The 144,179-nt window shown below is 39.9% G+C and overlaps 2 protein-coding genes across 3 annotated transcripts; one reads left to right on the top strand and one right to left on the bottom strand.

Annotated features, from left to right (window-relative positions):
- Positions 1-47,379: 47,379 nt before the first annotated feature.
- ALDH1A2 (aldehyde dehydrogenase 1 family member A2) lies at positions 47,380-103,571 on the bottom strand. Of its 2 annotated transcripts, XM_009812423.2 has the most exons (13): positions 103,368-103,571; positions 79,024-79,128; positions 78,686-78,826; positions 76,945-77,074; positions 70,962-71,023; positions 68,096-68,224; positions 67,850-67,963; positions 58,362-58,464; positions 55,273-55,457; positions 54,364-54,528; positions 53,792-53,949; positions 52,929-53,003; positions 47,380-48,248 (listed from the first exon to the last, which is right to left on the bottom strand). In XM_009812423.2, the coding sequence occupies exons 1-13, from the start codon at positions 103,482-103,484 to the stop codon at positions 48,176-48,178; spliced, it is 1,557 nt and encodes a 518-aa protein (XP_009810725.1). In that variant the 5' UTR covers positions 103,485-103,571; the 3' UTR covers positions 47,380-48,175. The 2 variants fall into 2 exon arrangements, with proteins under 2 accessions (XP_009810725.1, XP_009810726.1); XM_009812424.2 differs by lacking the exon at positions 67,850-67,963.
- Positions 103,572-115,948: 12,377 nt separating this feature from the next.
- AQP9 (aquaporin 9) lies at positions 115,949-143,784 on the top strand. The gene is made up of 6 exons (XM_059823984.1): positions 115,949-116,176; positions 128,720-128,846; positions 132,430-132,567; positions 134,958-135,076; positions 136,723-136,940; positions 142,412-143,784. Exons 1-6 carry the CDS (start codon positions 116,075-116,077, stop codon positions 142,572-142,574), a joined length of 867 nt encoding a protein of 288 aa, XP_059679967.1. The 5' UTR covers positions 115,949-116,074; the 3' UTR covers positions 142,575-143,784.
- The last annotated feature ends 395 nt before the right edge of the window (positions 143,785-144,179 follow it).

The raw sequence follows: 144,179 nt of genomic DNA, 5'->3' as shown, positions 1-144,179 counted from the left end.
CATAATGATGAAATGTACCTTAAAGATGAGCAGAAAGAATGTGAAGGAAATTGAATAAAACAAGATTTTTTTTTTTAAGAAAAGACCCTTTTCCATAGTGAGATTCCTGAATCTCAAAGTGGCATTGTCAAGTATGAATGGCTCCCTTCATACAGGTCTTCATTGCTCCCCGTAAAACCCTCTGTTTCCCCAAGCACGTGACATAACATGAAGAAATTTAAAATTTCACTATACCATCTTGTAACAAGCCCAGATGTGCCATTATGTTTCTGTGCTTGTTTATTTACTGAAGGTTTCTAAGTACTTCTAGCTGAGTTCATGACAAATTAAACACATCGTTCTGGCAGTAGCATCAGTGTGTGTACGTGGGGTGTGTATGTGGGGGGTAGTATGCTTTTCTCTTGCTGTGTTGTGCTGTCAACAACATAGTTATGAACAAGCAGGGTGTGGTGTAATTGACACCCTACAAAAAGTGGTTAATCAGCTGTGTGAAGTTGTTAGGTAACAATGCAGTTGCCTCTGGGTCTGATTGGTTGATGTAATGCCTGCAAGTTATTTTTTGTTGGTTGAGGCTATTGTGTAACTTGATATCCTGCAGAGGGTTTGTATGGCTAGAGCCACGGGCTAAGTCAGAATTTATTTCTAACTTGATAATGCTGTTTTATTTTGTTCTTAATTTAAAAGGGAGAAAAACCGTATTTGTTACTTTTCAAGGAAAATAACTAGTGGGGACAGCAAAAAAGGGCTCAAAGCAGTCATCTTCACGGATTTTGTAATCAGCTGGAGGCAGACTGGGGACAGAGAGTTTTCCTCCAGAGCATCTTGTATTCTGGGCTGCTACAGGTTGTGCTGGCCAGGATGATCCCATAAAGGCTCTTGTGCTATATGACCCCTCTCCTTTGCCCCTCCACCAGGCCTATCCTGCACTGCCCAGCAGGTGGTCTTTTGGGCTTTAAAGTTCTACTTCACAGCGTTGACTACACAGTGCAACTTAATCTAGGGTCTCTTAAAACCTCTAGTTATAACCACAGAAACAAATATTTTGGCAGAATGACAGCACTGCCCCTTTCTATATCAGATGCTGTCAACCCTTGACATGTGGATGGATGACATCACTTATGCAGTACTAATGATACAGGATCTTCAGTGCTTGTTGAACTGTTCCACTGAAAAAAATTAAAACTGCTCCCTGAATTCTTCTTCGGCTTTATTTACCTGTTCAGGCTTTGCAGTTTCTTTTTTTCCCACGTTTCTTTAAACAAGAGACTGTGCTTTCTGCAAGTATTCTTCCTTCTCTCTCAACATCTTCACGCTAGTCCAGGTATTCAGATGTTGGTGGCATTGACCAAATATTTCTTGTGGTGAATGCTCTGATTACAAGTCCATCTCTCCTGAGGACTACCAGCTTTGCAGACTTGCACAAGGTTCTTCTCTTAGGGAATTACCAGCTGTTGTCAGTCTCATGCCAGCTCAGTTCTCTCTGGAGAATCTCCATTACAATCCCTCTGGTGTCCTTTGGTACCTATTACAACTTGATCTTCCCTTAGCTTGTTTGTCATATCCACTTCCTTCATTATGTACATTGCATGCACTCATTGTGCTTTTCTGTTGATTCCACAATTTAATTGCTACCCCCAACTCTGTCAGATTAATACAATACTGCCAAGTAACTTCTGCAAATAACTTTTTCATGTGGAGTTATACATGCCATTGTTTCTATGGACAAAGGAAACAATGCTCGGTACTGTCTAGGGAACCATAATGTGAAGATATAATAAAGTCACACATTCTGTTCTGATTGCAGCTTTGCAGGATGAACAGGTTACTGCCTAGGGGCTCTCTTCTGTTTCTTTTCCCACTCCTTAGAGATCTGCCATGATAACTTTGTGTGTAAATGCTCTCTAGACTATCTGAGAGAAAAGTTACGCATATATTTTTAAGGTGTTTAAGCTAACCTAGTCATTTTTATTGAACTAGATTAGGAAGCAAGTAGTGGGGCAGTGATGGTGGATATGCTGGGAAGCAGCTGGGACTAGTAATGTCTTCACTTGAATCAGCTACAGCCAGAGCAAGACTGCTGACTTCTGTATCACTTGGCACCGGAATAATAGCAGTCAGGTTGACTTTTTGCACCCTTGAACTCTCATCCTGTTCATCATGTCTGTGAGATCACATATAAAAAGTCTTTCAAGGCCATTTGAGTAAAGAACTAGCATTCTTAATCCTAAAACTGCATTTCTACAGTTGCATTGCCTCTCTGAAAGCAGCAAGCAATGTTACTGCCTAGAGTTCTGCTTCTTAAAAGGCTCCATGAGTAATGCCGTTCATGCTATGAAGATGCAAAAATAGCCTCTTTAGAACACAGAAGTCACTTAAGATATGTGGAAAAAAATGGAGAAATGAGACAAAGAAGGGTTAATCAAATGGAAAGTGTGCTGAAATACCAGAACTGCAGCACATCTGCCAGATAAGGAGCCTAAATGACACACATTCTCTGCCAAGAAGTGAAAACTTTCTTACTTCAAAGATTTGCCTTAGACACACCTATTTGGTAATACAGCAAATTTCTTGAGTCATCTTTTTTGTAGCTAAAAGGGATGTTTAGTTCCACTGGCACTCCGCTGAAAAATGTCAGTGAGGCAGTCAGATATCACATCAATAGATTGACCTACATGCTTGGAATCTTGTCTGTCCTTCCCAGCTCTATAATTTCATCTGATAAAGGGTATTGCTTCATTCCAGCAGTGCTGCCTTGCTCACCACAGTTAACAGCACCATTACTGCCGCAGCTTGACATATATCTACTTTGACAGGGTTGTAAGATCTTCTCCAGTGCTAGCTGGAGTATTCCAATAGATACTACACGTCAAAAAAAGTACTTTGGGAATAATTTGTGTTAATTCTTGGGCAAACACATCGAGAAATGATGATTGCTTACAAAGCAAAGCATTTATGAGTTATCCTAATTCCCACTGGGCTGCCATTAGGATGATAGAAGGCACCGATACATGCATTGTTACCTTTGGGCTCAAATTTGAAGATGCACGAATGTTATGCTGTTGCTTTTGCAACACCAAGTAAAGAGGTGTTGGACTGAGTAAACATGCTACAGTACTGCATAAAATGATAAAATTTATTAAAGGCTCCACAGAACACTGAATTTATCAGTTGTGTTCTCCATTGTAATAACTTAGCTGCTTTGGTATGTAGATATACCTTTCTCTTTTTGAATAACATTTTGGAAAACACTAATAGGGATGGTGAAATGTTTCACACCACATCCCATTTAAAGGCATAAATTCTATTTTAACGTGGAGTTTCAGATTTAGCATTATGGACAGACACATCAGTTCAATTATTTAGTTGCTCAAATATATTGACAAGTAAACTGACAAGTAAGGAATAAACCCCTTTCTGTTTAACTAAGGGTTGTTAATTACTGCCTGTTTCAGCATATGAAAATGAACTTGGCTTTTTCTTTTGAACTCTGTCTTTAGAAGTTCAGGGTGGGGAAATACAGTGTTTATTCAAGAAGGCTGTGAATCTATGTACCTCAGCTAGATTATCACTTTGTGACATTGACAGGTAGTTAACAAAACAAATGGCTTAGACAGTAATGTGTGAGCTGGGTTCTGCGGTTTAGTCTCAACAACCAGACCTGTCCAATGATAGAATCTGTTAGCATTGTGAAAGAGAAGCCTCTGTCCTTCAGATTTACTTTTTTTTAATATAAAATATGGAGGAAATTAAAATACGTGATACTTGTGGTATCTAGTGTTGAACTGGATTACTTTAATAAAGGATTTGAGATCTTTTATTCACAAGTATTCCCGTTGACAAATGTTGCTCTGGACAGAATCTATTCTGTTTTGTATATATATCTGAGGAAGATTTTGGAAGATTAGGTCCAAATTACTGATGGGAAAAATAAGCTTGCGAAAATTATTTTCTTGTGGCACATGAGAAAATATATTGCAGAGTTGCTCCTAAACAAAAAACATGACAGACAAAGCTGTGGTGCTGGGACAATTGAAATGCTTGAAGACTTATGAGGAGCATTTCTATGAAGGGTTTGTAATATCTAAGTATTACTCAACATATAGTTTCTCTTGGCAATGACATAGCAATGCTCGTGACTGTAAGTTGTATAGATCCAAAATCAGCTTTATTTACTTTCTAATCCTAACAGGAAGTGAGATATCAGTATGAGTTACTTTGGGAATAAAAATTGCTCAAGCATTATTAAAGTGGCATGTGGGTACCATGCGGTTTCATGTTTTGGAAGGTAAATTGCATAAAGTAGCAGAAAGGATTAGTTTGTTCTGAAATATGAAAATGAGTACCTCCTCATATAGACTGAGCAAGTCAAGGCAGCTGGATATGATGCTAGCCAAACTGTAAGCTGTTGCCTTTACAAAGTACCATACCCTAATTGCATTGCTAATGGAATCAAATAAACCCAGGCAGAACTTTGATTTTTACCTAGTTAGGTACAAGGTTATGGTTTAGTCTACAGACAAATAGATAACTTCATCACGTGGGATAATTATCTGCATAGCCAGTGCAAATCTCAAAGGTTTAAGGAAGTACAAGTGTTTTGACTAGAGATTTTCCATCTTCAGACAACTGTACATATGAAGTGTAACTGTTGGGACAGGTGTGTGCATACACGTTTCTTTCTCTCTCTCTTTTTCAGTGAATTGCATGTAGGTATTTTCTCTTCTGTAGAACAATACCAACAGACAAAAGCATTTTCCAGGTTTTGTCCTTCCTGCTTTTCTCTTCCTTTTTTTCAAAAGTGAAAAGAGAAAGGAAAGAGAGAAATAGGAGTATAAAAAACAAATGTCAGGATAATTTTTAATACAAATTTTAAATGAATGAGTAAATGAAAAACAATGTGCTTTGACGTCGAAATAGTTTTGAAAATTTCAGAATCCATTTGAAGTATTTCTTATGTTTTTCAATCCATTCTTAAACTGATCTTTATATATGTCCTTTAAAACCTTTCCAAGCTGCAAGTGCCTAGAACGAGTGTCAAGTTATTCTATGTTCTTTTACCATTTCACATCAGGTAGGATAACTCATCATCAGACCTTCCAGAAATGATTATGGCTTTCTGTGCTTCAGTTCTTGAGTGACTATTTCAAAATATCTTTCAGGGTCCTGACTTTTCAGAAAATGTATAATGCACATTTCCTACGAATCCAGTTTGTTTCAGTGGTCATGGTTGAAAACTTGACCCGAAATTATAAAAAATTTTGATCAGAACATCAACTCCTCCTACTGGAGTAGCTTCACTGATGTTACTTCTCAGTATATTTGAAATGCCTGAAGATAATCCATACATTCCACTTACAAGCCATGTAAATTGCAAAGGAAAACAATAATTTGATTTGCAGGCCTTTTTCCTCTTTTGATATTTTTGATTAAAGGTTATTGTGGTTTAGCAGAACACTGGCAGATCCAAAGGCAACATGCTTTCCACAAGTACTGATGCCTGTAAAACCTGCTTGTAGTACAAAGATCCTGTTACAGCCTCTGATTAATAGCATGAGATATTTTTGTGGACAGATAGATCTGAGTTGGGTCATACAGAGAATTCAAAAGAAAAACAAAAGTTTCATAAAAAGCACTTATATATATGGATAGAATTCATGCAGGTGCAGATATACGAGCAAAATTCAAATACAGGGTAGGTAAACACTGCTGTTTTGCCTGTAGCAGGTTGGATTGCATATGTCAGCTGCAGTTTACATAGGTTTCTTTTTTCTTTAAAAAGTGCAATAGTAATAGATAACTTCTGCTATATCAGGGAGCTAGCAATTTGATGAGCAAATGAGGAAGAATCTGTAGTAGATTACATCTCTACACTCCAAAAAGACTTAATTTTGTATGAATATGACAGAGTAAAGGGAAACAATTGCACGTTAGTATGTTTCAGTGGTTAACTGGGATTAAATGAATATTAGAGTACCAGAAAAAGACCCAGTACATTTGGTTTTAACTTTTCTTAATGTGTGATGTGATGATGTTGGATGACATTTTGTGTGTTTGTTCATATGTTGCTTGACCACATTCTGGACTGTTGGTATGGAGTCAATTTTTTGGAATTTTCATTATGACACCAGATGTAAAAAGCTGAAGAAAAATGTGGGCTAGTTTCCAAAATGGCTATTCCTTTTAAGCAACTATACACAGTAGAACATGTCCTGCTTTGATATGATGCCTCTCAAATTAGTAGTCTCCAATTATTGGGATTCACAGATTTCTGTAAGAGTTTGGGGAATTTTTTTTTAACCTTTGTGAAGGATTATTTATTACCTGAGCTATTAGGACATGGGGGAAAAAAACAGGGAGAGTTAAGCTATTTGTTAATCATCTCAATAGCATGGGAATTTAAACAAATGTTACATATGCTTGCAAGCAAATGGTCAGCTTCTGAACCACGTGTTTAGTTAGTGAACTTCTGGTTCTCTGGTGGTATTCTTTCATGTGCTTGCTGAGGACATGACTATGCCTGCATTTCTTCTAAAGATGTTAACTTAAAAGCAGCATGACACTGAAGAGAAGTTGTCAACCCTGAGATTGCAACTATTCTTCATTATTCCAATGACATTAAAAAAATAACTTCTTTGATGAGAAGAAATGAAAAGTGTTAGACCATATGGATCTGCATCACATACTTCATGGCTTTGTTCCCATGGTACTTGAATTTGACAGAACATGCTGCTCAGCTGCATCCTAGCTTTTAAAGAGAACACTTTGTGCTTCTGGTTTTGCATCCTTTTATGAAACAAACACCAAGCTTTGAATTGAGGGAGGCAATTTGGTTTTGCTTTGTTGCTTTACTTCTTATAATCCAATTAGAATGTGCACTGCCGTATCTCAGTGTGTCAGGGAAGGACTGGAGAGTTGGGTTCTGAAACACACTGCTTCATTACTAACTGTGAGGATTACTCCTGACAGCAGGAGAGCTTTCACAATGTAGTGATCTGCAGCAGCTTCTGTAATTCATTTTCTGGTATGTCCTCCCCTGTCATTGTCCCCAACAAGATACAATCTGTCATAGCCAATAGCATGAACTGAAGCTCCACAAAAGTTTCAGCAAAGCCTGTGTAATGCTCTGGGCCCCCACCTAGCATCAAGATGATGGCCTGTCTTCTCATTGTTTCACTGCTGTTGTGGCAGACTAGTTTGAGAGTTGGCCTTGGCAAGTTACCATGGACTGCAGTCATACGTTGCTGATCCAGGCCAGACACATCACGGTTGGGTCAGTATGGAAAGTGCTCCAGAGTGATCTTAAAATCCAGCAGTGGCTTTATGAATACCTATGTGCTCTTTGACCTCAAACAGTACATGGCCAATAAATGACACTATAAAACCGCTTCAAAGATTCACGTGAGTAGCAGGGTAGAGACTTTTTCCACAGAGAAAAATATTTTTTCAGGTTTTGGGTTAAAAATGCTTTAAAAATGCTGAAAGTATTTGATGCTGAAGAACATGAAAAGCTGTGAGTCCCTATTCATAAGGCTGTTAAGTTGCCTAATCCTTCAAAAACTCTTGGGGAGTGAGTTACAGGAACTGTAACTGTGGTAAAGACTGGAAAGCAGGGCCATGTCTATCACCAAAATGAGAAATTAAACTAGAAATTGTTATTCCTGAATGATATTTTGAATCATTCTGAATCCTGGATTTCCCATTCCTTTCTGAAGAGCTTTTAGAACAGGGTAGGAGTAAAATTTATACATTTCTCTAAAAAGGACTCTTGAAAACCTACACATACTAGAGAATGACAAGTTGAACCTCATTTCTCCTTGTAGGTTTTGTGTGTTTTCTGGTAAGTAGTCTAGGTGGAATATTATTAATATCAACTCTACAGGATAGCTGAAGAACAATGAACGAACAGGATAATATTTCCTACTGTGTTGTATAGAACTTCTCCCATAAGCTGCTTCTTTCTGATGTTTATCCCACTAAAAGTAAATAACATACCTGGAGGACAGTGCTGAGATGATATGTGCTTGGGTTGCTGGCTACACCAAGCACAGCTGTTGGTGTTTGCAGACAACTTGGCCCCACACCTCTATTCAGCATATAGTCTGGAGGTGATGAGAAACTACTGAGATCCCTGCTGAGGAACAGAAGAAAGAAGCATCTTCTCCTTCACAGCTTTTATCTAAAAACAAGTTAATCAATATGCTAAACACTGATAGCAAAATACACTCACTTAGACTGGTGTTCTGAGGAGATCTGGAAGGCACCATTTGTCCACAGCAAAGCTTTGTCAAGGGAAAAATTATCTGTGGAAGGGATGGAAGGAGTAAGAAGCTGAAAATATATTTATATCTTTGCTTTAGGAATAGGAGATAGAAAATAATGATGACTGCAGAAAAGCACATCCCTAGTGACACTTTCAAATGTCTCTACCACAGTTCAGTAAAGCAAACAGTCAAGAATGGCTAGAGAAATTTTCTTCATTTTTGCACTGAAATGGTGATTGAAATTATCCTGTTTTGGAACGCAGTAAAATGAATCTGCTACTCCTACCAAATTATTTTTTTCATAATCACTTCTTGCTCTGAATGGCTTAATAAACCTACACATTTATGCAGTAGCTCTCATTTGGGGTAAAAGTGATACAGAATACTTTGCCAGGACAGTGTTTCCCACAAGTTACAGTGTGGCGCCTAAAAGGACAAGGTGGTAGAACAGGCAAAGGTGTTATTTTGCCAGCATGGATAATTTCCATCATTACAGACCAATTATTTCTTTCTCATAATCTGTTATCTTCATAAGAATAAATTAATGCACATTTCTATCATACTCTGTGTAACTAATTAACAGATAGCTGACCTGTTCTCAACATTGTCCATTTAGGCTCCACATGTAATACTTTCTGAAGTATGAAGATCCTTTTTTTGTTCTGACTTTTGTTCCTGATAACTGTTACTAGTTCATTTTCTTTAATTCTTACTGAGCATTGAGTTGATATGAATAGGTTTTGAAAAACAGTGACTGAGAGATCTCTCTACTGAGAGGTAATAGCTAATATAGATCCTATTGAATAACATGTACAGTTAAGGTTGGTTTTAACTTTTCTGCATTTCCTTGCATTTATCAGCACTGAATTTCTCCTGTTACTTTATTTGCTCAATCATTCAGTGTCATGTCACAAACACCTTCTTCAGCTCTTCATAGTTATTTTTAATTTTGTTTATCCTGAATTCTGTGCCATCAGTAGTCTATGCCTTCTTACCATTCTCTCCATTTTCTGCATAATTCGGAATAGTTTGAATGGTACTGGTCCCAGCTGTTTGGGACCAACTTCTGCTGCAACTTGTGGTGCAAAATGACCATTTAATCTCTACTTTTTGCTTTCTCTCTTTTAAGGGAAAGGATCTTTTTCTCTTTCTACATGACAGCTGAGAGTCCTGAAGAGTCTTTTCTAGTGTCTTGTGAAAAGTTCTTTGTTTGATTTCTATTTACAAGAGTCAGCTTGTTCTTCCTTCTATCATTTTTATCTGTGCATACCTTTCTGTTCTCTCTTACAGTGTCAAATCACGTGCTCAGTATGGAAGAAAGGCTTGCTAATCTATAGCTATTCAGATTTATCCTCTACCTTTTTTAAAAGCCAACCAGCAATACCACTTTAATCCTTGATGAGATGTCTCTCCATTATGTCTCCTGTCCTGAAGAGAATATATGCAAGGGTGACTTTCAAGAGGTAGACAAGGACAGGATGGAGATAGTTAAAAGTGAAGCAGTGTGTCTGATTCTATGGAAAGCTGATCTCTGGGGGTCCCTTGGAGTGTGGGATCCAGTGTGTTCAGTTGAGTTTCATACACTTAAAGCCAACCTAAATGCATTAGTAATGGTAGTACCTCTTGAGGAGACCTAATTAGCCACTATATTCGTTAGTTTGAGACCGCTTATTCATACTTAGAGTTACATCTATACCCATCTGTATTATATATATTTGTATATAACCTGTGCAGCATCTGTATTATATATATTTGTGTTGTCCAATGAGGGTGTCTGAATGGGAGTAATTAGAGAAAGAGAAGTTAAGCGATTGTCAGAAGTTCATACTTCAGGTCCCCTTAAGTGGGGCAAGAAACTGCCATTGCTTTTCACTTCTGCTCCTGAGGCAATCCTTGAGATTAAGAACTGGGTAGAAAATGACTTAATTTGCAGGGCAAAGCTCTCCAACCATCCTTTTTCATGTGCCAGCATTACAGGGCTACTTTTTGCATAGAAACTTAAATTGTGACCTGATGGGGTTTTTTAATGTGGGAAGCTGATTTAAATTATTTGTCTTGCTAGCTCTGCATTTCCCTACCTGCCTCCCCCCACAGCAAGCTGCCTCCTCAGTTAGTCCTGCATGCATTTGTTTTGGGCATGTTAAGCAAAAGCTGAAGTTACTGTCTCATGTGGGTACCCATCATTTACTCATTCTTCCTCAGGAGAAAGAGGTTACTTCTGCAAGTTCCTGAGAGTCATTCCTTAGTAACAAATTCCAGTTTTCTCCACAGCAGAGGCACCGAAGAGATGATATCTGAGAAAAAACACTCTGCATGGACTCCTGTTCTGCAAATCAGTATCAGGCTTAATCCGGAGGTTTTTAGCATAGGCTCAGTGCTGCACTAACAGGGGTTTGGGAAACATGGATATAAACCCTAGAAGTTTCATTTATATAGGAAGTTATTTAAATATCAAAGCCTTCAGTGTGCTGCTGTTTCTGTGCATTCATTTAAGATCCTCTAAGCAATTAAAAATTACAAAATCAAGTCTCTATAAACTTGAAGAATGTTTTAAAAAATCAAACAAAACCAACACTGAAACAAACAGCATCCTTATTAGAAATTTCAGCCATTAGGATATAAAATCGAAGTCAGTGGTTACTAATGCTCCCTCTATCTAAAGATGCATCAATAGTTTTCTGGGTTCATGCTCTACCTGTTGTCTATTGCATTGCCTAAGAAATAACTTGCTTTGCGCTCTTGACTGCAGCAGTCTGACAGCAGACTGTGTTTTCACTTGCATGTTTATGTTTCAAGCAAAGATGGAATATGGAAGCAGTCAGGTTTTGCTGTATGTTTGTATCACAGTGTCAACATAGGAGAGGAATGTCCTTCCAAAAACTGTGCATCTGGCTAGCCTGCTATGTATTTTAAAAACTCTTGAGCTCCTACCTATGGGGTGCATGGCTCACCCTTCCTTCACAGCTCCCTGGAACACCTACTGCGTTAATACATTTTCTTGACCGGGGGCATTCACACACTCTCAGATCTGGACAGGCCCAGATGCTAACTGGGTGAGTCACCACATCAACTGATCCTGCTCTGGCACTAGTAGCTGCTAAGGAGTAAGGGATGGAATAAAAGAATGCACAGCATAAGAGCACGCAATCGCTGACTGTTTCACAGAAAGGGAAGACTTCAACGAGTAGTATCAGGAAAGTATCATGGAGATTTATTAAATGGTTGAGTAGTCTCCCTAGAGAGCTGGTGGAGGATCTATTTGATCTATATCTTATGTGGTTAAAGCTAGATTGCCCAAACAACTAGAACGTTTGCTACTGGAGGCAAATGTACAATGGCAGACAGATAGATGCTGTGACCAAATAGATCTTGTTTCTCTTTGTTCCTTGACCACCAGCTTTTAAAAGGAACAGTGTTTATAAATGTTTGAATAGAAGTTAGGCTTTTCCTCATCATCATAAACCTCCAAGTTTTTGTTTAATACCTCCCTCTATTGAATAATATTCTTGCATGCAGACAACTGAAAAATAGTACAGAACTCACTGAAGACCTTAAAGTATATTATTTGGCTGGACACTTTAAAGTTTTTCTGTGATAAAATTATTATAGAATGCTTATCAGAGAATAGAGGAATGCAGCTGAGGGGGTTTGGTTTGCCCTATTACTATGGATACGCCATCTGTATGACATAGAACCACTTTAGTGGTGAATACTTGCTCTTAGCAAGAAAAGAATACTGAGAAACCCTGATTATAAAACCACCACAATCTAATCTGTCTCCTTTCCCTAAGTTTGTGGTTAAAATCTGTTGGCATATGGCCCACAACATATTGCCTCTCTTACAGCAGAGCAAAAGTATGCAGAAGTATTTCCTCTAACAATCAAAGCTTCAGTGCAAAAGTAGTGACCCAAATTAACTGTTTGGAAGAAAAAGGTTAAAGGTGTTTTAAAAAAGCATTCCTGACCAAACTGAAATAAATCAGCAAACTTCACCCACACATCCTCCAAACCTGCAATCAGCAATAATTTCATAGAAATAAAACAAATGGATTGCCACATTCCTTCATGTCTATTACACTTCTGTCTTCATTGCAGAAATTACTCAGAATGAAAAGTTGGAAGGAAACTTGGCTGTTGGTAGTAGCTTTATCACTTGTGCTACAACAAACGTACTCTCTACAGAAATTTCTAGGATGCACGGTTTCTGGTTCTAATAAGTATTCCCAAACTCTTCATATAAAAGCTCTAATGCTGGTTTTGTACATAATAGTAATGAATTTGGCCTCTGGATAACAAAAGTGTATTAGAACTACGGTTCAGTTATGCCTGACAAATTTTAGCCCCCCTCCAAGAAAGGAGCTTGTTGTTTAATAGAAGGACCTTAGCATGCATGTAAACTGTATTTCGTATACTTAAGGTGCTCTCTGGAACTGGGGCTTACCTTTAAAATCGATTTTTAGGTGCCCTATTTAGATTAAAAGATCGGTAAAATGGATCTTTTATGAAATTCTGTGTTTAGCTACAAAACAAACAAATGGAAAAAAACCACCACTGCTTAGTGTTGTAAGACCTGAGATGGGTGATAAGTGGAAGGTATTTTGAATTGTAGTAGCATTAGAAAGGTATGACAGCCTGCTTTTATTTACTTCAAATTTATAGGAAAGGGATGAAGTCAGCAACTTCTAATTAAAGCTACAAAGAAATCAATACTTTTCCTTCACAGGTATTAGCTAGGAAGGGAAAAGAACGACTTGACACTTGTCCAGAAGTAGGGCTGTGGAATCTAAGTCAGCTTGACTGTGCTAGGTTTTGTGTTTTAACGAAAGATGGATGTGAATGAGAGATTATTTGTGAAGTGATTTGCAAGAGATTTCGTTGTACTTTCACCTTTTTGCTAGGGAGGATATCTTTGGCTCTGAGGAAAGTGGCTTTGAAGATCTCTAGCCTGAAGCAATGGCTTGTCAGTTTTGACAGTGGACAGTAGGAAAGGTAGTTGGTATTGCATGTGGTAAAAAACAAGGAGAAATGAGAAGCTGAGACTGTCTAAGAGGAGAGGTGGCATTTATTAGGAAGAAACCAAGCAGTGTACAATCAGTTCTGTACAGTAAAAGGAGAGTTCCTGAAGAAGGTCTGGTTACAGGAAATATTGGTGTAGGAAAAACTGAGGACGAGAAATAGAAAGAGCTTGGAAGGCATTACTGAAGAGTTTATTGTGCTCTGAGAACTGGAGAGCATAGGACAGAGCCCTCTCCCAAGCAGGTCTCTTCAAGAAATCTCTTACTTTCCTTAACATTGTGTTATAAAATATGAAATGCTTTAGGGTAAACTATTGAATAGAGTACACCAATGTTTTTATTTTCAAAGTAAATTTGGGAGAGAGACAGTGACGAATTCTTCTCACTCTTACAAAATGCACAAACTTCATTTTACTGCTTGAAAAACACTGACAATGGCAATGTAAATACACTAGAAATGCAACATTTCACCTTGACATCTCTCCGACTTCGAGAGCTTTGTGCTCCACGCCAGTGCTACCTTCCTGTAAATAATATCTCTGAGCAGCAGATTATTAGCCTTTTTGGCTATTGTCTTTTGGCTATTAGCCCAGAAATAATGGCTGAAACAGACCAATAGGATAATGTAGTGATTCCTAATAGAAGCAGAACCACAGAAAAATCAGTTACTAGGTGCTGATTCTGTGATACTTGTTTTGTGCCCAGCCAGGTGCCACACTGTGGCTGGCACCCAGATTGCTCCTGCTCAGCAAAGTGAAGCCCCATTGTGTCTCTGCCATCTCTCTGCCCAACCTTTCATAGCTGCCATGCTCTGGCAATGGGAAGACAGTAGAAGTGGGAAGGGGACTCTGTCCTCTTTTCCCGCACTTCTGCTGATAGTGTGCATCCATCTTCCTACCAAAGGCTCAGGGTAGGATAAGGTGCTGCTCACAAGAGGGCAGCTGATGGCAGGAAGGGAGAGTGACAATCTGCTCTTCATGCCCCACAAAAGAGCATGAGGGAAGGGAAGACAGCAAGGCCAACATGTTTGGAGGAACTACGGGGAAAAGGCCCCTGGGGAAGGTCCATTCTTTTGTAAGGCAAGATGGGCTGGGAGGAGAGGCATTTCTGGCAGAATAGAAACCCTGCTCTTTGACACCCACTGACATTTCTCTATACAGTTTAATAGCATTGAGATTCTTAGTAATATCATGATCCTTTCTTTTATGAAAATCATAGGTGCATCAAATGGTACAAGCATCAAATGGCATAACAGGGTCCATACAAAAACATTCACTTCTTCCTTAAATTGAAACCCCATGTATGTTGCAGTAAGGAGAGAATTTGATTATTAATGATTTGACTATTTTAGTATCTGGGTTCTCCTGAGAGAAGCTTAAATCTCAATTCCATTTCAGTTTGATATAAAGTAATTACCTGTGAGAAAAGGTTATTATTTCAAAAGTTGCTCTAAGGAGTCCTCAGAACTGATGCTATTTCACTTTTGACCAAACATACCTGGTGTAAATTGCTTAAATAAAGATATACTGACAAATATTGCCCCGTATGTCAGCCATTCTTATAATATCGAGGAATGTGGTAATGTGGTGTTATTCGATACTGTGACCTTTACTCAGTAATAACTGCATATGACACAATGGGTGTCAGCTCTTACATACCGCGACTAAGACCATTTTAATTGTTTCTCTAGATTCTTCTATGTATAAAAACTAAACAGTAAATTTAGGGTGGTTTCCTGCTCACTCCCTCATCTCTCAGCCACATATAATCCAGAACACAGAGCTTAAAACTCCAACTGTTTATGTTCTGTAAAACGCACATCAGTCAGAAGAGAGCAGGGATTTGGCATTTCCATTTTATTAATGTACATTGTACGGGGAGGAACAGCAGCTGTAACTGCAAAAAGCCCATGTGAAAGATAAATGATGAGAGGGATAGGTGGCAACACTAAAGAGCCAGAGGTGGAACAACTGGAGGAAGCAAATACATCTAAACAGCATCCCTTTAGGTATTCTCCACTTTCACCACAGTCTTTTTCTTAGTGTTTTCCCTACATTTCCCCAAGATTTCATTGGGTATTGTTGACATGGAGCCAACTAAGTGTTAAAAACAATCCCTTACCCCCAAACAATAAAAGCAAAATTCACAACAGGTGCAATGACACAAAGGCATCATCCTCCATAGAAGACAGTACCTGAAGCTTTGGCTATGAAGTATGAACATAACCAAAATCATTCTGGAATACAGATGTGAAATGAGGCAATACTCAAGCTCGTAAAATCCCTGCAAGATTCATATCCTTTAGATAATTTTTATCTATCTGGATAGAAAGAACAGATTCAGTGTGTATGTGCTCTGCTTTTAGTGCTTATTTTAGGCAGGCAGTCAATATGAATGCAGTAACAAGGGTAAGAAATGCTGTAATTTTCTTTTGGCATCAGCACGCAGGTCAAATTGCATTATCATTGTTCTATCATTTTCCCTCATATTGTATATGTTCACATTCACACTGAGCTGAAACTCAGCCTGAAAAAATTAGTGGAATAGGTGAATTTTTCTTACTGCTGAGATCCTATTGAGAGTAGAAAAATAGATCTACACTACTCAGTTGTTGCTTTAGTTTAGAAAAAACAAAGGATTTGGAGGATGCTTGTGATAAAGTTTTTAAATAAGTATCTTGCATTGCAACAGAGGTCATATCAAGCCATGATGGAAACAATAATCCAGTAAATATGCTGTTTCATAGGTTAGAACATGAAAAATAAGTCTGTCTTACTTCACTAATTCTGACTCTGACTCCCAGCATTTTTGAACCAGACTGTCTCATGTTCTGCGCTGTAACAATTTTCCAAGTTAAACCAAACCTGTATTGGAACTCTTTGTATCTTTATGAAGCCACAGACAACTTTTATCCCTAGATTTTCATGTACTTCTGCCTTCTGCGCAAGCCTTATAGGTGAAAATACCGATTTTCACGGTTAGGACCTATGTACTTATGCTACTGGAAACTGATTCGCTGGGCTAGAATTTCAGTGACTTTTCAGGTGTTGTAGTCCGCTCTAGTTAATGGAATCATTTGATATTTGGTTATCCTTTATTTTTATGATGCAGCAGTGGTGCTTGTGTTCTTGCAACTCAGTGCATTGCTGTTGCTGGCTCACTCCTTTCATAAATTTGCATGCTATTACACATGAGTAAACTGAATCTTGAGTATCCATTTTCTTCAGTGGTGTGTGACTTAATCATATCCACACTGTATCAACTATACTACATACAAAGATATATGCAGAAATCTCCTTACCTTCCTCAGGGACTGATTCTTTTGGGAAGGTGAATTTGTTGATGCTTAGAACAGGTGGGAGCCTTTTATCAAACAGTCATTTCCTCTTCTCCCTTCCTTCATAATGCTTATCTCTGCACAGTTCTGCCCATCCACAGATCTCAAAGCAGAGCAATTTTTGCCTTTTCCCAGTTGTTTGTTCCTTCTTGGATTGTCTCACTTTTCTGGGACTCCAAACTGTTTTCTTATCTGTCCTTCCCCTTAACCCAAAAGTATGAAAGACAAGAAACTGCTAAGTCACTATAGCTGTCAGTTTTGCCCTACAGCGGGCTTTAAAAAAAACCCATCAACTGTTCACATCAGCATAGACCTTCCTTTTGTGAGGCTGACTTCTGCTGGTGGTAGGAAAAGTTTGAAACTATAGGAATATTTTACTACCAGTACCTTCAGACTATGATGTTTACTCCTCTCAATATGGTAAGTTGACTTATGGAAATGCATAAGAACTTTGATTCCATGAAATGTGCTTTGTGCTCATGGTAAAGGTGAGTACAGTGGAAAATGTAAAAATGGTGGTCTTTCAAACTTCAAGATATGAAAAGATTTTTTCCACCTGTCCTTTGGATGAGATGTAATGTCAGGATTTTGCTCCCTTTGCAAAAGTACTTTGTCCTTTGCCCAAACTGTTAGGGGAGTTATTTCTATTCAAGTTTATAATCAGCCTAGTTCATGCAACAGGCTATTTCAAATACACGCAGTACTCATCGTTATTTCTTCTGATCTTATTGTGCAATGTTGCTGTGTAGTAGTCAGTGATAACTCTGCTTCTGCCCCCGATGGTTTCCTTCATCTGTGAGCGGGATGAATCTTAATGTATGGCCCAGGTCTGGAAGTTTTAAAGCAGCTAACTTTAGACCAGTAGTTGGTATTCCTGTTAGCTAATTTAGAGCTAACTCAGATATGGCCACAGTGCACTGCAGCCATTATAGGTATCTTGCAGCCATCAAGCTATTAGGTCCTATCAATGTCAAAACAATTATGCAATTGGTGCCTGGAAGAACACTGCTGTCCTGTGATTGTCCCCCAAAGTACTTGTTTGGATCACTTAACGAGATATCGTGTTGTCTCACTGTTAATTTTTTCAGCATAGCATCATAAAGCTTCTCATTCATATAGGGAATTAATATCACAATTTATGTATGTGGTATCTTTTATCTCTTTGATCGTATTATAGCCATAACATTTTCCTTATATAGGAGTATTCTTAGACTATGTACATCTGCTGCTATCAGGATAACCACCTTGTATGGTTAAAGAGAAGATAAAGAATGACTGTTGCTAAATAAAGAAGAAGGGTAGAAGAAATGGAACCAACAATAGAGCTGCTATAGGAATTGTTACCATAGCAATCTCTTCAGATGAGCTAGAGAATGTTTAATTGTCAAGCCCATCAAGGTCTGGTTTATAACTTGATTATTCAACTCACAGAGGGGAAGTAGTCATGGGGCATGCCTCAGAAATCTTATTCTCATCTGGGCTCCAAATGTGAACAGCCAGATTCAGCTTGATATGATTAGGAATAGCAGAGATGTTTTTGTCTAGAATGCAAGCTCTCTGGGATAGGAACCAGGCTCTTCATTGTTTGGCTACAAAGTACCTATTTTGGGTGGTGTCCCTGAGTATCTAGTATAAATAATGACTTGGAGATAATGAAAACTAACCCAACATAAATCTGTGCATTGGTGACCAAACCATTACATTTTATTAGGAGTGTTTTGCAAGCCAAGGTCAGCGTACTGGCATACCATGCTAATTTACTACGTGACGTTTTCTTCCCCCTGTTTCTGACACCCATAGTCTTGCACCATTCAAATCCACTCAGAGTGTGGCTGTGGGGCTCCTTTCTTATCCTCCAGGTAAGTCACAATATCCCTCAAGTGGTTCCTACTTTCTAACTATCTCCCATTTCACTTTCACAGTCTCTTGCAGCCTAGTCTTTCTGCATCCAGAGGACAAATTCTGTGTCTAGTATCTAGACCCCTAATAACATCATCTGTTGAATATACTCTGATGCTGCCTCCTACACTTGGCAGGCACTCCGCAAACATCCACAACACTGTCTCATTCCTTTCCTTCTACACCCTTGCTTCTGTGTCTACAGAAAACATACCAGTGAGTAGCCCATAGGGGTGCTGTCGAGGTGATGATTATATTCTCAGTTTCGAAGTGCATCTTGTCTCTCCATATCCAACTGACTGTCTTTCAGTGTATGCACTTTTGGGGCACAGATTATCCTTGTTTAGACTGGTATAGACCGGTTCTACACCTAGCACAGATAGGGTCTAACTGGTGGATGTATTCTAAGAGTGTGTGCCATATAATGACAGAGAAGTACAAGTAGTGTTCCACCTTTATGTAAAATCTCAGAAATAGTCTGTTCTACATGACAGTAAAGACTTGTTAGATTTATTTAGATGCAGTCTGAAAAGTTAATAGGAATCAGGCTGGTTGGCCCAGCTTGCTGACAAAGTCAAATCAGTCTTCTCTAATCTACCACAATAGAACAGTAAAGAAGAGTGTAATTCTCAAGTGTCAGTTAGGTAATTAATATACAGTTAAAACATGGTAGTGGTGATTATTTATGTGGTGGCATGAGGCAGAAACAATCTCTGCAGCTGATGCACATTACACACATCCCACAAAGTACGAAGTACTACACCCTCCAGGATTTCTGTACCTGAGCATGCTCAGTTGCTCATAGCTTTTCGTCAGTTACCTGGCTTCTTTGCATTTTTGTAGTTTCAGTTTAAAAAAGCCTTGTTTGTTTTGCTTGCTAGGTTTTCTAAAATCCCAACAATCAAGGTATGCCACCAAAATTGAAACAGTTTTTTATATTTTCACATCACTTTTTTACAACACTTTTATATCTTCTGGACTCTTCTTTTGTTACGTCAGTGAGTGCAAAATTCACTGTAGCACTGGGAGCAAGTCCCACCTGTGCTAAGAGCACATCTGCTCCATACCGGTTTACTGCTTTCACCACCTGCATCCACGTTACAGAGGAACATCTGGATACTATTACAATTATAAAAGGTGCAGGTTTTATTCTCAGTGCAAGATTGGACTCTCATTTCACAACCTTCCTCGAAGAGTGAAGCTCAAGTAAATACATCCTGTCCCATTTATAATCAACATATACCTAACATCAATAAAACATAATGGATCTTTATGTTAATTATATCTTCATCATCATCAAGCATAATTGAGGTAGTATTAATAATCACTGTTGCTAAAGAGTAAAGGCTATGAATTCAGCCCTCATCATCTGGGAGAGAATTGTGCTCTTTATGTCCTTTTTTTTTTCAAGTAGCAAATTGGTTGTGGATTTCTTTATCTCACAGAAAAAGGAGAGATGGAAAGCATAAGGCTAACTGGTTCTTGCTGACTTGAGTTCTGTCACACAGAACAGAAGCAGACACTATTTATAATCCTTCAGAATTGTTTATAGAGTGTATTCCTACTCTCCCCACCCAACAAACAGTAGGAAAATGTCCTCTGTCCTTGATTTGCATATGAGACTGAGTATTTGCATGTGCAGCGAGGTACAAATCTGTTCCACAATCACAGCCAGATAAAGGAACAGACCACAAGATGAATATGTGAAAGGGGACATGGAATGGAAAATGAAAAAGGCAAAAGTGATTTAACAAATTCCAACTGGGAAGGAAAATGAAGCTGTACCTGCTGCATGTGCTTCCTGGCTCTTTATGGCAGTATTTTAGAAATTGAGAGACTGTTACTTTGCCAGAATGGACAATGAAGCATAAATGTAACCACAATGTGAAATCCTTCAGGCAGTTTAGCTTGTTTACAAATGTGTTCACACCATTTTATCAGTCAGGCATTGCTAAACAGGTGTGACCATTTCCTCCTGACATGCTTTCCCTGTTTCCTCCTCATATGAGGAACTTTCTACTTCTGGCTACGGGTATTTAAATACATAGAAGAGACACCAGCAGTTTGTGCAATACAACTGTGCGCTTGCTGAGTAATGGATTAGTAAAACCAGCATACTGTATGTAGGCAGAAGCTAGGTTTTATATTACTTCTTGAAACACTGTATTTCCAAAATATTTTATCATAGCACCAGATGATCAAATCAGTAATAACCTATCTGTGAAATTATATCACTGCAGAGAGAGACATTCTTTGGAAACAACATTTTCTGGATCTAAGGATTAAATCCTGAGCTTCCAGAGATGTCTGCACTCAGGCTGGAGAGATACATTATAGTTTGGCACTGATCTTTTTATCCTCCAAAATTTTCAATTAAGGGTTTTATTATATGGAAGATAATGATAGTGCATATATTCTGCTTTCAAATGCATTCACCCTTCTGAACTGTTTCAGCTGTCCTCCTCCTTCCAAGGTTTTATGTTCATCATCCAGACAGTTGTCTTTCCTTCCTCTTCTGTATGTAATGATAAAGGTCTCTGCTAAGATATGTACCTTTATACTGTCTAGGCCTCTGTCTTTTCCACTGTTTTCTGTCTCTCGGACATCTTATCTTTACTCTTATTCCAAAACATGAACTGTGTTGTATTTGTATGGGATGTGAAGAGAAAATTCTCTATTTGAAAGGCTTTATTTTTCAATTCCATCAATGAGGTCTACATCAGTTATATATAATAAAAGATGCTACCCTTGCCTATGAACTGTGCCTATGAACTGATTGTCGTGGCCTTAGTGACATTGTTTTCATCCTAATCAGTTTCAACTGTAAATCTGCTCAGAGCCTTCAATAAATATGTTTTGGCTAATTTCTTCAGCTCAATATCTCTCAAAAGCAGACCAACTTCTTCAACATGACTCCGTATCATCTGCCTCCCTTCTCTACTCAGATGTTCTGATTACTTCCACTACCTGCAGATTTGGCCTTCTGTTTGAACTCTGAATGAATTCCTCCTCTCAGCATCTGTCATACCTCTACCATACCAAACGCGTGCCAGTATTCAGATTTGCTTTAGCCATAATCCTATCTGTGGTTGGTTTTGTCTTCCCAACTTTCCTAATGCAGTTTGTTTCTATGCGGCTTTCCATGCTTCCCCTCTTTCAAATTCTAGCTTGTGTAGAGGAGTGCTGTCTAGCTTCTCTCATATTCAAGACAGCATAACCACATCGCTCACAACTCAAATGGTTCCCCAGTCAACTCACAAGCTGCTTCAAGAAAAGCATTGCTTGATTTTAAAATTGTCTTGAGATCATTCCAGCCTTTTGCATGGACATCTTTTTCTCCCTTCTTTCCTCTGTTACACTAATAGAGGCCTGTTATCTACTCTTACGCTCCTCCATATTTGTCTTTTCCTCATTTCGTTTCTCTGGATCATGGATTTCCACCCATTTTCAAAAGGCCTTTCAGCTCTGATGCAAATAAAGCGATATTAATTTACACCATTTTCTTTCCATCTTTGTCTGAGATTTTCTCTTGTGGTTTTACATTTCTGAAGCCTCAGTATTTTCACAGTAACACCTATTGTTATGAAGCACCATCTGGGATATGACTCTAATGAAAAAGGAGATACAAAATAACTTGGGTTTGGAGATATGCTGGTGAGAAACATTTGCTTAACCATATGGAAATTGCATTTCTCTAGAGTGCAGACCTAAAGCTGAAACAGTAGGGATGTCAAGGCAACTCCCCAGAAAATTCTTAAGAACTCACACAATATCTCTTAAAAAGTCTGTTTCTTTTCCTTTTTTAATGAAGTTCATTAGCAAGTTAATGAGAAATGGCACTTTTAAAGATACTTTGCTGTAGCTTCAGTATGTTCCCATTTAAGTCCTTAGTAAACTATGTAACTTGGAGAAGTGTTATGCCAGTGTTGATGTTTTTGATAAGTCCACTCTAGAAATCCAAGGCAATCATATTCTAAATCATTACTATTCTTTGTAAATCAGATAGAGGATATAAATGGTGTGCATAAATGTTGCTGTTTCAGATCAAGAATTGTGAAATCCTAAGCGGAGAAAGTTTGAATGAATTAAAAAACCCCCTCTTTATTAGGTTAGATGTAAGAACTGAGTCACAGTTTGCTTTGGTAGATTTTTGGAGTAGGAAGGGATGTGGGGTTTGTTTGTAAATAGAATTTAATTTCACCCACTGGAGGTAGAATTATGCAATTAAACTTTTAAAAAAGCTTCTGGCACAAGGATATTGCAGCACTGTAAAAAAGAGAAAGGACATTTCACACCCAGAAGTTATCCATATGGCCACTGACCACATGTTTGGTAGAGATGTGAACAATATGTCATTGGTATTTACAATTCCAGGTAGTTTTCTTGTATGCCATAAAAAGTAAATACTTAAGCAACAGTCTTTACTGTGTAGATCTTTAATGGGTGTGGGAAATGCTCTTTATTTAGCCAGGAATGCCCATCATTTGCTGTCTTGGGAGATGTGTTGGCAACAGATGGGATCTCAAGAGCATTGTTTTGCTGTTATTCTGATTGTTAAAATACAGTTCATTTAATTCTTTTTTTTTTTTTTTTTTGCTTTCCTGCAGGGGTGAGAGGGACTGTGGAAAATAGGGGGAAAAGTAAAGAAAGCTAGAGAGAAAAAGAGAAAAGAAAATGAAATTTGAAAGAAACAATGGGATGAGAATCCCAAGAGAAGTGTTGAAAAACATGGGAGAATTGAGAGCAATAAGTTTGGGTGGAGAATCCTGGCAAATATTCAGCACATTCAGGGTACTGTAATGGCAAAAAGGGAAGAAAAAAGAAAAACATACTGCTCTGAGTTTTGTGGTGGTTTTTCCCCCTTTTTCTTTTCCTTTATCTAATGCACTAGGGATCAGTAGACATGGGCTAGTGGAAAACATACTGTGGGACCATGTTAATGGAACTAAATGCAATACTGCAAGACATAGCACTGCCAGAAAGTGGCAGCTGACTTGGTCTTCCATTCAACTGGGCAGGTATGGCACCATGTGCAGCTTAGCAAAACAAAATTTTGGTTAAAAGCATTTGATTTCATTCTTCTTTGGGAATTTTATTTAAGGATGTCCTGGGAGGATGTTTGGAGGTTCTATTGTTGTTCAGAATATGGCATGCTGCCCACATCTGTGTGAGGTTTTTCAGCAGAACCTTAACACTTCCAAACAGATGTTTCAAAAAAATGACTTTTCTGAAATGCAATATGCACAGGTCTGACTACATTTTTGCTACAAAAGTCAAACAGATTGACATGTTGAACAAGGAAGATAATGTTTTGAACCTAATGTGAGAGGTAATCAAGAACATTAGTTTAAAAATCCTGTCAACCTCTTTTTCTTGTTTTTGCCTGTAAGGCTTGTGGGGAGAGCCCTTTCCCTCTCTTCTCCACAGGAAAAGTCAAGAGTAATTTTGCATCAGACAACATGAAAAGAGATAATACGTGAGCTAACATGAAGGTGGCCTCACTATTTCAAAACAGTGTCAGTTGCACAGAAAATTATGGCTGTGATTTCTCAATATGGGAAGTGATTTGAGGACAACCCCAAATGCAATCTGTCCTTCACTGTTGAATTGTTTGTCTGTTTTTTAGACTCCAGATTACCATTCAAGACATGTCAATAACTTCTCTTTTTTGCTCTTCCAAACCCATTATCTAATTTGAAAATCTGGCAACTGGGGGATTTGAATATGAGCATTACCAAAAGTCTAGTGTTGTTTCCCTGTCCAGAGAAGGGAGTTCTATATAAGACATACCATGTGACTGACCAATTACAATGAAAAATGTGAAAAATCATTATGCTGAACAAGCACCCAGTCTATCTCCTTGCCCAAAGGAGTGATGCAGTCTACCTCAGTCATTCCCAACAGATGTTTGTTTAACTGTTCTGAAAGATGTCCTGTCATGAAGACACCACAGTTCTTCAGATGTCTAGTCCAGTATAATATTTTAACATTAAAAGGATTTTTCCTTATGCCTAATCTGAATTTCCATTGCCACAGTTTAAATTTATGGGGGTCAGACTCTTACAGTCCTTTTTGTACAGCCTTTTACACATTCAGAGGTTGTTACCGTTCCTAACCTTCCCACGCCCATCACTTTCTAGAGTGTTTTCACTGGGCTGTATAATTCTAGTTCATTGAGTCTTTCTGTGATCATGCTTTCAGAATCACTGGTCATCCTCATTATTTTCTCTTCACTGTCTCTAACTTGTAACTGTATTCGGTGAACATGTCTTCTTGCTTGTGCTTCTGTTTCTGCACTCTTGTGTTTACACTTTTTTTGCAAAACATGACATGGCTGACTGATATTCAGTTTGTGATCCACAATAAACCACAGATACTTTTCTGTAAGTTCCCATTTGTCTGATGTGTCCACATCTGCTTTAGCTATGCCATATTTTGAACACCATCCAAAGTAGCAGTTCCATTCTGATATTTTCAGCAGAGCTGGTTCACTTTTTTCCAAAGCCTAGAAAGTAATGATGAAGTATTTTTGTGGTCAGGCATGTTCTGATTCATATCTGACTCCTTTCCTGACTTTCCCTCTCTATTTTTTGTGTCCTGAGGCCACCAGTGCATAATGATTACAAATGAGGTTAAAATATTTGGAACAGAACCTGAGAAGAGGCTTATTAAGTATCTTGAATTTGATCATTCTCCTTAAGGGATTTTATGGTGACGTGCCTGAGGACTACTGAGAATAAAGGACCACCTCTGTTTTCTAAGTGCTTTAAATAGGCCACAATGGTTAACCTACTCTGTCTTGCCCTAATTGTTTTCTCAGCTGATTGCTGTTGGGTATTATTGTTTTTTGATCTTCATAGGTTGGACCCAAGTAGTTTTGAAATAGGTGCTCAGGAATGCATCATTCTGAGAGAGGCACACTCAATGGCAGTACCTCTCCTTGCTTGTTTCTGTCATGGTTTCAGAAAACTCTCCTCATTCCCCATGTTAGGGTTTTGTAACTCCTTGTTTCATTTCCAGTTAGCACTACTTTGGTATATGCTTTGAAGACAGGATTCAACCAATGCTGCAGTAACTGTCAGTCATTGCTAACCAGTTAATAGGCACTGGCAGCTGGTCAGCTCAGGGGTACTTCTCTGTGATCTTGACAAGGAAGAGCCTTTTTAGTAGGGAAAGGTAATCATTACAGACATTCTCTCGTTTACTCTTTTCTATTATTTAGGGGAAAAACGTTTTTTGATAGTAGTGAATTATGCTGAAAGTCTTTTCAATATTTGTCAGTTTAATGGATAGCCATCTCTCAAGCATGGTACCACTGTGTCCTGTTGACCCAGTGTGAACAAACCTTATGGTTAATTACCTTAAGAGCGTCTTGCAATGTTACACAGTGCATCCATCCTAAATCCTTGGGAGTAGCTGCTGTTACTGGACTAGCACTGGGGTGATTCTGCAATTTTTTTAAGGTCTAAATTTCTTGAAGTTCTGAAAAATGTAGATGGTGGTGGTAGGCAGTACTTCTTCCATGAGCCCCATCCTGGTATGGCTGTAGTCTGCAATTAGCAGTTAGGGACATCTCTGCACTATCTTACATTAGCAGGTTGTAACACTTCAGTAAAATGTTTCTGAAAATTTTAAAACACTGGTTTTGAGCATTATGCTGTGCTGCTGCTGTTTAGCACAATGACTGCTGTTGCATTGTGTAGACATGTGGCTTCCCTTTACTAGCTACTAACTTACTTTACTGTTTGAATTTCAGCTGCAGCTGAAATGCAGAGAGTAGCATTTTAGCAAACTGTTTGCAGTAATATTTGGAGAATGTGAAGCTGAAGCAGAGATTACCTCAGAGTCCAAGGAGCTCTTGAGTCCTACCTAGTGATTGAGGTCACCTTTTCTTGTAACAGCATGACAGTTCTGGCAGCTCTTGAGACTGTGAGAACTTAATTAAAGCCAATGCAGAAAGTGAATGGAAGAAGGAAGAGAACTAGACAAGACAAAGATATTCTGTATTAGCTGAACATACCCTGATCCTGTCACCATCTACACATGATCTGTAACGATGGTAACGAATATCATGTATGTTTATCATGACAAGACAGTACGGTGGGCACGTGAAGGACCAACCTAGCAAACAGCAAACGTGAACAAACTTTTATCTGCGTATACAGAGTAGGCTTCCATCACTGTGGATGGAAAAGCTTGTGGAATTCTTACATTTCTAAACAATAAACATAATAGCATACACAATAAACAGCATACACAATATTCCCAGTTTCTTCCTATTCAACTCCTTGCAACTATAAAACATAGGACAGGAGCTCTCTGACTGACCTGCTGCAACCCAGTTTGAGTCATTTCACTTCTCTTTATCTCTGTTTTTCCTCAACGTCTTGCTCATCTTATCCATTAAGCTTTAAGTTTTTAAAACAGGAACTTTCTCTTCCTGTGCATATTTATCTTGTGCCTAACACAACGGCCTCAATCTTGGTTGAGGCCTCTTGGTGACACCAGAATACAAATAACAATAGCAGGAGCAGCAGAAGCAATAACAAAGTAGGTGGTTTAACCTTTGATGGTCTTTTCCTAAGACATCTCTAGATACTGCAATACAGTCACTTACCCATTTATTTATTTTTCTCTCTGTGGTGACTTTGAGTTGGCATATTGACATGCTACAATGACAAGTCACCAGCAGTCCATGCATTGGCTGGCTCTTTCGGTCACTGATCATTTTTTCTTCCATGTAATTGCCTTTCATTTGCAGTTGTTATTTTAAAGGTGACCCCTAACCCTGCTCAGGGAAAGAAATAATGGGTAGATTGAAGTCTGAGGCTTTCTTAGTATTACTACTCAGAGGAAGTGAATATTAGCAAGGGCTGGTACTGCTGCTCATCTGCACCTGCATGGAAGAAAAATTTGAAGGCTAGGGTGTGGTGGTGGTGGGTGTATTTTTTTTCCTGCTCTCCCCCCCACCCTTCTCCAGCTGGTCCCTCATCCTGCTTCTCTCTTGTATTTCAGTTTCTCCTGTACTCATTTCTGTTGTGTGGAATTTGAGGTTTCTCAATACACATTCCCTGCCCCCAGCCCGCACACTCCCCACGGACCCAGCTTCCTCTCACACATTCCACACTGGAGCATACCACTCCGGAGGCAAAGTGGGCTCAGGGAAGAGTCCATCCAAAGCCTCTCTGTTCCAGGCTTGCTCCATCATCGTCCTCACCGGTTGCGAGAGCACTTTCACTAGTGAAAATGCAAAGATAACAGTTCTCATGGCACTGTGAATTAGAAATTCCTGAAATATTTCCAACATCAGCCAGCAGAAAAGCAGGGTGATAGAAAACAAATGGTGACAGGAAGGCAACAGGGAAATAGGGAAGGGAAATTTAGGGTTGTATAGGCTAAGGCAAAAAAAGAGAAAGAGACAATAAAGCCAGGAGACAGGAATAAAAAAAGCAGAAGGAGATGAAAAGCTGAGAAAATGTGAGGGCAAATCAAAGAATGAACAAGTGAACCTTGCAGGCTGTAAAATGAAAGAGAATGAAATTAAGTGCATGGAACAAATATTCAGATAGTGGTCAAGGATAGAGAGCAGATGCTGAATATGAGTGAGAGCCAGGAACACAACAGGGATTAAAAAAATCTGTCAGAAGATTTGGGTAAATTCTCATTCAGTTCATATTTGGTTTGATTTGAGTAACCCATCCCTTATTTTCATTTCAGCTTGTCCACTAGGAATCTGGTGTATCCCACAGCAGATTATTTTATGGAGGACTGTTGCTGGTATTTTGCTTCTTACTGCTTTTTTAATCAGTACTAATTGGGCCTGTCATCCGGGTAGGGCCAGGATATAAGTGTGGTGACCTTTGTGGGAGAGGGTTTCTTCTATCGCTTAATGTGTTTATGTTTGAAATCTATGCTCAAACACACGGTCATCCAAACCTGCCCGCATCTCAGAGTACACCCTGTTTCTGGGAAGTCTCATGTTGCTGAGTATCGTACCATCACTCCCTATACCCACCCTGTGAGGGGGGAAACCCACAGGAAAAAGAATCAGTGTGCTGATGTGTAACTTCTGCATTAGGAAAGATCGTTACATAGCAGTTCAGTGTGGCACAATGAGCAGCAAAAAGAAACAGGCAGAAAGGAACCGAGCCAAATACAAAGGTTTCTTCCTCATGAAGTATTAAAGACAGATACCATATAAAACTTCATTTATGAGCTGCTCCCAGTTACAAACCATCTCTAGATTGGCAGCAGCACCTTTACCATATTGCTTTTAATAGAGGCTGTCTTCCTTTGGTACTGTACTTTTCCATACGAGCTTGAGGGGAAAGTAATTTAGTTTAATAGCAGCCACCCTCATTTTGAAGCAGGCCTTGATTTAAAGCCGGAAGTAATTAAATGTAATGAAGCCCTTAGCTTCTGCACTAGGATCAGAGCCATGTTATTCACAGCCATACTTACACATCCTTGTTGCTAATGTGTCACTAGTCTGTTTTTTCCAGTCACTGTGGCCTATGTTTTTAATTCTTGCTGGCCAGACTGTGGTACAGTATCTGTGAAGGTTAACAGCTTTACAGAGATGGTCTGAAAACAGAGGGAATGCTCATCTCAGGACTGGGGCATTTATTAGATTTCTGCTTATGATCTAATATGCTTTTTGTGCTTTTTTTATTGGTTTATGTAGCAGTGGACTGTCAGTTCCCAACTCTAAACAAAAGTCCTTAAGGCAATAATTCCCAAATTTCCCTTTCAACAGCAAAATTAAAAATAAAGCTTGCCTTTTAAAGGAACTTGCATATTGCTAACTGTTCCTTCTCCTTCCCCCCCTCAATAATTTCATCAGATTTCTCTGGGTGTTCCCTGGATGTTCTCTGAGTGTCCCTTGCTTAGCTTGGTATCTACATTGTTAGCACTTTGGGGCAGGGAGTTCGGAAACTTCCTGAAGTCACTGGGAATTGTGCCATTGACTTGAACAGGGACAGGCTTTTTAACCTTGTGTTAACTCACTGGTAACAGTAACCAAACAAACCTCTCAGTGTCCCTTTCAACTTACCAAGATCTGAATATCAGATGTAATGTGTGACAGAATCCCAAAAAGAGGGTCATCAAAACAATCGAATCATACAGGAATGCTGTGGGATCCACCCGCCAGTGTAAATAACTCTGTGACCTTGGTTTCATTATTCTTCCTTTCTGATGTCAATAACTTCCCACCATAAAAGTGTACCATGAAATGGAAGACATTTGAGAAGTCTGCCAACCACCATGGGTCTCATATTCAGAGGTTAAGTAAAAATGTATCTTTCAGTAATACGCATGTATACATATGTGTGCATTTACATGCAGTGAGGCTGCATACTTTTATAAACTGTTATTTTTAATTTTTTAGAATGTTCTATTAAAAGCAGGATCATACAAAAGGCTTTTACTGTAGAGACTCAGGAGAGCAACCTCAGCTACCTTCCCCTTCCTTCACCCAATGGATCTTGACTAGTCAGTCCTAGAAAGGGATTTTTTTCCATATTGTAATCATTAATAAGGCAGAAATAGAACAGTGCCACAAACTCCAATCTCATTGCTCCTCTAAATTGACTGTGTTGATTAGTTTCCCCTTACCAGGCTATCCTCTAAACAACACTAAGGGTTTCTTCATGCAATTACTAGAAAAGTATGGTCCTGATATTTCTAACGAGTAACTTTACCAGAATTATTCTGTTAGGTTGAGGAACTAGCTTAACAACATGTTATACTGCTGGGGTCAGCAACATTTTATGAGTGACCAGTACCCTATTTTGGTGTCCAGTGCCAACCTGGGTACTTCCTTCTAAAGTTAGAGGTGAAGTATGCAAATAGATCAGAGGTAATCGCAACACCTTTCTTCTGGCAAGGCAGCACTTCCAGCTCCTGTTGATTTCCAGACAGGCCAGCTGATGGGTGGTATGGTGACTCCACGCAGAGCTGAACTGAGTGGAAGCTAGAAGCTGCTACTTACCATGGATAACTTTCTTCAGCTTTTGATCCATGTGGTGACTTTTTTTGGCCATGAGTGCCATGGGTTACTGATCCCTGTTTCTCTTCAAGAAATTATTTTTGCATGCTAATGGGTGGGACAGTGTGCATATTCTAGTGTCCTGTTTGAAAACAGTGAATTTTCGGAGCAGTGTTGGTGTGGGTTGACATTCATGTAGAATGCCTGTTATGCTGCAGGTTATTTTAGCAGTCTCCTTCCTAACATCCTGCATTCCTCTACCTTATTCCTTTACCAAAACAGGCCGATCTCTTTACTTGCCATTCTAGAGCAAAGCTGATCAAACGATACTTATTTGTTTAGATGCTGATGGATAGCCAAGATCATGCCCTTTGCAGTAGCATGGTCACTTTCAGGCTGAAAAAACTGTAATTGTTGTACTGTGGGCCACATTTAAATGAGCTTGTCCATTTACTTAGTGCCTAATTGAGATTACAGTGTTCATAATGTAGAACTGAAAAGATGGCATAACTCTGCAAGGCATACATGTAGTTCCTAGATGCATATTCTATAGTATTGGTCATATTTGATTTTTTGACTTTTTTTAACGCACAGGCCATACACTTTAAATAGACTGTAAACTTGCTTTAGAAAATACATGAAAATGTATAGAGTTAATAAGGCATCCATGAAGCAAGAGCATTCTTCCTTTCTAGGTTTGGAATGATCCTTGCAAAACCTTGTTTATTTCCCAGCAAACTTGTATATCTTTTGCATACATGCAGAACAATTACATTTCAAGGAAAGCGCTCTATTATGGCCTTGTTACTTGACACATCTTCTTATTGTTTCTTCCACCATACGTAGAGATGCCTTTCCAATTCAGTAGATCTTGAAAGATCATTCGGAGGAATAACATCAAAGCATACCTTGCATAGCAGTGGAGACCCTTGTCTTTGAGACATACTTTGCATCTCTTAAGAAGTGACAGCTATGCTTTCCATGAGAATACATGTAATTGCTTATCTGACCTCCTGTAAACAACATGTCCCCCCTCAAAGGGCTCACTTTTCTGTCCTCACCAAATATAGGAAGGCCCTGCCTGCCAGGCCACGGTGATGCCCCCTGGGCAGCACCTGACTGCCAGAGCCCCATTCCCAACAAGGCACAGCAGACACCTACGCGTTCACTACACACATGGCAGTGTACGTAGCCTGGAAGCACCCTCCATCTTTCTGATTTCACGGTAGACCCGTGCCGTGACTTTGTGCACGGTGTGAATGGGAATTATACAGCAACAGATAACATACTCCTTCAGTCCTCTTAGCCCTCTGCACAAAGAGAGCTGGATGCGTCTCGGGTATTGTGGAGGCACTGTGCTGCATGTGCCACCCTGCAACCTCCTCTGCCCTCTGCAACACAGCAGAGGCTACTGGAAGCTGCAGGGTCTAGGAACCTCTCCGAGCTATCAGGGAAAACTCTCGTCTCTGGCACAACGTGGCAGCCCTCAGACGGGCAGCAGCCCAGCCCAAACCTGAAGTGAAGACTGCAGAGCCAGAGGCGTATGCATTCACAGTTTTGTGGGTGGTGTTGAGCTTTCACCATAGCATGCAAACTTTCAGTGGTTTTATTAATTACTTGTTCTCAAGTCTGCACATTTTATTATATTAAAATTTCTGTAAGAAGAAAGTATGTTTTTTAAACCCCTGTGGATTACACGCAATGTAATGATACAGCATTTATCAAGGTATAGTTCCTGTAACGTATTCCTAAAATCTGTCATGAAATCCATACGTTTTCATGAAGTGTACATATAAAATGGGTAAACACATATGGGAACATAACAGCATATCCAGTCATACCTTGTCTCACCTGAATAATTTTAAGTGAAAAATGGTGTTTATTCAAAAGCCATGCAAATTTTCATGAAACTGCTTTATGCCTTTCGTGAAATTTGTAAGTTGCAATATGAACTAAATTTCACAGGCGTATTTGTGATATTATATACTATTTGTTATGGTCATGACATTATTAGCTACAATCTATTAAACGAAGTGTGACAAATTGCAATCACAAGTTAAATTTAATCTGATAAAATTAAGTTTACCCTGTATAAAAACAGTTCTTAAAAACGAATGTATTGTCGTATTTCACAGTTACCATGAACATCTATCTTTACTCCTCCAAACTGGAAAGCAGAAATGCAATCCAAACCAAGTAAGGGAAAATAAAACCCAACCACCTCCTGTTCTCAAAGTAGCAACGCAAAGCGCCTAAAAATACTCCTCCATATGAGCATATTTCCTCAGTTTGGGAAAAAATCTTCTCCCTCTCTCCTCATAGCACATGTAGAGGTCTCCACACTTCTTGCTTACTGCACAGCTTTCCACCGGCTGCTGTAAGCTTAGGGAGGTGGTTTTTGCTGCTTTATCACAAGAAAGGCCAGTGTAAGTCTTTCCCGCCCGGGCACCGTTCAGCTGCTTGGGCGAGAGCTGCTGCGCAGCAGGGGCCTCGGGCCAGGCCACCGGGAGCAGCGACACGAGGAGGGCAGGGCTACGCCAGGGATTTCCCCGCCGTGGCGGGGTGCAAGGATCGGTAACGGTTCTCGGTGCGGCTGACGGTGAGCTCGCAGTGCCGGACCACGGCCGCGGTGGCCCCGGCAGCGAGGGGCGGCGCCCCGCAGCGCCCCGGCCCGGGCGGCCCCGAAGGTTCCAGAAGGTTTCCACCCCCCCGCAGTGAGGCACCGCGGGGGCCCGGCCGCGCCGCGAGGCCGGGGCAGCCCCGCTCCCCTCTCCTCCGCAGGCTGCTCCCTGTGCGCTGTGGCTGCGGGGACAGGGTCGGGTGGGCTCTGGAGAGCGCTGTGGCAGCGAGGGCTGTGCCGGCCAGCCCGCGGGCAGCGCTGCCCCGCCTCGCCGGCGTCGTGGCTGGGGACAGCTCCCGACAGCGCTCCTCTTCATCTGCATCCAGAACCGGCCCAGCTAAACCTGCCTTTCACCCGGCCTGCATCCTTCCTGTGCTGGAGGCGTCATCCCCACCCGAGGCCATTGCCTTGGTGCATGGGGCTCACACTTGGGGTTTAATGCGGTGCTCTGGAAGCAGGAGGTGTGGGTGGGTGAGGAACATGACAAGGGTTAAGCCCATCCTTTGCCATCTGGCCCAGCTAAAACACCACTTTGCCGCTCTCCGGAGGTCCGTTAGTGGGCCTGGAGTACATGTGGCCTCGAGGGGGTGGCTCTGCTGTGGTGGAGGAGGGCTAGGCACAGGTGATTGAGCTTCGCCCTTGACTCGCTTCCAGCACATGGGCATGGGCCCCCGAAACCTGGGAGGGGTGCATGGGTTGGGCATGGGAGTGGTTACAGAGCAGGAGCTTAAACTGGAAAATGCCTTCAGATCCCTTTGTCTTCTTCCAAAATAAGTGTGTTGGCTACAACCAGGGTAGCTTTATAGCGGGGGAGAACAGTACGTGTTTGATACCACATCAGCATTGGTAATAGAATGTACCAATGTACTAGAATGTACCAAGGTACTAGAAAACGGGTAGGTATATAGAGTAACTGGAAAACAGGGGACAGGAGGGTTGTGTTTTCTTCGACTAGGGAACTCTTTTTTTTTTTTTTTTTTTTTTAAAGTGCAAACGCTGAAGAAGCTTTCTGCGATAGGCCCCCAGGGGGGGCTCCTCACGGCAGTTCCTGGAACAGTGTACCAGGGTGCAGGGGGGCTCGGAGTCAGCAAGGCAGGCAGGCTGAGCAGGTGCTTGACTCCCGATCAGTCACAGGCGCTGTATGAGGCAGACGGTGACAGAACTGGTGATCCATTCCAGCATCTTTAAAAAAACCCTACAGGTCATCTATTCTCTGACTGCGTACATTTTCTGAAAGCGAGATAAATGAACTTATACCTGGGTCTGCTTTAGCTTTTTAAAAGAATATACTGAGTGGTTAAATGTCTTAATAGCAACTACACACAACCCAACAACTGGTATTTTCATGATGATACAAGGCTGTCAGACCTGTTAAAAAAAAGCGATAATCTAATCCCCTTAATAAGTTACATTAAAATCATGTAAGTACATGATGCAAACATTGTAGTTGTTTTCCCTGTTTATAGCAATCTTACAGCTGTTGCTTTGCTGGGATTAATTTGTCTCCAAGGGGTTTCAACACTATCCTCCCCAGTGCATTATGAGAGCTTGTAATGTCATGTAATCGGGGCCATATTATTTTTGTCGAAATCTCTGGGAGTGATGTAAGAGGAAAAAGGAAACTAGCTAGCTCCCAACCATTTGACCAAAGGTTAAATTAGTCTTGGCCTTCTCCCAGCTGGACCTGAAGCTTTTCAGTCAAACATTTGTTCTGCCCTGCTCAAAAAAATTTGATGTCTTTTCTTGTCTTTTCTCCCTCCCATGTTTTTTTTTGTTGTTGTTTCTTTTTCTTTACCAATGTCACACGTTTTCTTTAGTGTTATGCCATTATTTGTTGTGGAACACATCACTGGGGCAACAGATGTCACCTACTGGAAGGTCTGATCTTCGGCTCATAATTTCTATAGATGCTATGGAATTCTATGGGCAATAAGACTAAATTTAAAGTAGGTCATATTACAGTGTGCAAGAAAGGTTGTTATTTTTATTGTGTATAGTAGCTGCACAATTTCAGTCCAATCCAGTTCAAGTTGCCCCAAGCACGGCCCCTTATAACACTGCAGAAGCTTGAAAGATGCTAGAAAATCTTGCAGCACCGATGTTTTGTAGGTGGCATAAAAGTCTCCCTGCAGACTATTCCAGACTATGTACAGTCTGAGAAATTCCACTAGCACAGAATAACTAGCATCTGTTGTGTGTGTACTCTCATGTCTGTTTCTATGTGCAGCGATGTATTCTGGTTTGGAAATTTTTTTTTTTACATTTGTGTGTACACATTTAAGACAAAAGTTGATAAGGTTTTTGAGGTTCTTTAAGCTGTTAGGTAGGAGTCTTGATTTAATTGCAAAAGGCTGGTGTTAAAGTGTTTTGTTCTATGTTATGAGCAAGTAATGTCTGAAGAGATCAGAAAGAACATTGATCTGGCCTTTAAGAAGTCTGGTTGCTTATCACCATTCTTTGGTGTGGAGAATGGGTTGGGTTACCACAGGAAGAGATTTCTAACCAGAGTCAGCTGGACTGAGATAGTCATGACAAGAAAAAATTATCTGGTGCACTGAACTGTGAAACAGATTCAGAATGGAATGAAGCAGGGGAATGAACAGGAAAAGAGGTGTACTTGGGTATTAAGCCTTGATGAGAGTTCAAAGATATTCAACATTTTGCAAAAGTTGAAACTATTTCTTAATGCATCTGACTGGTATGCCTTCTTTTAAATGCTTTTCTGCTTGTGTCTAGTAATATATTTGAAATACGGATTGTCTTTTATTTGTGTAATGTATTACTAAAATTCTCACTATTTTCAAAAATTGCTAAAAGTCCAAATCCCATTAGGGGCCAACTCAGAGATATGTATTTTGGCTGCTTAAAGAAGAGAATCCTAATAAAAAAATGCCATTTATATACATCAGAATAACAAATGTAGATATTAGGTGGTCAAACAATGATGGTCATATAAAGAAATCTGATTAATAACTAAAGAATTGTTATAGTACTAATCCTGTCAAATCCTTTGTTACACTAATTAATATATTGTAGTGCTCTCTATTTCCACAATGCTTTAAAAAGCAAAAAGTATGGAAGTTATAATCTATTTAGATGGTGGCATTTTTTCTTCTAGTTAAACTAATTTCTGAATGATAGATTTGGATGGGAATCACCAGCAACTCTTACAGAAACATTAAGAAAATAATTGAGGCTTGTGCATTTGGAAACTCTACACGACTTATACATTGATATGCTACCATCTAATTTAGGGTTCCAAATAAAGTCACAAGAATTCAGTACTAGTCATGTAACTTTCAGATTATTTAGGAGAATCTTTCAATCCTTGCAAGTGAAGCTGCAATTAATTAGTGTTATGTATTACTGTTTGCTAGTTCATGTACTCTGTATATGAGCAAAGATAGTTCAGAGATTGATTTTCTTTTCCCTTAGCTCTGCTGGGTGGACTGTGGCCACCCCATGGGAAGTAAGGGTTCAAAAGTGACCTTGCAAGTTGTTCTTCTTGGGAAGAAAAAAATTGAGAGTCTGGCTGGGGGATGCTCTCCACCCTTGGGAAGAACACAGCTTGCATTACATCACTTGTTTGCACTGGCTCGAGCATATTATTGTAGTTGAGAAGGCAGCTGAATTGTCTGTAGTACCTGGTGCCTTCCAGGAGGGTATTGCACTGTAAAAAGAAAATACCAGGAGCTAAGAGCATACAGCTAGTGTGACTATATGCAGTTTGTTCAGTATTAGACAGCAGAAAAGAGTACTAGTAATAAAAGAGCAGAGAAAAATAACATACAGGCTGGCATAAATCACACTATATAAGTGCTTAGGTGAATAAGAAACCAAAAGAATAAGTGGCAAGAGTTTGGGAAAAAATGTATCATCATTAATTACCTGATTAGTTTATAAAATCATTGGCATTCAGGATGGTGATTATCAAGAACTCGAACTTCTACTGTTTCTGCTTAAGTGTTTTCTTTATATATGTTTTTCTAAAATTATAGCTTTCTTTTACTTAAAAGCATGCTTTTTTCTTTTTTTTAGTTTTGACATTCTCAAGGCATTGTTGTGCTTGTGTTACAGTGCAGTTGTATATGGCACCTTGATGTTTTGAATCCTCAGGATTTAACAACAGAGTTAGTAAGAGGCTCTAACCTGGGTTCCCTCAGGGTAACCCAGCACGTTGCATACATAGTTATGTAACTTTGCCATCAAATCATCAATAATTTTGAATTTAAAAAATAAAGCATTGAATATAATCTGAATTAATCTAGGTAAGGATGTCATTTTCAAGTAAGATTCCTAAATTAGGAACCTGGGCAAGCCAAATCTCACCCTAAGTTGATATGTCTATGCTGGAGGTGCTGACACCCGCTCTGTGGGTCTAATCTCCCATCGTTGTCTTAAGAGATCTAGTCAGCAGAGTCAACAGAGTCTAGAGAACAGTTTGTTTCAACCTAAAGCTCTAACCTGTATGCCACTGCTTGTGCTGGCTGGACCTCTGTTAGAAACCTCATGTAGTGGTCCATCTCTAGACTCAACTTTTCAAACGTTTTTAGTCAGGCAACTACAAATTGGTGTTAAGCACAGCCAGCCACAAACTGATACCTAATTGCTTCCTTGAGTTAAAGCCTCGCAGATACCTAAATACCTATATATCCTGGACACTGTCAGTTCCCAGTGAACTCAGCAGGGATGGACAGTGCTTAGGTCCTCTGTAAGCTCACCTGCTGTTCTGGGGAGCAAATGCAGAAATGGGGAGAGAAAGGGAATGCAAGGGATTGAACTGTATGCATCCAAATAAAAAAAACGCAGCCTGAATGTATGTGTGCGTGTGTAAAAATAAATAAATAAATAACTTACAGGCATATCTAAGTATGGAGCTTGCCGCTTGGCTGTGGAGAAACAGGAAGCAACACACCAAAACTGCAGTAAACTGATCCAAGTGCTGAAAAGCTCATTTGTCTACCGTCAAGCCTTGGTGAAAGTTGATGGTATTATTTATTAGCTGAGAGATCTTGCACTGAGTCTAAATATGTAGAAATGAATGGCTAGTGTGGGTATTTGTAACAAGAAAAAATAAGACCCCCCTACCTAAGGTCTTAAAAGATCATTAGTTCCAAAGAATTTCAAGGGCTTTCCCCAGCTCAGTTTGTCAGAAGGGAAGAGTATTTAAATTCTACTCCTACAGATCTTTACACAAACAGAATTCCTCTGTAAGAGTCTCATCAGTTCTCTATGTATGTGTTTGCATGTATTAATTTTTCCTTTACAATAGTATAATTACAGTGTTTATATGCAAGAAACATGGCTGAGGAAAAAGCCAGTACCAAGTAGGGCACTGTGCTGGGAGTCAGGAGATGTGTGCTTGGTCCTAGCCTTTGCAGCAGATTTTCCTCTGTAATCTTGCTATGAGTTGCTGCATTTGTTTCTCTCAATCAGCTCCTTGTCTGCAAAATGGTAATAATAATTATTTTCTTTTTTGCTGGCTTTTCATTTTACTTTTAAAACTTTCGAGGTCTAGACCAAGTCTGTCATGTTTGTAGAGGACAATAGGGTCATGGTTTTGATCAACTGCACACAAATAATCAGGTGATCAATTAACACCTTTTTCTTTTTTTGTGCCATGAAGGAGAATTGACAAAGATGATGCAGAAGAAAGCAAATATTGTTGTCCCTGTAGGCCACTGCAGCTGAAATAACTTGATTTTATTAGAACAGTTTCAAAATGGACGCTTACCTTGTAACTGTAACTCCCTCGGTTCTTGTAACTTTGGTTTGTAGACCATCCAAAGCCTATTTGTGTTGTAAATATATTCCATAGGAAGTGCCCATATCTTCAGTCTCATAAAGAGAGGACAAGTTTCTTTCCAGGTCTGAACTTCTTGAACATCCCTGATGTAAATAAGCAGCTGAAGCAAATTCACGATTTTGGATTCTGTATGGATTCTGGAAATTCTGAATATTGTGTGAGGTTTATGTAGCTTGATTTCTTATACACAGAGGAACCTTTCCATTTAGATTTCTAAAATAATGCCACTTAAAGGATGATTGCAGAAGGTTGCAGAACAGGAGCTGTGCAGCAGATGTGATCAAGTGCATGCCTGGGAGCGAGGCATGAGGCTGTATGAGGTGTGCTAAGGACTGTGGGGGAAAGAGGAAGTGAAAGCCCATTTAAGCCACCCACTCCCACTACCCCTTCCCTTCTGTAAATTTCATCCTGGTTTATCAGTTTTTCTCTCTGCTCAGCAGTATCTGCAGTTGCTCAGATACTAATTTGCCTGTGATTGCAACGGGAGATGGTTTGTGACTCAAGCTAAAGTAAGCAAGCATGTCTTCCAGAGCTTTAATAACATTCAAAGCAGGGAAAGACTCGACTATGGATAGAAACTTAGCAAGTCTTTGTGATTGTTTATTTTTTATTTTAGAGGTTACAAAACATGTTTGAAAAAGAGTTCTGAACATATAGTACCTCTGCTGCTGCTTAATTTCCCAATAAAAATAGATTACAAAATTATTTGCTGTAAAGCTTGATATCTGTAATTGGTAAAAAGGCATGTTGTTGGACTGGTTAAGAAAGACTGGTGCAGATGAGACTAGTAATGACTTACTGAACACTGGCTGCCGTGACTGAGTCCGGAAAGTCTGTTATGTTTGCTGCCTTGGTTCTGCAGTCTGAATCACCCAGGAATATAGTCTATTGGGGAGCTACTGCCCAGTCTGCCCAGTGTTTAATGGCAAAGCTGGAAAATACTATCAGAGACTATATGCACGGTAAAGTTAAACATTTAGTGCTTTGCCTCAGCCAGAACCTTTAGAGAGGCAGCATTTACTTCAAGAGGAATAGGAATTAAGAAGGGAGAAAGAAGTCCATTAGGGAGAATAACGAGGAAGAAAAGTTGATTGTCCTGAAACTTTGTATAAAAAGAAAACAAACTGGAAGAAGCTCATCAGTTTGTTTTCCTTGGTCAGGCACAGTCTGCTGGTGGCTCAAAACACTGCACTGCTCTGTGCAATGTGGTTCTTGCTGCTGAACACAGCTTTCACAACCTACGCATGAAATCTACCTTTGTTATTCTGAGCTTTGTGTACAAAACAGCTGAGAACAGCATTTGCAATGACTTTGGTTTGGTGACTATATTAATACCACAAAGAGACAAAGAGTAATACAGAGGAAAGTATGTTTTTTGCCTACTTAATTTTTCAAAATTCTAGAAGCATCATGAAATCTCTTGGCCAGCCCATAATCTTTTAGAAACTTTCAGCAAGATGTCCCCACCCAGACAGATTCTGCAGTCCATAGTATGAATTTTGCCTGAAAAAGAATGGGGCCCCAAGTGTTTGAAACTGCACACTAGAAGGCTAGCTGGTAATTAGTCTTCCCAGAGAGGACATTGTAAAAACAAATCATTGTGCCATTTGTTGCTTCTCTACCTAAGAACACAGTTAGTTAAAAGACCCTCTTTGCCAAAGCCCTGAGAAAAAGCTCAGGATGTTCTGTATGTTTTTAAAATAGAAATCAACCAGCAACCCTGTCTTTTAGCAGAGCTTTGCCCCAGCCTTTCTATAATGCATGCGCAGTTCACTACAGAGAAGAGAACAGGTTTGGCATTTTCATAGGAAAGAGCTGCAAGGTGATTTGAAACACTGAGAAACAGTATCTGCGGTGGTTTTGTCATTGTATCTTTTATGTCTGTTATAATGGAAATGAAATTAACTTAAAATATTTGTCCCAGAGCCTTGGCTATAGAGTCGCTACAGATGCAGGAGATGAGAGCATCTTTCTGGGTCTTTTTGAAAGGCATTGGGCAGCTGGAGTCTACTGTCATTTTCCCATTAGAGCAATCTGAAATGGTGGCATCAGAGAGGTTCACATAGGGGGATCTAATGGGAATTGTGGAGTGGGTCAAATGTTCTGCATTCCCAAAGGAAACTCTTGTTAAAGTTTGTCGTACTAGTGGCATTTCCTGGGCATTTTTTCCCATGAATCTCTGGCAAATTGTGTTTGTTTCTGGGAGGCAAATGCTGCAAGGGGAAGACTGCTGGAAAGGCAGTGCTACAGCAAAGACAGAGCGGGAATTGCTCTGGGTTTTGCTGCAGTTTCAGTTGTGGGAGTAGGTGGTTCTGTATATATTGATGTGATCAGAGACCTGGCCAACTTATCAGTCCCCAGCAGCTCTCTAGCAATGGCTTCCTGTAGCTTAAGGTGTGCAACATGTACTGTAGAGAAACATGGGACCGATTCTCAGAAGAGAGTCCTTTGCTCCAGTTTAGTTTCATGCCAGGACAGAAGGGGTGTAGTGCTCTCAGCAGCCTCACTAGACTTGCCTCCTCCCCTACATCGGACATGGCAGCCCCTGTGATAACGCAGTCCTGGTGCAATGCAACATTGTAGTGTAGGAGCTTTCCTTGTGCTACTCAGGAACCACAGATTGGTAGCTCTACGAATGCCCGTTTCTTTGGAGACAATTCACAGCCAGGTTGTATTTAAAAGAGAATATGCACATGATGCTGGAAGAGTAAGGCTGAAGAGTATTTGGTGACTTTTTGGAAAGGTTGTTTTGAATAAAGGCTGTCTGCTTAGTTCCCATAGCTGTACAGCCTCGTCATAGGGCATCTCACTAGCCAGCTCTCAGTGAGAGCCACACTCTAATGATGAATGATCGAGCTGGGAGTTTTGACTAGTGGCAGGACCTTGCTAAAGCAAGGGTAATGCTTTAGCCATCGTCCTTAATCTGCAGTTTCTTGGTGGGAGCGAGGAGTACCTTTCCGTTCAGCATCCTTCCTGGAAACCTGAGTGTTTGTGAAGTCCAAAATTAAAAACTGAAAGGAGGCCTCTCTTGCCAGGCACTGACTGTGCTTTTGAGATTGGGTATCAAGTGCCAAAGACACTGAGGAGAGGCTTTGGACCAATAGAAAGCAGGAAACAGCAGAAACTTCACGAGAGATCCTGCTCTGTGTCCCATCTTGTGGTCCCAGAAGAGTCTTGAGAAAACCAGTGGACCATGAGCTGAAGCACTTTTGCCAAGGGAAGCAGTGCAAACACATTTTCTTTTTCTTCAGCAGCAGGAGTGAGCTGCCCACAAATGTCTCACTAATTCAGCTGCTGTAGGAAATGGGAACTCAGCCAGGTGTACAAAGAGCAGGGAAAAAACCCAAAATGAAGTGAGTTAATATTAGCACAAGTTACACCAACCTAATCATGAGCAACCATAAGGGAGAAGGAGAGAGGCTAAGCAAGGTAATGAGAAATGATCAAATTGTGTGTGAGTGCATATACACAAACACATGAATGCTTCCACAAAAGCTGGTGGTGGATTGTTCAGAGGCCAATGCAGCTAAGTTCCTGCTTTGTTACATAGATAAATTGCCAAAGGAAACATTATCCAAACAGTTCTACTTCAAAGGCAAAACGGCAAGCTTTGGGGAACTTGCGGTACTTTCAATCTGGCCAATAACCAAGTGTAAAGTGTAAAATATACATGTTTAGGAAGTAGGACACATGCCGTTCAAGACAGGCCTTTCCCATGCTCTCAGACCAGTGCAGCTTCATTTGATGTGCAAATGCATGATGTGTGATCTGTCCTGGCAATGTGCTGCCTGCCAGCAGCACAAACATTTCACAAGCACCCTTTTGGGTTGCTTCAGCCTGCTGTGTGCACAGCCTCCTTGGCAACCTCTGCAGCTGGAGCTTTTCTTACAGTCTATTGCTGTTGTGGTTGCACAATGCAGGTTTATTTAGCAGGTCTTGTCAAGAGGCTCCAAGCACATAAAAACACCTCAAAACCAGCCTGGAATTGCAGGATTTGATCTTAGATAGTAGGATTGAATGCAAATACAAGGAATGGTTACAGTAATGCACTGGGGAACATATCAGTAATGCAGACTTCATCAGTCCATAAGGCAAATTGTCTCAGCAGATGTGCCAGCCTTCCTGGGCATTGGAGACTTCGAGCCATTACAGCTGATGGCAAGGGCCCTCCATAATGTGTTTATAAACGTCACTAGAAATTGGGTGAAATAATGTTCCCTGGAGTGCTTCCTGGCACTGTAGGCACAGACAAAAATGTATGTGCTGTGCACAGTACAGGACAGTCTCTGCTGTTTGATGAAACTCATCCTATCAACTCATGAAAAGTAACAGTGCAAATGCTTACCATAGAGAAGCAGTGGATCATGGGTGCAGTCCCTCTTTTCAGTAGTGGCTTGAGTGGACTTAAATTTGTTGATATCAGAAAAAAATAGTTGTGGTCCTCACGGGGCAACGGGGCTCTAGAATACCTGTGCTAGGGGGATGAGGTTGGCTTTTAGCGGGGTTCAGGATTTAAACTCATCTGGCTGAACTATTTTAGAATTAACCATTCTTATGAACCAGGGACATGTAGATGTGCTTTTTCTCCCCCTCTAACAGTAATCTAAGGGACACTACGCAATAGCTCTGGTGATTTATCCCAGTTGTACCAAGAAGCAAGTCACCCTTGTGCCTCTACTCACTGTCTTTGGGACAGATTCTCGGTCATATATGTGTGTGCAGCCTCTAGGCCTCAATCATAGATAACCAAGCACTTGTCACTGAGCACTACCACAGTGTAGCAGCTGTGGCTACACAGACAGCTTAACCTGCTCTTCACCACTAAAATGATTGAACTTGCAGTGCAGCCAGCTGTAATAATCTGTTGCTTGTGTTAACCTTGAATTCCGGTGTGCCAGTTCAGGTCCTCTGAGAAAAATTAGGCAAGTTCTTACTGAAACCAACATCCCAGCATTCCACATTGTGCTATGTGGAAGAAGAAAGTGGGACCCCAAGCCCTAGTAGTAGCATATTCTAGCCACACTTTAGTCGTGTGAAATCATACCACTACTCTCACATCAGCCTAATCTATCCTTATAAATGGCCCAACTTCGTGCTAATGTCCCCCACTTTGCTTCAGAAGTTCCTGAGCTTTCTGGCAGAGCCACACATAGTTCCCTAATACCTGTGCACTGTCAGTGGGCACAGAAGATACAGTGAAGATACATAAAGAATTAATCAACTATGTGTTTAACAAGGATGAGGAAGAAAGATGTGTTTTATGCAGCTGTAGTCTAACGTGCTGAGAGAAGTCTGTTTGAACGGGTTGGGAATGCTGATGGCATCTAATAGCCACAGAGGCTTTTCATGCTTCCTGATAGATACAGCACGGTGAATTATCAGTCGTTGTGATATGAAGTTGTTACGAGAAAAATAAATTCCTGTGTTGATGGACTTACCATGCAGCAAACAAAGATGTATGGATGCAAATGTAAGGTGGTTGTAAATGTAGCTTTCCAGAGCTCTAGGTGTGACAATGCAGAGAGCCATAAGTAAACAGTACAGTGTATTGCTTGTCTTTTGACTTCCTCTCTAGCTGAATTGGTGCCCTGAATTCAGTGTTATTATGGGTTCTCTTTTTTCCAGGACAGAACTGAGAAATAAGAGGGCACTGTTACACACTGCCTCTGCATATGCAAGGCAAGCTTTTTCATCCTGGCCTCTGTGGGGAGGAAGAGAAAGAGCGTTCTTTGTAACAGGGCACCAATAAATGCATGAATGCTATTCAAGTAGTATCAATATCCATCGCTTTGTCTGAAGGCCACAGAACTAATTTTTTTTTTTGCCTTTCTTCACACCCTTTTCCCAGACAAAATGCACAATTATTTCCAAACTCTACCTTTACTACACCTGTACACACGTTTATTGATACATATACTTTCACTGACTGGAGCTCCACAGAGTGCTTATTTACTGTGGACTGAACTTTTCTCATTTAATTAGATGACAACACTCCTTGTTTTTAATGGGTTCCAGAACAACCTTCCTTCCTTCATTTTGCTTTCAGAAAAGCACTCCATTGCTTGTGCCTATGTGACTGCTTGGTGTGGTGAGACAGGTTGCAAACAGGTCAGAGAGACGGGGAATATGGAAAGTCCTAATTGTCCACTCACAGTCCCATGACAGAGTGTTGTCCATGCCACTAGTTAAATAGAAATGAAACTCTGCTTAATATATTCCTGATACCCCAGACTTTCAGGAACAGTACTCCTTTATGAGAACACAATTTCACTCCTATTACTAAGTTTTATTCTCTTTTATCCCATCTGTTTTAGTCTAGTTATTTTATCTATTGTGATTGTCTGTAGAGTGTTGATTAAACCAACAGTATTATTCTGTGACACTGAGGTATAACCATGGCTTGCCATACAGTGAAGTAGCTTGGCCTTATTAACTGAGTAGTTACTTTATCTAAATAGGCACCATTTCAAAAGAGGAATGCTATTCCTGGCAATGAAAGTAACCCTGGAGTAAAGGGGTTGCTTGAGGGAGAGATATCTAGTACCTGGCCATGTGAATTTTACTGGCTGTCAAATAACATTGTCTGTCCTTTTGCCCTGTTTTAGCATTTTGAAATGAAAGACAAGTAGAATATCATTCCATAAAAGATCTGAGTGTTAATTTAATAATCTCTGTGACTCATCTCCTAGAGAAAGAAAAGACATGACTTTTTAAAGCATTATCCAAAACTCAAGCTGTGATGCAGCAGTTTGCAAGGGTGCCCCACTTGTTCTGATGATTTCAGACCTTCCCCAATAGCTAAACTTTATGACCATGAGGGTGAGGATGAACTTTGGCTATGACCTAGATCTGCAATTCACAAGTGTTTTTCATACAGCTGCAATAATATTCCAGAAAATGTAATTGGCCTTTTACTTCATTCACTTTTGCAAATGAAAATAAAGCTACTGTGAGAGCAGATCTTTTGCTAAGAAAATATTTTTTTAAATATTTTTATAGCTCTGTCAACAATAAAGGAGTCTCACAGTCTAAAGTCTTTCTCTAAACCTTTTTAATGGAAAAAACTTCATAGAAAATATCCTTTTACTTTTTTAATAACATATAACTATATACATGATTAAAAACTGTAACAAAAAGCTGCAGGGACTGGAAAAATGTTTTGTTGGATCCATGCAGATGATACGTTTAAAAAAAAGGATTTCACAAATCCATGTACATCAAATGGAGCTGCAGTGACAGGGTTGAAAAAAATGGAAACTCTATATTATTTACCTGAATGTACTGGGAATAAAGTACAGACATACAGAATACACAAAAAGAATACAAAAGAGTACACGGTGTAAATGCTGTTAGCACAGGAAGTTTCTTTTTTAAGTAAATAGGAGAAAAGGAGTAAAATCTCCTTTTTCACATTTTATATTGCAGTTTAAAAGATAACTAATCTCTTATTTGCTGTATTTTGTTTTTCTTCACTCTGACATACACTACAATAAAAGTATATGGCATTTGCATTTAACAACTCAGGAACATTTTGATTCATCTCCATGTCTGTGAATGTACTGTCATTTCTGAATAACATCATGTATACGTATTGCTTTAAAAACACATACACAGTTTGACATGAGTTAGAAATATAAAATATTGAGGACCACCACACTACAAAGTGCTGGATAGTCTTCTCCTGATCCAGCAGCATGTTTAAGGACACACACAACTTCAAATCTAAGAGGAATTCCTCAGAGAGTAAAGGAAGTTAAGAACGTGCAGAAATGATTTACTGATCAGGTCTGGAGTTTTCAACAGTTTGTAGCATAGACTCTGCAGCTAGGAAAACTGTTACACCTGAGGCCATAATTCTGTCCTTACACCCCAGATAATGTAGCTATGTAGTGTAGATGATTTACTGTACTTTTAAAATAAATTTTCTTAATTCTAAGTTAAAACATGAAATGAAACCTCTTTAAAAAAAGCCTGGGGAGTCAGTGAGCTCTGCAGCTGGAAAGAAGAAAGAGATGGTGTTTAGTTTGTTAGTTACAAATTGGAAGAGATTCTGTAGGCAGCAGGTAATAATGTGACAGGTTTTAAACACCTCACTTCTCAAAGAACTAGCTCATATTTTTGTCCTGGGCCAAAAAAAGAACAGACATAATTGAAAAGTCAGTACCAGCCAGTAAGCTCACCTGAGGCTCACAAGCATGGTGAGGATGGCAAGCCATCATTTAGTGAGAAAATAAAGTCAAGCTTACTTCTTGCCAGGTGGGCTTTTGCTGGGTGCTTCCTGCTGTAATGAATACTTAATAATTACCAGTGTCATCACAGGCAGTTTAGCAGCAGACAAATAAATGGAGTCTGCGTGTTAAAAAAAAAAAAAGGGTGAAAACAACAACAGTAACAACAACAACAACAAAATTAGACAAGCAGTGAAAGCTGAAGTAGTCTGTGAAGCCTTGGGATCTGTTCCTGTTCTCCTTAACACCCTCCCACCCTGTCTGGCCATGCTCTTTTGGCAGGCAGGTAAAACCTTTCAAGTTCCTGTAAATGAGGGACGATTTTTTGCTTATAGTAAGACATACAGTAATTATGAAAATAAGCTTTGGAAACCAAATTGCTGCAGGTCATGAAAGCCAAATCTCACTGATAAGTATTTGGATTTCATTGTCCATATAATGGTTTGATTCCCTCCCCAGTTTGACCTCTTTATGTGAGCGTGCTAATTGGAAAGTTGCCAATATATCATGTTTTGGCTTGTTACCATTCAGAGTCTTTTATTTTTTAAGAACATCAATGATACTTGTTTATGTTGTTCGTTGCTAGCATTTTGGGTAAAATCTGGCTTGTAAAGCCCTGGTCAAAACTAGAATGTCAGTACAAGGGCAGGTCTGTTTGAGAAGGCAACCTGAAAGCAGTAAGACTTATTTTGTTTATTTAAAGAAGAGATAAATGTGTGTGTGCATGCATTTGCATTTAACAGTTTTATAGCTAGAACCGTTATTAAATGATGCCCAATAGCAATTTTGTTTGTTGTTATGACTTAATCTATAAAGATGTAACGATTCTCAGGAGAGTTTTATGAAAACATGCAGAGTTGGTTTGCGTTACATATGCAGTTATGTGCCCCGTATGTAAGTTGCAACTTAATTTCTTAAATATATATTGTGTAACACTTTTTATTCCTGAGTGTTGGTCTCCATAAGGAATAGAGAGGGTGGCATCATGTGCTCTTCTGCACAACGTGGTCCTTTGTAATTTTAGGAGTTCTTCTGAGGGATCTTTATTGTCACAGTTTTAACTTCAGAATATTCTCTCAATCCACATTCACCCCTAAAAAACAAATTGCAGCATCAGCTTACACCAGACATTAATTCTTTATCAAACAAAAACCTGCAAAGCGATTCCTTGATAAAGTTAAGATATAACCTAAAACTCTTGACATAATAGGTTTCTGTTGTACTATGATTTTGTACAGGTTTTCCTTTCATGCCATCTTTCAGAAAACCTGAAGATGAAGTTTCAGTTTAGGTCAAAAGAACAATGGATGGCTCCAGCATTCAATAAGGAGATACAGCACAACATTAAACCCAGAAATACTTACTGTCTGTTGATGGAACTGTTGGGAGTAAATTGATATCCTCTGTCCTTTCCAGACCTTGAAAATGTCCAAACACCAAGACCTACACCACTGGCCAGTGAAATTACTGCTTATATTTGCACTCAAGAAAGAGAAGGTCCAAACTGAGTACTGTGGAAAATGAACTACTTACTTACAACGCTGGATAAAGATGAGCTTGACTCCTAACCCACTGATCTTTTTTCCCTGACAAAATACCCAGGAGCAGAAATCAGCATTTGCACATACTGTGAAAGAGTGTTCAGCTTGCTCAGCTTTACACTAGATTTACGTAGAAGACCTCTTGTCCTGGCAAAGCATCTTAGGTAAGATCCTCTATACTGCTAGAAGCTAGCCACTTACTAGTTCCCAGTCATCTGACACATGGTTCTGAGCATGTTCTGCTTTGGATAAATTATGCTTAAGAAGTGGGTGTTTCTGAATGCTATGTAGATTTTGTTGCAGTCAGCTCCAGCCTGGCTCATCTCTTAGGCAACTCTGCTGAGGTTTAGAGTGGATATTGCATGGCTTCTTGGGAGTTATGCCCGTCTTCTCTGAAGTTTAGGTATTTGCATTTTGCTGTGCATATTTTGAGTAATGGAAAAGTGTGTTCTAGTCAAGTCATTAGTTAAGTTCTAATATATCTGCTGGATGCTGTGTATGTAAAACAAACAGTGTTGCCACCTCAAAACAGGTACAGTCTAAGTCTGGAAGTAGAGTATCTCTTCTGTATGAACTCATGAGGATTCTTTCGCATAAGCTCTTACAGACATTTGTTTCTTGGTGAAATTCTTATCCCCACCCCTAAAACACACACAATACTGTTCCCTTATGTTAAAATCTAAACAGTGCTGACATGGATATCATATTAGCATGTTCACTATTTGATGCTACCTTCCCTCTGGATCCCCCTGTGCAGAATTTAATGCCAGCTGCACCATAAAGAATATTTCAGGGGAATCCCTCAGAACCTCCTTCTAATAAGTGTTGCTTTCAGAATGGAGTGAGGGGTCACTGTTCAAAGCAATTAAACCCCTTTGTATGCCCCCGATGTTGTGTAGCCTACTTCGTATTTGCCTCTACACTGTAAGTTTTACACAAAATATAACATTGGGGCAGGAACTCCTATAACCGTCCTTGAAAAGTTAATTCATTTGGGCAGAAATATCAGTATTTAACAGCCCATTTCACTCCACCTGCAGTTTTGAAAACTTTCTGATCTGCCAGTTGGCTTAGTAAGCCTTAGGTGTAATATAGTGGTTGATATTCAACTCAGACTGATGACTCAGTAGGCATTTTAAGATTTACCAGAATCTAAGTACATGCAAGGAAATATATTAGTAAAGATTTTTTGACATGTGAAAGGTTCCCATTGATTTGGATGAACCCACCCCTAGCTTTCAGTAGAAAGGGGTAGATTTGTCTCCAAAGAATGACCAAAAACTTTAGCTATTTATCAGACAGCTGAGCCACAAAACCATTCCTTTGTGGCTCAGTGGAAGCTGTCACCAGGAGCCGCATGGAGCCCAATAACTAATGCTAGTAAGTCTCTGTGTGAAAGTTTGTGCTTGATTCAGTAGGGCTGCAGCTTGGCTCCAGACACCTGTTGGACACATTTTTGCAAGTCAATAGATAACCTAGCCAACAGAGTATCCAGTACCTTTATGTATGTTCCAACTGCCAGTTCATTTCTTATCTTGGTCTGGCAAACAAAATTAGATATATTTATTGCCTGTTTCTTCAGCTCAAGGCTTCAGGACCTTATGCATTTGTTTTCTGGCTGAAAGTTTGGAAGTGGACAACTGTGTTGAATACTAAGGCAAGTATTTTTCAAAAGTTAAAAAGTTGCTCTTGCTGAATAGGAAGATGGGTTATTGCAGATATTCAGAGCAGAAGAGTCAGCTGTGTTCAGTTAAAGGGCTCGCTTGTCCCCACAGCCTAATAGAGGGAAGTAGGGAGCAGTAACATCTTGTTCTATGGCCACTTCGGGTCTTCTTGGATTGCAGTTTGGTATCAGGGCAAGAACTAGGGTTGTGCTGTGGAAAGGAAGGAGCCCATGGGTCAAGTTTGCATGATGCTATCCCTTGGTTGTGTAGGTGTGAGGGAAGGGGAACAAATTGCTCTTCAAGAAGAAATATTACATACTCTCTTCCCTCCCTCAGTCCAAGAGAAAAAAGATAAGGAAAAGAATTATAACTCCAAGCCATTCTCCTGCTTCCACTTCTTTTTTGGGAATGCAACTATGCACTGCTGTATCTTAGAGCTATCCAAATAATAATAATTCCTATGACATTAAAGGATATCTCTGAAGTAGAATGGCACCTCCTTCCCTTGAAGACATTTGGGCAGAGGCCAGAATTTTGGGGGACTCTATCTAATATAAAATGACCACATGTGGCTATCTGGGATGAGTCACATGATTTCTAGTTACAGGAGTTAAATTTTACACCACTTAGGTAGTGATTAGAAGCTTTAAAGAAGTGTAAATGTAAAAAAAAAAAGCTCTCTTTTAGACTCCTTTAAGAATACAAGAATATGGTAAGTAGCCTTAATGTAGACAGAAATCAGTTGTATCTTGTACCTGAGTTCTGGTTCTCTACTGGTATGCACATACCCTGCTACATTTTGTGGTAGTGTAAAATGAGTATAGCAGATCTCAATTCTATTCATTTTTTCCCCCATGTGTGATAAAAATCTGTGAATTTAAAGGCAGGAACAGAACAAGTCCCAGATAATACAGTGCTAGCACAGACAGCACAGTGGCACAATTATGATCTGGCTGTAACATAGTATTAGCTTAGCAATGACACACATATGTATGGACACTTTATCTTCTTCTTTTTTTTTTTTTGTTCTTTAATTGCCTGACTCAACATTATTTATGCTGTAAAATGTATCCCTTAAAAACAGGGATCTAAGAAACTGTGGCATTTTAATAAAAAGTATGCAGATATTAATGCAGGGGGGAGGAGGTGAATTAGAAGGTGATACCTGATCAAAAGGGTTCTCAAAGGAGTAGAATAATTACTCCTAAGTAGGTTTTCAGGCATCTTTGTGAGGTAGAAATTATTGCCATTCCAAACATTTATTGTTTATGATGAATATTTTCAAAGCTGTAGATGGGAATCAAGTGTACAACTACTGTAGATTTTTCTCTGGAAGCTGGGGTGCTGTGTGGTTTTCCCCCCTTTCAAAAACTCTATGATATCAATATGTGAATATTTTGCTTGCACAGTTAACCTCCCTGAAGTCAATGGGGTCACTCTTGGGTGTCAAGTTACACATGTGCTCTATCGAGCTTAGTAGTTTTAGAATATTTTCACAATGATAAGAGTTAGATGAGCTGACATATTTATGCCAGAGTGAGATCACCTCATAGCTCATGAATGTGGAGAATAGTATGAATGTGTTATTCAAAGTACTCCCTAATGAGGGAAAATATTTCAGACTACACAGAGCTTATTTTATAGATCAAGTTGTATACTTCAACATATTTAAAGTTTTAAAGAGTTTGACCTTACTTTAGTTTTACTGCTGAGTTTGCCATTAGCCATAAGCTATTTTGAAAGCTTAGGTGAGACATATCTGGTATACATGCCTCCTGCACAGAAATTAATTGAATCCTTTGTATGCGTAACCAATCTGGGGCTGATGCAATTGCTAAACTTCCTTGTGATTGTAATGAGAATTAAAAACTGGTAAGACTTTAACTTAGGTACGTGGGACAGTATTTGAGCGTGGAGCTCCATTTCAAAATATTTGGCACTTAGTTCTAAATGGAATAAAAAAAGACAGAAAGCTTTGTAATGGAAGGTGATTTTCTGAAAGGGAAGTAAACACATTTGTCCAGCCTTTTCTAGGCCTGATTTCATTTAACAATGTTTACAAATCTGGAAGAGATAAATAACATTTTAATAAAATTCAGATGCACCCATATTAATAAATGTAGGGAAAAAAATAGCAGGAGAGGCAAAATATATGGCAAAACAACTCTGAAACAAGTACACGAAACCAGTCAACAAGCACACAGCAGTACCAAAAAGAGAATCTTTCTGCAAAAGTGCTGGTTAATATGGCTAAGAAAAACTCTCAGAAAACACAAGATGACAAGTTCAGAAAAATACTCAGAAATTTTCAGTTCCTTTCAGAATAAGAAGGGAGTTCAGTAACATACTTATTCTGCTATGTCAAGAAAAAAAAAAAAAGGAAAAAAAATGGTCTTACCATGTAAATCAATTGCATGTAGAAGTGGCAATGATTATCAGTCATCTTATATTAAGGACTGATCCTCAGATGGGAATATTTCCTCATCTTAATTTGTATGGAAGAATTCACTAATGTTTATTAAGTTGTGGAGCTGAAAGCAGTTTAGAAGACAGCATTGTAATACTTACATCTCTCTCCCATTGCCAGACATTTTGAATCCTCCAAAAGGACTTTGGGCATTTAAGGCATTGTAGCAATTTATCCTGTAACAGGAAGAGGCATTAAGTAAGTCCAACTGCGCTGTCAGAGAGACCTTTGGACAACTCAGGGAGAAGCTGAAACCTGTGGAGCTAAGGACACTGTATACCTCTTAGTAATAACAAACTTCTCTCATGTTGAAAAGAAATGAGGGATTTATGTCACAAAACCAGCACTCAGCTCCTTACTCATAAGGAGAATGGGATTTGACTTGTGAGGACTGGAGGAGGGCATGGAACACTTGGACGCAGCTTCAGTAATAAACTGCTAATCTGCTGACAAACCTCAGTGCCAGTTTAGAACACCAAGCTATTAGATTTGAATTTGTCCTTTTTCTCCCTGATTTCTCATGGATCTTTAGTTTACCCAGGCTTGACATACAAATTGCAAGCTATTAACTCTAGAAGTGGCATTACCTATTCCTAAGGATTCAGTTCCTTAATGTTGTAGAAAGTACATGATTCTTTGTGCCTTTAGCAGAGACCTCACAGGATTCCTCTGCTCCACAGAAAGGGTCGTTTATACTCTGCTTTGTTTTCAGTAATGCCATTCAGCAGTGTGGCTGCCATGCTAATGGGAAGCAAGACGCTTTCCAGTTTTCAATAGCATTCACCCACAGTGAGCAGAGTCACAACACCTCTCTACAGCTGTTCCATATCTTGGTTAGTGATTCACCACTAGAATGGTCTAGATAAACATTTTTTAGACAAAGGGTGCAAAACTGAGATGCTATAATGATAGTGAGTCAAGCTCTTTATCTCCAAGAGAAGGAGTGTGATAACTTCTGCCTTACCAGACTGTCCCAGCCTGCATTGCTGAAGAGACTGTCAGGGCCTTGTTTATGTCATTTGTAAAGACAGCAGCTACCAGCCCAAAATCAGAATTGTTGGCTCTCTCTATAACTTCATCCATGGTTTTAAATCTCAGTATTTCTTGAACAGGCCCAAAAATCTGCAACAAAAATTAATCATTAATTAATAAACCAGCCCACTCAGAGGCATTTTATTCCTGTTTTATTCTGCTTTTTCGATTGTCTTCTTTCTCCTTTTGTACTCTTTACAAATTCCCACAGCAACATTTAATAGTGATAATAGCTGTCTGTAAAACTGCATGAATTTCCCAAAGCAGTTGCCTCAGTGGAACTCATCCATTCTTCCCTTATCTCTTCTTTGAGATATGAGACTTTACAGCCAATGACAAAAATTGAGTTTCTTTACCCAAATGATGTTGTCAGTTGCTGTGTGCATAAGGAGTTCTGAAAAGATTGTAATTTTCACTCTAAAGCTTTTGTCTCAGGAAGTAAACAAAAGAAAAAAAATCATGTTTAGGACATTCTAAAATGATCTTGCCCATGTGTGTGAATACCTCCTCCTTGGCAATCCGCATGTCATCTGTTACATTGGAAAACACCGTAGGTTCAATGAAGAAGCCCTTTCTTCCTAGCCCTTTACCCCCACATTCAAGTTTTGCTCCTTCAGTAATGCCGCTTTGAATCAGTTCCAAGATCTTGTTGTATTGTTTTTTATCAATCTGAAAGAGAGAAGAAGCCCTTTGACTTGCAGACCATGCACTTGACAATCAAGTCAAAATTGGTTTTTTTGGCAAGTCATGTCCCAGGGAGTAGACTCATGCTTATATTCACTACTCTTCAAGCTGGAGATGCCAAAGATCTACAAGTAGCTGCTGACTGTAACCTAGGGCTCAGTCTTCTTAAGGATGTGTTCCCTTATGTATATGACAACCCACATTCCTGCTAAGCAATCTGTTTTATTAAGCACAAACAAAGCAGATCATTATTTTTCGTTCCAGGTTAACTTCCTGAAAGTGGTATAAGCCCAGCTTGTTATTAGTGGCAGGAACATTTTCTAAAGACCTATTTCTAATTCTGCCCATCTTTTGCTTAGAATTCCTGTCTCTCTAGTGGTCTAAAAGAACAGTTATGGTTGTAGATAATTCTGGAAAGTAAGTGCCCACAGAGACTTTTGAGAGCTTCTCACAGTTTACAGCTGTATCTTGGGTGCTGGAGATCAGAATCTTGCTGTTAAAGCTGGGAGGCAAATGTACTGATATTTGAGATGAGAGTTTTTACTTAACAAGAAACACCTCTGAGCTGCACAGGTTATCTACTCCTTTAGAATTTTAATCTTTAAAATGTTTATCATATCATCTACCCTGGACTGTGAGTGAGTATGCACTGACTGAGCTCTGTCCTAGTAGAGTTTAAACACTTCCAGGCACCTTCTGGGCTGTAGAGCTGAAGCACTATTCCTTTACCTGTGGACCTTGTTCCGTAGTTGGGTCAAAAGGACTCCCCACAACTCTCCTCTTTGCACGTTCTACGCTTCTTCTAACAAACTCTTCATAGATTGATTCTTCCACGTAAATCCGTGAGCCTGCAGTGCAGCATTGACCTTGATTGAAGAAGACCCCTTGGTGAGCTTGTTCCACAGCATAGTCCACTAAAAAACCAAGACAGTGTATGTTGCTCTGAAACATCATAGACACATCTGCTATTGCACCAGTGTCATGAGTATTACATAGTGCCACATTCCCAAAACTTCAAAGCGGAAGTAGGATTTGGTAAAAAAATCCAAAACAGTGACCAAATCAAAAAACACTATTGTTGTGGCGGGTCATAAATGAAGATGTTTAATTTCATTTTGTGTCATAATCTCTGTGAAAATGTGAGTTTTTAAACGTGTCTAAAGTTGATTTTTTCCCCATTTATTCCACCCTGAACAGAGCTATACTGGAGGGATATTAGGAGCATTACAACTGTTTCAGAAACACTAGGTTGCAAGGGACCACTTGGGACTTCAGGCGTCATCTAGGTAAAGAAGGGTCCATAGGTAATACATTGCACAAGCCACCTTGTGACACAAGCCACAAAATATTGCTTAATATTCCACTGCAAAAATTAAATCAAGACAGTGCTTTAGCAGTCTATAGGAGTAGGGTACACAAGAACAACTTCACCAGTGTCTTATATGCCAGCAACATGTAATTTATCAACTAAAACTCTTAAGAGACCCTAGGAGGCAGATTGTGCCCCACATTATAGAAGTCTGTCTGACTGGAGTCAGTACAGTAGGTGAAAATTTGTCTGTGATCCCAAGTTTGCACTTGGTTTAATTCTGCATACGTGAGAATTACAGCCAACCAAGTACTTGAGAGAATTTGACTTTGATCATGGCAAGACCTATCCTTCCCAAAAAGCCAGATTATTTTTCTGCAAGACAGAATCATCTTCTTGGCCTATACAGGTGACCGGGTAAGGCTTTAAAAATATAGGTCAATTATAGAACAATCAAGCCTTGATTTCCACTCTAACTTCCTTGGAGATACAACTAACACATCCACTATCCAAGCAGGAGGGAGGATCCAGTCGTATTTAGACATTCAGAGCTAAATTCTCCCATTGGGTGTAATAGCGGACTAGACAAGGATATTGAATTCATCCTTAAAAAGTGATGCCCTACAGCACTGTAATACCTCTGTTATAAAGTATAATCTATTATGGAATAAACAAAGCAACAGTGCTTTACTTTCAGCACATCCTAGACAACTCCATCTAACAGAAATGTCTTATTCTGCCCTCAGTGTGGTCTTGGAAAAAAATTATATAGGGTGTTCCCTGGACCACATTCAAATTTTCCCAGGCAGTTCCATGGAGATTGAAAAGACTAGTGGATAGAACTGATCAACTGATGTTTCTTCCTCTATTGTTAAAACAGTTTTTCACCATGAAGGGCTTTAACCATTCTTCTCTGGTTTTTTTGGTGCACTAAACTTTAAACAGCTTTGTCATGCTTTATGCTAACTTTTGGCACACAGTGTTCCTCAAAGACAACAAACAGCTCCCTTGGAATGGTGAGCAAATTGTCTGCCGTTCTTAAATAATCAGAGCTTTGAAGTCTGAATCTCAGGTCAAGTGCTGGTGGCTGTAATTATGGGAAGACCAGAGAGCTTTAGTATGATATACTGTGGAACAGACAGTGCTGAAGAAGACTGTGCTCTCCTCTGTGCCCTGTTAGTCCTCTGTTGCCTGCAACTTCTCCCCAGGTCCTCAACCTTATTTGGTAGATACAGCAAGTCACAGATAAACTACAGCTCTGCATGGCAACTAGGAGCATTTGTCTTTTCCCTGTGGAAGGCTGTAACACAGACCTGCCCCCAGCGTATATTACTCTACTAGAAGTATTCAGGTGATCCAGTCTGAGTTAGTAGGTTAGGGACATTGGAGATGTGGTGATTTCTGGTGGGAGATGGAGATGAGTAACTGGTGTAGAAGGCTATAACATCTGCATCTGGCTCCAGTTAACAGGAGCCTTTTTAGCTTACCAGGATGACTGTGGCTGTAATTTAGACCCCCCAACTTGGTAAAACATTTCTATGTAGAAAAGCTGCTGAAACTTCTCAAGCTTTCCCTAGTCTTTCAGACATTGGTAAGTTTTGAAAACGAATATAGGATTGTAACCAACTCTTGTAATTCATGCTATTCAGAATCATTCTTCTATTCACTTTCCCCTTTTAAATTAAAAAACCAAATCCTTATATGTCTATTTATTTGGGTTACAAAGTTCTCAGAAAATGCATGGAGTACAGTGTGCCTGCACACAGCCTGAAACAATAACTTAAAGCAGGGTGTGAACTGTCCCATTCATCTTAATGGGGTGTTAACTTCAAAACCTCCTGCTGACAATTTAGATATCAACATTTTTAACTATGTCATTGCTGATCATTTAAGCAGAAACTTCCAGTTTGTGTTTTTATCCTATCCTAACGGCTGTCCTGTACCTTCTCAGGTGCCAAAAATCTCAGCTGCACAACATCATCCAGCTGCCAAAATCTTCAGCTCCCTGCTGACAGTGGCAATGAGGATATTTCAATACACAATTCTTCAATTGTGAAAATTTAAAAAATGGAATAATCTCCATTTACAGCTACTATCAAAACCACTTAACAAAGGAATACTGCACTAACTAAATTAGCCACTGAAGTGTAAATTAAAGCCCTCCCTTTTTCTAATTGCTGTGAAGCAAAAAAATGACAGAATTTCCAGATTTAAAGCACTAAACCACCTTGCTGCAGAGTTTAGGATGCCAAATGTGTATGGGACCATGACTGTGACTAACACCATTTCTATATGGTTGGTTATAACTTTTTTCTGTTTTCTTCTTGTCTATGAATCTGTGGGTTTGAATGTTGTCTTTTTATAAAAATATCACCCCTTAGGCTGCTTCTGTAAGATTAAAAAGTGCAATAAGATACAGCTATATTGGTCCATTTCACTTTGTATGAAAAAAAAAAAAAAGACACCACCCAAACATGTTTTTAAGAAAAATATGGAAGTGCTGACTTACAATCAGCATCTGCAAAAATAATGTTTGGGCTTTTCCCACCCAGCTCCAGTGTAACTCTCTTCAAATTACTCCTTCCAGCTGCTTCTTGGATCAGCTTCCCAACCTGAAAGGAAATGGAGTCACATTTTACAGGGAATGTAGTCATACAGTTCACTTTAACAGCCAGTGTTGGCTATCACTGGAACAGAGCTTAAATAATCCAGCAGGTTCTTCAATCCAAGCAGATTCTCATCAGCAGTGGACAGCTTTCCAGGCTTTTTTTTTTTAGAAAATGAGAGGGGATAAGGCACAGCACAAAGTGTTTGTACCTTTCATCCATTTGCATCTACGCTAAAATGGCTTGGGGCTGTGTTTTAGGAGGGCTGAATTAAAAATCTGAAATTGCTGTAACTAGAATTACTTCCATCCAAACTAGTGGCATGTTCACAAGGTTTTAGATACTATTATTAAGAGGTTTAGTTATACAATTTTTAGTCGGAAAAAAATAGACCTGATATCTGAGTATGTATTAAGCATGTATTAAGCTTATTACTATTCATTAGTAATAACTGCTATCATACTTCTTTATATGGTCCAGGTGTTAGTTATCCCAGATGATCACTGCTTTTAGAATTTATTTCACTCTTACTACCTATAGTTACTCAACTGCTAGCCAACCTGTTTGTAGGAGGGCATTTGTTCTCCTCCAAATAGTTTTTACTGCCAAAGGTTTAAGTAATTTGACCATGAAATCATGATTCAGAATATCTCAAATTCTGATGAAATCATCAGCCTTTTCTGCAGGATTAACAGCACACAGCAGAATACCAAGTAGGGCAAGAAGTTACAAAAGCACCATCCCAGACCTGACCCTCAGCTGCACCACAGATAATCTAATATAGGTTGAGGAGGTCAAAAGCACCTCTAAAATGTCTTTGTAGATCGCAGGGTCAGCTGGAGCAGAATGCAGCCCTGTGGCTGGAGCAGCTGCAAATTGTAGATCTTGCCAAGGAACATGAGGGTAGATTAAATGGGAGTAGCAATCTGACAGCTACGTATTTGACGTGTTTCCACATCAGTACAGTTGGAGAGGCAGCTGTGCTCCCTGGAAATTCTCCCCTCCCTGGATCAATGAATCCAAAATAGATCAGATTTATACTATTGCAGTGTAACTATGCCCATTTTGCAGCTAAGGAAGTAATCACAGGTAGGTTTAGGCCCCTACGTGGTAAAACACAGGATTAAAAGTATCTATTAAATATTTGAGAAGCTCGAGAACCTTGTTAAGTGCTTTCTTTTAACTGGGACATGTTTTAAGGTCACAGAGAAAGTTAGATGTGAAGTGAGATGGGAGTGAGTCCAGAGCTGAACTTTTTTATTCACGTAGTACTCTGGTCTCTCTAGCTGTTTTCTATTTCTAAGGTCAGGTGAGTGAGATTCCCTGCAGTAAGGGGTTAATGGATGAGAAGCTGAACCTCTTAGAGAACTGAAGGCAGTCTGCTGGAGAAAGTTAAGTCAGCACTGGAGTAATCAGAAAGCAAATGAAACAGAAACCAGGGCCCCCACAGAAAAAACAAAGCAAAAACCCCACAGGATAATGAAGGAATTGTCAGCCACTTCATGCACCTTTGTGATTAACTGTTTATCTGGTGATACCACAGCCAAGTGTGACTGAGGTTATTTTATTTTTTTTTTAAAAGAAATTTAAAATTAGCTTCTTTTCTTTACCCCTGTATTGATGGAATGGAGTGTTGACATTATCATGAAATTCCTTGCATATCCCCTTAATTGGAGCTGATTTTATTGCTATGTTTGACTGACAGCCAGAAGTGAACATGAAAAAGAAGGACCTTTCCTGCCCTCCACCCCCACCGCATACATTGAGCACGTCATCTGGAAATTCCAATCTCTCAAACTGCTGAAAATGTACACTGGAAATCAGTGAGAGTGCTGTGTTTACAGCCAGTGCCAGCCAATGCCATTCACACCGTCACTGCCTTGAACCTCTCTCTTTCAAAGAACAACCACCACCTATTTCCCCTCAAAAACTCAGAAAGAGCAGGACAGACCAAGGAAGCCAGAGCAATGTGTCCAGCCCACCATCTCTCTGCCTTCCATTCTACCACTTTAATGTCAAAACTCTTTTGTTGATTTAAGTAAATATTTTGAAAGGATTCTATGAAAACAAGTGATTGGCAAATATGCAAGTCCAAATATTACATATATGGCAAATATTAAAGTCCAAAGGGCTCAGAGACAATGGTGTTAATTTGGAAAAGTATGGTCCAGACTGTTCTTAATACAGGGAGGTCGTTGTCAAGTTTCCAAGTGTAAACTTACCAGACAGCTTCACCGTGTCCTTCCCATTAGAAATCAGTGTAGACAGGATGGTAGGGCTCATGCTGCTCAGCATTTTTGTTCACTGTGCTCCTATTGTGCCTTATGCACTTACAGGTTGAGAAAAATCTTAGGGAAGGCACCAGCGCTGGGATTATTTTGTGACAAAGGCAGCCTTTTGTGACTGACCCTTTCTTTATGGAGAAAGACAGCATGAAAGGGATAAGTGATAGTGTTGCAATCTGTATGCCCGTTCAGTACATGCTTCCTGTGGTGTCTCTCAGCTGTATCTGTGAGCTCCCAACAGGCAGTACAGCCTTGCGAGGGAACACTGGATGAGAGGACTCCCCCACAGATAATGGAGCTGTGCGATTATTCAGCAGGAATGTTGGCAGAGAAAGCCCTGACTCCCCATCTTTGTTTTGAATAGGCTTCAAGATTGATATCAGGAGTATCCCTGGATAGCTTGTGAAGTACCATAACCTTGTAAGAGGCATGGAGGGTGAGGCAGATGTAATTTGGCCCATCTCAAAGAAAACAATTTGTTATTCAGAAAAACAACAACAAAAAAGATTAAAGAAGCATTTTGCAGCACCCCTATGCAAAAAAGCTATTTGAAGAATAGTCCTGGAAGGATCTGTTTTTGGACTGTGAACTGTATGACGTTAGGCATTGAGAGTGTATCATGATATAGAACATTTGATTGTTGCTTATTTATGCCTTCTCTGTTTGGAAGTTTAATGTCTCTTTTAAGAGGAGGCTTATGCAGTCACATTTTAAATACTTTGTGCAGAAATTAAAAAGAAGTCTGTTGCCTTTCACGTTGTCTTAATTTTCTGTTTTCAGACAGAAAACAGTGTTTCTAAATGGTACAGGTGGGTTTGCCTGTTACTGTTAAAGCACTGGAAGTCTCATGAGTCTAAATCAAACCTCCAAGGTTTGTGATAACTTCCTCTACAGCTCTGTTAGAATGTCTGGCTCTGAACCTTCTTTGATCGCAGATACATGTTAACTCATTAGGGAACACCTGAATGTAGGGGAACAGCAGTCAAGCTGAAAAGCAGGTGATTTTCTTGCACACTGCCACAGACAAGACTGTGAAGGTAAGACTGCACAGGAAGCTACATAGATTAAAAGATTCCATGAACAGTGCAAAAATTGACAGAGGAGACATACGTCTTCGGTTACTTTTAGGCATTTTAAGTAACTGGACTGCCCATCTTCGTTACCATACCTTTCCTGGGATATTGAGAGACTATCTAAAGAACAGTAAGTGTTTTAAGTTACAAGAGATTGATTAAGTTTTGGGAAGATGGTATGATCAGACAGACATTTTCTATGTTTTCTGGAATTGCAGTTTTCTTTCTCCAGCTATTGAGGCACTGGATGTCAGTGTTTTGGCAAAACCTTCAAACCCATGCTGCTGCTTACTTAGTCTGTCTGATTTTTTTTAAATTCCAGATTGTATGCAAAAATCTTTCCAAGAAACATTTTAGGACCACATGGCATGTTCAGGGTGTATCTCCAGCAAAGACAAGTGACTTTTGAGATGTTAACATGAAGAATAGCAGTTTTATTTGACAGTGCAATGCCCTGTGTGAGGAGCAGCCCTGAAAAGAGCATAGTGAGTAGTGCAGCACAAGTAAAAAGGCAATCCCAAACAGAAATTCCTGGAGAGACTCCTAAGCTATAAATGGCTTATTTGTTCCTTGGGTTAAATCCTGGCCCCATGGAAGTCTGTGGCTAAACTCTTTTTAACTTTGACAGGGCTGATACACCTATTTGTTGCAGTTTTAAGAAGGTGAATCATTTTGACAAATATCTTTTATAGGCAAAATGGCACAACAGTTGTCCAAGGACAGCTCCCTAAATTCTACCAAAAACATCAAGGAAAGAAAACGGAAACAACTACTTTTCATTCAGGAGGCACAAGCTGTCCAAGATACAATCAAGAAGATTCAGCAGAAGCAGGAATGAATGATAACATAGCCTCTCTAAATCCTCCTTATTTTGAACAGGGCACGTGTGTAACATGGTAAGCTAACAGACTTCTCAGAACAGGTCAAATCACCTTTAGGATTCTTGTTGCTAAAGTAGAAAATGCCAGGATGTAATTCTTCATGATATCCAAAACCAGCAAGAGATTGTGTGATCCAGGAGAGCTGACAGAACTTACTGCTCGTGCAGTAGGTAGACACTCGGTCTACATCATGCATTGTGACATTCATCCCACTTTGGAAATGAAAGGAGAATCCTGCTGAGTAAATTAGAATCAGTGGTAATACAGCTGTTAGCTACAAACATTTGTTTGGCATGAATCAATCTCGACTCTCCTGTAGTTTGCTTTGATGGTCTCTCTAGTATCTTGTTGACTAATGATGAGATCATGGTTTGTTAATCTAAGTGCATAAAGAAAACATTCTGCCAAGCAAAATGCAGACTCTTTTGCTGGGGTTTATTGCAGTTGTTTATAGACCTTTTGTTTACACAGGCATCCAAACCAATTTGTTGGATATTTATTTGGGTTACTCTACAGAATTGCATGAACACAGACCTGAATCCTATCTGTAATCTGTCTGCATTTTAATGGGTCATAGTTTGAACAAAGTGGAAGCCAGCCACTTAGGATACATTTCTTGTTGGCCAGGGCTTCAAATGTTTTGTGTGCTATCTATAATTCTCATCTTCAGAGCATTTAACAACTGGAGAGAGTTGTAAGCCACTCTGATTTGGAGGTAACACATTTGTTTTTGAACAGAAGTTATTAGAACTCATTAAAATGGTGCAACAAGCAAAATACAATTTTTAATCCAGTCAGTGCTTGAAATGCACATATTTTTAAATGTATAACTTCTTGCTCTCCATAATCATCTCTAATCTTAAACCCAGAACATACTGCACCCAACTATTCCATGTGCACCAGGAACTTAAGGGTATGCAGTTCCCATTCAGATGGAGCACACATGTACAGACATGGCCAAACAGCTCACAGCAGTCAAAATGGCTGTATTTGCAAAGCCTGTAAAACTGAATTCACAGGTTTGAGTGGAAATAAAGGCAAATGAAGGGTGAAGCAGCTTCTGATGGCTGCTTTTCTCTGCTGTTTGAAGGCCTCTCACCTTTGCTACTTAGCAAAAGTTCTTTCAGAAAATCAGAAGGTAATATGAAGAACCTCTCTGCATTTTTGATATGTGTAAAAATTGTCCCCTTATCAGCACTTGCCTTGGAAATAAATAAGGTCCACTGTTCATTTAACTGGGGAAGAGAAGAGACTTGTATCACCTTTCCTGTACTTCTGAGCTCTGCAGCCCTACAGCAGACACATGGGTACGTCAGACGTCCTGAGTCTGGATCTGTTCTTAAGCTCAGAAAATATAAATGACTGCATTTTATTTTAATTAAATTGTTGCTAGTAATTTTTTTAAAGGAAGTCAAATAGACAGGAATACATGGAACCATGAAGAAGCTGAGGCATAAAGGGACAGAGTAAAAGGGAAAGGCGTGTATAGTAAACAACTGGGATAATGTGGGAGATGATAGCTGAGCTTTACAGAACCACTCCCAAGGTCCTGGTGAGTGAGAGTTTCAAACACCCTACAGCTAGGGACCAGAAAGATCAAGGAGAAATACAGTAAGATGTAATGAGATATTTGAATTGATTAGGGACTTTCAAGGGAAGGTAGGAAAGGGATAGCAGCAAGTGTTGACATGGTCAGATCGGCTGGAAGAAAAATTGGTTTTGGCAGTTTAAGTTTCATCTGATTGTGGAAGATGAGGAAAAAAACCTCTCAGTGAAGCCTGAGAGGAGATTGCCATAATTAAGGAGGATCGTGGATTAGCTCTGGTTCACTAAAAGCAACACAGTAAAAAATAAACACTTTCGTTAAAATGCCCATACCAAGTAAGCTGCTGAAGAGTATGAACTAAAGCAAGCAGAGAAGCCAAGAAAGCTGCTGGAATCTAAGAAGGCACAATATTTTTAGGCTTGCTTTCATACTCGGTATGATTTTCTTTCTTTCAGTGTGACAGTTGTCAAAATGAAATTCATAGCCTGCCGGGTTTCTGCAGAACCCATCCTAGTGAGCTGTTGAGGGAAGAGTTTTGAGAGCCATGCACTAGGGGACTGGGAGAGAAGGTGATCCATGGAAGGGTGTTTCATAAGAAGCAGGCAGGCTAAGGGATGAAAGGGTTGGCAGACTACCCTTTTAATGTATGTAAGCTCCATAAAAGGAGAGGTCAGAAGGAAAGAAGGAGAGAAGTGGAATCAAACAGTGATGGTACCACAGAAAAAGAGGTCTTTATGATTTTTCACTTATTATTTGTGGGGGAGTGTGTGAAAAGTAAATAGTAGTACTTAAAACAATTTTCAAAGCACTAGAGAATATAAGAAACAGAAAAGAAGTAGTGCAAACTGGACCAGCATCACAAATTAGAAATCAGTATCATAAATTAGAAGTCATTTATGTGTTGTCATTGCATAGGCATGGGCTTGAGGCCTCACAATAGTCAGGAGGTTCAAGAGGTACTGGACTTCAAGAGGCATGGATGACAAGGCCGTTGGTTGCTATTAAATACAATTGTCCACATGCACCTTCAGGCTCAGGAAGTCTTTAAATTGTTGATTACCAGAAGCTGTGAGGCTACAGCAAGGAAAGGATCACTCTACACATGCTCTCTTCTTCTATAAGCATCTGTTACTGGTCATGTTGCAAGATAAGGTGCTAGGCTGCATGGATCTTTGGTGTGGCTGTGTCAGGCTTTATTGAGCTAAGGTCATGAACTTGGCCTTTTGGCTCATATTTCTATGGATCAGGTTCTACAAATTTTGGAAAACATTAGCATTAAATTTTTTGTAGGAAGAGCAGCCTGTTTTCTGCCTTTAAAAAAACTTTGCAGGAAATACACAATAATAGCCTATTCTTTGTGATTTTTACAGGCAAATGAGGAGTTTTCATTAGCCGTAAGTATATACTTCAAAGGTAAAGAATTTGTAGTTTTTACCAGAAGAACCTCATGGTGAAAACTTGAGAAAAACCTGTGCTTTGAACATCTAAACCTGAAGATCTTTGCTTTTGTACTGATAGGTTTTATCATTAACTTGCTCAAGTTGAAAGTATTAACTGCCTTAACTAGCACCTGGATGAAATGGGGGAATGGAAGTTAATATTGTGGCATTTATGTATGTGATGGCTATTGGAAATCCACATCACTGGAGTGTACAGTTGACATGCCTCAGACAAGACCAGAGAGACAAAATATTTCCATTATTATTTCATTAGAAATTGAAATCTGTTTTGGAGAAGTCAAAGACTCTATAGTACAGCTCGTATCACAGCATTATGTTTAAAATGTTACAATGTTGACTTGCTGTTACAAAAATTCAGTGTTACAGGAAATCAGAAACAATATGGAATAGTTTACACTAACTCTGCATTAAAACGTTCCATCTGTCCTTGCTTTAGGTTCTTAGAGAATTGCTTTTTCATCTCTGTAATGCTTTTCACTTCCTATTAGTAAGGCTTTTAAAGGTAGGCACTGACTTAGTATAAAACCCACAGCTTTTGAGTTTAAACGCCTATTAAAACTAAAGCTGTCTGGAACTACAATAAAAATTTATTTTGGCTACAAAAGACAACTTTGAAACCTAACCCATCTGTATTTTTCCTCCTCCAAACAGTGCAACATCCTGTATAATAGAATATTTATCTTAAACAGAGACCACATATCTCTATGAAAACAATTGTTTCAACTTAATTTATGGGGGGTAATCAGCTCATATTAAAGTTTTCAATATTCCAGGATGCTAATATAAATCGGTTACAGGAGATGTAATGACTAGAGTAATTCCACAGAATAATCTGAAATCTGATGTTGCCATTGACTTTGAATGTAACCCGTCTATATTATAATCTAAAATTGCTGTTAAAAATTAAGGTACAGGCATATAGTAATTGCAAAACTGTGTGTGTGCAAATTAGGCATATGACTGCAGCTACATTTTACTGGTAATTTAGGCTCGTGTTTGGTGATTTCCAAACTCAATTACAGGATAATTCCACCAGTATAATTTATTTTAAATAATTGAGCTGGTCTCTGCAATCCCTGGGCCCACCAGGGAGATACCCACACATATCTAGTAGGGTTGCTTGGTCAGTGAATTTATTGACTCAAATCAAAAACAAATTGACTCACTGTGAAGAGCAGTATCCCTGGGTTGCATAAAGCCTCCCACTGCCACGAGTGGGAGTCAAACATATCAAAGAGAGACTGGATCCCTGGGGTTTAGCTCCCTCCATACAATAGTTTGTCAAATTTTGAATTGAAAAGAGCCGGGTTTAGCACTCTCTAAATATAACCAACCCTGAAACTCCCACTGAGATTCCTTTCTGTCTGCCTTCAGACGATGAGATAAGACCCATTCTCCTGTGACTTCAGTCTGGAGTACCTCTATCATCCCCACCCCAACCCTGATAACAGCCGGCTTTGCACATATTTGAGAGCAAGGCACAATCTGAGTTTTGAGGGATTCGTTACTCTTTCTGTAGATTACAGCCTTTGTCTTCAGACGAATCTCTGTAACATCTGCATCATAGACTCATAGCAAGACATTTTGGCATCCAGGAGACAACTGACTCCCTTCATCTTCTGGCCAGCTTCTTTCCATCATTTTGTGAACAGACACCTTGGACAATCTCCTTTCCTCCCTGCACTCCTTCCATTTTAGACCTCCTCCTCATCGTCAGTATACTTGAATGCAGCATCAAAGTTGAAGTACATTCGCCCCAATTTGCCCCCTTCCTCTCCCCTTTTCCCCAAGTACAGCAAGATACACAAATTATGGATGCTAAAGTGGCATTTATCTGTGCTGTGATATACATGGGATGTTCTGCCTACTTGCATGTGATTCACAACCTCATAAGCTCACAGGAAATCCCAGCAATATTTTTCCAGGCATATCTCCTGTGCTGAGGTGCCGAGCACAGCAGGGGCTGGAGGAAAGGAGCCATTTCTGCTTTGGAAGTACTGCGGTATGTAAGTTTAACTGGGAAGGACAGACCACTATTATTTAGATGTAGCTTTCTTACTCAGTGAGAAATGTAGCACAAGGACTCAATACTATCTCCCTAAGTATTTACTCACATTTTGTGGTAACATATTTGTGAATCTCTTACCTCAGTGGATCCAGTAAAAGCAATTTTATCAATGCCAACATGAGATGCTATGGCTGCGCCAACAATTGGACCAAATCCTGGCAAAATATTGACAACTCCTGGTGGAAAGCCAGCCTGTCAAAATAGGAATGAATGAAGGGAAGTATGATTTATGAAAACTGACAAAGCACGTTAAACCAGGCATGTGCTGGTAGTTCCTTCCCCACAAGGGAAGACAGAGACATTATTCCTGTCAATTATTCTTACCTCCTTGATGAGGGCTCCCATATAGAGAGCGCTGAGTGGTGTTTGTTCTGCTGGTTTAATAACTACTGTATTGCCACAGCACAGAGCTGGAGCAATCTTCCATGCAAACATCAGCAGGGGGAAGTTCCACTGTAGGAAAAAAATAAAAGTTGATAGATGGAAAAATATTGCAGTGGTGTTTTGTTTTCAAGATGTCAAGCTGCTACCTCACTTATTTCTCAGGCTGCTCCTCAACATAAATCTTGGCCAGCACAAAGTAAGGATTTTTTTTTAATTACTGCCATTAAGAAAGCGACAACAGTGACCTTTTAGTTCTTTCTCTCCTGTTCAAAGTACAGCCCCCCACCCGCAGTCTTCATAAAAGAATCTTCTGTTATCTGTTAATTTTTTTAGTCACAGCTTTCTATTTTATTTACTGTTTTGCAATTGGCACTTTTAATTCCCCCATGACAAATAGTTCTTGCTTCTGATACATTTGGAAAGAACTGTTTGTTCATGCTGAAGAATTTTTGGATGTAAATTTCCTATCCCTGAATACATCTTAAGATACAAAATTTATACTCAAAATTATATAATCCTTAATTGCTGGGACTACAATAAAAAAATCCATGAATGTCAATGCTCAGTCAAAGAATTTCATTTTCTTGAAGACTTCTTACTGAGCGATTTATATGGAAGACATTAAAAGAACAGTAAAAAACAAGTTGAGAAACACTCTTTGCTGATAAATTTTGTATCTTTAATTTCAACTTCATTTAACTGCAGCAGAAGATGTAGTGAATTGTATTAGTTTGATGCACAAACAAGTTGTGGATAAAGGTAAGAGTAACAAGCCTTTCTGCATCAAGGCCTGATCCTAACAGGTTAAGTGGATAGTCCCGCTGATTTCAGTGGAAATGCCAGAGTAATAAAATAAGTGCGTTAGCATACTCAGTCTTATAACTACATATAATAATCTCCTTTGGAAAGAAAATAGAAAATACCAGTCACAAAGAGTCAGCCACTGGCCAGAACATGTTATTGCCTGATGTGTATCAGCTGCCACTCTCATGGACATCTCTCTAGCCTCTGGCTAGCTTGAAAAAATACACAACTGTCTTTCCTTCACTGAACACTCAATTTTTTACTCCCTCAGTTGTTTATAAACTCTGGAGACAAAGTGATGTTTTAATTCCATCTCCAGTATATAAACCTGGGAGGGGAGCTATAGGGCCAACAGTGTGCTGACAGCCTGCACTTCTAATGGTATTGCAAGGAGAGCTCTGACGAGTTTTTATAGGGTAGTATATAGCCCTGTTTATGCTACAAAGCTGCCAAAGAGCATATGTTTCGATGGAAGCTAGGATGTGAAAGAGGATGAGGAGTTTAGTGTTAGGCTTGCTGTTTAATTTTATTTTTGTAATAAGATATTTGCTAGTGTAATGGCTAAGTGCATGCAGTGGCCCAGGGGCTGTGTACTGGCATGCTCTATGACTGGTAGCTGTGGAGGAAATATGTAACAGATTAGCAGCAGTGTTAGAATAGATGCATATGACACCCATGTTGAAGTTTCGGAGGACAAACTTGGGGGAAGAATGAACAAATATGGTAGACGACTGGGTACCCTGAACAAAGAGTTTTACAAATCTAAACTAAATAAATCCTGCTTTTGGCATGATCTTCAGCCCGTGGCGAAGTTTCTGCAACAGATCTGCCAGTTAAGCTCAATGAGACAAGCCTAAGAGATGTCTGGCAACTTTGGGGTTTAGATGTTGGGGTTGTCGTTTTGCAAATGCTTATCCATGTGCTTGGCTGAAGAATGGGGGCAGATTCATTCATAAGGACCAGTCACGAGTCAAGTTAGGAGAGTGCGTAGGTGTTTGCAGGACGGGTGTAGCCACAGACTCTCTGAGTCCTTTCCGTGTTTCTCTGAGTTTCTACAGAGTGCCAAACACAATAGCCACCCCTTAACAAAGACATGAAAAAACAACAAATATAAATAGGGAAGAAGGGCTTAACATCGTTAAAGTAATCTTTTCTGGCTGCTCCTCTTTTAATGGAATTGCTGCATGTTGTTGTTTCGTGGCTTTGTGGTTAACATGAACAAAATAAAAAAAAAAACCATCAACAAAAATTTCAGAGAATGTCCTCATTAGTTCCCCAGTGCTTTGTCAAGGAAAAAAGCTTCCACGCAATATTTTAATAGCTACATGGGAGCCTCCCATTGAAATTTCTGCCAAAGCCGGTTAACTGGTTCTTCTGAAAAAGTTAGCTTCTCAGTGTAATTCCCATGCAGGGTTCAGCAAGAGTATATTAAGGATGTATATTGGGGTATAGGGGGAGTATTAGATTTGATGAAATGCTGTGTTTCTCTCTCATAACAAACATTTCGTGTCTTTTATTAGCTACACAATGTTAATTGTAATGATATGTCTCCTGGAGTTTCCTTTTCTTTTCCAGCCTTGTAAAAGAAATAGCAGGAAAGAATGGAATTAAAATGCATCACAGTCTCCCAGGAACTGAGGAGCCTGTTAAATCACAGTAAAAACTAAATAAATAAAAAGACTACCACAGCAAAGCATCAATTTTCCATAAGTTGTGTGAACATCCATAACCACTGACAGCATATTAACACTGTGTTTTGCTTTGCTTGTTTTAATCATGAGAATTCTATGACTTGAGAACTTAACTCCTAATAACAGAACCTAAACCCTATTAGCATGTTCAAATAAGCATTTGCAGGGAGGCTGTTAAAGATATGTCAACAATATGAGCTCAGCTTTTTTCGTAATGGAAAACACACATAGCTGAGGACCGTGTTTTATGTGTCTTTAAAGAGAGCTGGTTCAAATGAAAATAAATAGAAAGTGCTAGTAGAGATACTCACAGGGATGATCTGTCCACACACTCCGATGGGTTCGTGTCTTGTAAACGTAAAATAATCTCCATCTGAAACAGATGAGCATGGTTACTCTCAAGTGGAGTTTGACTTGGCAGAACAAAAAAAAAAAAAAAAATGGGGGGGGTGGGGGAAGCTCTAAGGATCAGCCTTTGATGGCAGTAAAAGAAATAAAGAAGTCATGGAAATGTTTTTTCATGAGCCAGCATGGGAAACCTAGGTTCAGGAGCAACCTAATTGTTCTTTCTGTAGAACAAAGGAAGCAGGCATCCCATCAGAAAGCAACCTGCTTTGTTCCTTGGGAAAGAGGACAACCTGTACTGCACAAAAAAGGGCAGTAGCAAGGAAACCATTTACTGGCCTCTGCTGATTTCGGGGTGAGAGAAGTGAAGGAAGAGTCACAAAGGCAATTTCCTGAAAGGCATGACTGGAACACAGCAATATAAAGGTATATATACGAGCAGATGTGGGATAATAGAGTAACATACATCTCTCTCATCTTCCATTGAAGACACAGACAGTTTGAAGTAATGGAATGATATACCATGATCTGTAGGTGTGGAATGAAGAGGGGAAGCCTGTAACTGATGTGTAATTGAGCATAATTTACTGCAGAAGACAACACTAAGGGGAATACAGGGGTCATCATACAGCCATGCTCTGATAGCTGACTTGCAGAACAAGGCCTGTATCAGAAATGGCCTCAAGCTAAATAGGCAGTCAGTTTCAGCTGACAGGGAAAAGTTGGGTGCAGCTAGAAAACAAGACAACAGAGAGTAAGAAAAGTTTTCAAAAACCTTTTGGACAAGGTAGAGCTGAATAAATAAGTGAAGGGACCAAGTCATTGGGAACTTGGAAATCATGGGCTTTTCTCACTGCACTTTTGACAGAAATAAGCATATGGACTAAGAAAGATCCTAACAACAAAGATGCAGGAAGAACAGACTGCATGTTCACAAACAGCAGGTGTGGATGGTATGAGGCTAAAGGGAATTACTTAATTAACTCTGATCTGGTAATTATTTTTTAAGGTCCTGATGAACAAAAAGGCCAAAAAACTCCAGGGGTGAGACGTATCATTAGTTAAAGTGAGTGCTATGCCAGATCTGCAGTCCTTAACTAAAGCACTGTTGAGCTCAGGGCAGTCTGAGTCAGGTCATGAAATAAACAGATCTGTGATTTGGGGGTCAGGCCTGTGGTCTGTGGGGACCTTTCACATGGCCTGGCCTGCTCAGAGCAGCAGGCCTCTGTGCTGGCTCATTTTGCACAGCTGGTATAAGTGACTGTCATGGGGGCTGATGGAGTTCATGCTCTGTCACAAAGCTGCATCGTTGTTGCTGCTTCAGCACTTGCCTGTGGTCTGGGAGTACATGCTGAGGTTATACATGCTGTGGGATGATGTAGGTTTCTTCCCAGTTGGTAAAGAGCAGAAAAATGACCTGCTCTGTGTGGGGACTGGTTAAGGTACTGTCTAACCATCAGCTTTGTTAGTGTGCTTGGCCTGCATCTGTGCAAAGTAGATTTACAGCACTTTTGTACCTAAATTAAGTCTTGTAGCTGTTTATACTAGCCCAGGCTCAAACCACCTCTAAATTTAGGTCAAATGTTTTTCAGTGAGGCTACAGCTGAGGGAAGGGCTATGCTAAAGGCATGAGCTGAATGTGCCCCTTGGCCTGTAGTGCTTGGTCATCTAGAAAAAATTGAATCTCTTTTCTTAGAAAAATAATTTCAACTAAGTATGTGATAATGATGAGAAGGTTACCTAGGCTCAATCACAGGAGATGATTTACCAGGATAGGAAATGGTCAGATGGAGGAAGGGAGTAAGAGGAGGAGAGAGTACAGTGCTTTTGCTCCCATTGTCACTGTCCAACGCAGGGGTATGTATGTGCTTTCCTTCACATGGTGTGAGAGCATGCGGGCAGCTGTGGCCTCCACCTCATTCAGTCCAGAGCTGCAGCGAGCCTTGTTCAATATCGGGGAAAGACCTAACTTCACAACGGAGAGTACATTTTGGGAACCTGCTGCAATGTCCTGTACTATACATCTGGTAACAATAAATGGGTTAATCCATAAAGCTTCTTAGGTTTAAGTAAAGACTTCAACTTGAATTTGATTAGAAATAACTTATTTTCAGGTCTGCTTATTTCTGTACATCTACTTTACAGGATTTGCTCAGTAGAAACCTAAGCTAGAGTAGCTAATACACATCAGCTGGGGGCCAAATACAGAACAATGATGAGAAAGGTAACAATAGTCTGCAACCAAGACAAGGGACAGAACAGAGGAAACAAAGGAGGGAGGGAGAGAGAGAAAAGAGATTCACATCAGGAAAAGGAGGAAGAAAATAGTTGATCTGTCAGTTTGCTCTGCATTGACAAAATGTCATTGCACCGTTTTGATTTCTAGATGCTTAACAACTTCCCAGGGGAGATGAGAATATTTGTTTCACAAACTGAGATGATCAGTTTGATTTTCTGGGTTATCTTATCTTTCACAGATGCTAGCAGTGGTTCACAGACCATAGGAAGAATCATCAGACCAGACAGAAGTAAAGTAGAAGTCAAAATACAGAGCAATATATACATGCAAAACTGTCTGTGTGCTCAAGAGGCACGTAGAGGAGTCAGCTAAAAATACCAGCTTGTACTTGGTAGTACTGTGAGAGGTGGATTCTCAGCCAGAAGGACGGTGACAACATAACAGTAACACAGTTACGTTAGCACTGTCTGACTTTAGATTGTCACTGCATAATCATTGCCACATGTCTGCGTGCTTCATAACATAAAGTTATAGATAACCTGAACCTGCTTGCCAAGTGAGACAAATGGTGGTTAATGCTACCAAATGTAGGCAGAACGTTTTTTCTGCAGAGCAATACCTCCCATGCAGAGTTGTTTGTCCTGCTTTCTTCCACTACACTCTCGACAGCTGCCCTTTTTGACACCTACTTCCAAAGTTCATCATCCACAGAGTTACTGTTAAGATGGGATTTTTGAGGTTGCTTTCTAACAATATGTTTGTGAACGTATGTGACTTAAAGTTACTCAGAAGCTTCAGATGCCTCTGGACAGGCCCAAGATGTATCTAAAAGCCACCTTGTCCATAATGTAAAATAAGCTGTTACCATGGCAAAATAACTCAAGATCAATGAATTGAATCACTTTTTCTGAACAGTGAGCATAAAAAGCTCCCCTGTGCTCAGAAATTGAACAGGAGACTTTTAAAACATTTTAGAGTTTTAAGATTAGTTTATACAAGTCATGCTAATGACACTTATTCTAAGATGCTGTTGCTAGTGACTGTTACTCTTGGCCTTCTACTAGCTGGCATCGAGAAGAACATTGCCTGAGAGGGATCTGACAGTGTGATCCCCCATCCAATCCAAAAAATTTGTCTTAAAAGTTTTTTTTTAATATTCTCAGCTGATGTAAACTGTCATTCTTCAGTCCTCACTGATATTAATAGAGCCAGATCAATTTGCAGCTGCTTAGCACCTGGCCCAAAGTTTTTTATTTTTTAATCAGAAAGCAAGCCCCATTTATCCAGGGATCTCACTTTGGGACAGCAATACCTTCCACAGATGTGTTTGCTCAGATTTCCATCAGGTGTCTCCGTCACGGATATTTTATTTGCATAACAATCATAATACAGTCACATGCCTCATATAGCAGAACACAGCAAACAAGTGGGTGAGGAGACCCAAGTTGGTTCTTTAAGCTGTATCATATCATATATTGATTTAAAGATACTTTTTTGTTTGCATTTAGTTTATTAGTTTAACAGTTTCTAGTCTAGCCTCATTCTGTTTTAATTTAAATCATCAAGGCTTTACGCATGGGAGGAAGCAAAGGGCAGTTTGAAGGTTTTAGCAGCTCTGGGACCAGAAGGAATGTGACTGTAAAACGCACTGTTCTTCTTCTACTTGTCTATCACTTGCCTATTTTTTAGAGGAAAAGAAAACCTCAACAGAAACAGATGAAAGATTGGGAGGTTTCAGATTTATTAGCACACTGAACAGAAAGAGGAGGAGATTTAATAGGGTTTTTATTTTGTTTTTGTTGTCTTGTTTGCTTTCCCCTGATGAGCTGATGGTAGGTGCATGTAAAGAGCACCATTGTTTAACACTGGCCTTGCTCTAAAATAGCTTTATGAGAGTGACGAATTTATGGTGTGAAACTAGAGGAATACAGAGGAGGTTTAGACCAAGAGGAAGAACTAATTGATACCCTGAAAATCTGTGAATGGACTTATGATTCTACGCTACTGATAACTGTGTTTGTTAGCACCGAAGTTTGCATTTAGGAAGGCATGCTGAAAACGTGCCTTCCTCTCCCTCAGCGTAGCCTACCTCACTGAAAAAAATCAGAGTTTTCATTTGATACACTACTTGAGGACAAGAATAAGCAGAGAATATTTATTCTCCTTAACCTGGCAATGACTTTTGGTGACTGACCTAAATTCTGTGTACCTGCAGGGCTGAGTGAGAAGGAGGCATTCACTGACCAGGGAGAAAGGGATTAGGGAACAGGAAATTTGCTGAATATATGAATTTATGGTATGCTCTGCACTTTTGCATGGTTAAATGTGAAGTGCAAAGAGCAAAACCAGGGTTTATGAAACTCAGCCTAAATGACTGTGGAAATCTTCCAGAGTCCTTACAGGAGAGAGAGTCTACACCTGAAATATTAATATCGTCATTTCTTTGGTGAAAACATACTGGTGATGATAAACATCAGTCAGTACACACTGCAGTTTTAATAAGCTGAAACACCATGATGCGTAATGCTGCAATAAGAGTTACATGATCAGTTTTCCTCCTGAAAATTTTGGGGCCACATTTTCAATTTATCTGCTTGCCTAACTTTGATAGTTTTGTGCTTTGCTGTACAGAGGCAAGCTAGTGTACTGCAAATATCATGTTACATAATGCAATTTTATGGAAATAGATGGGCAACAGCAAAATTAATTTACTTGTGAGTGTGCCTTCCTGGTCTCATTCAGTAAAGTATAATGAACATGCATGAGCAATGAACAGAGTGCACCATGAAGCCAAAAAGAACCCATAGAATAAATGTTGGTTTTCCTTACTGTTTTTCCAAAGATTTATTTTATGCAGGTAAAAGATGAGTACGTTTCTCTTAATGACTGCACCTGCATAGAATAATTCTTTGCTATCGTGTGCCATTTTGCATAATTATAGCAGTTGGTACATCTAGTCCAGACTGCAAATGAATATGTTCACAATAGAAAATGCAGCCTGTATTTGATAAACAGCTGGGAGGGAGAGGCAGGAGGAAGAGACTTGTTAAATAAAAATAACGGTAAGGATTTTTTCTTTTCTTATCTCTTTAGCAAAAAATAAGAGCAGAATAACTAATTTCCTAGCACTCACAAAGATTTATCTCATACATACAATATAAAACTCACCCCACTGAATAATTTGAAGAAGCATGTATGACAAAATCTATCTGACACATTTGTACAGGTGTCTACAGTAACATTATAAACTGTCTCAAAGTATAAATGAATTTGGATCCAGTGTTAGTCCTAAGTAAAATGATTTGCATAGGCAGTAAGAAGACATACATAAACTAGATATATACATAAGCATACCATTTCTTAAACAGACAGCTCACACTATTTTCTTGTGTTCCAAGGCATTTGTCAGGCTTATACTGCATCCATTTTTATAAGCGTAACAATATTTAAATGTAGGTATTGAGCTATCTCCTTCTCAGATTAACACATGCAAAAGAAACAAAACACTCTTTGGGATGTGCATGTAGGGCAGAACAATAGCAGGTCATCTAGTCCAGCCCTTGCTGACTTTTAAACAGTTGCTTCGGTAATGTACTACTCGCTGTAAGACCAAAACAAGGTTCTCTTCTCCCTTTCATGAAGCTGTAATCTATTAAGCCATTTGGCCATGAGAAGGTTTAGGTGCATACCTGTGCTTTAATCCCCCTTACCTACAGGAATGGTCATTCCATGGATTTTGTCTGCCCAGCCAGCGTAATACCTCAGGGTTTTTATGACTCCCTGAAGATCTACATAGAAAGCTTGCAAGAAAGGTTTGCCGCTGTTCAGTGATTCCATAGTCTAGAGAACAAGAAAAAGTTAAGAGATATAAGCACAGCAGCATTTTTAGACTATTGTACTGAAGTATTCACTGTCTTGACAGCTCTTCAATCATGACAAAGATTTTAATGAAGAACAACCAATTACGCCTTGGCATAGTCTTAACCCAGAAGGTTCAGAACAACTATCTGATCCCCTTAGTTACTTGTTTTTGCAAATGTAAACAAAAAACATTTTCCTTAAAAAAAATCTGGTTCCTTCTGGGGTATTCTGGGATGACTGTGATTTTAAGACCATGTGCATGTGTGTGTGTTTGTGCATCTGTCTGTCAGTCTTGTGGGTTTGTGTGTGTATCCATATGCATGTACATGTGCCTGTGTGTATTTTGGACCTAACAGCCACTGTGTTTGGTCCAGATATATAAATGCTAAATTGCTTTAATCAGGAGCCAAGATAAAAAAAGCCTGTCAAACTAGGTTCTGTTATGTTTATGATAACAGCTGAGAAGGGGCTCCTTGTAACCCCATATTAATGATCTGAATCCATAAAGAGAAGAATGGACATATCCCTCTTTATATAATTGATGTGAATATAAAAATTTCTCTATATGGCTGCCAAGACTCCTGCTGAGGTCTGAGATATCTATACTGAACAGTCAGTTTATTTATTGCCATCAAATAAACAAACTCTCCTCTAGGGAAGCTCATAAATTAACAAGCTAATGTCCTTATTTTTAAGTTCATATTCCTATTTTTAAAAGTATCTTATAAGCTATCCTCTTAGGGGTTCCTAAGATCATTTAGCAAAAAGAATCCAATAAAATATCCTAAGATGTTGAGTAGCTTAACTCATTCTCAACAGCTGTCTAATAGAAATCATTAAGAATGGGCAAAGTACGCCCATGTGTAACACAGCAACCATCAAATGAGTTTGTATAGAGAAGAATGGAGGCCTAATTCTGCACTGACTTATATCCCCAAGAGCAATTAATGGCATTGCCTGCAGTGCAATTCAGTAAAGAACTTGACTCTAGAAATAAAAATCAAATGACAGGCAGAGTAAACTTGATTTGCTGTGCACTTCCTTCTCCCTGTGGCGATTTTACAGTATACACTGGTGGTAAGATGATTTAAGTGTTGACAAAGCTGGAATTAAGATGTTCACCAGCTTAGTTAAAAGCACTTGACATGCGGAAAACAACGTTAACAATGCCACCATTTAGATGGCTTCATATGTGAGTGAAATAGTGCAGTACCCAGAATTCACGTTACCAGTTGAGTGTCAGTAAGCATTTCACCTGCCATTTCATTAATATCTGCACAAATCACTTCACTCAGTGTTCCATTTTTTTTATTTTAGACAAGTTACAAACGCGCATAACAAGCATACCCGTGTATGCACACCCATTAATTTGTCTGATGTCCAATTTAAAGCTCATTTGAGTCAACTGGAAGACTCTTGTTGACTTGTATGAGCTTTGGATCAGATCTTAAGAAGACAGTCAGCCATCTTAGCCATCAAGCTGAGTGTCATTTTCAAATATAATTCATATTAACACATTTATGAACTAATTTGCTCTCAGAATGTAAAACTGACAGGTGATTTGACTGTTGATTTTCATGTGCCACTTACAGCAAGAATTGCCCTGTCTCTTTCGACCAAGTCTGCTAGCTTATCCAAAAGATGGCCTCTTTCCGATGCATCCATTCTCCTCCAAACTGAACCTAGAGAAAAAGCAAGGCGAGCTGCCCTCACTGCTTTGTCCGTATCAACCTGTCAAGAAGGAAGAAAAAAACCAAAGGCACCGAGGTAAATAACATTACCAGGCTTATGAAATTTGCTGTTGTACAGCCTTAGTCACATGATGGGTTTTGGAACTGTGATCAATAAAAGAACTGTCCAACAGTGCTATTCTGGAGCTGTTCCTTTGATCTGTTTATACATTTCTACCGATTCACGGGATGCATTACCTTGTCAGCTTCCTGGATCTCACAGATCTGCTCTCCTGTTGCTGGATTATATATGGGGAATATTCTCCCACTTTCAGAATTTTGCCACTCATTATTGATGAAAATCTAGAAAACGAAGAAAAGTCATCAGTCCTCCTGCATGAACAAACAGTAATGTATATAACAACAAACTCCTGGGAAAGGCTCCAGATTCTAATACAAAAGAGTTGAAACTTATTTATGCCTGTGAAAATCAGTTTTCAAGAGTTCAGTCTAAAGGTCAGCCCCTGATGTCTTTCTGTATTCTGTGGCAGTGTCACTATAGAAGCAATATCAAACTCTAAATAACTTGGTTGACATTCAAATTTGGTTCAGAAACCGTAACAAACTAAAAAAAGAAATACCTGTATCAGAGAAAAAGCCTTGAAACTGCTGGAGACAAGACAAGGATTTGGAGTAATCATTCAATTCAGTAAGTAAACATTTGGTCACTGATACAACCCAGTCAAGGCTGAATAATCTCAAACATCACAGTTCATCAATACACAGTCAGTTGATTATGGCTACAGTGATGGCTTGCAGCACAGAATTAACTTGCTTATCTGCTTGGAACAATGGAAATTGTTAAATTCTCTCAGTGTTGACATCATTTTAATTGTCATGAGCAAACTGAATTTTAAAGGTGCTGACAACAGCTGTCTTCAGAGAGGTAATGACAAATGAGTTTGTTTAAAGTAGATTTTTACTGGTAGCTGCATACATTCCAGTTATTTTCTACTGAATGACTTTCAAGAACAGGATACAATTATTTATTAGCAAATATGAATGAAGTCACTCTAGGAAAACAACTGAGTGAAAGGTTTTCCAGGTATTCAGACTCTTCCTGTCCTTGAAATCTTTCTAAGAACGGAAGTGTTCACAAAGTCCAGGCACCACATGGGTTCCCTGGAGTTCAGGTATCAATATTCTTTTCATTGTATTCCATGAAATACAACTTTAAATGTGTTAAGGGGAGGTTCTGGCCTCATTGAAGTCAATGGGAATTTTACCACTGACTTCATTGGAGGCAGGAGTTCATCCCTAGATAGAAGGAATGTTCACCACCCTTTTTTGCATGCGGGGTTAAGTTGTGTTTATAGAGACAGGGATCTTTCTCTGGATAAAGCAAAGCAAAGCCCCATACCCCACACAGATCCTACGACTGTGGATGAGTAGAAAGCTGAGGGATCCTTTGAAAGATTCAGGAGTCTCAGTTCCAATCAGAGATATTCAGGTGGCAGAAACTGGCCTATCTTTTTAGGTCATGGCTATGGAAAAAGAATCAATGACACATTAAGTATCGGCCCAGTTTCCTCACAGAACCACCACAGATGCTGGGACAAAAACCTGTCCCACTGATGAGGCAGACTAAACATCACAAACGACTTGTCCAGAGTAGTACTTTGCCACCTCTTTAATCTTGCACTTTCTGCTGTCTTACTACCATGCAATAAAGAAGCTGTTACCTTTGTACTGGTACATGGCTCAGGTCAGCCAGACGAGCTCAGGGAGATGATGGAAGACAGTTTGTATGTAAGGACTTTGCTTAAATGGTGTCAGGTTGTTGGTGCCTTTTTTGTTTGTTTTCTTTATAGCAAAGTTTGATGTGGCAAAACAAAGACAAAAAAATTACATGTTTTTCCTGTGGAAATGAATAGAACATAGCACCTGTCTTTTCTAGTCAAAGAATGGTGTGATATGATTATAGATCAGCTGCTGATTTTTCAGGCTTGGAATAGCACAATGGGGATAGCCACACCAGCCTGCCAACTAAATAGTTTAAAATTTACTCTAATTTAAGTGTTTACAACTTGTCTGATGGCAAAAAAAGCATCAGCATAAAAATGCTGGGTGTTTAAGGAAAGAGGATCACCAAAGCTTTAACATATCTGGAAGGAAGGGAGGAAGGAAACAAGTAGAGAGCTAATCATAAATTGATGAGAAGAAACTGAGCTAGGAAAAAAAAACACCTAACATTCTTCTGTCAAAAAAAAGCAGCCAAGAGAAAATTCAGTCAGAAAGCTCAAGATGAACAGCTGCAACACCAAAGGGTATAAAATGTCCGTAAAAGAAAAGAACATGTTGTGGACACTGGTGTGCCTGTGCATTTGAAAGAAAGTAAAGAAATTGCACACTCATACTTGCACATGGAGATGTAGATGCATCTGTAGAGTTTTCCGTTACCAGACATGAGCTTGCTCATTCTCCAAGCCAAATGGAAGCCATGTAGCTGTGTTCTTCTCAGCAGGGCTTATTAGCTCAGGCTCGGTGCCACACTTAACTGCAGTGACATAGCTTCTGGTTCAGAGCTGACTCATGTCCAGCTGACTGAGGGCATGGGCAGAAGGAACCTGTGCCTGCCTGGAAGAGACCCTAGTGATAAAAGAACTGTGCATAGAAACCAACAATTACATGTGCTTTTGCTTTTATGAATGCGTTTCCGTTGTGTTTCCTCATCTTCCCTGTGCCTCTAGCCTCAGCCACTTTGCTGTGTGCCCTTCCATCCATTTCAGAGTCTGTCCTTTCTTTACTTTCCCCTCCTTTTTGTTTTGGTTTTCAGAGGTAGCTGAACCCAGGACCTACCGCACCATTACCCATCTGTCACTTTCTTTGCACACTGTATTTATCTTGAACCTGTTCACGTCCTTTGTAAGCTCCTCAGACTGTGGGTGGTGTCTTCCTGCTCAGTGATTACACTGCTTTGCAAATTGAAGTACTGGTCCCCGTTAGGACATTCTGGAGCTAACCCAGCCAAAAAAGATAATGAAAGAATCACCAGTATGATCTCTAGTGACTAACAAATCCTCTGGTGTATCATTAACACTTCCTAGACTGTAAGTGGAACAAAGAAACTCTGCGATCTGTGACCTATGTAGAAGAAGGATTTTACTGTCATCCTTTCCATTGAGTTCAGTGGAGTTAACTCCACGCCCAGAGAGTGTGGGGGTGCGCTGAGGAGGGAGGGGAAGGAAGAAAAGCTTGCAGCTTCACAAGCAGATGGCCAAAGGAGATGCAAGGATGTTTGTTTAATGTTACAGTATGTACATAAACACATAGGTTCCCCGTGTGATCTGTCTTGAAAGAATAAAACAGTTAGGTTGAGTACAAGAACCTGAGAAGTGGTTGGAACTGCAATTCAGTACTCTTCCCTTGTAGAAGTGGTCTGTTCTTTTTAAAAAAGATTAAAAAATATTAACTACATTCTGCTGGGATGAACACGTATCATCAGGTTTGCTAGTACACAGGCCACGTATTTGTTCTTAAAATACATTTCACCATAGGAATAAGAAATAGTTCCTTGGAGTTACAAAGGAGTGTTGCAATTCAAGTTGACTGGAACTGTGAGGTGTATTATTTTATCGAATGCTCCATTTATCCCGCAGATTCAGATAAAGAACAGTAATAGCAAATATTTCAGATAGGACATGGGAAGGATCTATTTGGCATAAAGTTAGAGTTGAAGGCAAAAGAAATTGCTACTGTTAATGGTTAATGTTAGTTTCTTCCTGTTCTACTTTCTATAAACAAGGTATTGCCTACACAAGCTCATTACTGTAAACTGAGCACATTTAAATTGGCAGTAAAATCAGAGTATTTACTCTAGTGCACAAATAAAGTACCTAGTCCCATGTTTTGGAACAGTTTCAAGTCTTGAAATGCAGCAGCTGGCGGCTTTACAAGCAAAACCTTACACTTAAATAATTCACTTTTGAAAGTTTTAGGTGTTCTGTGTCAGGTAGTACCATTCAGCAGATATTCTTACCACCAAGACGCAGATTCTTTTGCAATAAATTTGCATTCACAGGGGCTTTTATAACTCTTCGAGCACTACTGACTCCAATGGCTGTTGATTAAGCGTATATATCCTGTACATTTAATCTGACTTTCATTATGGCCACTTCGTAAAAATGCCATGAAATGGACAAGCGATGACACATTGCAAGAACAAGGAATCCCTGCAAAGGCTCAAATTGGGTTTTTTTCTGCCTTATTTATAGTGACCATGGTAAAGGCTAACTCTAAATCAGGCAGAATATTTGACAGCAAATGTTCCTATCTATGGATTATATATAACCCATCCTAAACACCAGATGAAAAAGGGGTAACCCTAGAAAAAACGAAGGGCTTGCTTCCATGTAAATCATGCTACAAATTGGACAACACCCAGTGAGTTCATTGTTCAACCTCAATTGTGAAGGCTATTCACATTTACTATTCCCCTGGAATCAATGTTAATTAAAGCTGACTGGGGCTATAAATCAGCCTTTGGTTTTTACAACTTAATTCAGCATTAAGCATATATATGTAAATAAAAGGTAACTGATTAACCACTTGAGTTTTCCAGGAGTTACTGAGGTAATTTGTTTTTGTTTGAGTCCTAGTGTTACCTTTTGTGATTTGCAGTAAGGGAAAGAAAAAGTATATAGTATGTCATGTATTTGCTATGCGGTACTGTGATTAGTTAAATAATCTGGCCTGTTGGGTGCTATCAACAGAACTGTGCCAAAATGGAAAGGGAAGAAGGAAACGCTGGAAAAATTTTGGAACACATGAACATTTAGTTTGCCATCTACTCTCGGTAGAGCCAATAACTGCAGTAACGTCAGAGCAGGAAGAGAAAAGGCAAACCTTCCTGGTTTTACTTAGGTGTCCCTGTCAGTACAGTGATTTCAGCCAAGAACAAACCCAACTGGCAAAACAGACAATGCCTCTTGTAAGTGAGGAATCTGGCTGTAGTTGGTATACCATGGTCTGAGGAGGAAACTTAATACTGTTTGTTCACCAGCAACACTGCCTAAGGCAACATGCAGAACAGGGCAGCAGCTGAGGTAGCGGGTGGGTGAGGCATGGTCGTGTGTGGGATAGGCAAGGTTCAAACAGGTCTTGCAGTGTAATAGGTGCAGTTGGAAGCTCACAGTTGCCCTTGTGAACGTGCCCTTGGAATGTCATCATTCTCATGAGATCTCATCATAAAGGTCTCTTGACAGTTTCTATTCCTTTCCAAATGAAAGAGGGAGAGGGCATGGCATTTTCCTAAAAGAACAGGCACATCCCTCCTGGTACTGACAGTAACCTCTTCCTCTCACACACATGTCCTCATAGACCTTTTGATAGAACTTTGCAAGATAATGGTCCCACCACGTATTTGGTAAGTTCAAATTCTGCTTGTGGTTAATTACATAGAGCCACTGTTGACAGAGTTCCATAGGACTAATCAGGGAAGCAATATGACCCATCCTACCGGGCGCGTGACTGTTCAGAGCCTTTGAGAGACCATATAATACAAAAAAGTGTAAGAAGAAAAAGTAAAATTCGAAGTTATCATGTAAAAATTCAAGTTACTTTGAGACTCTGCTGACATGTAGTTGGAAGGAAATCATATATTGCATTTTGCATAAGACCTGCATTTCAAAAGCATTATGCACTGAGTTCAGTAGCATTTTTGGATGCTCATCAGTTTTGAAATCAAGCCAAGAGTAAATGTTTTTAGCATAAAGCAAAGCAAATTAAGCTTTGCAAATAAACAACTACAGTATCTTGTTTAAGTAGCCATAGTTCCCAGTTGGCTTACTAATAATTAGCAACTTAATGTTCATTTCAAACCATGCAGGTAATTGGAGTGATAAGTATTCAAAGAGAAAGGGATGTGTACAAAACCAGGCTGAACAATCTAATCTGCAATGCAGTAGTAGCAAAATTTAGGGCATGGAGAAAAATGAATACAATTTTTGTGTTTTCATCACTATTTACCACTGAGGAAGTACAAAACAACCATCTTTGTAGGTGTGTGTATAAATATAATTACTTAAAATGCAGCACAGAACTAATACCTCCTTTGCAGCTCTTAGTTGAATGAGATTTGGTTTTGTGGCACTACAGATTCCCTCTGATGTTCACCCAGGGTCTAGCCTTGGATTTGGAAAATAGAACTGATTTTTAAATTCACTGGGGATTCCCACATGCTCACTGCCTCTCCTTTTTGTATTGTCTTCCCTTAAAACATACAGAAAAAAAAGTAATTTGGGCTCCTTTAATTCATAAGCATAATCAACACAGGTGGCAACAATGTAACTTTTCATTTCCTTTCTTGAAAATGTTCTCAAATGATGTGTGAGTGAAATGATGATCTACATTCTTAATTCGATATTGCTTAGTGATGATGTCATCAGACATTTTCTTCAGGCTCCCCAGCTGTATAAGTAAGAACTTCAGCCAGTGGACAGGCAGCGGCCTAGCATTCAGCTCTTTGGAGGTGGAATTATTTTCCCATGGATTTAATAAACAATGTTTTTGTGCTGTTGCAGCTCCAGAAATGTTTTTTGGTACAGGAAGAGGATTTTAACATCCAAATAATAATGGCTTCCCACAGGAGATACCGTTCTGGATGAATGGAGGAAGGAATGGGAATTTCCTAACTCAATTGATTTAGTAGCTGGTTATAGTTTCATTCCATCAAAGATCTTTTTTTCATATGTGACTTTCTCCTTAGGGAGCCTTTGACGTTAAATCTGCAAGGGTGGGGGAGGGGGCATCAGATGCCAAAGTACTTTATAAAAGAATCACAGCTGTTCGGCCCTCAGCATCTTCTCATAGCTGGAGGCGTTAAGAAATACAGAATGGCACTTTTTTTGGGGGGGGGGGGGGGGGGGGGGGGGCGACACACGACATACAACAATTTTAGAGGCATGCAAAAAATCCAGCAGCAGCATTTCCCTTGGTAAATACTGCATAACATCACAGATACCGGGCACCTGTGCCTCAGTCTGGTCAGGAAATTTCATATCCTTTCCCATCTCGGCAACTTCATTTCCTCTCCTTTGGAAACATTTCAAGAGTCCTAATGATTAGTACAATTGTAAAGGAATGAAGTAAAAGGGATTGCCAATCAGAGGTGCAGCTTGTTTATTTTCTCAAGCTTTGTTTTCCTTCACTTTTATGGCTGCCTTGATACAACAAATCTCTCCCATTCTAGCCAGAGCGGGTTGCGGGGCACTCCTGGGAGTGACTGGAAACCAACAGCTGGCTACGGAATCAGCAAAAACCTGGCACTAGGAAAGCAAAAGCCAACCCCAGCAGACCGACTGCTGACCGGCCAGCAATTGATCAGCAGTGCCATTTTATTTTATTTTTAAGGGGATTGTTCAGGTGAACAGCAAGAGTCACTGCTCCTTGCTGGCAGTTCACAAATCACGAGTAATGGGCCACAGCCTTTGAGGCCACCTCCCCAAACTTTCTCAGGGCAGAATCCTGCTTCTCAAGGCAATCTGCGCATGAGCCTTTCGCTGGGCAGTGCCAATCACTGCATCGCTTTCAAACAATACACCTATATAAATCAAGGCAGGCTGGCTGGCTTGAGCACACAAACAGAAATCTCCTTCATTGTAGTTACCACAGAGCAATATTAGTCCTGCAGAAGCTACCCAGATTTTGGTTCTTGCAATGAAATGCCTTTCAACTGTGGAGGAACTGTAACCGTTTTAAGAAGAGTAACAGTGAACTGTACATGAGTAATACTGAACTGTGCACTAAATTAATTATGGCAAGCAAGCTCCTGTGGCCATAGCTGGTTTTCAGCCACTACAGGTCCAATCCCACCCACAGTAAAATAAAAGGAAAAATCCAACTGGTTTCAGTGGGAGCTGAGTCAGGCCCCAGCTGATGAAAAGGAAGCAATGGTAACAGCCTCCAGAGGGATGTTTGTACTGGGAGACAAAGCTGTTTCACTGGAAGCTTGACACCTGCTCTAGAGCCTGTGAGGTCTGCGAGGACCAAACAAAACCAGAACATGTTGATTTTTATTCTCCTTCTTTGGTCACTGGGTTGTCCTGGCTCCTTCCCTCTCCCTACCTCACAGCTTTCCCCCCTCCTAAAAAAAACCCCAACAGATTTGAAAAGGAAGAAGAGCTCTTTTCTAAAGCTGTGTGTGTTTTGGGGTGTTCAGGTTTTTTTTAAAACTCATTTGGACCTCAGACCCAGAAGGATAATGTTATGGCTTTCAGACATGGTCTACCATAAATGGGGGTTTCCTTCATATATCCAAGCTTGAAATTTCACTCAAGAGATCTAGAGTCCAAACTTCAGAGTGTATGGAGAGGGTTGGAGAATTTTAAACATTTACAAACATACTACAGCAGAAGGATAAAAAAAATGGAATCAGAAATAAAATGCCCAAGAAGTGAACGAGGCTGCTCTGGCTTCACTGTCAGCGCAGCAGTACCTCGAAACCTAGCAGAATTACGTTTACGCAACCCGAGTCCTGTGCCAAGGGTGTATGTCTGGATGAGAAGACTAGAGCGTGCAGCTTCTCTGGATGTAACTTCCAAGTAGCAAGGCCTGAGCCAAGCCTACTGAAATCAAAAACAGTCCTTGCCATCAGTGGACTTTGGATCAGAAGCCAGGTATTTAAAGTCGGTGAATACTTCAAGGTCTCAGTGACATTTCAGTGTGTGTAAATGAAGTCACACTTCAGCGTGGCAGACATAATCTGGAGGAGGATTCATATGATCCAGCACCTAATGGTGGCATCTAATGCAGAAGCTCAATCCCTTTCCAGGCCCTGTGGGGTGGGAGGAGAGAGAAGCACTCCCTCGGGGCACTACCTGCCACCTCAGGTGTGCTCAGATCCCCCCTCCCGCCCCCCAAGGGCCTGTCTCTCCAGTGGCTGCTGCACTGGCCCACTCACCTAGATACCTGGTTTAGGTGCTTAAAGGTAGATAAGGCAAGTCCCCCACTGAGCCAGCTCACAGTTAGTATAGGTTTGGGGAATGGTATGCTAGGAAACGTGTGTGACTGGGAGGAGAAACTGGGGGAATCCAGGGTCGCTGAGCAGCAAATGGAATCAGAGAAAGGGCTTGAAGCCTCCTGTCAGTCTGCTGTGAAAGTGGAATGTAACATGATTTTTTCTCCCCTATGTCCCAAATCCCTCACACCAAATGTTTGACCTGCCTGTCTTCCTGTCTTAATTAGTCTTCTGTCTTTCGGGGAGTTGGGTCTGTTCTTTTGCAAATGGCAGCACATCAGACAGGGGAAACCTGTCATGTTTATTTTCTAAGCTGTAGGGGGCACCCATTTGAAAAAACTCCCAGCTTATCTAAACGTTTTTGTTTGTATGATTTTGAATTAGGAAGTGTGAGTAATTAGTTAAGAAGATTAAATAAGTCTTAACAACATGCAGTAGCATGCTTACTTTCCTCCTCCCCCCCCAAGTATTTCCTGCACAAAACCCAGGCTGCCAAACTGTGATGATACCCTTTTCTATTTTAGTTTCTCACTGTGCCACATGCTGATATAGCATCCGTTATTTCAATTCAGTCTCATTAAAGGGATTATTTTGCGCCTGGTTGTTCAAGAAAATTAATCTAAAGAGAAGAAACTTCAGATCGTATTGTCTGTTGAACTATACCCACCGCAATCATTTTACTCCTTTTGGCTGCCTTATTAAACCTGTGGGAAGAAACTTTACTTACAGCACATAAAGGCTCTCCTCAAAGTAATTTCTACTTTTTTTTCAGTTAATGAAGAATTTATCTGCTGTTAGTAGCACAATACAGGAGCAATAACACTTTCCCATAGCTCAGGTAATATTTCATGTATTCCTAAGAAACTAAACTCCTAAGCTTTACTTATCCTTTCACTTGTGGGGCTCTTTTTAATTGCTGAAGAACATTTACTGTCCTGCTTAACTGCATCAGAAAACATTGTTTCTAAAGCCAGGATGATGAAAAAATTAAGTATGTTCTACATTTCCACCAGTAACAAAGAAAAGCCATCGCTGAATCATTTGGGTAAGGTTGGCAGTGCTTTTTACGGAGTATGATCCTTAGTGACACTTACTGCAACTTAAAAAATGAAATAATGAAAGATGCCTAAAAATCCATTAAATCAGGAGTGGAGAGGAGGGAGTATTTGTTTACAGAATCAATTATTGGGCTGTCACTGGGCTTTAATGAAGTTGTGGCTAGTAAGAACTTGATCCTGGAAACCCTTCCACAAGCACTCATTTGAAATCGTGGGAATGAGGAGGGGTTTGTACAAACAAGACTAGTATTAGTCTGTATAGTTCTTCTGTGTTTTGCATCATTTGTGCATTGCAAGTCTTGTGTGCTTATTATGTGGGTCATAAAATAGCGTGATCTATTTATTTGTACATGGGAAATGTGTTCGGCCATTTAAAAAAAATCTAGCAGATCTTCACTTGTAGGTAACTGCCATTTTAAATGTTCATCATCAAAGAACAAGTTCTTATTTAGAAATTAGCTATGCTGCATAAATAAATACTCCTACTAGGATTTCAGACACTATAGGAGACACAGAAAAATACAATGGGCAAATTTATTCTGACTTAAAAGTTCTGCCTGAGAAAATTACCTTATAACTACACATAAGAAATTGCTGGAATGTCAACTTCATTTGCAGTGGCCCCTTATGGCCTGATCGCCCTCCCTGGCACGATAAATCACTGGCAAGATCCTTACCTTAACACGTTTGATCTCAGCTCAGCAAGACTTGGTTTTGATGTGAAGAACTCCAGATCTGTTAGGTCAGAGACAAATAGCAGAGCCACTGACCTGCAAAGTGCTAACTCTGTATTAGACCCAAGTGAGCAGCCTTAAGCTCCTGGAAAGTTTGCCTTCACTTCTACTTTGCATCCTGAATATTTTCAAATATTACTGTTAGCATGTTTTGCTAAATGATGCCAGTGACATTTCCTTTCATGTCATTCTGCACATACAGAATCCACAAAAAGTCCAACAAACAAATAAGCATGCAGTACGAGAAGCATTATCTTGCATAAACTGTTAGAATTATCTGCACTTTAGGGTGACATGAAATAAAACTCAGTGTTTATCAGTCTCTTTATTTCATTTACATAAATGACTTGCACTGTCCCTTTTCTACCTAGACCATGCTTACTAGTATCATAAATAACGACATTCACCAGTACGCTCATTGAGGTGATTGAAAGTGCCTGTATGTACATGTCTGCACATACAGAAATTCAAACTACTCCTAAGGGGGAAAAAAAAAAATCCAGCTTGTGACATTTGCATTCAAAGTCTGAACTTTCACAACGATCAGTTTTGTGGCCACTCAGTTTTGCAGCGCCTTGGTTTGAAACTATTCCATATTGTCCTGGTTAAACAGTCACTTATCTCTACGATAGTAAGCAGGAGTGTTAGTCTACCAGAAAATTGGATGTTCTTAATGGGCTTTGGGGTAGAATAGCTTTGCATCATCAGCATTAAGTTAAATCACATTAAGTACCCACTTACAACATAGGGATTACCACTTATGACATCTTTGGTGAAAGCCTTTAAAACAAATTGTTGTGTTTGTTAGAAGAAGCTGTGAGATAACAATTCCCAGAAGTCTGATTTATAACCCCTTTTTGCTCTTCAAGAAGATGCAGAGGAACCCAACACCTCTCCTCTCATTCAATGCTGCAATGAAATCTCTCAGGCTGGAAATTTTTTTTCAAAAAAAAGTCTTGGGAAATACTGATCTATTTATTGTAGAATATCCTTTTGGAGAGAAGAAACCTTTAGTTAGATTCCCTTTCCTCAGAGTTCAGCTCTGGTTTCTCTTCCAGTTCTTTCTGTTGATAAGCCATTGACTTTACATATACAAAACTGGAACAGGTCATTCTACTTTTTATTATTCATAAGGCTGATTGGGGAGAACTGGGCTTAAGCTGTCAAAGTATCCTACTGTGCTTGGATACCTGACAAATTTACACCCCAAGTACGCTGTGATGCTAAGACTAAAATTGGTTGTGAAGCGTTCCTGCAAGAGCTGATTACAGTCCCAAGCAGATAAAACACTTCAGGGTACAGCAAAATAATGCCAATATTTAATAGAGTTTAACGTTTTTGTATATGACTGGCAAGCTATTCTGTACAGAGATGTAGGCCTGCATGAAAAATGGGCTCTTCTATTTACCTTTAAATAGAAGCAAACTAATAACTTTGAGCATGTAAATTAAAAACATGACCGTCACATTTTGCCAAACATGCAGCGTTAAAAACATGGACTAAGGCAAAACCAAAACCTAACTGTACAGAGATTTCCTTAAATGAACAAAGTAGGTTATAAGTCTTGTCAATAAAAAGCCTTCCTTAAAAACAAATGTTCATATATGCAGTCCTGAGATTTTTTTTTCCCTGTTTCCTTTAAAATTCATGTTTCTTTTCCTCTTTCTAACCAAATTACCTTTTTCTCTGCTGGAACCCCTTGTAATGATATCAGAATGTGGGCAAACCTCATTAGTTTCCCTGCTCTTTACAAGACAGGATTTATGCTCAGTGTAGTGAACACAATGACACATGATCACTAAATGGCTAAAATCACCATCAAGACTTTACTCTGAGAAATTTTTCACCCAGACATTGCAAATAGTATTGGTATGTAAAGGTATGAAAACCAGTATTAATTACAGAGAACACATGTCACCCAATGCCCAGCTTTCTGCAAGGAGTATACCAACAACTAGCCATTTGTGAAGGTTAATTTCATGCAACCTTTGGCAGTTATCTGGTATAAGGTATGTCTCCAATTCAATCCATTAAGTAATAACTAAATTCTCATGGGACCTAGCTGAAGTCAAATGTTGTTATTCCAGGTTCACTGCTTTTAGTCTCCCTGAAGACCATTTAGGCAAACAGCTGGAAGAGCTGACTGCAAAGGTTCCCAGTCACAGGGAACCACTCCAGGAAAGCAGGTAAAGACTTCTAACCAGGAAATAAAGTTATCAAGGATTTGTTCCGTTGCTCCCTCAAGCAGAGAAATGAACTGAGACAGAGAGCAAGAGCATGAACACATTTGTGTTTTAGCTAGAATCCAAACATTAAAAGCAATTGCCTTGGCTGATGGGAGGAAGAGCTGCGCTGCACCAGTCGCTGGGCATGTTCTGCACTGGGCTCCTGGTTGTCATCTAAATAGCAGGGCCTTCCTTCTCCCTCCATATTGGAGCACCTTACTAAAACAAAACCTTTGAAAAGTGAATAGAGGCAATACTAGAAAAAACAACCTGGACTTCCAGTACTGTCACTGCATTGCACCACTGGAAATAATACTCCTCCTAACAGAAAAGTACAGAGGGGAGCAACACTGCAAACTCCAGCTTCGTCTGAACTCATTATGCAGATCTACCAGCAAGGAGGGCACTGCCTCCCAGACAACGCTCAAGGGAATAACAGCAGAGACAACTGCTGATAAAGTGACATAGAAAGAGAGCAAAGAGCATGAAGAAAGGGGTCTTTTCATCTATACTGTGAGCACATGTATAGGTGAGTGCACAGAAAGGTATGCAATTAATACCATACAGAACTGTAGACATGCATCCACATGTAAACACTGGCTCTGAAATTCATCTGTATTTCCATTTCCCAGAATAGTACATACAGAGAAAGAGGTTTTATCTTCTAGTAGTCTGGCTGGTTTATCAAGAGATCCTGCCTCTGACCTACTGTCTGAGTTAGTCATGGTTACACTCCCACAAAGTTAAACTCCCCCATCTGTGAAGGAGCCTTGTCACCAGTTTTACAGTGAGACTGAATCAATTAATGCTATCTAAAAGCTTTGATGGAAGGAGCAGAATATTAACGCTTGCAGTTGAGTGATGCTAGCTAAAAATGTCTTTAGTAACGTAACAAATGGATTTTAAAAATCACTATCAAAGGGTTGGACCACCAAGACTAGGTCATCATCAGCGCAGCTAACCCGTTTAGTGTTAGTCTCATATCACAATTTCACATGGACAAGTGAAAAAGCAGAGCTTGATCCTCACCTCTCAGGAAAACAGCATCCCATAGACATCACGAAAGACAGAAGAGGCCATTAAGTAGCTGCGGTAAAGAAAGCGTGATGAGGACAAAAAGAGGAAGACCAACAAAACGTCAAGCACTGATGGAAAAGGGGATGAAGGCTTAGACAGATGTCCTGCAAAACACGTGTGCGTGTTTCTCAAGGTCTGTGCAGGCCACTCAGGTACAGGACCGCTGCGGCCATACGTCACAACGTATAAAAAATAAACCCCTTGATTCGGAAAGGCAGGTGGTAATTTGGTGGTTTCTAAGTACTCAAGAATAAACTTAAACTATTTCTGTTGCAGCTGAAAAAAAAACCACATAAGCAAATGTAAAAGGTGTATGTTACAGTATACTGGTAAGTTTTGAAAATACCCAGTGGAATCAGGACAATGCTTTTATGCCTGGATGCAAACAACATTTAAAATAAACTCCAAATATGTTTCAAACAACAAAATTAAGTGGATCCTTTAAAAAAAAATAAAATCCATGTATCCAACTGTCAGTTACATAAATGCCTTCTCAAATCAATTTGACGGTGCAAAGAAGTATTAAAGCCAGTTTCAATCTATTTTCTATTTTAAGGACTTTTGACACTAGCAGAGTGGTAAATGAGAGTGAGGTGCAATGTCATGGGAAGTGCTTTAGTGGTTGAACTGAAAAGACTTTACAGGGTTTTTCAACTAACTACATCACAATTTTCATCTAGGTCATCTTACAGTTAGGAAATAAAAGCGCAAGTGCCTATAAACCAGCATAAGAAATCTAAGTGTGAAAATGGGTGATCTGGACTGTATCACGGAAAGAAAGACTAGCATTTTTTGAGCATAAGGGGATGAGAATTATCAGAGGCATACCACGATTTCTAGGTATAAGCTACGTAGGGAGGACAAGTCAGGCTACAGAGAGGGGGGAGTAGCTCTGTGTGCAAGGAGTTGCGTGGATATTTCTCAGAAGAGAAACATAACACATAATGTAGACCCACGGATATAAAGGCAGTGTAGATCATGAAGGATAATAGCAGGAGTGAAGTACTGACTCCTGGATAAGAGCAACTGAAGTGACACTGAAGTGGCACTGAAGTGGAAAAAGAATATGAAGGCAAAAAGACTGGTGCAAAAGTAACTGCATACTAGTTCAGTGAGAGCTGCATTGAGATAGTGTCTAGAGAGCATAGAGTTTTCTGTATCCTAATCTAAACAACATTTGACATAGTCCTGTCAAGGACTAAAAATTGTGTCTGAACCCCTGAGAAATGGTTACCACATAAATAATTTCAGCTTCATTGCAGGAGAGAAACACATGAAGAAGCCCTACTCTCTGGGATACTAAACTTCAAGAAGCGGATTTTTTTTAAAAGAGGAAGTAACTTAGAAACTCCCTGCTTGAAGCTAGGAAATTAAAATCCATAGAATCAGCATGGAGGCTTAAGAATGTGAAAGAGTCAAAGAAGATTTGCATTCCCAAGGCTAAAAACGGGAAGCACAAGCAAGAAAATAAATGGGGTGGCTAAGCAGGAAGATACAAGAGGAAATGTAGGCCAAAAAAAAGAAACAAAGTGCTAACTTTAAAAGGCTGCAAAACACAAAATAAAAATTAAAAATTGCTACTAAATATTCTGAAGAAAAATACCAAAAAGGTAACACAAATAAAACAGCCAAGAGAAGCCTAAGTTAAATAAATAAGCAAATATAGGCTGTGCGAGAGTCAGTGGATTCCGAAAACAACCTGGCTATGAAAGGTATAAAAGGGAGACTGGAGGTATTTCCAGAAGTGGCTGCTCATTTGGGGGTACTGTAATGTGGCTATACCAAAGTAGATCATTTTTCTGCCCAAAATTTAATATGTGTTGTAGGGCCAAGGGAAGAAAAGCAGAGCCACTAGTTTGAGCGCTAGAAGATGACAGGTAAAATACTTGTCCTGGGGAATCATCTTTACTGAAACTCTTAACACCAGCAATACACCGAAGATCATTTAGAGGCCATGTCCAAGACAAGGGTGCTTCAGTCCCAATTGTGCTGCAAAGAGTTGAAATAAAGTTCCTGTAAGAAATCCCCAATGCTAATGCATCTCACTTCTTCCAGTTTTCAAAAGCTGAGGAATTGCACAAAAGCCACCATGGGGGTGGTGGGTGTGATGATGATGATGTATTAAGTGGTGTTTTTCCCACTGAAGCATGAGAGAGCAATGCCACAGCACAGACCTGGAAGGACCTTCCAATTGGAGAGCTCTATTTCAGATGAAATGTAGACCTCCGGTGCTGACCAGCTCTAGTCACTTGAGGCCAAATTTTAAGGCATGCTGACCTATACACAAGAGGGTAAGATCAGCTTTCACGACAGTCAAATAATACCTGTATTTACCTGAAATAGTAAATAGCTCTGCTTTGGAAACAAATCAGTTTCACTTTAGAGTGAAGCCTTTACCTGTGTGAATACGTGTGTTTGGAGTTTCTGTAGGTAAAGGCACTTTCTGATAGTTTCTGAGTCAAAACGGAGAGATTTTGTGTGATCATTGCTAGATGACCAGAGCTTGGTAAGAGGACAGTGTCTCCCTGGCATCCTCTTCCCATCTGAGTTCAGCAAAGAGTCTGCAGCCTGTTCTTCTGGGCAACACTTCCTATGTCTTTGTGACTTTCCAAATGGATTCTTGTAACTATTTTAAATTGGGGCATACTGGAAATCCATGTGGAAATTAGCAAAGTATATCCTTTCTGTAACCACAACACCTGCTGCAGGCCTCTCCACAGCTGTCCTGCCAGCATCTCTTTAGATTCTGAGTTCAATTCAAAGTCGTCATTACCTATGAACCCCTCACGGATTAAGGTCTATATACTCTAGTGGTCAGTGCAGTCCTTGTGTTTTAACCTCCAGCTGAGGTCAACTGAGATTGAGCTGACCTTAAACATTTTTCATTTGGGTCACAGAATTTGATGTGGATGGTTCTCTGCTCTGAAGTATTTTCCCACTTCAGTCCAAAAGCTGGAACGTATTATGTTTCAAGTCATAAGGTAAAAATCTAGTTCACTAGGCTCTCTGGAAAGGGAACTGACTTAAAGTGAACAAGAATGAAGTCCTTTTTTTCTTTTGTCAGTTGGAGACTATTTCAGCAATGCTATCGCAGCAACGCTTTGATGTGGCTTCACATATCATACTTTTAGTAATGAAGTGCTCCTAAAGCTTAGTTACACAGCATAACTTAAAATTGATGTGTTGCATTCATGTCACAAAGGTAGATTGCTGTTAAAAGTAACAGAAAATGCTGGTCAGTAGAAATATGTTTTTAGACAAATTCTGAAACACGGAACTTGTGTTTTGGAGAAAAACCAATTAGGTGTATGCAGTCTGAACAGGAATTCCTCTATTCATTTGAGTAAGCACAAAAGTAATGAATGATTGGGCCCTCGTGATTGGCAATCATTTTTTTAGACTTCATCTTTCTCCATATAATACTTACTACTAAGTCTTCACATAGCTATTTAAGCACTTATTTGTGCTTGAGGAGGGATGCCAGCGCTTGTCTGAGGATTCCTCACTAGAGGACTGCACAGAGCTGCAACTTTCTGATGATTCTTTTTTTAAACCTTTACACATCTGTGCTTATAGTATAATTACATAGCTTCCTTATAATGTTGTCTCTGTATAAATGCATTTTTTGTCTCTCATTTCTTTCAGCTGAACTAAAGGTGATGCTTTGGTTACTTGTTTTGGTTACTTGTTTCAGAGAGCGAGTCCTACTCTTTAAAAAAAACAGGTAAGTTGTGGTTTTTTAGAATTGGAGAGAATTAAACAATTTGCAAAAATAAATAGCAAAATGTTACAGTTCAGTCTTAGGAAAGACAGCTGCAGAACTGTAAAAGAAGAAATGTGGCTTTATGCTGGATCTGACTAAGAATTTATGATATGGACCACTGAACTCATCTTTTGTCATTTATCTCTGTAAAACTGTGAGATTTCTTGGAAGATAGTTAGTCAAATGAGGAGCCGAGATGAATCAGTGGATATAATTTATTTAGACTTTAAAAAGGCTTTTGATGATAAAGTCCTTAGCAAGAGGCTATTAAGGAAAGTTAGTAACCATATGGTGAAAGATAAAGTCCTGCCATGGATTAAAAAGTGGTTAAGAGATAAGATAAAAAGACTGGAAATAAATGGATAATTCTCCCTGGAAAGAGGTTAATAGCAAGGTGCCCCTTCATTAGTGTGACTAGCAATCGATATCTTGGTTCACCTGCTTTTGCAGATCATTAATAGTAAGGTACATAGCTTGCAGATAAAAATATTCAGACTAATCAGAGTACTGAAGAAAGTATCCCTAGGGCTGTTGGGAGGAAGGGTTCAAATTACTTTTAGATGCTGATATGTTCCCAATGACTTGCAATGTCTATGGACAGTTTATTGAAGGCAACTGTTAACGTGCATTGTAAAGAAGGGAAGACAAATGGATACAGTGGTTCCGTTGTGTGGTGCTCCCAGGAACAAAGCCGTTTATGGCAGCGAATAACTTCAAACTGGCAGAGCCCATTAAAGTCTGTGGGGAACAATTTTGCATGGACAGGGAACTGGACAAGCTAAGCAGAGGTCATAAAGAATTTTTGAACTGTTGGGATTTATCAGAAAATGTGGATACATCACGACAGAAATTTAATATGGAAATGTACCAGGATTGGTGAACTTCTGTGGGAAATGTTTCTGAAGGACAGAATGGAATGGAGAATTAAAGAGGGATTTTTTTTTGTCAAAATGAAAGCATGTGTTCAAGACACATTATTCCAACTCAGTAGTCCAAGAGTTAGGGTCAATGCCTAGACAGCCACAGATCTTGGAGCAAATCCTTCCTCTGTCCGACATCATGAGTATTCTTGGAGCAAAGGCCTGAATCCTACTTTTCCTCCATGAGTGTCCTGCCCACTGGACTATCAAGTTGCTATCTCTCAGGCCTCATACATACTTACAAGTGAATTATCCAAAAGGAGAGAATGTGAGACTCTTTCCAAGGATAGCCAACGGTGGATAGCATCCAAAATTGGGACCTGTCCACCATCAGAAAGCAGGGATCCATATTCAAGTTTCTGCTCTGTTTGCTTCAGAGCAGGGGTATGAATTTGGCTGCTCTTCAACTCGGGCAAGTGCTCTGATTATTACTGACCTTCTGGCTTTGGTGTGCAAATAGATACATGCATCTTTTGTATTGGAATACTTGAAACCATCAACATTTCTGCAAAGATGAGAAAAACACTAATTGCATAGCTCTTGTCTTTCAGTGTATCATCTGACCTTACAGACTGGACAAAGAGAAGAAAATTTTCCCCTAGCTAGCCGTATAGTATTGTACAGTTTGATGCATTAAACCAGTTTGCATTTTCCCTAAAGATTCAGTCTTTCCCTAAAAATTCAGCACAGTAAGAGGTCACTGCTACAATAGTTACCTACTCAGTAATATAGTAGTTATCTGCCGTCATTATCTAGTTGTTGCCAGTTTTAGCCTGGTAGTTTCTGTATTTTTAATGCTCTTGAATTAACATGGTTATAGCAGCTGTATCGGAGTAAGCAAAGGCAGGGGACTGGGTATACATAAGACTACAATTGTTTCTTGATCCCTCATGCAAAACCTGGATAAATTGGGTTTGTGCAGAAGACCTTAAAGGTTTGGGAGGAAAGAAAGAATCCTATATCCAGGCTATTAATTGGAAAGAAGTGCGTAAGTAGTTTGCAATTGCTGTATTGGTTAATGGATTGTAATACTCACCACAAAGTATGAACACACTAGAAGAGAATTCAAACTGTAGATTTAAACAACAGTAAATCTAAATACAGTATATACTGTAAAACCTCATGTATGATAATACAGAGGGACATATCTAGTGTCAGCATCAGATGCTGAAGTGTTCCACAAAGGGGAAAAGTAGCTGTTCTGTTTGTCTACTCTTCATGCAAACATCTCTAATTTTCTGTGCCCCATCTTCTGTAAGCGGACAGCGCTCACTGTGCTGACCCAATAGGCTAGCTGATTTCTTCAAGTATCAGTCACTGAATCTGACTTCAAAAGGCATTAAAGCAGTGAGCTCATTCAGGGAAAGACAGGTGGGAAATAGCATGTATTCGTCACTTACCTGAGTTTTGCCAAAGCTTGTCTTCAGTTCAAACAATGACAAAGATTCTGCATATTATTCTAAATAAAATAGATTTCCTGACTCCTATCTTAATGTCAGTCTAGAATTTTATCTGGACATCTTGGTGAAAAGAATTTATAATAGTGTTCTGCAGCATTCATTTCTGGGCAATGCCAAGAAAGCACAAGGGGAATGAAAATACAGAAACTTAGTAACAAAACAGTTCAAACCCAAATGCTTATCATGTGAGAATTTGAAATGTATTTGTTAGTTCTTGTCTATGCAGAAACAGTTTGTCTACACTTAATACAAACTGCTGTATACAGTTTTCTGTTGCAGTGCTGGGTAGTTTACCTGGTCTGTGTTTAGAAACTGACCTGATTTTAGCCTATGGTGTAAGAGTAGTGGCAAACCCTTTTATACAGGACAAAAAAACCCATGGTTGCCAGACAATTCACAGGTTATTACTACGCAGAAACATTTCTGTACCTTTTCACTGCCACAGCGCTGTAACTTCACCCCTTTAGAGCACCCCTTTATACAAAGCTCTCAAAACCCACAATTCTTCAACTTTTCCTTATGCTAAAGTTCTTCAACTCTTTCTCAGACTTAAATGTGTTGGCAAGCAAGAAACAAAACTTAAAACATCCAGCTGGATTACTGTCCCCAACATGATGCAAACTGAGAATGTTTGTTCACTCAGTTACATGATGTAGTGACAGAGCTAAGACAGGACAGAACCCTAGGATCCTTGTTTTATACCAAGCTGTCTTTTAAAGTCAACATAACTTACTAAAACCGCTATGAAAATACTTCGTAAAGCAGATTTGATTATGCCATAACAAAGGAACGATAGCAACATCCTGTAGAAACACCTTTAGCCCCTCAAACAGAGACAGCAGGAGGAAAACGCTGCAAAGGGCTCAATTCATTGGGCTGATTCCATGTCTACTGTCAGATACTTGGGAGACGCTCAAGTCTCAGGAGGGAGAATGGAGTTTCGTAGGAGCATGAAAGAGGAAGGCATCTATACAATACTAAGCTGAGAACCCTCTGATCACCCTCAGAAGCTATCAGGTTCTCAGAGCCATCAACTCAGGGGTGTGCTTCCTGTACAAAACATGCTAATAATGTGCCCTTACTGGATGTCATGCTACAGCTTATCTCACACATCTGATATTTCTGGAGCAGCCCATTCCGGGAGAGTTTCTGGCATGAAGTTGACATTTGCAGAAGTATGACTTGTTGCCAGGGAGAGGGCTGGATCCCCTTCCTACCTACGTGCTCCCTTACGTATGGAGCATAGCACTGCCAACACGCTCCTGACAAGCCTAAGGAGGGCTTGCTGTGCCACAGGGCTGTAGAATAACCTAATTCCATGCAATACCGGAAGATCCCCTGTTCTGCAGATGCAATCCCTCCCCAAATGTTAATGTTAAGAAGTAAAGAATTAAAGAGGCATCACAATGAAAAAAGAGATAATCTTGTATGTAGCAGTTTTAGTACTTGCCAGCCACACAGAAAAACTTAATCCTGTGTGCTTGAATACTCGTCTTCATGTCTGATTCACTTCCTATTCATCAAGTCTTATTACACACATCTAAACCCCTTCATTTTTCACAGAGACCATGCCAAGGTATTAAAAAGATGGGAAAAATATTTCTAATGGCTGTTTTTTTAAAAGCAGCATAGGCTGACTCTCAATATTGAAGTCACAATAGATACTGCTGCACATCTTGCATGAAAACATGGCATCATGTAATTTTCATCACTAAATACAATTTTTTCTGACCAATGAAAAACTACATTGCCTCGGTGTGCTACATGAGGTGTACAGGTAGGAAGGACTTAACACACAGTTTTCTGCTCACTTCAGTAAACCTACCAGAGGAATATTTCACAGGTTCAAATAATTCTGCTAAATAATCAAATATATGAAAATTACATGGGTAGTGTTTGTTTTATCTATGTTCTTGGAAAGAGCTTTCATAGTAACTCCAAGGATAATGTAGCATTTTAAAGATTCATGAAGAATAAATTTACTTTTTTCCAGTATCTATTACAAGTCTAACAAATCTCTAACAAATCTCATTTAGGGATTCCTGGAATTTTAACATCTTCTATCCTAACAAAACTGTCTATTTCCCAATTTTAGCATTTCAGAAACGGGATTTAATTGTTAAAACACGTTTTAAAATGACTTCACTTAGTTTAAATGTTCACAGGTACCTCTATTTTTTTATAAAGAATTAACTCCCAAATGATTAAGATTTTACATTCAGAGACAGCTGTAATAATGAGTTTAAGAATTCTGTGTCCTGCTTGTGTATTTAAAATTCTCGGCTAACAAGCAGGAGAGACTAGGAATGCTTACAGATGTCTGATTTTACAAGGTTTGGGGTTGTTGGGGGTTTTTTTTGCTAAAGTGCTTTAGTCTAATGTTATTTATTGTTTGTGGAAGTTGTTTGTCATTTAAGACATGAAGTGACCACTCCCCCAGAAGAAAGAATCAAGTTACAATCCATTATTTCATTTTTGATTGTTTTTCTTTGTAATAGGTGGGAAAGTGGATCCTGGATAAAAGCCCTACCCAAGACAAGACTCCAAGCTGAAGACCCCAATTATCTATAAATCACTTGTATTTCCTTGAAGGAGAAAAAGGAGGGAAGAGCGAGACAGACAGAAAAACAGAGACAGGGGATATGCCAAGTGAAATATTTGATACCTGTCCTAAACCAAATTTCTCTCAAAAGCAACCAGGAGTTACCTGGTATCTCAAAACCAAGCTTAGAAGGAACATGTTGACATTGGTTTTGGCTTAATATTGAAATAGAATAATGTCCTTTTACTTATTCCATTAGTACAACATGTGTAACATCTTATATATTTCTGAGATGATGGCACTATATATTCTGAATTATTAAAGGTTACTATCCAGCTTACGTTCTCACAGATAGGAGGATATGATTGCTGATGACTTATCTTTTTCAAAGATATTTAGAACCAATTCTCTAGTTTTAGAACAGAGAAACGCAAGTACACTTACTATGCAAACTGACTGTGATACTACTCTCAAGTATCATCCACCGAACACTCCAGAAGCATATTTTACACTGAAACCAGCAATAAACATAATTCATGCCAAATATTATTTGCACGATATGATTGCTCCCAAAGTGTAACACCACACAACATCAAATAACTACATTACTTATTTATTTCAACTATTTTCAAAGAAATTATATGCGAGAAACCATATGCATTTTTTAATTTGCATACTGAAGTTTGCATTAAAATGTAATTAAATCTAAAATAGTTGACTTTCCTCTGACACATTCTTCTAGAACGTGGAATTGCTATAACAAATTAGAGGACAAATTAGTTTTGGCACCCACTTAAAAAACAGAAAAGATTAAAAGATTTTAAAGTGATGATATGGAGAAAAAAATTACACTACATCAGCCAAAATGAGCTTCCTATCAGCTTTAAAGCTCCTGAAGTTGTATTTCCAGTAGATAAAAATGTTATCACCTTTTTCCAGTGCTGATGTCTTATTTTCCTATTAAGTTATTCAGCAATTAGAAACAAAGTCTGACACATTGTAATCTCTTTATACAATACATTTGAAACTTCTCCAACAGGAATGAAAACATTCTTTAACTAAAGATACCAAAGGTGCAAAGATTCAAATTATATAAACGAATTTAAAAACTCAAACAACTTTTACAAACAAATGACTGTTCTTAAAGCCCATTTGAATTGACAAAACCAATTTAGTCCCGTAATACACCATAGAAAAACCACAGATTTTTCTACATTGACCCAGTGGGTTTGTTCTTAACCCTCTCTTTATGAAAATTAGTCTTAAAGGTTAGTAGGAAAAAATATACCCTCTTGCAATATTGTTCAAGGCTGTATTCAGATATCATGGAAGTTAGTAGAGAGACCTGTTCCAGTGCTGTAACAACCTGGTAGTATTAAGAGTCCTCCAGGAATTGTAAAAGAGTCCCTTGGGCACACAGGGTAATTCAAGAAAGAAAACATTTTGATTTTCTGATTGAGATATACAGGTACGTATAGCATGAAATACATCAAATGAAACATATTGGAGAACTACTGATTTTGCACCGAAAATAAACCCCAACAGCTCTGTAGAAAATACTACGTTCAAAGAGAAGCGGCAAAGCCAGTCCCAACAGATCTAATTTGCTTTTCTATTATCCTGTGTTTTTTCAGCTGATCACAGGGTAAAAATCTGTTTCCTTTATTACGGACTGAAGGCAGCCTTTTCGTAGTTTTTTATCTGTACACTCAAGTTGGTTAGGGGAGAATGAAACTGATTTAAGCAAAACCCTCCTTTGGAGGGAAAGCCATGAATTTCCCTGCCAGAACAAACGAACACAACTTACCTTGGTGTATTTGATTTCAAGGTTGAGAGTGGGAGAAGGCAGCAGATGCAGAGATGCCATCAGAGCTGCAGGATCTGCCTTCACCTCCCCTGGCATCTCAATTTTACTGGAAGTCATAGTCTTGGGGGGGTTTTATAGTACCACCGAGCCCCCCGCTCTGACCTGATGTTGTGTTGTGTTTTGGGTTGGTTCCCCCCCCCCCAAGACCAGCGCTGAGGATGTTGCTCTCGTCCTCTGTATATAGGCAGGTGTCAAGCCGGGTCTCTTCTTATTGGACATGGGGGCAGAGGCAGGGGGGCAGGTCCATCCTACCTAGGGCGATAGCGGCACAGCCCCGCTCACTCGCGCGGCGCAGCCGCGGCGCCCCGCAGGCCTCCGCCGCGTCCCGTCCTGGGCGCCGGGGACTCCCCTGCCACCCCGCGGGAGGACGGAGCTCCCGGACGCGGGTCGCTGCCGCCCGCCCGAGGAGCGGGACGGGGGAACGCGGTCAGCGCCGGCGGGGGAGCGGGGGTCACTGAAACTGCCGTGTTCCCCCTCGTCTCCCCCGTGCCGGGCGGGGGCCGGCGGGGAGGCGCCGCGTCCGGGAGAGGCCAGCCCCGGCCCCGCGCCGCCCCGCCCGGGGCATCCCGTGGGGAGCCCTGGCAGCCCCGGCCCGCCACCGCCTGGGGAGCGCCGGCCGCGGGGGGGTGGGGGGGGTGGCGCGCAGCGCCCGGGGGAGCCTGGGCCGCACTCGGGAAGCGCTGGCGGGGCGGGGGAGCCCGGGGGACGGCGATCCACCAGCGGCGTTGCCTCACAGCGCGGCGGGGCGGGGGCGGCCAGGCGGGGCAGGGCGCAGGGCAGGCGGCCCCTCACGAGGCCCAGGCCGAGGCGCGGTGAGGGCACGGGGGCGCCCCGCGGCGCTGCCGCGGGCCCGGCAGGGCGAAGCCTCCGGAACAGCGTGCTCGTCCCCGCTCCCCGGCCACCTACCGCCGCCCGCTACCTTCCCTGCGCTGCCCGCGCTCCCGGCCGGGGGCGCCGCGCAGCACCTGGCGGCTGCGCTGCTGCCCTCCCCCGCTCCCGCCACCGGACGCGCGCTCCCTCGCAGCCGCCGGGCGCTCTGAGGCGCGCCCGTCCCCGTCAGCTTTTCCCGCAGCGTGCCCGCTGTTCCCCGGACCGCCTTGCTTTTATTTTTGCGGCAACTGACATCAAAGTGGCTGCGCGTCCCCGGCGACAGTGACGGATGCGCGGAAAACACCCCCCGCACCGACCCTACCTGCCGCACCGGCGGCGCCATCCCCGTCCGCCTGCTGCCCCCTGCCGGCCGCGCGTCCGCCGCCGCCCGCCGCTACGGCAGGGGGCCCCCGCCGCCCGGCCGCTCTCGCCTCGCGCCCGCGTCCCGCCCCGCGCGGGGCCGCGGTGCTGCCTCGCGCCCGCCCCGCGCCGTGCCGAGGGTGGCTGCCGCGCGCTCCTCACCTCACTCTGACGTCCCACAGCGTCTCCCCCACGACATGGCCGCGGCGTCCCCCGGCGTCCTCGCGCAGGGCTCGGGGCTGGGCAGCGTTCCTGACCCGAGGCCCCGTCCGGCGCCAAGGTCCCCGCTCTCCTCCAGGCCGGCAACGCTGGGTGCGCCCCTTGTCCTGCTTCCCTCAGGCCTGCGCTGCCGTCGGGCTGGGAGCGCCCCTCCCCTTGCTCTGTGGCGGCCATCTCCACGAAGTGGGGTTCTTGCTTGTCCAGGGTTTCTCCCCCCGTCACGGAAAAGCCCTGTACGCCTTTCCTCGCTTGCCCTTGCACGGCCCCAAACGTACTCCCTTCTCCCTTTGGCTATGGGCTGTGCAGGCCTGCCTCTCCTCCTTCCTGTACAACAGGCTCCCATCTTCCAGTGCCGGGGGCGCTGCCCCTCCAGCCCCTCCCGCCGCCGGCAGTCCGCGGCCGCTGCATCTGCTGCAGGCACGGACGGCCTGTGTGGAAGCCCAGGGGCTTGGGACTCGGGCAGCAAGGGCACTCAGGTGCACCTCTGTTTCCAAATTCCTCTCAGGAAAGAAAGCGACCAGGTGCTCGCTGCCAGGGCAAGTCCTGCAGCCCAGCTGTGGCTTTCTCTTCTTGAAAGTTCTTTGCAAAAGGAAGAGGCCTAAAGGGCAGAATAATTTGTTCAAGCAACAAACACCTGTTCCCAGCTATTATTTTTTGGGGGGCCCCTTTAGTGGGAGGCCACATCATGCAAGTGGTTGGGCATGCCATGCAGTGGGTTACTGGGAAGTCAGCAGCCAAATAGCACCAGATCCCCTACTCACTGCTGCAAACTCATCACGTGTCCAGCAAGTAGCGCATGTGCGGGGGACATCTGTCCTAGCTTGCTGGATGAAACAGCGGATGGCTTGAGCTTGTGCCCTGACTGGGCTGATGGACATCAGAAATTTACGGTAAAGTCCTACAGGGTCTCTGGTCAAAACTTCTAGGCAGAAAACATATGAAGCCCAGACCATTTTTGTTACTTTAGGCAAAATCAATAAAGTTCTGCTTTCTGATGCAAACACTCCCAAGCTTTTGAAACCAATCAGATGTCATGTTTTAAAGCTATCACATTGCAGATAGATAAACAGAGAAAGGACACCAAAGCCTACAGCTGTCAGTTGGCAAAACAAAGCAGCAAGAAATATACCATGTGATCTTTTTATTGACCTAGTCAAGAATAAACAATGGGATCTGGCCATGTTTTGATTTTGCTACAACATCATTTTGTTGATTCCATAGATGTTCCTTGCTCCTTGTTTTACAAGATCATGGACAAATGAAAAGACTGTCCCAGTGTTCTTTTAGTGTTTGTACAGGAGCACAGGACAAAGGTTGCTTCTGCACAGACAGGCAGCACAAAAGACAGAGTGCCATTTAAGTAATTTCAGGGTTAACATGCATATTTCTGTAAATTTCCAGCTCAATAATGAAGGAGGAGACTGCAGATTTTACTTTCTCTCATTTTTCATCTTTTTTTTTTCCCTAACAGAGGAAATGGATCCATAATACTGTGCTGTAATGTGACATGCAGAGCTGTCAAACTGTGACACTTGGGATGAGTGAGACTTTTAAACGTCAGAAATTCAGTTTTTAATGGCACACTGGCAACACAGACCTAACACTTCATCACAAGGATGACACCTTCTAAAAGCTGTTTTAAAATAAATCAGAGTGGGGATGTGCTCCTTCAAAAGGGGACTGCATTTAAACAAGTTTCAGGAATGAGGAAACTGTATAACAGTTTCATTATTAAATCAAGTCAACAAAGTTCAGGAGATTTTGGTGAGGAGGGATTCCAGTGCATGTAGACATGCAGTTCAAACCCACATAATCGGGAGCTGCTTAAGCAACCTCCATCAACTTCTTGTTGTACAAACCACATTCCTCTTACATCTAAAACCAATTCAGTTTGCAAAAGCACTCGGAGCCGACCACCTTTAGACTAACTGCTACCTACGCCTTGTTGGCATTCCCCAAGTGGAGAATGGCACTGCACTTACCACACTGCGGGCTCCTGGTCTACAGCCAGCCTCAGAGGGCTCCCGGGAAGAACATGGCGGACGTGTGCCGTTGCTCTTCCCAACAGCAAGTGTCCAACCACTTCCTCTTCTACCATCTAGGAAGACAATGATGTAAGCCTTAGCACCAAGACCGCAAGTAGGTTCTCATCAAGTACAACAGTAGCTTTGCTGAACAGAATTAGGAGCAAGGTCTGTAACGCTATGCTGGACACACTGTTGAATCCAGCTTGGTGAGCTGCTTCAATGATTCAGCACTACGCTGGCTACTTTATGATAGCAAATTGAGCCATGGCTTCAAATCATGCAAGTGAATATTTAATACTTAATGCAATTTCTTTGTGGAGGGGATTACTACCCTTATTGCCTTGGACATTAGGACAATAACTAGTAATAACAATTAATACAGAAGTAAACTAAAGAATTTGTGAAAGAAAAAAGCGAGTCCAACAATTGCCAAGAGAAGGAACAGAAACAATACTCCAGGTTCAGCCTGAGTTCTGTAGTCCCCAAACACCTGCGTATGGCAGAGAAACCATTTATTCTTACTGCAGTCCTGTAGTTTCTGGGGTTTTTTTGTGAATTGGCAGTAGTAAATCAACTGGCAATTAAGTCAGACAGGCTTATTTTCTCTCACATGAATGGGTTTTAATTAAACTCCTACTTAGACAGCAAATCAGGAAACAAATATGTTCTGTTTCAGATTTTAATGACAAAGGTATTACTGTCTTCACACTTCGTGAAGAAATGGCTGTCAAAAAAACGAAGAACAACCAAGTGACTCTGTTTCTTACTTCAGTGTTAGAATTTAGGCTAGTATATAGCCAAGATTAAAATAATTCCTGAAGTTTGATTTTTATATTTAGATCAATCTGAATGTATAATTTGAAGAAATACCTTTGTTTTATTTACAAGTCTTGATTTCTCCACCCACCCCCAGCAACTGGTATTATTTATAGACAAGCACATAGACATTGCTTATACAAACACCATCTGATGGAAACAGGCCCTTTGGTAGCTAGAGAAGGTGCAAAAGACAGAGCTGTGAAGTTGAAGACAATACAGGTGTAATTAAGGCGTTCCTGGGTTGCTCAGTCAGAGTACTGGTATTTTTCTGCTCTATACTACTGTGTCCCCATTGCCTAAAGGAAGTCACAAAACTAGAGGATTGGGTGAAAGTGTTTGTATCTCAAATACCTCTTTCAGGCAGAGTAGCTGTACTAAAGCATATACTGATACACCACTGAAAAGGATAGTGGCTACAGTAACTCCAGCAACACAGAGATCTTCGTTCTTACTACTTCAAATCTGAGTATTTCTTATGCTCCATGGTAAGCTCCAGACTCTAAGCACTTTGTCACGTACATGAAGGAACTGAATCACATCATTCTGTCAGACGCTTCCAGTGATTCATTTCAAGGTCAACTTCAAAACCTGCCCCAAAATGATTTCAATCTGACCCATAAGTTCTTTTATATATGTATTTCTCTCAGCTGTCCTGCTACCATTTAGCAAGGATATCCCTGGTTCCTCATACAAATTCAGCATTGATTGAGAGCACCTACTTCTCCGTACCCTTTGCCTCCTGCCTCAGTAAATGTCCCTTCCTATTTCTTATGTGCTTTAGAAATCACTTTTGAGAGAAAAAAAAGGGACTGAAAAGAAACTTCCACTAAGTTATTTTTCAGCTCAGATTTCCACTTAGGAAATCTGAACTTCATTTTCTGATATACACAGTAAAAGCTTCAGCCTTAGGTGTCCTATTTTAATTGCCTGCTATTTTCATTACTGACCATGATGGCAGCAAATGCTCTTCAGGAGATACTTGTATTTTAATTTATCTGCAAACATAAATTACACATTATAGCACTTTTTTCCTCTAGGTTAATTGAATCAATTCTCTAAATGTCTCTAAGCCTGATCATTTGAAAGAGGCTCACTGTTTGAAATCTCTTAAGAATTATGGCCCTTGAATTGTGTGCAGTCCTTGCTCCAGACAAAGATATTTTATACATATAAGGTAAAAATATTGTTATACACATAAGCAATATTATCTGTAAAACAACGCCCACAATACTGTGATGATCCTATAAATTATTATTTTAGAAATTTTTCAAATATCCCAGTGAATTAATTGTCTTAATATTATAAACCTTATTAATAATTGTTTAGGAATGAGTCTGGATATATTTTAAGTTCTAAAGAAACAGGAAAATCTACTTTTATTTTCCTTATTTCTGCATTAACTTTAATATAAAAAATAAAACAAATGCTGATATCAAGAACAGCCATTTTTATTACTGAAAATCCAGGAATGGCTAATGAAAAAAACTTGATTTAACATAATTTTTACCAAAAATGTGTCTAATGGATCAGTTTTCTTACCTGTGATATTGGCCATTCTATACCCAGTAGAACTGTAAATTGCTGGTATGGCAAATTCAGTCCTAAATTGAAACTCAAATTTAATGATTTAAGCAAGGCACAAATAATTCAGTGACAGTGAAAAAGCAGAATATGCTTGGAAAGACTATCAGTGTTTGACTCACTTTATAATTGGGTCAGTTTCAAAAATTAGTATTATAGTTCAAGTCGACAGTTGAAATTTAACGTGTCCCTCACTAGACTGTTGTATGGCAGGGTGGTTTTGACAGTTACGGAGTGAGCCTGAGATGCTACTCCTTTGGTCTGAAGACTTCCTGAGACCACCCAGCTCACAGATGCTCCTCGTCTGGTCACCACCCTGTGCACCACAATGCACAGCAACACACAGCCACGGCGTGGTTTCGCCCAGTCTCTGCAAAATAGCACCTGTCTTCTCCCGCAGAGTATACGTGGCAGCGAGCGGCAGTGCTTCAGGAGAGTGCTGTAAAGAACGTGTGCCTTTAACTGTGAAGTTATAGGCAATGTGCTCTTGGTTGTAGGGATTCTATACATAAAATTTCTCTACACATAGAATTTCTCTTCAATTTACCTGTTTGAATTTATTATTTGTAAAACACATCAAGCCTCAAATGGATTGACCTTCTGCTAATGTGTATCACCTAATGAGTGGATGCAATTAACTAATTCATATTGTAATATTGCACTTTCCAGATCACATTTATCATCACTAAATGTGTGATCTAGTTTGCAAGTTTAAATTTTTTATTATTACCCTTTAAACTAAAGAAATAAGTCTTATATTTAATTACCTGAACTTACATATTCAATTAATAGCTTCATTACCTTAATGAATATAGATACTGCACAGAAGTAACAAAAGATTGCTGTCTGGTTCTGCTCCTAAGTACACCCTATAAAGGGTCTGCTATGAACCTCAGAACAATTTTTTTCAATTAAAAAATCTTGACTGGGGAGTTCCAAAGGAAATGGGCCTGGCAATCCAATATTCTTATACAGGGGCCTGAGATAAATTTATCATCTATATTGTTAGTATTTAATGTGTAAAAGGAATCCCAGAAGGAAACCTTATGTTTCTGGGAAGACAGAGGATTTAAACATTCAAATGTGAATCATTCTGAATGAAAGGGAATTAAAAGAACAAAAAACAAGCAGATTGGCACCTCACCTACTAAAGCACAACACACGAATGTTTGGAGTATGGAGGCAAAATGAACAAACACTCTTGTTGCGGGAGAGAGGGGACAAAGCACCAGGAAGAGCAGCTCTTACAGAAAATACTTCCCCAGCAGAGACTCAAAACGTGGCTGGATGGCATCGCTGGGGGGGCCATGTCGAGTGGGAAACAGCTGTAGGTAGGTGGGTTGGCCAGTCAGATGCAGGAGACACTGTCACTTTCCTGGTGGTAATTAGGTTTCAGAACTATGAATCGGCTGTCTTATTTAGCTACATCTATTTGTTTGCCAAACACTCTACTTGGTCTTTGTGTGTCAGTGGAGTCAAATGTGTCATTATCTTTGGCTTTCATGTTAAATGTCTTTTATTAATTAGGTAGGCTCAGATCTCCTGCTCTTCACAACCCTACAGGTAGCCATAATAACTCTCAGGGTGTCTCTTGCTATAGGGAATCTGTGCCCTATAGAAAGATGAAAGGTTTTGACAATATATCCCATTTGGGTTAAGAAAACATAGGGCTTAGATCACTGCAAAGCCCATTGGATATACTTTGAGGTTTTCTTCATGCTGCATGGATATATTTACCGAGATATCTTTTGTTTTTAATAGCAAAGCTGAATTTAAAATTTTGATCATCATTTTGAGGGCCTTTTATAAAGAATTCGGAAAAGGAAAGAGTTACTTTTAAAATAACACGCTGCCAATAATCTTCCCTTACATTTACTTCTTGTGTACATTAACTGTTCGAGAAAAAAAGAGCAGGGAATTGACTGCAACAAAGCGTTTGTCTGTACTAAATTGATCTAGTCCTTAAAAGCAAAATTCTTCTTGTACAGAAACAGTCTTTTTCCAGAAGTGTTCAGTAAATCAGACCTGCCCATACTGTAACCTACCAGATAAGCTTATACTAGAACCATACCCAGCACATTCGGAACAAGGCACAGCCTAGCACAGCAGATAACGTTGGTGCATGTAACCATCTCCCTAACACTTTCTCAGCATTTCCCTAACACTTTCACGTTTTGCCAGCACTGACAGTGCTGTCACGGAGCCCTTCGGTGTGGAATGTTATCTGTGCCCCACTATGCCAGCACGGCTATCACAGAGATTAGACTGGCTTGGAAACTCTCAGGGCCTATGTTATACACAGACATGTCTATACAACAAATTTTAAAATTTACTATCCTCAATTATATAACTATATGTAATATATGTACGTGTAGTAACATCAGTCACCCACTGAGGCCTGATGGTATGCCCAGCCAATCAAGAACAAAGAAAAGTTTTGTGTCCTGCTTTAGAGAAAGTCCAATTTAATTCTCCCGGAAATCAGTGTCAGCAACAGCGGACTTCAACAAGCTTTGAACTCGGCCTTAAACATTACTAGCAAAAAGCTTGAAACACACATATGTGGTGTGGTTTTGATCTCATATTCATGATCTGAACAGAAATGTTTTATCTGGACACTGAGATCACAGAAACAGAGAAGAAAGAACAAGGAAATTCTCAAGGGGTCACCTCATGTGCCCTGCCCCTCCTCCAAGGTGGGCTCAGCTAGACCTGAGCGGCACATTGCAGATGTTTGCCCCCATGAACACTTTTTCACCAGGGGCAACAGCAGAGATGTAGGGATGATCAGAAAGCACAAGAACTAAAGAAATAGGGGGCTTATGTACACAAAAGGCTTAGAATGCTGAATTACAGTGTATTCAGATCTTCATCACCTGCATTTTTTTCTTTGAGTTCTCCAGCAGCAGGATCAATCCATAAAACAGAGAATGTACTTTAAGGACCATGCAGCCGTTTCTGTGTGAAAACATAAATATAAATTAGGCAAAGGAATTTGACCAGGGACTTGAATTATAGTAGATGTACACATTCAGATTTTGTCTAATTCAACTAAAATCAGCAGATTTAGACCTAAAAATAATTTGGCCTGTATTATTACAATACAAAAAATATACGGTGTATTTATAGCCTTGGTCTCTCCAGCTGTGTTGGTTTAGGTTTTATTACATCAGTAATAACAATTTATGTGATACTCTGAATAATGTGCTATTAAAAATTCAGTACGGTATATACTGTTACCCATGGGATTTAAACTGTGGGAGCTATGTGTATTATTCTCTACTTTGCTATTTCTATAGGAGTGAAGATTACTATAAAAATGGTTATGTTATATACACTGTGTGAATTCCTGCTCTGCTTGAATCCAGGGGAAGAGAAGAAATAGTTCAGTACAGACTGCCTTGAGGTAAGGGTCCCAAGGGTCTTAGTCTTGCAATCTAAGGTTACACTGATCAGACATTCAAGTAGGAACAATAGTATCAATGTGCTTTTGGATGTCTTTAAAGAATGCCAATAGATTTGTGAGGCACAACCTCCCTTAACAGAATCCATTTGATGCTTCTATATAGTATCAGCTTTATCTGTGTATCTATTGATTTTATTCTTTCCAACAGTTCATCCAATTTTCCTGGCAGAGCAGTCACATTGACAGTTTTGTAGTTCCCAATTTTAGTTTCCCATTTTAGGACAGTTCCTCACACTCAGCCCACCTAATATTTGGTTCTTTAGCAAGGCAAATAATTCTTTTAGCTTTTTAGCTGTGGAGTTAGCCACCTTGAGCGCTTCTTCTACACTGTCATCCTCTATAGCTTTACTTACTCTCTTGCAGGACTACTCTGGTGATGGAGTTTGAAAAATTTTATATTATTACTTCCACATTCTTGGCAAAATCTTAAAATCTTTTCGGTCAGCTCTGTTGTGGTTCTACATTCAATATGACAGAATTTATGCTCTTTCTATGCTCCTCGCTTATATACAACTTTCATTTTTGAAGGATGTCTGCATTTTCTTCCCTCAGATGTCACAGCTGTCGATATTTATGGGTGGCATTGCCAGTATCCTTACCATTATGACTCTGGAAGCAAGGCTCAGGCGAGGGAGATCAGTAGAAAACAGTAATCACAGTGTATTTTCTTTCTGTTGTTCAACCAGGTGGTCCATTGCATGTGACTAAAAGGCAGTAACACGGAGCATGGAGCACATGGGTTAGTAATTAAGGTCAAAGCTTTCATGTTGTTTATCTTTACATTTTACTTGTCTTTCTTATAATGCTATGTACATATTTGTTAGATTTGGGAAATGTCTTTAGAACCTCTTTCTGAGTACAATAAAAGGAGAAACTTAGTTCAAATTTTCTGTGTTGCCGCCTTTTCTATTTGAAAATTATTCCAAAGTGTAGCAGTGACTTTAAATTGCCAATTGTCAAAAGCTGAAAGGATTTACCAAAGGAGCAATCATCCCCTATGTACTCTGTTCTTCTACACTTTCGTCGAGCATCTGCTTGAATCTAGTTATGGAACTGAGGAGGACCTTTGGTCTAACTTAGCATCACACTTCTTATTAATGGAGTTAAATCATGTGATTTCTATAAAGTATTGAAGAAAATCTGAAGAAAGCAAATGCAAAATATACATGTTTGTGTCAGTTCTCCACCCTGTAAAAACAGAAAATTGTTAGAAGGAAGGCAACATGATCTGGACAAATGAGTAAGGGTTTCTGTCTCTGACATGTTATTGCCCTATTGTTAGTTGAAAAATAGCATTAATGCCTTGACACCTGTTATGGGACTAAGCTAAGAGGTATCTGCACACTACTTTGTGAGGGACATCTGCATAAGAGAAAGAACTGCTATGAACAAATAACTAAAAATTGCTTTCATAAATTTATTTATTTGTTTCTCATTTTCCTTGAAGAGAGGAAGTGGTACATCTCATTCCTGCTGTAATGAATGGTCTCCCTAACATCCTCCCTCAGTTCTACTGTATATATAATTCTGAAAGACTTCTCTCACAGACATAATAAACATAAACTTTAGCATGCTGTGATAATTAAGATCCTGAATAATATCTTTGTTTTGCAGTGGTGTAGGGTAAAGGTTTTCAAACTGCCATACACACACTATTTTCAGGGGCTTCCCAGAGCCAGCTCCCAACTATCTGTGCAAGTGCAGACCTGCACCACAGGCAGGTCCTGTAGTGCAGGACTTGTAGCACTCCTACAACAGAGCGTGTCTGCTGCTGCACAGGTGCTCACCCTGGCTGGTGCAGAACGAGTACAGATGCAGTCATGTCACAATTCATCAGCTATGTGGCTTTCCACAGACCAGCATTTTCTGAATCAGCTAAAGGCAGAGTGATGTTTGAATGCAGAGGTAGTTGAAAGGTGGGTAAAAGGACACAGAAAAGCAATTAAGGATTAAAACTGGGTGGTGGAGGTGAACTGAGTGGTTAAGGAATGAAACTGGTGGTGGTAAAGTGACTACAGCTGCAAGGAACATGCATCAGGTGCTAGTTTGAGGCAAGGAAGAGCACTGATGGGATAACAGAAGTGGCCTATTTGCCGAATCCTGTAAAGCTCTGTCTTATTCACAGCAGACAACAGTACTGACAGACCTAAACATATTTACCACCAAGGTTGAAAAAGCTTTAGGACAGATACAAACCAAGGCACCGAGCATCTACAGCACATGCCAAAATAATCTACCAGAATTGGGCTAAGGTTTTGGTGTCAAGTCAAACGACAGAAACTACTTGTAAATCAACCAGACGGTGTGTTAGTGAAGCCTGTGTCACATGTGATAAAACCATTCGAGACGTTTAAGAGATTAAGAGTGTAGTATTTTTCTCTAAGAGGCCCAATTCTTTGAGATATTCAGCAACTTCATGTCTTAGGAGCATGGAAAATAATATTATAATGCTTCATATGGTAGCACCTACGCACTTTTAAACTAAACATATTGGAGACATATAGTAACTCAGTGCCTCACTTGCCTATACTGCATTATAGGGACCCACTGGACCAAAGCAGATTTCATTAAATGTTCCTAATTTATTCTGCCTCATTGCTCTTTTGTAAACAGGGTGGGTCACTAGAGAGCAAGACATTTAGTCCAAAAAGATTATTGTGAGTGAATATATAAATTCAACATACTACACCAAGGTAAGATTCCTCATTAGCCTCTGAAATCCCTCAGAAGTGACAAGATACAAGCTTTTGTTTACAGGGTAGAGAACAGCATTTGCACAAGCATTCACTCTCTTTTACAACCTCCCCTTGAAAAGTTTTTTGGACAGCCAATAGTAGCATGGTTTCAATCCCAATCTAGGTCAGAGAGAAATTTTCAACCATATTTTGATTCCTTACTTTGTGGTTTCTCTTTTTGCCTTTCTTTGTGATCAGAGTGACAGGAACAACGTTTTATTCATTTTTACCAGGGAAAAAAAGTAACATAGCAGGAAAGGTAATGATTAATCCATTCTGCAAGAAAAAAGAAGAGTTCTGATTGTGAACTTACTGGTATTATCTAACCAGTATAAATAGAAGTGTACTCAGAGAAGGCACAGGATGGAAAACTCATGATGAATTGTTAGGGCATGTTGAGTTGGTTCTGTCAATGCCTGCAGTCAGATGATTTCACTGGCTGTACAAGATGAAATCTCATATTTCAATGTATAAGTAAAAGTGTCAAAGTTCAGCTGAAGCAGGGACGAATACAGAGCAAATTTTGTGTGTATTTGTAACTAGGGCACCAGAGCAATAGAGGAAGCCAAAATGAGCCGGAAAAGCAAAAGCAGTTTAAAGGAGAAATTTGCCTTGAAGAACAGCTTGGTTAAAGAAGCCCTCTCAGAATTCCTGGGAACTTTTATATTGATAGTAAGTGTCAGCTGCTTTCCTTTCTTCCTACTAATCTAATGTTGGACAGTGCTTGTAAGGGGGCATGCATGCTTTTTCTTGTACTGTACCAGCAGCGTGGTTACTGCACGACAAACATTGTACAGCCTTGAATGAATTGCTTCTATTTATGGTAAGTTTGTAATTCCTTTCTTCACCTGATGTAATTATCACTGGCTATTAAAAACAGATAGCTTTATGTATTACAATTGTCTGATAAACATTTGATTTCATATAGGGGCAGAATTTCAGTGAACTCTCACATTCTGAAAAATCCAGATATGCACAATGAATGTTAATAATACTCTTGCTTTTAAAAAACTCAGCAGTTTATTCTACTTTCACTTCTATGCACAACTTCCATTTGCTTTAACAAACATACTGTATTGCACATTAAGAGAATTTTAGCTGAGTTATTTGCCTGTGCAATATAGAAATTTAGCTGTGTGATTTGTAGTGAATTTATTGGGAGTTGCAGTGCTGAACCTTCAGAGATTTTGTAAGTTAACTATTTTTTTTGTTGTTGTTTTTAATTGTTCTACATAAATTATACAGCTGCTTGATCCTGTAGTGCCGCTACAATTTAGGTAAATACCAAAACTCCCCATTTTCATATCCCCAGGGTTTTTTTACTTAATTTCTTGCTCAATTTTTCTGTGCATTTTGCACTGGGACACAGAGCTGTTTGGTGACTTACCAGGGTAGAGAGCAGGCTCAGTAGCAGAGCTGAAAGTCAAGCAGCTAGAGTATTTATGCCAAACTCTTTCTTCCTCCTTTTAGTCTGAACAAGACAGTCTTGCTTATTGCTACATATTTCATCATAGTGAAAAGACAGAAAAAATAAGAAGCAGGCATTATACTGACATAGTATATTTTATAACTGTAACTGTATTAGCAAAATTTCAAGTAAGTCATCTAAAAATTCCAGTAGCTCATAAAATACATGAAAATAATGGTCTTTACTACACTTCAGCCGACTGAAGTGCGCAGGCAGTAAAGTAACATTATTCTCAAATTTAATACCATCCATAAGACATTATTACAGTAAGGAGCACATTTAGAAGCAAGAGCACAAAGCACTTTACAAACATTAATGAATTAAGTGTCACAACACCCTGGTAAGGAGGAGAAATGTCATTATCTTCATTTTATATATTAGCAAACCTGATTACAGCAGACTGCACAGGAAGCCTGTGGCAGAAGTCTGAATATAACCCAGATCACCTGACTTCCAGCACTCTGTCCTCGCCACAAGATCATTCTCCTCTTTCCATTAATACAATTAAGCAAGTGAAGAAAACGTATTAAAGTGCAGATTAGACCACAAATGCTATTATTTAATGTCCTGCTGCATAAGACTAGAAGGAAATGCAAACCCAGAGCCCATTTTCTAGTATATTCACCATATGAATATAGCAGAAAATGAAGCTACAAAATTGTTGTTGATAATCTGACTGAGTTTCTCAATTCTGTCTTACCCTTTCTAGTTTCAACCTTGGCTTAAAGCAGAGAAGAGCCTCACATGAATTGAACTGCAGCTCTCTCAGTGCTTGGATACTTCCATTTATGTTTAGACTGCGCAAGTTAGTGGCAGTACAAAGCATTTACTGTGAAGAAACTGACTTTTCTGCTGTTATTTATTGCTACTGCTTTTAGGCTCTGTCAGCTAGTAAGTAGTGTCTCTTTAAGAACAGATAAATATTAAACCTTTAACTTCAATTGGAGCTACTGAAAGGGGCACCCTGGTAAGTCAGAGGGCATAAATCCTTGAAAAACAGACACCATGTGTGCAAAAGAAGTGATAGCTTTTTTCCACCATCGTATTACTATGTCTCAATCCTATTACAAAGTGAAAGTGAGACAAGAGTTCATGGGCTACAGCACGGTTGATTCAGATCTTTGCTGAAAGCTATTTTATGTCACTGTGATGGGTTTTGCAGCCTGTGAAAAGCACCTGCGCCAGGGAGCAAGGCAGGTGCCTTTCCATTACCCACAGGCTCTGTCTGGAAGTCAACGCTAACTGACCGTACCTAAGTCTGTGACCAACCTAGCACCTCTGAAAGTTAGCTGGGTGAAATTCTGTTCTGCCAAATCACCTATTTCTATTTTCTCTGGAGAACAACATCACAGACCACATACTATTAAGACCTTAAACTACCATCTTTGGTAACTCTGAAGCCTTGCAACATTATTTTCCAAAATGGAAAATGTACAAACTCTAAGATTAATTTCAGGACATCTAGAAAGTGAAATTACTCATCAGGCAAAAACTAAGCCTTCACCTGGGGGTGAGAAGGGCTCTGCCTGCAATGTTGAACAGATTTGAGACCACAAGGCTTGAGAAAGTCACTGAGTATACAGTTCGGGTAACATCTCTTGGTCATCCCTACTTAATATGCTGTGGTTTGCCTTGCAGCACGGTCTCAGAGCACGTAAACTGAATTATTTTCAGATGAAACTGAAGTGGAAGGTGAGCTCCATAATTACAGCAAACGTCCTGACCATTAATGGATGCTCAGTCCAGTGGATCAGACTGGAGATACTCCTAAGTAATCCCTCCTGAGATGTCCATAGTCAGGTTCTCTGAACCAGCTGCTTGCACTGCACGACTTGATAATACAGACACAGCCTGTGTGAGTCCCTCTCTGCCTATCAAAGCACCCAATTTCAACCTCTTTGAGGGTTCAGTGAGGAACACTAAACTCTAGGAACCTGGAAGTGCCCTGCTGTATAGGCGGATCCGATGGTATACAGAGCAGCTGCCGTTATCGCCTGTCTGGGTAATCCTACTGGTGATAAGGCTATTTTACGCTTAGACCTATTCTACTGCAGGAACAAGTATTTCTTTCAGTATCAAGCCTTGAATTATTCCCCAAGGCATAGCACAGCTTCTCTAATTACACTCTGGAACAAGAACTGGGGCAGAAAACCCAAAATGTACTGTCCATAACCAAAAGCAAATTGCATGTGGTTTTGGTTACACTGAGCTTTTGGTTACTGTCTTGAACTATATCTTATTCATTTTTGATGGTTCCATCAAGCTGAGAAAAAGAAAATGTTGCACTTCACCTCTTGTGTGATTTCTATAAAACAGTTTTAACGTGACTAAGTTACATTTGCAGTACAGGCAATGAGGAGCACACATTATGCTGGGTATCTATGTTTGCAGATCATTTGTAAACTCCTGCCCATTTCTTGCATTTACCTTGTTGCTGTCACATGGTAAACCCCCAGCCTGCAAAGTTTAATTGTGCCATTTGTAATTTAGAATAAATATCCACAAAAAACACAATCTACCCATAAATTTTTCAATGAACATTTGAAAAGGAGACAACTGTTTTCCAGGAAATGGATACTGAGTAATGTCGGTTTTACACAGTGTGTTTGGAACCAACTTGTGGTACTGATCCATCCAGCCTACACCTATGCAAGAGGTCCCTGAGGTGGGAGAACACCTGCCCATTTGTACCATGATGGCTGAGAGGCCAGTGCACACACACGTTTCCCAGCCTCTGACACAGCCTCAGCCTTATGTAGCTGGGGCTGCCCCCAAGGCCTCCCTTGAGAAAGAGCTCTCTGGAGAGCTTTTTATTCTCCAACATGTCTCCTGGTTCAGTACATTTCCTCCTGGGGCTCCTGGGGAGCAACATCTGGGTGCCAGCACAAAAGAGTCAAGAAGCCATGCTGCATCAGATAGATGGTTTATGTAACTTTTCAGTGAGTCGCTCTGGAACTCGCCTATGCAACTGCCTCTCTGCTTTTAGTCATGCTTCTCTCCATATTTCCCCTTTGGAACTTGGCTGCATTGCTCTCAAACAAAATGGGATTTACTATGGCGTACGCCATTAACTATATCTGAATTGGAAAAGTTCTAAAAACAGAAGCCAAATGGGCCATGTGGCTTCCTTTACCAGCTACCGCTCACCTAACATAGTTTGTATTTCATCTTCACTCTCAAGAGCATCTTACTAAACAGTTTCCCAGAAAGGAGCTGCACAGGAGCCAGTATCTCCTAAGTCCAGAGCAGTGTACACTTCCTTGCTGAAAGAGAACACAGGCTTCCATTTAAAATATAAAGACAAGTGGGTAGTATATATATTTCTATCCCAAAGCCTAGTCTCCAACTGGAGGTGGAGAGCCTCTTGCAAAACTCCCACTGAAGCAAATGTTTGTGTGTGCGTGGAGGATGCAGTGCATGAGCACGAGTTGAATGCATGACACCCCACACTGCAAACAGTCAAATTAATGAGAAGGAAGGCTATTTATCTTTTGCTCAAAATCTTTTTGTCTTGTTTTCATATTCTGACCACTTTATTATGTAAGTTATCACTCCTGCTTTGTTGGGGAGTTTAGTCTTGCCTGAAAAATCTTTAAGTATGACATTCCATGGATTTGTTCAGTCCAGAAGATTAAAATGTAAACAACTTTTCCATACCTTTCTTTTTGTGGCCGTACATTCCCATGCATGTTAATTACAATACTGTACAGTAATATATATCCCTTATTCCAAACATGCATTAGAATCCTCATTACATGATGTTATTATATGAAAGCAAATGTAGCTTTTGATCATTTACTCCTTAAATAAGTGTTTAGCGTTCAATACAAAATTACTACTTAGACATTTTAAACAAAGATAAATTCTGTGGTCTAAATTTTTTTGAAAGGGAGACTCTTTCTTTGTATAGGATGAAATTGCTTACAGCAAGTTTTGTTTAAGGTACAAAATTAAATAGCAGTAGCCTCTAACAGCTACCTTGTTTGCCATCAGCAATGAATTTCCTGGACTACAGAGTCTTGTATAATTAGCTTTTAGACGGTGAACTTAAGTTTGTCAAAACTAGATTAAAAAGGTTATTAAAACATATTTAAAATTGGTATTTTGATATGTCACTCAACAGCTTTTTAAATATTATGTAATGCTACAAATACCATGGGCCTTAGCAGTGTTTGCACTCTGAAAAGTGGCTCTTATGTCACAGAGATCCATACATTAGGGTCTCTAGCAGCAATACTATAGTACAACCAATAAATAATAGAAGTCACTCACTAATCTACTGTCATAGAATTTAATCCTGTGCTTCCAGACCAAAACCGCTCATTTTATGGGAATAAGATGCTTCCTTTCCCGGTCATCACCAACTCAAAGTCCTTTCTGTTTCTGCAAATGTACCAGTTGCATATATTTTGATGGCATGAAATTTTGAAAATGATTCTGCTGAAGATGTACAAACTGTTCCTCTTTCTTGCTACTGCATTAAACCAGCATTGCAAACAGAAGTCAAAGTGGTAATGAAGACCCTTAGTTGTGCTGAGATTAAGGAGGTGTTCTTGCACACTGGTATTATTTCTGTAATTTTACTATTATCAAAATCAATTAACTTCTTTTTTCTAGACAATGCTTCTGTGTCCCTGAAGTCATTTTTCAATTCAACTGAATAGTTAGCAGTGTGAAAGAACTGAAAGGAAGGTTACCTAATTGTTCTTTTACCCTGAAATGTTTATTACAGCAAATAATTCTGAAAAGTCACAGGAAATCTTTTGTTTTCAATACAAACTTAAGTTTTCCAGTATATGACGTTTTAAACTTTCAGGTGACTCAGATGTTCTGTGTTGCATGAAAGTTTTAAAAGAGAATTATCTTCATCTTTGCAACATCAGCCCGAACACATAACTCAGCTCTCATTGTTTAACCAAGAGGTTCCAGTAAATTGAACTTAATTTTCCAAGACCTTTTTCTGTAGATGCATTTTTTTCCGGAAAGTTTGCATCTATAGGTCTGAAGTGCAGGCACTCTCCTACAGTCTTCTGTGAGCCTCACAGAAGACTTGCATCCTTCCAACATAGAACTGGGAGTGCAAAACTTGAATTTATGTTTTACAGGCACAAATTTACAGGCTGTTTTTTTCAAAAGTTTCGCCAAATAAAAAAAAGGTAATAAAAGTAATAACTTTTTAAAACTGTCATAAACAGTTGGAGAACAGAATAAAAGATAATAAATGCAGTTCATGCCATACAGTGAGTTTATATCTTTGTGACCTCAACACTTCAATAAACCATTCTGGCTAAAAGTGAATTCTAGTAAGCTCTCCAATCCATGGGCTGGTTTAAAGGCAAAGTTGATTCAGTTCCTCTAACCCATTCCTCAAAGGCTTCTTTACTATTAAAAGCATTCACTTTTTTTTCCCAACAGAAAACAGCTTAGGAAGAGGCTTTAATTACTCATAACCATGCACCATGAGGGCACAGCAAAGATCCAGCCACCCTGTTCCTGCACCCAAAGGAAAGAGTAAAAGAAAAGATACATGTATCCTTATCCTCCTGAGAGAGGACAGAAAACCTCCTTTCTCAGAAACTGCAATGCCCACTCCTGCACTCTCTCTGAATGGTACAATTCCCCGAGCACCGTTACAGAGACTACACACATTTTAAGAGTTTAGAAAGATTTTAATCTTTTCAGTTGGTGTAGGAAGCAAAGCAGAGAAGCACATCTCAGATCAAGAATAAATGAGTAACCTGGGAGGGAAGCAGCACCTGAATAGGCTCTTTTTCTCCTCAGGAAGCTACTAGGTTAGATTTTCTTCCCTTGTCCAGACTTTTCTTCCTAGCCCCTTTGCAAGGGGCCATGTTTCAGTCCTGAAAGTTTGTATCTGAATATGAAATGTTTCATTTCCTTTCTGTCCTGAATTTCTAAAACTTAGTAAGAAAATAAAAATAATCTTCACTGAAGAAACTGACTCAAGCCAGTTACCCTATATAATTCAGGAAAGAAAAGCATTTTAGCATTTCAGGATGAAGAGTGCAATATTAATCATAATAAAATATGAGAGAATGCAGACCTTTGCATTCTCTCTAGGTGATTTCAAGCTTTTATTTGTCTCCTATTGCATGTGCAAAAGCAATAATAAAAATTTAAAAGCATCAGTTTATATAACACAGCATAGTCTGTCCCTCAATATTTTCACTGTATTTTTTCCCACAGAGCAATTTGAACCAGATCTTTATGTGTTTTAAAAGCTTTATATACACAATTAATTGAAAAAGTTATTAAATTTACATACATGTCGCCAAGTAGTAATGCTTTCTGTCATTAAAAAAATGCTTTCAAAATGGCAATCATTTTAAGGCTCATGTCTATCCTAATTAACTAAATGATAAGGGTTTTTTTCAAACCCTTATTTTATTAGATAGCAAGGCTGAAAAAAATAAAGGGAAATCCATTTGAACCCAAGAGGATATTGGTTGTGTCCCAGGAGATTATCAGGAGAACGGATATAGCCATTTTTTATTACTCCAAGTTTGATTAAATCGTAATGTACAGAAATCCCCCCTGTCCCCCCCAAATATTTAATTAATGATAAAATAAGAGCCATGTGCTTTTAAAGTATTTAAAAATTACTTGACTGGTACGCTGTATTTTTATCTCACTTAAAAATTTTAAGTACTATCTGATTTAACAACAGACAGCAAATATTAAACATGCAATTAGATGAAGATTGCTCTTTCCTGGGAGAACAGGAGTTTCCTGCAACTTGAATTCTTGCAGAGCTAATGCCCTGAATTTTAGTAGATCTAACGTGCCTCTGTTTTTGTTGCTGTTAGCATTACTGTCCCTATTGAAAGAATGCTTAGGAGCCCAGTCTGAATTAAGGCCCTACATAATACACAAACATAGCAAAAATATGGCTTTGTATGGAAAGAGTTTCTAACCCATTATAAAACACATTATTACGAAATGCAGCAGATAAATTAATAAGCAGACTTCCTTTGTGAATAAAGAGATTGGAAACGAAACTGAGTTCTAAAATACACTCCAAATTAAAGACCTTTAGAAAGACACCATCAATTTATTAATCAGCCTCTTATCTGAAAAGTTTATTTACTACTTTTATAAGCAACACCCAAACTAACCGTATGTGAAAATATTAAAGGGGGGCAGGAGGAACTGTACAAGACTACAGAAAAACCATAAACAACCCTCTAATGTTTTCATGGGCAATGAGATCCCTACCTGTAATGAAGGGCAAATGCAACCACTTTTCGCAACTCCCAAAGTACTCTCTGACTCTTCCTGCCTGTATCCCTGCTTTTAAGGGCCTAAATATGCAGTGTAAAGTCTGGCTGCTTGGACAAGTCATGGAGATTTCCCCAAGATGTGAAATACCAGGGCTTGCTCTCATGTCCTTGAGTCCCAGCAATACCGCTCTGCTTCCACAGACTCAGAATGGGTAACTTTAGGATAGCAGAAGGACACTCACCGCAAGCACACAGCCTGAGCCTAACGCACTGCACTGCCCCTGAGAACCTGTCCCATTCACAGCGCTGCGCAGGAACATACGCACATGCAGCAGAATCCAGAGCTGTACTGCAGGTCTGTCCAGCCTTAAAAAGAGGAGCAGACAAGTCGCTGGCTAGCAGGAAATGCCTGTCTGGGGAACAGCAGGAGAACATAGGTGGGAGTGTAGCGTGGGAAAGGGGCAGGGTTGCTGCCTTCCCTGAACAAAAGCGTCCTTACAGAAAATTGTGAATTGGTGGAGGGATCCTTGGAGATTCTTCATAATTAGCTGTGGTTGTTTAAGTACGGTTCTGTCCTGAAAACTGACTAAAACAGAAATTCTGAACTATTTTTCTAATGTTTCCTGATTGAAAGCGTACATCTTATAATTAAAATACTATTTTTTTGTAACTGCTGACTCTGTATTCCTTGTAGCATGCTGAATTCTTATATTCGTGTAGGGCATCATCAGTTGTGCGGCCATTAAGGCCATACTCTGCCTGCAGGGACATCTATGGTACCCCACTGTAGGTATGTAACTCACCACAGCTTGGCAGCTGGTGATGTACGAGATATAACGAACCACAGGTCATTGTCTCCACACTGCTAAAAAGCAGATTTGGCTGCTTCTTTAATGTTACAGTAAGAATGTGTGGCTATGAATGCACACTACCACTACATCTGTTCGATAAGAAGGGGCCTTTTTTGTATAAGCATTCTGCTTTAAGATGTCTAAAGCTTTACAGGCCATGTAGAAAAATAGATTCCCTAAAATTCTGGATTCAGTTCTTGCAGGAAATCCTACTTACACTGAAAAATGTTATTACAAGCATTTGCAAAAAAACTGAAAAATAGCACAGATGGAGGCAAAATGATCTTTAGTCTCTGATGAGTGGGATAGAGATAAAGTTCTGCAAGCTTCCAGAGAGTAACAGGACATTGGAGGCCAGTTGTTTTCCTTTCCTAACATTAGCCTTGTTACCCAAGATAAAAAGAAGGATCTAATGACTATGAACCAAGTTTTTTTGGCAGAGAATATGCAAACAGCTATTCCACACCCAAACCTGTGATTTATGACAGCAATCTAATTACTTTGTGAACAAAAAGTTAGTACTGAAGCTACTCCAGTAAACTGAAGCAGATCAGGCTGTAGACAACTGCCAAGATGAAAACCTGCTAACATAAGATAAGACAAGGTAAGATAAAGAGATCTGGCTATATTCTACTGTAAATTAAACTCCCATTGACTCCATGTGCTTCAATCAATGAGTTTGTGTGGGTGCAGCTGATGGCTGAACTTCGCCTAGAAATTTAGAATATTTAGTGACAACTTGATGATCTAGTTGGTCTTAACTTGGCCCAGCAAAGATTCACAGGGTATTAAATTGCTGCTCATGTAATTACATGATTAGGTGATAGTTTTCAGTTATGTCAACCTAACTACAGTAGGTATGAGAAAATTTTTTTCTCTCCTTCTTAAAATGACAGCAGATGGAGAAAATATTACTGTAACATGGTTCATATTTGCAGGTTCCATTCCCAGTTTCCCCATCCCAGAATGGGCACACACTGACTGTGCCTGCAGTAGTGTTCATTCATCATACATGAGCAGGCAGTCATTTACCAATGTCCACTGAGCAAGAAACCAGTGCAGCTGCGCTCAAGCTGGCTTGTATGCCTTCTTGTTTGTACATTCAGTTTTCTGAGACTGGTTAGCACAAAAATGGAGTGTCTGGAGTTGCATATCACCCTATGACGTGCAGAGCAGAAGCTATTATGCAAGAGGACTACACAGCTGTTTCCGCATGATTCTCCTCAGTTCTGGTAATTGGGGAAGGGAGGCCACAGCCTCCCTCTGTTATTTCCTTCCCTCTTGTGAATTTGTCGTTGATATACACAGGTGTGGTTACTGTCCCTTACCCTTTTCTATACCCATCTCCCCCACTCCTATTCTCTTTTTTCATCATCCTTACAGAAAGGAGTAATATTTTTGAAAAGAATGACCTTTTCATTGAATCTGCAACTTTGTCTATGCCATTTCAGAACACAAATGCATGCTTGTAGATCAAACTACTTGCCTGAATGCAAACTGCACCCCAGTGTACACAGGGCCCCAGACCAGCCTACTGAACTTGCTCCACATCTGAACCATATCTTTCACTAGATCTTGCTTGGTGCAATTTCTGGAATACTCCCTTTGAGAAGTCTGGAAAATGAAGGCTAGAGCATGCTAATTCCACCTCCTCTAGACTTGTGCCCTAATCTTAAACTTTATAAATTCCAGCATACCCATTCCTTCCATATTAATTAAACATACAAATACTTGATGAGTGGAATTGTCTCATATGACATTTTTAAAAAAACCATGTAATTTCAGCTGCAAACAACTAAAATGTATTTTGTTTTGGCTTTATGTCTCTATGTGCATTTGTGCTTACCATTTGAATTGCTAGGTGTATGATACTAATAGCAAGGAGAGAATGCCTAACGTAAGCATGTCATCCATGGCACAGCAGTTGACTGCAGCTTGGAATATGTCTTGTAACTTTCAATTATGCAGTCCAATAAACTGCTGCTATCTAACACCACCCTACCCTTACGTAACCTGACAGCTGTAACACTCTGGCACCAGACAGTGTTTTGTTTGCTTGCATGATTATAACCTCCAGGCAAGAACTGCACCTGGATATATGACACAGTCTCAGGGCACTTTTATAACAGAAACTCTGTCTGCATTGCAAAGCTGGTTAAGAGCGTAATTTTATTGAGAGCTTTTCTGTCACATTTTGGTATTAGTTAAAACCCTTGAGGAAATAATGGAAACAAAAGTATGATTTTGCCTGTTTAAATTGCATCTATTCTAGCAGAATTTGCTTGTTAAACCTCAACCACCAAATCTTTTGGTACAGTCTATTTCTAAGGCATTAGAAATTAATGCCATTAATTTGCAGTTTCTGAATGCAACTGCCTTGCAACTGAAAATAAACATTTCTAAAAGAACAACATTTTATATATTCAAATATTCATAGTTAGGAAGAATATTTGCAATACAGTTGTTGATGACACACAGTAATGGCAGAACACTAAAGTGAAGCAAGATTAACCAAAGCAACTGCATTGGCTAAGATGGAATGATTTTATAGGAAGAAAAAAAAAAAAATCAGATTCCCATATACTGTCAAAGAAGGAATATATATCTATCCAATTTAACATCAAAGTAATTAAGGTTGCTCCAGATAAATCTAGTCACATCCCAGAAACAGTATGATTCAGATCACTTGCAGTTGCAGAGAAGCAAAAGTTTTCAGACTACAGACACTGTTTGATATCTTCTGTAGAGTGTTGGGTCTTTATTAAGCAAAGCACTTAAGCATATATTTAAAAAGAAGATTTTCCGAGACACAAATTGATTTCTGGCAGAAACGGATCAGCTAGTCTATCTTACGCTAAAGGCGTTTTGTACTTTTGAAAATCATTCCTACCAACTTTAATAGGGCCTAAACATATACTTGAAGCTAAGCAGAAACTTTAGAACTGAATAAACATGATCTTAAGCATACATTTAAATGTGTTGCTGAACTTCATTCTGAGGAGAACCAACATAAAATGGAAGCTAGTTTAAATCCTTTGAGAATACCCCTATGTGAACTGTTCAGGTATCCCCACTTCAGTTGATTGTACAAGCTGCAGAGCCAGTGAAATATTTTGGTAGAGCAATATATGATATCAAGGCAGCATAACAGTAACACACACTATAACCTCCAGAAAGTTGTCTCATTCCAGAGTTTCAGCATTAAACATTAAAAGCTTTTTGAACTATCTTTCATAACTTTTATAGTAATTTTTTTCATTGCTTGTAACAACAATCTAGAACTGAAAACTTACCACAGAGAATTAATTCCCTCTTCACTTTCAGGTGCAGAGATTTGTTGTAGAGGCTGTGAGATCTTGCTTAGGCTCCAAGTTCTGATCTGTATCCCATCATTGTACTTGAAAACTGTTTTCTAGGGAGAGAGAGATCCTTATTTTAGCAGACATTCTTCCTGGTCACAGAGCAGGGGAAAATAAAGAGCAAATGGTCATTGCAGCTAAGGCAGCAATGGCACACATGCCACTAATCTCAAATTCTAGCATTGTTTCAATATTTAACAACATTTTCAGCTATACCTGGACAGCAGCAGGTGTTGCAAACTAACCAATAACATTTGACAGACACACTCATGATTTTACATTTCTTTTTTAAAATATAGGCACTTGGATGTGGGTGTGTGGGACAGGCTGTCCTTAGCCGAGGAGCCCATGGTGGGCCCATGACAGTATCAGTTGGATTTGCAATGGCAGTCACCATAGCAGTGTATGTGTCTGGCGGGGTTTCTGGTAAGCGACTTTTTTTTTTTTCTTATATAGCGTTTATTGCCATGGTTTTAAGGCTACCTTATTAAATTACTTCCATCTCATGGAATAAACAATTATGTATCTAGCAATAGCAAGCACTGTTAGAGCAGAGTCTGCATCAGAGTTTCGCTAGTAAATCTTTTGTGGTGTTCTTTTTTCCTTCTATTCTTTGCCTTTGACAAAATCTTCCACCAAATTCTGATCTGAACTACAGTGTGCAGACCTTGGCAGACCTCTGGCCTTAATGGAAGGTGGTCTGTGCAAACCAGAAATCTGCTTTGTCTTGATTTCAAAATTCTGTCAATAGAGATGATCCTGGACAGCATAGCTGGTGCATTTAAGGAAATAACCATGAAAAGCTTACAGAATCGAGCAGTCACCAGCTAAAATGGTTGCCAGCCAGGTAGAAGGTAGAATGACCAACTAATGGGTATAATGAGCAGCGTTCACCTTCCAGAGTGCAATTTATCTCTTCATGTCATATGACAAGCAGTAGCAAGTCTGCTCCTGTCTGTTTGCTTATTCGCAGAAGCAGCAGATCATAGAAAGCAGAAACAACAGAAAGAGTCAGTACTGGAAATACATTCTGTGATACAGTGGCAATGTACTGACATTGCCCCTTTGTTTCTGCTATAACATTTCCTCAATATATATTGGTCAGGAATCTCTCTTTTGTTTGTAACTGGGCTAACTAATCAGTGTCTGCATGTGCCCTATTGGATGGTGCTTTGTCTCCTATTTCCACCATTCAGTTTGGCCAAATTAATATCAGAAACATTCGCGTAACTGCTTTTAACATTTAAATTCTCCCTTTAAAATAGAAAATGATGGGTTGTAATAATACACAGTGTTGTGTATGATAATACACAATACTCCATGTTGTATCTGGAGTTCATATTGTCCTCTTAAAGCAAATGGTGCCCTTGTATTCCAGTTCTCATAGAGGCATTTCTCACCCTTCATAAAGAGGGTAAAGTCGATCTGGGCAGATGTCTCTAGATATAACTAGGCCATTATAAATAGGCACTGTAGCAGAAATTACTGTGGCCATTTCTCTTCTCTTTTACAAATTCTTTTGCAGAGACACCATGCATGAGGAGGTTTCTAAGTTCACATTAGAAAGTGTTCAAGGTACTGCAAAACAGGCAGTCCTGTTACTGTGATTGAAACAGAGCAGAACGGTTCCTCAATACCACGCAAAGTTAATTCAGCAGTACATTCCTATTATCTGAATAACTTTATAAACTACAGCTTTTGGTTTACATGTAGGTAGGTAAATTCTTCTAATCCAGGATCATGAAAAAAAATCTGTAAAGACACTAACCTGTCCTACATTTGCATCTTTAAGGGATATTCATCTCTATTATATAGAAGATTAGAATTCAATCCCAGCAGGGCAGAGCAGTTGCAGATGTTGCAGTATTGTGCTTCCTGTGTTTTTCCCATGACAAAGGATTCTGCATGCAGTGCATTTTCTCTGTGAAAGAATAGGAACAGATATTTTAATAGGCTGTGACTATCCAACATATGATTACTAGTGGACACTTTAGAATATCAGCTCCTATATAGAGTGCGTTAGCAAATTCTGTCGCTCTTTGGCCATGAAGTCTCATCTTTAAGTACTGCTAAAGTATTTTGCATCAGTTGTTTATGAAATTCTAAACTCACAGTAACATAAAATATATAGTCTGCACACTTGTGAATATGAGCTCTTTTATCTAGGAAAATTCCCCTTTTTGCTTTTCCTCCATCTATTTTTCCTCAATGTCTAGGTAATTTCCCACCATTTTTTCCAACTTAATATTTAAAACAAACTCATGACTGTGATCACTGCAACTACAAAAGAATGGGAAACATGCTGTCCAAAGTGGACTTCTTTTTTAACCAGGAAATTACCAGTGGCACAGGAACCAAGAATCTTTTAACTCCCCTATGTCAGCATGAGAGCCTTCAACTAGACTTTTCCTTTCCAGATTTAATGTTAATCAGGCATCTCTAATGTTATTATGAGTTGTCCTGGCCATCATAATCACCGTGTATTATATACAGGTGGGGAACAATATGTGGTGTTGAAAGAAAGGAAAATGATTCATTCCAGCCAGAGTAAAGAACAAAAGACAAGACAACAATTTATCAAAATTCACATGAAGAGCTGTTAAATAAGGTGCCATCCATCTATTTGCTCTGTGCTGAAGAATTTGAAACACGGTGAGGAATTCAAAATTCATTCAAGACTGGTGCTACTAGGGCAGAGGTTTGAAAATGATACAAAGAAGGTTTTATCCAGCCTGTTATCTGTGTTTGTCAGTTCATTATGTATCAAAGGTGCCTGGATTTCATAAGATAATGACTCACTGACCTGAAGTGCAAGCAAACACAGAAAATGTACATAGAGGCCCTTTCTCCATCACTAGCCTTTGACAGACAAAGGTCGTGCTCTTTTAGTTATTTTATTAAAGACAAAGGCCATTTTTTTCTGATAACCATACAGGCTGAAATGAGACTTTACCTAGAAGGTAAGCAATGGATCTGCTATGTCCTTGCAAAATTTGGATTTTACTGTATTTTTACTGTGGAATACTGTTTCATCTGTTTAATTATTTGGCAGTTTGTATTTCTTAAGTATCAACTACTTATTTGTAAAAAATGAAGTTTTCCAAAAGCATTCAACACTTTTTTCCTTGTTGATAAAAGATGTTGAGGGAAGTGACTAGCATGTGACACAATAATAAATATATTTTAGAAACTAAAATTGTCACAAAGAATTCCAATGTTGCTGAAATCTTTTCCATGTGTGAGTTGAGGTATAGCTACTCCTAAATACAAAAGAAAGAAATTCCACAGGAAATAGAATTCTCTGTTTCAGCACAGCTACTTTATCAGTTTCCTTATCTTGGACCTTTCTGGAGGGTGTGAGAGCTTGATGAAAACGCGTGATGAAGAACTACCCACTGCTGTCCCCAGATCCCATCTAGGCATAGCTCACCAACGGTCAGCATAAAGCTGGACGGCCCTAACATTATTTTATGCTCATGAAAACTGAGTTCCTAAGTAACCCCGGGTTGAAAATGGGGACATAAACATGACTTAAATCCAGGGTACTCCAGATCTGCCTCAAGATATATGATCAATGTTAATACATGCTTGCTAAACTGAATGAGTGTTCTGCTGCCCCAGTCCTCCCTTAAAAATAAAAAGCCAAGGCCTTTGAGGAGAGAGAATATGTGCAGAATGATGGACCCTCCCATTACAACTGATAGGGCAGATTTAGGCTTTTTCTAGAAAGGTTGTCTATACATCTGTAGATTATACTGCAGGACAGAGTCTGATAAATAACACAGTCTGCAAACATCAAGAGGGAAGCTGGATTTTGGTGGCTTCTTCCCCTGCCTAATTTCATCCAACTTGTTTCAGTTTAATTGCAGTCAGCATTTAATTACAAAATAACATCTAGAAAAGCATGTACTAGTCTTGTGCTCAAATGTGCCCACATTTTTACAAATCCTTCACCTATTCTCATGTATCTCAGTCATCCATATGACTTATTTTGTGATTTATTTTTCAGGTGGTCACATAAACCCAGCCGTTTCATTAGCCATGTGCGTGACTAGAAGATTAAAATGGACCAAATTACCAATTTACATATTAGCACAACTCCTGGGAGCATTTGTTGGAGCAGCAGCTGTCTTTGGGATTTATTATGGTGAGTACACCTTAGACATGAGGCCCCAATTTTTCAATGAATGCCAAGCAGGCAGAGGACTCTGTTCACACAGGGCTAATGGCAGGACTGAAACTAAAGCCATAAAGAAGAAAGGAAGAAGCATAAAAAGTTTGAAGGGAAAAAAAAGACTCAAATATTCCAGGTATCCTACAACTTTTCTGAAACACTAATACTCCAGGAAATGTTCTGAAATTTAGAAAAATTGTTCATGGGAAATCAGATACTCTGAGATCATGTATTTCTCAGTAAGGATTTTAAATTACTTAATAGCCAGGATATAGGGCTATTCATCTTCCAAGCAAATTAGAAACATTAAAGACCTGACCCAAATGCCTGTAGGCAAGTGTCACCAACGTCGTTCATTGAGGTTACAGGATATGAGATCAAGTCCCTCCTGACTAAACTTCAGACCACCCTAGAGACGTAGCTCTCCAAGGCAATGAACTCCAGGTAGAGTGATAAAGCGGTCACATATTAGAAGTGAAAAAAAGAAAAAAAAGAAAAAAGATTACCCCTATCCTTGAGGCATGTTTCTTTTAGACAGTGTGCCACAAAGGGAAAAAACTTAGTAACAGACTCCCTGACTTGAATCTTCTCAGTCGGATCAGTTGCTTCAATCACCTACTCCAAAACTCTTCTACTCTCCAAACGCTTCTACTGTCCCAGCCCATCTCCTCCAATGCCTCTCTCTTATGGGCATTGCGTCTCCAGACAGTGCTAGGTCTAGGTGCAACAGAGAAAAAATGAAAATGGAAATGCCTGTTGTATATCAGCTAGGTGCTTGGTAGCAGTAGTAATCACGAACAGAAAAATCTTTAGGAACTGTGGTAACTGTTTTGGGTTTGGTGGGGTTTTTTGTTTGTTTGTTTGGGTTTTGGGGTGGGGGGGTGGAGGGAGTGGTTTGTTTGGTTTAAGGTTAGTGTTAGAATTCGGAAACTGTGGGATTCCAGAAGAGGATTTCCATCTGAATCTCAGTCCTCCTCAAGCCAGACAGCCAGGATTAGGGCTGTGGCCAGGATGTAGCAGTATGTCTACAAACCTCTTCCGTACTTTTTCCTTTCTACAACCTGCAGGAGTGTCCTGCAGGAGTGTCCTGCACTCATTGAAGTCCATCACTGGTAGAAGAACAGACATAGGAGCTCAACACCTCCATCTTCCCCACACACACATATCTGAACTAGGTGCTTTCATTTTCAGCAATACTCCTGAAAGAGTGAGAGGATATATATGCTAGGCTGCTGAACATGAGGCCTTTCTAAAGGTGTACAAAGTAATTCACAGCTGAGAAATTTTCTTTTCCTTATCCTTTTTTTTCCAAACAGTTAAATGCAACAAAATAATCTGACACTGCAAATGAGAGAGCCTGACCAAAATAAACAACTAAATGTTCTCTGCACCCACGTCGTGCCCTTAAGCAAAGCTAGAAAAAACAGGGGCAAGGAGAAATAGATTTGTCTGCTAGCTTCAGGAGAAGCTAACCATCCTCACCATGACTTCCATGGGAGATGGGGAGCTGTTTCGTTACGCATAAGTATCACCTCATAACTGGATCCACTAGGGAAATAAAGGCACAGTGTTTGTTATTCGTGTCTGTCTGTGCAGATTTTTGAGTGCTTCATCTTAGTGTCTTCCTATTTTTAACATTTTAGAGCTTGCCAAGGCAGCAAATTATTCTGACACAGAGGTTATATTATACTATTTAAAATACACTTTAAATATAATAACATAAATATACATGTATTTACAACATACATAAATCTTCACAATATATATAAAAATACATTAACTTAAATATACTAAGAACTGAAGTTTTGGGGCTAGCACCTCCCCTCACATCTTGGATGACTAGCATAGCAGTTGGGTGTAAAGCCCAAGCAGAGTGAAAAATTCAAACTCCTTTAGAAGAGGAGGTCTCTCAGGAGAGTTCATTCCCAGAAAAAATTGTTGCACAACTGTCAAATGGAATAGCAGTAATTCCTGGTGGCTGGGAATTCACAACAATACAATCAGGACGCTATGCATTTTTGGGGGCATGATGCCAAATATAGCACCTCTTTTACAGAATAATGCAACTGTGTTCAGTATCAGAAAATGCTCCCTGGCACTGAGTTTGGAGCAACGAGCAGGGGAAAAAACAGCCCCATTTTGAAAGCTGTGACATATAAAACAAGTACTTCAAGGCACAGGAGGAGAGATGAGACAGGTGGGTATAATTAGTACATCACCTCAGATCCGTTAACTATGCTCTCAGAAAAAATTATCAGTTTCAGTTGAGAATGTGAAGTGCACAGACCTATCACATATATTCTAGTCCTAGAAAACCTAGTGTTTATGGAGAAGTGCAAGCAGGTAATGGCTGTTTTCTATAGACGCCTTGATGGAGTATAGCAACGGAACACTTGAAGTCACAGGACCTAACGCAACAGCACATATCTTTGCAACATATCCAGCTCCGTATCTGTCCCTCATAAACGGATTTGCAGATCAGGTAAGTGCGCTTGCTGTCTTGATTCTACAAATTAAACATTCTGAAAACTGTAGAACCAAGCAGTAAAAAAATACATAGATCCCTAACAGGTCTGATGAATCTTACCATTTTGGTCATACATCACTGTGTACAATAGCAATGAGAATGCAATGCTGTTTGTGGGAGCTACATTTTAGTCATATTTTACAAGCAAGGTAATTTCAACTTGTTCTTTCCACATACATCATATTAATTGTTGCACTTTACAGGTCTTTAATGCAATATATGTAAGAGGTTTTCCCCAGCATAAATCAGCATTTCTCCATAAACTTCAGCAGAGCTATGTCCATTTACATCAAAATCCAGCCCATTTTGTGGACCTGTTATTCCTTAAGTAATGCTTAAGAGGCCGGATTAACACACCTTGAACAACTGAGTTTTCTGCTACCATAAGCCTCCTCTCTAACCTTCTCTTGGCAAACAGATTTGTAATATTTGTTATTTTTCAAATGACTGAATCTGAAAAAATCTCCACTTTATTTCTAATCTGTATCCTCTAATCCCACTTATCTAACAGTGAAAAATGAAGTTTCATCTCTTCTATCTACTACTAATCAATTTACCTGTCTTCTTCAGGCATACGTGAAATAAATATACTGCTAAGTAAGCTATGAAAAACTAGGGATTGCTGGAGCACAGGACTTCGTTCCGTACAGGACTTGAAGATTGTGAAATCTGGCTTCAAAAAATCCAAACATCATTTTGAAATTTTGTAAGAAAGACAGTTCTGATATTTGCTTTGGATCAGTCAACAGACCTTTCCATAAGATCTTTTTGCCCATGAATATTTTAAAACAAAATTAAAACCAGATGAAATAAAAATAATTTTTAACTCCCCCAAACTTAAACTTCTTTAAATCAGTATAGAAATTGAATGTTTTGACATCGCTGAAACTTTTGTCTGTTTTTCCCCTAAGTTAATTATTAGCAAAATCAACATTTACAAAGCATTTGATTTAAGCAAAGCAGTACTTCCATCAAAGTAATTCCAAGAAAATTTCCTTCATCAGCTCAATTAGCGTATGCGATACAGAGGTCACATTACAATTACACGTGCAACTTCAATTTAGGTAACTCCTGATTTTTTAGCTGCTCAGTTTTGACTTTGTAGACTTCACTTTTTTTTCTTACATTATGCAATACCTGGATAAAGAGGTGCATATTTAGCCTAATTTATCAGCATAAGCTACAGTCCCATAAAACACTTCCATATCAATGTAACTGATTGCATTGGCATAGCAGAACTACAAAAAATCAACTAAATGGAACTGTTAAATTGATAGGAAAATGTGGAAACAAAGCATCAGACCTCCCACAGGAGATGCCTTTTAAATCCTCTATTCTTTCCACACCAGGTTGTTGCAGATTTTTTTTCAAGTATCCTCAGCACATTTCTTGTCTTTTTCTTTCAGCACAGGTATCAAAAATTCCTATTACTGTGGAGTAGAGATGTGCTGGGTTCCAAATTTTGCTACTCTGTATAGTGGGATAAATCTAAATACCAGCTCAAAGCCACCGCAATCCACAGAGCTGCCATGGCCCCTCTTTTCATTATTGGAAGGAATCTGCACATATTTATTCAATATTCTTTTCTTTGCATTGGCCAGGTGATGTCAACAGCTGTTCTTCTTCTGGCTATATTTGCTATTTTTGACACCAGAAATAACAGCGTACCAAAGGGCCTGGAGCCAATTGCAGTAGGACTTCTTATAATTGTTCTTACTTGCTCCCTGGGAATGAACTGTGGCTGTGCCATGAACCCGGCCAGGGATCTAGGCCCAAGGCTCTTCACAGCCATTGCAGGATGGGGGATGGAAGTATTCACGTAAGTATGCCTGGATATGAAGTAAAATGCTCTTGGCTAAAATTGCTTCCTAGGAAAGTAAGATCCTGATTCAACATGGTACCCAAGTCACACTTTATATACATATAGGTAATTCTTTGCATACCAGAAGAAGCTATTCGTGCACTTTGGGCCAGACATCCTCTAGGAACTGGGCTTTAAAAAGGATTTCCTGCTCCTAGGGCAAATCAAACACACATTATCTCTAATATCAATCATTGTTTCAAGCAGACCCTTCCCAAAATATTAGAGATTCTTAGAGGTCACTGAAAATATAAGAGTGCTTTCTTCTCTTGTCCTGCAGCTTTCAGAAAAAAAATGAAATCGTGAGAGAGTTAGGTGGGAATATTTATTGGGTGCTGTAAAAAACACAGACATATCAGATTGATTTAGCCTATTATTACTACTGAGTTACTGCAGAAATATACAACAATCTAAAAGGCTGACTTCCTGCCTGGAAGCGAAGGAGTGAATGAAAGCAAGCTCCCTTCATTTTCCCACATTTCAGAGCACACTCTCAAATCCCTGTGCATGCGTGTGCGCACGCACACACATGCTCTTGGCTGGCCAAATGTACAGCTAATTAGCTGCACATCAAATCCACAGCTTACACATATCCAGTCTAAGAGGCACTCTGGGATATCTAAGTAACAATAATCTGTCATCAGGAGATAGATCTTTTGGTTTATTTTTGTGCAGTTTGTTTTCCAGTTATTTGCAAGTAGGAATCCCCAGAAGTACTGTAGACCACTAGAGAGCTCTGGTTAATAGAGATTTCATTTTAGCTACTTCACAAAGTACAAATAATCTGTATTTATTTAGTATGACTTCCATCTACACAAATCAAATCACGTACAAAAAAAGCTCAGCATGGCATAGAAGAAGCGGGCACGCTGTCACACCATAGGCCAGATCCAAAGTTCAGATGTAACACAGCTCTGGTGAGCCGCCAGTGGGAGGTCAGCTTTCTAGCCCAGTTACTTCAAAACTTTTCCTCCCCTGCAGCTCTTACCACTGTACCATTAGACTGTACTTTTTTTTTTTTTTTTAAAACAGCAGCGCACAGAGTGACATCCCACACCTAGGAGTCTCCTCTCTCATGCCTATTTAAGTAGGTGTTGACTATGATGCTAATTATAGTGTCATGTGCTATAGTTTGTAACATATTATGAAATTGGCTATTACGTTGCTGAAAATGTTAGGAAGCCTGATTGTATGGTGGTCTAGTCACAGAATACCTGTGATCTCCCCTCCTCTCCAAAAGTAAGGTCTTACTCATTTACATTTAAGAAATTACAAGAAAACTCTACATCTGTACCACTATGGGATCTTCCCTAATTTAGTTTTAGGATTTATATACAAAGAGGGAATGCATCCCCACTATAAAGACCACACTTAGAAATTTAAAAATGGGAACATAAAAAATGAGGTATGAGATATCTGGCCATTGCCAGAATAAATTTACAGCAGTCTCAGGGATGTATAAATTGAGGAAGAAGACTTCCTCCCTGCCTTCAGTTATAAGGCTACAGCTATAACAAAGTTCAAGGGAACAATACAACAGGAATACGTTCTGATCTATTTACAGCACAGATCCAGGTGGGACTTAGAAAGAACTTGAGCTTTGTTAGGTAGCTGGAAACTTTGGATCAGTTACAGGCCATGGGAGAAGTCTGAACGATTGTAGCTGGAATCCTGAACCACCTGATGCTCTGCTGGCGTTACATGTGCATGAGAGACTTAAGTGATGCAACAACAGTTGACAGCTAAACTGTGGATGTCTCAGCTTAACTGGAATTCACAATCCTGAGGCACAACCTAAGCTCTCTAGTAAAAGGCATGCCCAGGAACTGGGACCTAAGCATGAAACCTCCACAGTGACATGAGGGGAGTGCTGCACAAACCGAGCAATAGGAAATACTGAAGAGACGTTGAAGTGAGGATGGAGTGAGGATGGAAGCATCTCACAAGGTGACTGAGTCACTCTCTGTCTGGGTCAGTGAGTGTTCGAGTGCTGCCTACAGAGCAGCCAGGGACCACCAGGAAAGCCTCACTTTGGAATCAAATACAGAAGGATGAGACTCACTATGCCCTGATCCCAAGCAAATGCTCGAAACACTGAGATAGTCAGTTCACAGGGGGAAAATCCCCTCTACCCTTCTTTGTGCTTGCAGGTCCAGTAAATTCTGGTTTTATCATGTTCTCAGGCAGAGAACTGTGAGTAGACTGGAGGGGAGCTCTTCCGCTGGACCATGGAGTTGTCCAGAGCATAGGGAGGCAGTTGAGCAGCGGTTTTCTAAATGTTATTACGTTTTGCACAAAGGCATCTGAAGGAGCAGTTTCCCTGAGAATCAGGCCAGGGAACACAGGCTAATGTGTGGTTTCCCTAGCCAGTGCAACTGCATTTGTTTTGGTTAAAGGCTCCCATTAGAAGCTGTTCTGACCCACTGCAGCTGGAAAGGGGGTGCCAGTCCAGCACCCTATAGCAAGCACCATTTTGCACACAACAGACGTAGTCAGCACTGTGGCCTGCTCCTGCAAACTGCTCCTCAACCTGTTGGGAGTCGGTTTCACAGATGGCAACTGTCCCCATCATTAGAGACAACTGCTGACTTTGGAGACCTAAATGCTTCTAACAATTTGTCCTAAAACCATGTAGATAACCAGGAGTCTTTCTTAAGCACATGCTTAATATTCTAATAAGCTTAAGAAAAGTTTTGGGTAGTGAAGTTTTGTCTGTAGTGAGAAAACAGCCAGAGCTTTGAGTATAAATACCAGACTCTGGATTTTGACAAGAGTAACAGAGCATGAAACGGCAACGAGGAAGTGAGAAATGGCTCTACAGAACAGTATTTCGCATCATCATTTGAAGCTAGCCATAGAGTATTTCGCCCCTGGTTTAGTATGGGTTCTTTTGCACCTTTGCTGAGGCTGGGTCTGGACTGGCAATGGCAGCAGCAGCGACACAGTATTTACCTCGCTCCCTAAGCGCGCAGCTCCGCCGCGGCGAGGCGGGAGCAGCGGCGGGCAGAGCCCGGCCGCCGCCGGCGCGGTAACGCTGACACCTCGTGGCCGCCGGCCCCGGGCACGAGTCGCCCGGACTAAACTAAACTGCATTTTGGAAAGGGTCAGGAGACGCACCTCTTGTCTGCACAGGGATTTGCATGGAAAAGTGGCCTCTGAAATATCTTGCATTCTTCCCGGAGTGTAGAACAGTAGGCAGACACCTTCCGCACTGCTGAATGCCTGAATTATCCTGGCATTTCTTACAGCAAGCAGTGTTATCTCGCTATCCCGCAGCAGCTGGCTAGGTGAGAAATGTATTTGCAAGTCTCAAATGGGCCAAAGTTCCCAGTCCACGTAGCTTATACGCTGTAGTTACCCGGAAATTTTTGCAGTTAACCGAAGCACTGCTTGCCAGGCCTGTGCCCTACCTTTTCCCCTTCACAGCCGGCTCCCTCCTGCTCTGCCAACATCAAAACCACCTGATGATGACAAAGGCATAGCTGGATGTTTTCCTGCTAACTTGGCAGCAAAGCTGTAAACTAGGGTAAAGCCAGGGTATAAGGGAACTAAGGTTACTTCGGTGAAGCTATCTGTGCTTGTCACAAAGAGTTCTTGGTCCTGTGTCAATGAAGGAGGATTGAGTCTCATGGAAATTCATAACTCAGCTGTGTCCTGATCTCATTTCAGCTTTGGCATCGCTCTCTATAAAGACTTTACACCCATCGTCTTAGCAGAGGGTGTCTAAAGCACAGCCAACAGCAGCTGCTGCAAATACAGGCCATGATTTTGGACAAGGTCATGCAAGAGCCAACGAGGCACATGTTGGTTCATGGAACATGCTGAGAGAGAAACCTGCCAAGCAACACCTTCCTTATAGGCCCATGTACACACACAGGCACACACAGAGGAGTACATGTAGTACTTGATATAGATTTTGTTATGCGGATTAATTCAATAAAACCTTAGTCCATGCTTGTTCCAGAAATTCAGGGGCTCAACAGACATTCATGACTCAACAACAAACAGATCTATAAACTCAGTAGAGGAATATCAGCAGTTATTTTATATCCTCAGAGCAGAATATAAATAATTCCAAAGGCAAAACATAAAAATCTAAGGCATTTCTGAACATGGAATAATATTATCATCAATATCACTGAGATTAGCCCTGTTCTATTCTTGCATTGTGACTTAAGCACAAGTTCACTTCTGCATAAATCTATACAACAGAGTGCTGAATAATTATCCTTACAATTTAAGAATTCCCCTGGCAGCTTCCTGTGAAGTTGCTCTCACAGATGAATTTGTCCCTTTGTATTTCTGAGAGAAAAAAATGTTACTTCTCCATTTTCAATATGCATGAAATTGAAGTGGCTGGGTTTTCACTGCAGACTTGCATATTCAATTAATACAGCATGTTATCGAATCAAAACACCTTCATGCACCAGTACAGTTAAGAAAGTCTGTGCTGTGAAACCACTACTCAGTAATTTACTGTCTGAATGTGGACCTCCAGGAAAGGGAGAGCAATTCTACAAGCCCAAGTCTCCTGCATAAAGAGATTGTTATTTATTGTTTTATACCATTTAATGGTGGACTTGTTTCTTTAAAAATGTTCATAAATCTACACATTTAAAATTATATCCTAGTAATTGTGCAAAGCGAATGTAAACATTTCAGTGGAGCCAATATGCTGGACTTTCTTACTGAACACAGCAATTCTAAAAAAGATTAAGTTTTAGGTGTATAAAACTTCTAAATGCTTATTTACCTCTTACTGAAAGACCCCACATTTTAAACAGAGATAAGATACTACATCATGAAATTTGAATCTTGACCTCTCTCATCAAGTATAATCCACTTTACAGTCACTGTGTTTTATTACGTTCCCTAAGGCAAATACACTCAAAATCAAGTATAATCTATTATACTTGTCAAGAGGAACATCATGTATACTATTGCAGGCCTGAACCTGCAAATCTCCATGCAGATGAGGTAAACCATTTTTGCAACATACATTTGCATTAATCACTCCTAAAAACCTATTCATGAGCATTTGGCAACAGCATCAGTCAAGACTGCTGTGCAATAAACATGCCCCTGTTCATTTCATTGTAAGTCAATGAAGCCCATTTTCCACAAGGGAGAAACTATCCCCTGCCCCCAAAACAGATATGCAGTAAAGAGGCCTTATTTTCTAAGGTGCAAGTACAGCACGTAGACCAACGTGCCTGGTGGTGGTTAATTAACATTTCAATCACAACATGGGCAGGACAGACAAGGGTGTCATCCATTTACAGAAATGTGAGACAAAACAGAAAGGTCTACAGTATAGTTGAGTGTCATGTAACTGTATTTGTTTACTGCCAAATAAAAGGTAGGGTGTTCACTAGAGTAACAAATAACAATAATTCTTGGGTTTGGGTTTTTTTTTTTCTGTCTTACAGGGCTGGAAATAATTGGTGGTGGGTCCCTATAGTTGCACCTATGCTGGGAGGTGTACTTGGAGCAATGATCTATATTGTTTTCATTGAAATTCATCACTCAGATACTCAGCCAGGAGAAGAAAATGACATGTATGATAAATATGAACTCACCAACATGGAGTAAGAAGTGAAGAATTTTCTCTCTCATTTTGTTGTGCAGTTTTTATGCAAATGATTGTTTGGACCATTTTATAAAACCTGTATGCCTCAATTAGAAATTCACATTTCAAAGCAGAAAATCTATATAGAAGACAAGTTCAAAACTGACCTCTTTCTATGAAACATCAGGCTGATCACATTCAAAAATGGGAACATGGGAGTGGGAAGGATAAATCGTTGTTCTTTTCATATGGCTTTCAGAACAAGTTATCTCCCAGATGAAATTGTAGTGAGATGATGCACTGACCTGTTAATTCAACACACATGATCTTAATCATGTTTCCTAATTAACTGAAAATAGATGAGATATTATTATGAAACTGCATGCATAGGTAGTTAATTGGTTCAGTGTTGAATTAATGTGTAAGAACATCAGTCACATGTTATAGCCATTATTTAAGAATGTCTTGTCTGAAAATTGAAAAGAATACCCAAATTGCCTAAACGTCAATTGAAGTAGTTTTAAATAACTTACTAAATTCTTATGGAGCCAGCAAGGAATCAGCTATCAGTCATGAGGTTTAGTAAATCAGAATATGATCACAAAAGGTAAAAACTGTGAGTTACAAGATCAACACCAAAAAGACAAAGTTGTCCTTCCGCACAGGTCCTTCATAGGAATAATGTTCAGTTATTTTTAAACTATTTACTTGACCTTTATGCTACCCAATAGTAAAAGCCTAACCTAGAATATTAATCTGAACCTCTTCTGCTGTGCTTTCTGGATAAAATTCATTCCTGTGGAGATGGGCCAACAACAGAGGCTTATGCTGTGCAGAGATCAGCGCAAACCCTATGTCTATATAAGCTTTAAAGAGGTCTTCTGTTGCTGATCTACATGGGGGGATTTAATCTGCTTTGTGGGAGTAATTTTTATTTTGGTAGCAGTAATTAAAATTAGAAACTGGTCTCAGACCTAGTCCTAGATCTGAATTCCCCAAGGAAGGCCAGCTCCACATCAGAGTTCTGAAGCGTGGGTTCTCTCTTGCTCAAGAGAAGTAGTTAGACATACACCACTTTCCAAATATCTAGCCTTGAAAAATGAAATTATTTCTGCTTAATCATTGTGAATTGAATGTATCCGATTAAACCAAAGTTCATTTCTAATATGTATGTGCATATATATATATGGTTGTTGGTGGTGATCATGAATAAATAGACAACCTATTCAGTGATGCTCCTGAGCGATTTTCATAGCAAAACTTCAGGGTACCAGTTCAATGCACTCATTTTTGGGTGCTCTTCCCTTTAGATTCCTACAATTCTGCTCCCTAGAATTCCACACTGTTTTCTGATTTCACTGCTGAAGGGAGGAACCCTTTGTGTTGCCAGTAAGAGCCAGTGCACTTTGGTGAGGTATCCACAGAAGTGGTTTGGAAAATACTGTGGTCAGAATCTGCCTCAGCATTTGGGCAGATCAAGCCTGTATCACTGCATGTCTTTATCACACTCCCTGGTATGACACACCAAATTCATGGCAGCCAAGGGACAGAATTAGCAGGTCAAGCAAAGCTTTGCTTGCTGCATCCGTAAGTCCGATGATGCTGTATACTCGAGGGAGTATAATTCC

This window comes from Gavia stellata, chromosome 13 (assembly GCF_030936135.1).
Source record: "Gavia stellata isolate bGavSte3 chromosome 13, bGavSte3.hap2, whole genome shotgun sequence".
Lineage (NCBI taxonomy): Eukaryota > Metazoa > Chordata > Aves > Gaviiformes > Gaviidae > Gavia > Gavia stellata.
Note: the sequence above shows the minus strand (reverse complement) of the source record. Positions and strands in the feature narration are given on the sequence as shown.

Bases quoted from the DNA above. Each gene is read 5' to 3' on its own strand.
- ALDH1A2 (XM_009812423.2), bottom strand. From the start codon at position 103,484: ATGACTTCCAGTAAAATTGAGATGCCAGGGGAGGTGAAGGCAGATCCT. The intron at 55,458-58,361 runs GTAAGTCAGCAC...TTGGTTTTTTAG, and splicing joins TATTTTTGCAGATGCTGATT to TGGACTATGCTGTGGAACAA. The intron at 48,249-52,928 runs GTAAGTATTACA...TTTGTTTTTTAG, and splicing joins TCTGGCAATGGGAGAGAGAT to GGGTGAATGTGGATTGAGAG.
- AQP9 (XM_059823984.1), top strand. From the start codon at position 116,075: ATGAGCCGGAAAAGCAAAAGCAGTTTAAAGGAGAAATTTGCCTTGAAG. The intron at 116,177-128,719 runs GTAAGTGTCAGC...TTTAAAATATAG, and splicing joins TGGGAACTTTTATATTGATA to GCACTTGGATGTGGGTGTGT. The intron at 132,568-134,957 runs GTGAGTACACCT...TGTTTTCTATAG, and splicing joins TGTCTTTGGGATTTATTATG to ACGCCTTGATGGAGTATAGC.